The sequence below is a fragment of the Mauremys mutica genome, chromosome 5 (genome assembly GCF_020497125.1).
Source record: "Mauremys mutica isolate MM-2020 ecotype Southern chromosome 5, ASM2049712v1, whole genome shotgun sequence".
In the NCBI taxonomy this organism is placed as follows: Eukaryota; Metazoa; Chordata; order Testudines; family Geoemydidae; genus Mauremys; species Mauremys mutica.
In genome coordinates, this window is record NC_059076.1 from 76502001 (window position 1) to 76646179 (window position 144179).

General features: G+C 39.8%; 1 protein-coding gene across 1 annotated transcript; it reads right to left on the reverse strand.

Annotated features, from left to right (window-relative positions):
* Positions 1–29854: 29854 nt before the first annotated feature.
* On the reverse strand, positions 29855–66655 carry HPGD (15-hydroxyprostaglandin dehydrogenase). The gene is made up of 7 exons (XM_045018497.1): positions 66168–66655; positions 65685–65808; positions 61369–61475; positions 47859–47946; positions 35470–35546; positions 33192–33355; positions 29855–31867 (listed from the first exon to the last, which is right to left on the reverse strand). Exons 1-7 carry the CDS (start codon positions 66258–66260, stop codon positions 31729–31731), a joined length of 792 nt encoding a protein of 263 aa, XP_044874432.1. The 5' UTR covers positions 66261–66655; the 3' UTR covers positions 29855–31728.
* Between the last annotated feature and the right edge of the window lie 77524 nt (positions 66656–144179).

The following is a 144179-nucleotide window of genomic DNA, read 5'->3' on the forward strand; positions in this document are numbered from 1 at the left end:
GGGGCTTTCATTGAGGCCCCTTTTGAGCTGATATCAATATAGCAGAAATGTTCTCACGGGTGCAACTTATAGTTCAGGAAAATGGATATTGTATAAAAGTGACACACATTCTGTACTGTCTTGTGTTTTTGTATATTTCATTCTCTTTGTGGCCTAGGTTGCAGCTAGAGAGTAGGGTCATCTTCAGTATTTAATAAGTTATGTGACTGTTGTCTGTGTGTCACCTGAGCAGCTCCACTTGTCAAGAACTACTGGAAACCTTTTAAAAGAAAGCTGAAGGGCATTGGAATCCCATCTATCATAACAATAAAATTGTCAGACACATAGAAGAACATAAATTGTTGGGCAAAAGTCAACACGGTTTCTGTAAAGGGAAATCATGTCTTACTAATCTATTAGAGTTCTTTAAAGGGGTCAACAAACATGTGAACAAGGGGGATCTAGTGGACATAGTGTACTTAGATTTCCAGAAAGCCTTTGACAAGGTCCCTCACCAAAGGCTCTTACGTAAATTAAGCTGTTATGGGATAAAAGGGGAAGGTCCTTTCAGGGATTGAGAACTGGTTAAAAGACAGGAAACAAAGGGTAGGAATAAATGGTAAATTCTCAGAATGGAGAGGGGTAACAAGTGGTGTCCCCCAAGGGTCAGTCCTAGGACTAATCCTATTCAACTTACTCATAAATGATCTGGAGAAAGGGGTAAAAAGTGAGGTGGCAAAGTTTGCAGATGATACTAAACTGCTCAAGATAGTTAAGACCAAAGCAGACTATGAAGAATTTTAAAAAGATCTCACAAAACTAAGTGATTGGGCAACAAAATGGCAAATGAAATGTAATGTGGATAAATGTAAAGTAATGCACATTGGATGGATATTAGGTTGGATATTAGGAAAAACTTTTTCACTAGGAGGGTGGTGAAGCACTGGAATGGGTTACCTAGGGAGGTGATGGAATCTCCTTCCTTAGAGGTTTTTAAGGTCAGGCTTGACAAAGCCTTGGCTGGGATGATTTAGTTGGGAATTGCTTTGAGCAGGGTGTTGGACTAGATGACCTCTTGAGGTCCCTTCCAACCCTGATATTCTATGATTCTAAGGAGATTTGAGGAAGTAGAGGAGGCAGCATTTCTTTTCTTTTCTTTTCTTTTTTTCTGTGGTGAATCCCTCTGGCCATTATGGAAATGACACTGAGAGTAGCTCCTGCCAGCATTATTTGTCTCACCTGGAAGTCAGTCTTTGCATACCTTACAGGTCTATCGAGTACTCTTTCTTGGTTTATAACAAGAGGGAAGTCTCCAGACGGGGAACAATAAAAAGTGACAATTTGAAAGAGGGAATCCAGTTGAACAAAAATGTACAGTGCACCTTAAAAATGAAAATGAGAAGCAGAGTAAAGTTGTATTATCTATATCTAGTATTTTGTTAGCCTTGGTAGGTTACAAAAAGACAAGACCTGTAAGATATGAGGCAAAGGGGGAGGAACTGAACATGAAGAGATTTTTTAAAAAATAAGTAAGTACTCTTTCAGAATGGCTTCATAAACATCAGTCTTCTTCTCTCCTTGCACCCTCAGGCCAAGAGATGTTAGTTATTCCAAAAATCAGTCCTCATAACATGATAGATAACAAACAGTAATAGAACTACCAATATTCATGCTCCGCTTCAGTGCTCAGCCACACTGTTTTGCTTTCCCAGCATCCATCCCTCTTTGTGTATGGTTATCTGTTTAGGCCTCAAACCTGCCAAACTTGCTTGGATGAATAATCCAAACATTGATGTGAAAGGGATCCCTTGTGTTAGCCTGGCAGGGTTGGTCTGTAAGCTCTTCAGTGAGGATACCTTGTCTTTAGGGTTGCCAACTCTGACTGAAGCTATTCTGGGAGATTTATTTTTCCTCAACGTGACATAATGTCATTTTCTTAAAATATCCTATTAAAATCTCCTAGATTGCTTTCACTAGTCACTGGGAGATCAATGCCGATTCCAGGAGACTCCAGGCCAATCTTGGAGAATTGGCAACCCTACTTGTCTTCATAATCTGTAAATCAGATTATGGTGGTACCATCCAGATAATAAATAATAACAGCACCATCCATTCTTTATTAAAACAGTACATGACATTTTTAGGAGAGGAAGTGAGAAATGATTTCTCCAGGTGAAAGGACGATTTTAGGTAGCCAGAAGTTAATAATTTGAGTTAAAATTTAGTCTAGAAATGGGGGTATATATTATCCCTTACTCCTGGGCAAAGTGGTAGGCAGTTTCTCATGATCACAGATGTTCTGGAGTTCTGTTATGTCCTATTGAGTAGGAAATGGGGCAATTTGCTTATGAATTTGATTTTTAGCAATATTTTTGTAACATTATTTTGAGATCCATGAAATAGGTGAACTGTGAATAAGGTTATATAAACATATGATGTCTGATTCCACAGCCACTTGAAAATGGACCTATGCTTGCCTGAAGTAATCAGAGCTCCTTTATGTGTGTGTACAGTTGTCTCCTTAGTTACCTGTGTCAGTAGGCTTGGTTTTCTAGGTGAAATTTACTTGCTTTTATGCCATAGAAACCTGACAGTATCCCTGAGCAGAGCCCCCTGCAGGGCTATACTTACACCCATTTAGCTGAGAGTTAGGGTTCATGCAGTTTTAACTGGTCTGGTGCAGGGAGAAGCATTGGCCAGGGAAGGGCCATATGATCTGTGCTTGTATGGAACTAGTATGCTTAAACCACCAGCCAGGGGTGCAGAGAGGAAACTGTTGCTATTGTAGGCCATTGGTTGGAATAATGGGTACAGAAAGACCTGACTTGGGCTGGGCCCTGCTTTACTGTGTGTACTAAGTCTTTTTGCTGGGGCTTTGTGCATGCTTGTGTGAATGTCACCCTCTGTTTATATATTGCATATAATCATTGTGTGAATTCTTGGAGCCTAATAATGCATTCCATTCTGTACATACTGAAAACCATCACTGATTTCAGTGAGTTGTGGGGTCACAAGCAATGCACGATCAGGTCCTTATGTTTCAGAAACCATGATTAATAATCATTCTATAAATGGACTTTATACTTCACTTGTGTTTTTTGTTTAGCTCTGCCCATACCAATGGCATCAATGTTTCTGTTGTAATTAAAGTACTTCAAGGGGTGGGGGACGGGGGAAGAGGTGAGACTAGAAAGGAATAAAGATGAAATAAAACTACACATGTCAAACAGCATATATGATGGTGTGAGGCGCTATAAATCTTTGGACAAGGTTTTGGAAAGCCCTAGATGACTCACTTTGGGCCCAACCATGTGTAATGTGGCAAACAGGTGGCAATAAAAACTTTATAGCACCTACAGCATCACATTATGTATAATAATAGTCTTAGAAGTTAAACTGTACAAAATTTTCTTACCTATTTAGCTGAAAAAGTTTTCTAGAAATTATTCAGCGTGATTAAGTAATAACAGTGGCCCTTTTTTCCAGTAACTACTCTGACAGGCTTTTGGTATGGTAACTAGTCTCTAATGGGAAGGCACTGGAAATAATTTAGATACAGAATACAAAATCACCTAAATGATTGTTACAGCTAGAGGAAATATCAGGCTGTGACTTTTTTTCTCTCAGCATCTATTTTTTTAAATCATTCTCAGAAGTATGCAAAGGCCTTTACCTTACCTGTCACATTTTAATTTTGTGCATTTCATCTGGAACCTTAGCAAATACCTAGTAATTCACAGTATTGTGCCACCTCCGCAGTGCTGAGATAAGTAAAATTTTCCAGCCGAACATGTGCATGCAGTTATTATTTGACTGATTAAGAAGTTCTTAATAGCTATTCTTCATTGTCATAAGGATATAGTAACTACACTTTATTCATTAATTCTCTCTCCTATGCCTTTATCAGTTTTTAAATCAGCCAGTCTGAAAAGGATGACATGAGAGACAGGTTTCTTAGTCACTGTTCTGGTGGAAGTGTACATTGTATTCTTCCCCCCCCCCCCCGGTCTCTGCCTGTAATGTACTCTCTGTACTTTTTGAGAGAATGATGTATATCTCTTAACAAATAGCAAGGGGAAATGTGAAAGTGTTCCAGGAGTAGTTCTGTAAAATATCCTGTGGCGTAGATCAAGGAACAATTAATTAGAAAAAAAAGTTTCTAAAATTCAATTTGCTGCAATTCTTTTTTTTTTTTTAAGTGGTTGTTGTGATTATAGTAAAAAGCTCTCGTGGCATCCAGTACTGCGTACACACAGTCCCACAGCCTTTTCATTCTAATGGGAAACAAAATTAGTTCATTTAATCTGTGTTCCTGCTGACTTTTACACCCAGAGTACTCGAGAGGTTTCAATTAAGATAAGTGGTTTTCCTGTTTGTAAAATATTACTTCATTTTCCTGACTTTGATAAAAAATGTTCCCCATTGAAATGTTCCTAAGCACCTAAACACACAGTTGGAAAAGAATAAAGGTCAACTCCTGGTCAGTGGTAGCAGAGGCCTTGCCTAAGTAGGACTCTGAGCACACTGTGGCTGTGCAATGTTTCTATTGTTCTTATTTGTCTTAGTTATTAGAATCAACTAGAAAATTATAAAATTGTACATGTTTGCGGTGGGTGAGGGAGGAGATGGAAGGATTGCTAGAAAATACACAGTGATAGACAAATTGGAGATAGACGATATGAATAAATATCAAAAATAAAATATATGCAGGAGAGGCCTTTTAAACACGCATTCTTAACTGTAGCTAACTAATTCATTTTATTAGGTATTCATGGTGCAATGGTCATGAAAAAACAGAATTTGGAGACATTGACCTCCTTCAGTTTCACGTGATTACCCCCACATTCCTATCATTGCCTGGCCAGTTTCTGTGTAAGTGAAAAGGCTGAGTAATTTCATAGTGTTACTGTGTTTGTTCAAATGTTAAGTAGCTTGTTTGCATTGAGACTGGGAAACATTGTAGTGTTGCACAAAAAATTACACTGTATCCTTGAAGTCCTGGTAAATTTAATCACATTCTTGCTACTGGCCTCTTACCTGCTTTGCACAGCTGAAGCTACCTGGACTTCAGGGGTGGACTGAGCCCTCTAAGGCATTTAGAAAGGCAAGATACCCATGAGTAGTACAACTGTTTTATGGAGAGAAGTATAGCCAGTTATAATAGAAAAGCCACCCAGCCAGGGTTTGAAATCCAGCCCAAACAAACGAAGAATTAGAAGCTCGTTCACCTGAACATCTACCAATGTGATATACGACATCATGTGCCAGCAATGCCCCTTTGCCATATACATTGGTCAAACCGGACAGTCTCTTTGCAAAAGAATAAATGGACACAAATCAGACGTCAAGAATTATAACATTCAAAAACCAGTCGGAGAACACTTCAACCTCCCTGGTCACTCAATTACAGACCTAAAAGTGGCAATTCTTCAACAAAAAACCTTCAAAAACAGACTCCAACATGAAACTGCAGACCTGGAATTAATTTGCAAACTGGACACCATTAAATTGGGCTTTAATAAAGATTGGGAGTGGATAGGTCATTACACAAAGTAAAAACTATTTCCCCATTCTAAATTTTCCCCTACTGTTACTCACACTTTCTTGTCAACTGTTGGAAATGGGCCATCTTGATTATCACTACAAAAGTTTTTTTTTCCCTCTTGCTGCTAATAGCCCACCTTCATTGATTAGTCTCATTAGAGTTGGTATGGAAATGCCCATTTTTTCATGTTCTCTGTGTATATATATCTTCCTACTGTATTTTCCACTGCATGCATTCAATGAAGTGGGTTTTAGCCCACAAAAGCTTATCCCCAAAATAAATGTGTTAGTCTCTAAGGTGTCACAAGGACTCCTCATTCTTTTTCCTGTCTATTCTGTAATCCCAGCAACCAGTGAAAATACTCAGCACATTGATTTACTGTTGGAGTAGTCATTTGAATCCTGGTCACACTATGCTGACTGTTGTAACTGCTTTATTATGCTGGCTGTGCCAGTGTATTGGTTTCTGAAGCTGTGGTTTAATCCAGGAATAGTATGGTGGACAGCTATTGCTGGCAGCCTAAGAAGTCATGAGCACCTGTACGTTCACCTCTCAATCTAGTTACTAATGTTTATATTTACTAGTATTATAGTAGTGACTGGAGACCCCAGACAGTTCCTGTCCTGTAGAATTTACCATCTAAACTACTCATGGATAACAACTCCCTGTGAATCTGTGGCTAGCTGAAAATAGCTACCTGGACCAAATGGAAAGCTGATCTAGTAGACCTCATAGGGGCACTGCTGGCCTTAGATTTCAGTACTGACAAGCCACTCAAAACCTGAAATGGTGTGAGCAGTGGCAGCAGATGGGACTGAAGGAGAAAGCTGTTAGCACCTGTTGGAAGGAAACAACATTCCTTCCTTTCTAAGCGAATATCCTTCTAAAGGCTTGACCTTGTAAGTTACTGAGCACTCGTCGTGAAGTTGCACTCTATATGATTTTATGAAAGTATGCTGATGAGTGTGAATAAAATGTAACTAAAATATGCTTCACGAAAAAGGTCTCTTCTAAGGTATCATTATAAAGCTTATAATCTACTGAGTGTGATCATCTTATTTGTATAAATGTGTCACTCTTATATCTGAAACTAGAAATATTAACTATAACTGAGGGCCTATTGTAATTGCAAAGTGTGGGCCATTAATGGTGGTTTGGAATCTTGATGGCTTCCATTAACCAGGACAATTGACTGTTGATGGCTCTGTTTTACTTATAAGTCTTTCTGTATATGTGTGTGCTGGCAAGTAGGTAATGATGTCTGTGCTGAAGCTGACTGGAGTGTCTAACTTAGCAAGACAGGAGTGGAGGGGTGCCTGTTCTGGCAGGAGGGAGTTCTCTGTGGTATCCCATTGAGTGACAGTCTGAAGGAAAGACAAATGGAAATTGATGTGCAATTTGCCCAGAAAAAGGCTGCCCTGGGAAAAGAAAAGGCTGCCTACTTTTTTTTTTTTTTTGCAAGCGTTGTCCAGGCGATGGCAGCTTCTGTGCAAGAATCTTACCAGGAGTGAACAAGAAAATCTCCTTGTCTTAAAAACCTGTCAGATATGACATGTTCCTGTCATGCTGAATCTTGTAGAACAATTGTAGTGAACTATGAGGACATTCAGGGGCGGCTGAGGCCCCAGCACGCCAAGCGCATGCCTGGGGCGGTATGCCGGGGGGGGCGCTCTGCCGGGAGGGTGGCAGGCGGCTCCAATGGACCTCCCACAGGCGTGTCTGTGGAGGGTCCGCTGGTCCCGCGGCTCTGGTGGAGGTCCTGCAGGAGGTCCACCGGAGCCGCCTGCCACCCTCCCGGCGACCGGCAGAGCGCCCCCCCGTGGCATGCTGCCATGCTTGGGGCGGCGAAATGTCTAGAACCACCCCTGAGGGCATTCAATATTGTTTGAAAGAAACAATGGACAATGCCATTGGGGGGAGGGATAGCTCAGTGGTTTGAGCATTGGCCTGCTAAACCCAGCATTGAGAGTTCAATCCTTGAGGGGGCCATTTAGGGATCTGGGGCAAAAATCTGTCTGGGAATTGGTCCTGCTTTGAGCAGGGGGTTGGACTAGATGACCTCCTGAGGTCCTTTCCAACCCTGATATTCTATGATTCTATACCAAGAAAAACTTCAAGTTTCACCATTATTGTATAAGAAAATGTGCTGACTGGAAACTGCATTTATGAGTATCTTATGCAATGTGACACTAGAAAGGTTTGACAAAACTAGCATAAAGCTTTGAAAGCCAAGTCTGGATCTTGTCTTTGACTTTTTTGTAAGAGTTTGTCACAAACTTAGTCTCAGTTTGAGGAACAAGCAACAAAATTGCTGCCATGTTGCATTCCTACCACAATATAATGCACTTCCTAGGTCACTCCTAGATCAGAGGTCTCATTGAAAGGAACCCACTGGGTTGGTAATTTGTTGTTTTTAGCTTTCTGTTGTAGCTTAAAGCCATCATGCTCAGGGATAATTGCATCTTTATTTCTGGCAGCCCCCTAATACTCTGGAGTGAAATGGAAATTTTTGAATGCCCTGAAATGGAAATTCTGAGAATATTTTTCATTCCAAATTATAAAATGGCAAGTTTACCTGCAAAATGGAAATTCTGCTCTGCTGGATCCAAACTAGCCCTAAAAACCCAACCAAGAAGATTTTGCAAAACAACTCTCGCCTCTATCCATCTCTGATTAATTTGCTTGCCATATATTAGCTTCAAGTATGATGGTATATATAAAGCTGGTATATTTTGCTTGGTTGTACAGATGTCTAGATATCTGACAGATTTAATTAGTTTTAAAGCACGTTTGACAGCTCTCAACAGCACTATCAATTTTTAATTTCAGTTTTCAATAGCAGTATTTCAGATTTTTCTCATTTTCTACTTCCAGTACCTCAATGAGATATAAATTCAAAAGCACAAATGAGACACTGGTATGAAGTATGAACTATTCATTGGCATAGAAATTGATTAGGATAAATCAAGTCTGGCAGTACTACAGCATTGGTTATATGTGTTGGTTATTTCACTATAGTCCCCTTAATAATAATAATAATAAATAATAATTAATAAATAGTGAAGCATGAGTCAGTGCAGGAGTGGCTAAGACTGACCCAGAGTCTTAGGAGCCAAAAGATGACTCACCTTCTCAAATAAAGAGAAACATCTAATAAACATTACATTGATGTACCTCTTTAGTTCTGTTTGCAGTGTAACAACACATGCTGTAGAATGAGGGAGAGGAGAGGCAAAGGTGTGGTTAGGAGATTAATGTCCAAGCAATGCCATAAGTGGATTTTTAGTAGGTATGTACTGAGATGCCACCTACTAGGGCTGTCATGACATCATCTTCCTGACTGCTAATATTATAGCTACAAACTCTACTTAAAAAAACACCTGTTGCCACTACAACAGCTGATTCTGCCCCTGTTTCTATTGAATCTATCTTAACATCTGAGCGTGCATTTTACTCTGCCAGAGCAGAAAGCACTTTAGAGGTAGAAAGACTTTCGCTCATCCCATTGTTTTCGGGGGGGTTTCTGTTCCTATTTTTCTGCTTTCCATGTTGTTTTTCATGAACACAGCACCATTTGGCTAACTTTCTCTCATTTTATTTCCAATTCTGCCACAGAAATGCAAGAAAGCAGCTGACACATTACACAGAGAGGAGCCAGAGCCTCCGCTCGTGTAAACTGGCTTCTTACATGTATACCAACTGAAGATCTGGCCCATGGGCTGGTTAATTTTAAAGTATTTTATTCTGTCAGCTTTCTTCTGAGCTCTGTCCTGTTCCAAGCTGCTTTTACATGTCTAAATATTAACACTACTGATTGTCAGATCCCACCTAGGCTTTAGTCCAGGCTGCATGTTTTATTAAGCTAAAAAAGCACTAAGCAAAAAGCCTTGTTGTATGTACAAAATATTTAAAAGTCCTACAGTTTCTAGATTATTTTAATCTTTAATGCTTAAAGGAAAATCTACATCTTGGACAGTAATGATTAATACAAAAATTCCATTTGGCTTAAAGCTAACAAAATGCAGTAGGTTTCTATTACAAAGCAACAGCCAGCATGTTCAGATTCAGAATCTGGCTGGACCTGTTCTTCCTAAGTATTCAGCTTTTATGCTGTCCATGTCGTTCAGCCCCTACTTATCAGTGCAAGAGTGCTGTGCTGTAGTCTTAAGATCCTTTGTGATCTTACCTTTTTACCCACCCAGGGATGGATAAGCAGCCAGGCTTTAATTGAACTACACTTCTCAACCAGGGAGCACATTTGAAATAACTTTTTGTTATTCGAAAGGACAAACATTCATATATATAGTACAAGAGAAATAAATAAACTTAAAAGGAGTGCACGTAACCGTGGCGTCTGTCTCAAGAAAATTCACTCTTACCATTGGTTCACTAGCTGCTGAAGACCGTTCTCTCTGTTAGTTAGTATAATCCTGCTGGAAAATCTCTGTCTCAGAGCTGTCTTATGAGTCATCTATCCCACTTTCCTGCACCAATAAATTGGAGTTTGATTGATCTTTCTGCTATACCTGCTTACAATGAATGTTTTCGATATGGTGGTTGTAGTCTTGTCCTCACTGAAGCCAGGGAGAGTTTTTCTATTTACTTACAGTGCAGTCAGGATTTCTCATTGTGAGCTGAAATCAACTGCTTTTCAGATACAAGTATTTTGTTTGTTCCTTGCACAATATGCCTGTGCAGTTCTTTGAGGATATTGACTTGTTTTTCCTTTCAGGTTTGAGGCTCTGTTGTTCATGTATAAAGTATTGGTTTTTCATAGCTAGAAGAGGTGATAATATTGTGGGAGACACAGCCAGTCCATTTAACATTGATACATTTTTCACAAAAAAAGCTAATTTAGCACGAAAGCAATAGGTGTCCCCAAGATGAGACATTTCTCCGTAACCTTTGAAAGAGGGCATATGTCAGCTGTTTAGTTAGTATTGATGTGATTGTACCAGATGGTCAGAGAGACCTGTGTTGCCGTACCATATTTCTCTTGCGTTGCTGGATAATTTTGTAGTATTGCATTATATTAAAGCTTACCCCATTCATGCACTGTATCTGTTGTGATCAGGTGCCTGTTTCATAGAATGGCAAAAGCCTCCTTCTGTGGGAGGTTGACAACTTGTAGAATTAATGGAGTAGATCTTGCCCATTTGGGGCTTCCTGGATAAACATTCCTCAGCTAAAACAACAAGGAGTCCTTGCGGCACCTTAGAGACTAACAAATTTATTTGGGCGTAAGCTTTCATGGGCTAGAACCCACTTCATCAGATGCATGGAGTGGAAAATACAGTAGCAGGTGTGTATATATACATAGTACATGAAAAGATGGGAGTTGCCTTACCAAGTGGAGGGGTCAGTCTAATGAGACAATTCAATTAACAGTAGAATAGCAAGGGAGGAAAAATCACTGTTGTAGTGGTAATGAGTGGCCCATTTCAAACAGTTGACGAGAAGGTGTGAGTAACAGTATGGGGGAAATTAGTTTTTGTAATGACCCATCCATTTGCAGAGGGCATGTATCTCATGCTGGGGGACAAGGAAGGGATTTGGATAATGCAGAGGTTTGGATAATAGAGCAAAGACCACTAGCCAGGCCCCTTAGTCACAGAAATCTGATGTGTCTTCAGGGAATCACAAAGGGCCAGATAGGAAGAAATAATAGTAATCTTAGGTGCCTGTACATGAATGCAAAAAGCCTGGGAAACAAGCAGGAAGAATTGGAAGTCCTGGCACAGTCAAACTATGATGTGATTGGAATAATAGAGACTTGGTGAGGTAAGTCACGTGACTGGAGCACTGTCATGAATGGGTCTAAACTGTTTAGGAAGGAGAGGCGGGGGGAGAAAAGGTGGAGGAGTTGCACAGTATGTAAGGGAATGGTATGATTGCTCAGAGCTCTAGTATGAAACTGGAGAAAAACCTATTAAGAGTCTTTGGGTTAAGTTTAGAGGCGAGAGCAACAAGTGTGATGTCATGGTGGGCATCTGCTATAGACCACCAGACTAGAAGGATGACGTAGACGAGGCTTTCTTCATACAACTAACAGAAGTTTTCAGATCACAGGCCCTGGTTCTCATGGGGGACTTCAATCACCCTGACGTCTGCTGGGAGAGCAATACAGCCGTGCACAGACAATCCAGGAAGTTTTTGGAGAGTGTCGGGGACAACTTTCTGGTACAAGTGCTGGCGAAACCAACTAGAGGCTGTGCTCCTCTTGACCTGGTGCTCACAAAGAGGGAAGAATTGTTAGGGGAAGCAGTGATCACGAGATGGTGTAATTCAGGATCCTGAGAAAAGGAAGAAAGGAGAGCAGCAGAATGTGGACCCTGGACTTCAGAAAAGCAGGCTTTGACTCTCTCAATGAACTGATAGGCAGGATTCCCTGGGAGGCTAATATGAGGGGGAAAGGAGTCCAGGAGAGCTGGCTGTATTTTAAAGAAGCCTTATTGAGGGCTCAGGAACAAACCATCCCGATGTGCAGAAAGAATAGCAAATAGGGCAGGCGACCAGCTTGGCTTAATGGAGAAATCTTTGGTGAGCTTAAACACAAAAAGGAAGCTTACAAGAAGTGGAAACTTGGACAGATGACTAGGGAGAAATATACAAATATTGTTTGAGCATGCACGGGAATAATCAGGAATGCCAAAGCAAAATTGGAGTTGCAGCTAGCAAAGGGTGTGAAAGGTAACAAGAAGGGTTTCTACGGGTACGTTAGCAACAAGAAGGTGGTCATGGAAAGTGTGGGCCCTTACTGAATGAGGGAGACAACCCAGTGACAGATGATGTGGCAAAAGCTGAAGTACTCATTTAAAAAAAAATTTTTTTTGCCTTGGTTTTCAAAGACAAGGTCAGCTCCCAGACTGTTGCACTGGGCAACACAGTATTGGGAGGAAGTGAGCAGCCCTCAGTGGTGAAGGAACAGGTTAAGGATCTAATCCATCCGAGGGTGCTGAGGAGTTGACTGATGTGATGGTCATTATCTTTGAAAACTTGTGGTGATTGGGGGATCATCAAACTCGAATGATTTATGTTCCAGAATGTTTCAATGGGGGAACAGGGTGAAAGAGTCTAGTATCCAGTATTTTCTCATCTTGGTTGCAGGTATTGTATATACTACATGTAGGAGATACTTAAATGGAGCAGAATGACATTTACCAAGCCATATTAATAGGAATTGAGATTATCCACAGCTTTAGGATCAACAAATTGCAATGAGATGATGAAAGGCTTTTGATTGAATTCATAAAAATGAATAATTTTTCATTGTTAATCACTTTTTTTCAACACAAACCTATAGAATAAAATGTCATTTCCATGACATTATCAGCTCTGAGACAGCATGCTTTCTGCCATAGGAAATCCATCTTGTTTTCTGAATAATAATAATAGTACATTTTTCATACTCATCACTCCAGGAGTTGAAGGTTAATATCTTTCTGTACACTCAACACTCTGTTTAGTCACTTGAATTATTCATTTTTAATTCCTTTCTATTCCCTTTATATTTCAGCAGCAACAAAAAGCCCACATGAAAGCTTTAGGCACCCTAACAATTTATTGGTTGTCTGTCCAGACTCATTACAAAAATCATACATATGAAACAATTTAACTCGGCCAAACCTCTAAACTAAGCCAACACAAAAGCCCATTTTAATCACCAGAAATTTACTTTCAACATTCCCACAAAACCCTCTGGTATAATTTCTCTGCCTTTCTCTGCAAATTCCATCATCCATGAATACTAGGAAAAATTTCACTTTTATTTGTGGTTTACCCAATGATGCTGTCTCAGGCAACTTTCCTCATACATGCTTTTGAATTGTGGTTCCAGTAGTGGCACATTATTTTATATGTGGCCATTAGCCTGTTTATATCTACATTGTCTGCATTTAAAAGTGATTTCTTGGTGCTATGCAGTGCCCAGCTTCCTGCTGTATTTTACCATTGACATAAACTCATTAATTTTTCATGTGCAAACCTGCATTTTACAGCTTGTTGTTGCTGACTTGAGCAGGTATCATATGATCTTATTTTTTTAGCTGAGCTTATTGCATAACCGCCAGTTTTCATTTTCATTTTTTGTGCAGTTCCTGATGCCTTACACATTTCTCCTAACCACTATGAAGAATTAAGTTGTACATTATTTTTTGTTTCATCACTTACTGTTCATCAATCGACCGCTAGATATTTCCAGTTGATTCCAAACACAAAGGACAAAATGTACTTTTGTTCTAAAATCACTATCATTTTAGATGAACAGGAACAACTGCAAGAAAGAACAAATGTAAAGTCAGATTGGGTGAGCATGCAGTGTTTGTCTTTGTTACATGTTGCCAAAATGCTCTCTAGAAAGTAAACTGATAGCTAGAGTTTTTAGAAATATAAAACTTCAGTACTCAATAGGAAAAAAAAGCATTTATTTAATAACTCTGTGTTCCCATCTCTCACCATGATATCTACAGGATGCTGATATTCAAGTTTTGGAGAGCTTTCACAGGAGTACTGCTTGTTGCATTGTGATGCCATCTGATCAAGGGGCTGCTGCTGCAGCTATTGCATACACAGAATAACCAGGGACATTTGTGGGGAAAAGAAGGAATGTCAAGTGGAGAGGGAACTAGCCTGGGACCTGGTTCAATTCCCTGTTCAGTCACAGATTTCCTGTATGATCTTGGGCAAGTCACTTAAGATGAAATCTTGATCCCATTGAAATTAATGGCAAAACTCCTATTGACTTCAGTGGAGCCACAATTTCCTTGTTAGTGTCTCTGTGCTGACATTCCTAGCTTGTAAAATGAGGGATGATAGTGCTTCCTAACTTCAAAGGGTTCTTGTGAGGAGAAACACATTAAAGATTGTGAGGTGCTCAGATATGGTAATGGGGTTCATATAAGTACCTTAGATAGACAGAGGGCTGGATGAAGAGTGGCTTTAAGACTGGGCTCTTAGGAATTGTTTTAGAGTATGTCTTGTCATCTCTCAGTCTGGGACACCAAGGATGATGAGGGAAAAGCAGAAAAACTTATAGAATTCTCACAGTTCCATGAAGGATGTAGTAGACACTCTGGGAAAGAAAATACCAACACTACAGTGTAATATGTGATCTTCATGTCCCATGAAGGATATTAGTAGTTAAAATTTGGTGGCAGTGGAAATAGACAACATACTTTAAATACAGTGACTATCTTTCTAGTGGTGTGACTAGCTTGTGGAAGAGTTAGCAGAGGACTACGAAGTAGTCACTGCAGGGTCTATCACTGTTGTCATGAAAGGATATCTTTTTTCCTGCAGGGTGTTTTTACAGCAGAGTAGTGACCACCAGTGAAACTTAGTAAAACTTGTGAGAAATTCTGAGATACGAGTTCTCAGTAAATAGGCTGAAAAAATTCTCTGCTTTTTTTCCAGAACAACTATTATTTATGTAAATGTTTAGCTGGTGCATCACGTGTTTCAGTCCCCATGTTTTTCTGTACTGGGGGAGACCACTGGATGCTGTTTACATTCACAGGGTTCTGATCCTGCAGTGCAATCTGCTGGAGGAGAAGGAGGGTGAGGGCTTATCATCTGGTGGGATAGGAAGACTGAGATAAGATGACTAGGCACAGGAGGTCCTGGTGGGAGAGTTTGGGGGTGTAGGGGAAGGAGAATGGGATCTGGCAAGGAATGGAAAGAGAAGGAACAGGGTGAATGATTGCTGAACAACCTATTCTTTTTCAGGAGAGAAAGAAGAAGCAGAGCTGAGTCAGGTGGCCTGTGTGTTTTCAGGAGGCTGTGGAGCAGCAGTGGTAGGAGAAGCAGTGGAAGAGCTTTGGAATGATAAGAAAGTGAGCTGGACTCTGGTTTGCACATCATCACTAGATTGCAGAATCCTTATGCAGGGCAGGTAAGTGGACCCCAGTGTCTAGTGCACTAAACTGGGATTAGTGCACCAGGGTTCTATTCCCAGCCCTGCCACTGGCCTGCGGGTGACACTTGACCTCTCTGTGCCTAAGTTTCCTCATCTGTAAAATGACGATAATGATGCTGACCATCTTTGCCAACGGTTTGAGATCTATTCATGAAAGGTGCTATATAAGAGCTAGATAGTCTTTGTTACCGGCGAGGTTAAACTCAGGATGAAGCTTGGCTTTCAGATGCTACCTGCATTTGTAGTACTAGCAGTTAGAACTTATTTTACAGAGTTTAAGACCAAAAGGGACCATTAGATCATCTAGTCTGACCTTCCATATAACACAGGCTATTACTATTTTTACTATCAGTTTTCAAAGTGGAATTGCACTTCAAAATAACGTTAATGTTCTAGCACATTTAACTGCTATTAAACCCCACAAGTATGGAAATGTTAGGTACAGACTGAAGCTCCCAAATACTCAGTAACATAATTTGTGAATATACTTTGTAGATTAAGGTGTACAGTTTTCAAAAATGGCTTCTAATTTTGCATCTGTGAATTTGCAAAGCTGTCCCAAACAGAGGAGGACACAAACAATAGAGTTTAGATGTGTGTGCATATATTAGATTTCTAAATTATAGCTATGTACAGCATGGGGGCAGAAAACTGTATGCCAAATTAAGAGCCTTGTGGAAAAATAGGCCCTTGTAGTTTTCCATAAGTTAATATTTAATATTTTTGCGTGTCTTTATTTAGCTATTGTTTGTCTTCACTTTAGTCATGTGAAAGCAGATGTAACTAATCATCATTTGAGTGTTCAAACAAAGAACACCGCAGAGGTTTTAAAAGAGAGGCTTAAACACAACAGTATTTAACAGTGGTGGAAAAAACTGAGAGCCTTATTTATTGAATACTTGAAATGCTTCTCTCTCAAGACAAATGAAAGGTAGAAAAAGGTCAGTATATCTATGTATTTCTGGATTTTTGAATAGCAAAAATAAGTGAACCTAGTTCTTTCCCAATGATTTCCTTTGTTCCTAAATATGTTCCATATTGAAACATGATTGCTAATGATGTATTAACATAAATGTCTGAATTAGTGGGAGAAGTAATTTAAAAAAAATAGCTCCCTCCAAGGTTCAGTGACAGCAAAATACAAGCTCTTCATGATGGCAGAATATGCCATTCGCATCATCTTGAAACGGCACCAAAGTCAGTTGCAGTGCTTAATAGTTCATGGGTTGTGGAGACTAGTCCAGATCAGAGGTAATGCTGAAAATACTTTCTGCAAGGGACATGAATCTACTACTTGCAAGACGGAAAGTGCATGTACAACAGAACATTTTATTTGGCACCTCGTATCCTACCTGCTAAGAAAAAGCACAAAGTGCATCAAATGTTCTTAGCCTCAAATAGACTGGGTCTACAAAAATCGGGTCTACATTAATAAAGTGACATGTTTTGCTAAATCTTCAGTTTGAATTTTTTTCATTATTTCTTTGTTTTTTTTTCCTTTCTGAAATGGAAATACTATGTCTTTTACGTTTGTTTTGTTAGGTCTTTGGAAAAAGCATTTTGCCAATGATAGTAACACAGGAAACAGGACCCCTGTCTTAAGAGAAATATGGATTAAAGGAAATTGGAGGTTCCACTAGACTTTGCTAATTAAGAACCTGATCCTATAATTGTAATATAGATAGATGTTTTTTAATTTGCAAATCTTGATTTTGGATTTAGACTATATTAGGATACCTCAACTCTACCATATTTTGATAACACATAACTAATTGGTGTGGAGAGAGTGTTCAGTGGATTTTTGGGGGTGGGTGGGATGGGGGCTTTTTAAGCAATAGTTGGAAGCAATGGTGAATGATACCTAGAGAAGTTATTTCTTTCTCTTCTGTCCTAGGATCTGTTCTATTCACTTCATAACTAAAGGCTCGACCATGAAATTATGGGCTAAGGCACTGAATGGGCTTTGGGGATCCTCAAGTGATGGAAAGACCACCAGTTGAGGTAAGCAGCCACAGCTTTCTTCCTTGTGGGAATGAGGCTTGTAGTGAGCCATCCTCCAAAATAAGTGGTGGTGGCAAGGGAGAGGGCCGGGCATGTTTCAGAGCCTGAGCTCCAGCATGAGCTGCAACTTCAAAGCACTGTCTGCACAGCTGTTTATAGAGCGCTAATGTGAGCCCCACTAGCTTGAGTCTGTCAACCCAGGCAGGGAGGCTTGCTCCAAAACGTTGTGTAGACATATCTGAAATGCCCCTTGCAGCCTGAGAGGCACTGATTCACCTCATTCCCTACTAGCAGGGAACGTGTGGAGTCCTGGTGGATTTTAAAGCTGCTCCATCTAGGCAGAAACTCTGAGGTGTTTGGTCACTGTCTGCTACCCCTATGGTGAATCTTCTTTCTGCCGCTGAGAATTAGGGGGCAGGAAGGTGTAAATTACACTTACATGCATCAGATTGAGTGAATCTGGCTCCATGGTTTTAAAACTACTTTTGTACATGTTTATCATTTTGTTTCAGTTTTGGACATGAGACTAGATTTATACATCCAACAACAGGTTTACAAAACCTTCATACCCTGCCAATAAATACAAGTTATACAAGCGGGCATGTCACAGTCTGACTTAATGATTCAGAAGTCTTGGCAGCTGTCATATAAACAAAGCTACTGAATCTGATTGCAGCAGGCAAATCAGAACTTTTTATGTAGCTCATTTCTAACAATGGCTTTAGAGAATTACGAGAGTGAAAAATGTATCAAGATTTATAAATTAGTTATGAGTTATCAAATTTGAGTAGGCTTTAGAAATGTAATTGTAATGATTGTGCATTATAAACCAGTCACTGATCTATCCTAAATCCAAAATCAAGATTTGTAAATCAAAAACTATTTATCTATATAATTTCTGCTTTAAGGTTGATGTATCCATTTCCTGCATTATAAATCACTGTCAGAGTTATTGATCAAATATATCAATGGATTGCACACTTGTTATATGTAGACCAATTTTAATGATCAGTATCCAATATTGTAGGAACAACATGGTATGTTACATATTTGATGCTGAGAATATCTTTTCAAGCATCTTGACTGATTTGAAATTAAAACAAGAAAAGAGAAAAAAACGAAAATAAATAAAAAGAGCCTAACAATTAGTAACCATTAAGTAACAACCCAGTATTCAAATCACCACTCTTTTTGCTTTGATGGAAGCTGTAATACTGTACAGGTGAGTCTCATCTTACGCTGCGGTTATGTTCCACTGTCAGCGCGTAAAGTGAAAATCGCGTATAGTCAAAATTACATTGAGTGTAATGGCGGGCGGAATCGCCCATACTACAGGTACAGTGTTTAAATTGTTAGTTTTCTCTTTTTTTGTTGTTTTTTGTGTTTGCCAACCGTGCAAAGCTGAATTTGTGTATGTTAAATGCGCGTAAGATTAGACTCGCCTGTAAGGTAATTCAACCTTGAGAGAAGGATTCATTATGGCATTATTGAATGCTTTTATAAATTCAAAGGAGAATTTTTCCTGGCTAGCTAGAAAGGGAATTCTAAAGCTACCTTTGCTTTAATATACATTGATGACCTTAAGCAGCTGCCTATTTAATTGATAACAAACCTCCTCAACTAATGACCTATACGTTATTTAAAGTTCAGATGATTTTTGTCATAATGCTAGGTAGGGAGTTTACTTGCAGTTCTGTTGTAGGCTTTTTCGTTGATCTGCAGCGGTGACCATTTTGTAGCTACAGGCTCTTGCAATGTGACAGCTTTTCTCTTTCACTGACCACCTTCTGCAGTGACCTTGGCTCCTTGTTTGGGAGTAACAGGTTCTCTCTTCTTGGCAGTGAGGTGTCTACAAATGGAGGTCTTTATGGCTGGCTAACTCTGCCACTGGAATTTCTTTTGGAAGTTTTTACTTGATTGAGGATCTGGTTTATCGGAGATCTTGAACCTATTATGAAGATTCCTGAGCAGTGAGCAGTTTTAGATGGAGTTGAAGTCCACAAAGCTCAACAGTTTCTCCTAACTGCATCATCTTATGCAGTGTATAGTCATACTGTGAAACTGTGGTAACTATACCATAGTTTCATAGCATGACTGAACTATGCATTCAGGAGAAAATGTGCAACATAACATGTAAATCCTACAGGCACTGGATTTAATTTATTGAGGTTGAGAGATGGATTTTACTTGCCCAGGACACAATAAGAACTAATATATATATATTAACATTGCTATGATTAATCAGAAATAAGAGGAGTTTGAGCTGAAAAGTGGAATTGAAGAGTAACTAACACCCAGTGCCTCCAGGAGTGCAGGTTGAAGTGTAGTGTGTCTCTCCTTGCTTCAGAGGAGAGAAAGTCTTAACTCATTCTCTTCGAGATGTCCAAACTTGTATAGTCCTTGTCCTCCCTGAATGTGAGGGTGCTTGGCTTCTGCACAGGGGTTGAGGAATGGGGAAAGTTCCTGGCCCTTTTCTCTATTTGCACACTGCTGTGAGGATGGGCATAATCAAGACCCCAGAGTTGTGTACATTGTCTCACTACTTTGATATGTGGGTTAATGCTAAATTAGGCCCTGACTCAGGCAACCACTAAACACAGGATTAAGTCCCATTAAAATCAGCGGGATTTACAAACATGTCTAAAATTAAGCATGCATTGAAGTGCTGTCCTGAATGCGATTGCTTCCCTTCATGGGGATGTTAGGTCTTAATGGCCAAGCGGGAGTTAATTTGTGAATATAAGTGTTTTACTGTGAATTCATTAAATAAAGTTTTAAATGTAAATAAAGTAAAATATGATTCATTTATCTGGATATTAATAATGGTGCCCACTGACTTGCAGCAATTAAAACAGCCATCAAAGTTAAATTCTTCAAAATAAGTAAATTCCTGTTACAATGAATTAAAAATCAAAGACCTCACTGAATGGATAGATCTTGTATTTCACCCTGAAGCATTTTAGCGTACCCATAAAACATACAGTAATAAATTCAGCCCTCCGAGATTCATCCTTGGAAATTAAGTTAGAATCTCTGTTTGTTTTGCCAGAGAAGACTGAGCAGTTTCTGAACTATCTGTCTCTAAGATATGTGGGAGTTCTTTCTTCAACGGCTTATTATATGACATCAAGCTAAAGAAAAATTAGCAGCAGAAAAACAACTTCATTAGTTATCCCTGTACGTATGCAGGCAGTGTTATTTTGTTGTTAAAGACATGCATTATGCTTCCAACCACAAAATTGTGCCATGGACTAGATGTATAATGGAAGAGAGATGTTTTTTTCTTCTCCCCAAATCTCCTGCCTAAATAATGCTTATTTTACTGTTTACCAAAGTATTTGCCAAAACTGTTATCATATGTTTGTTCTTATCTGCTCTTTTTAAACTCGTGACATTTCAGAAGAAATCAAGAGGCCAAATAATAGTGACTTGGTGTATTTGATTCCTTTTTAAGAACACACTCTGTCTCAGTGCTGGTGTCGAAGGTCCCAATTTTGACCTACTTTTTACTTTGCTTTGATCATATTGTGCCATCAGTTTTTAAGCAGGACTCCCACTGATGTCAATGGACAGTTCTGGGATTTTTTTTAAGCCATGATATGCCCTCTTCTGTTTGGAATCTCATTGTCATTGGCTAAACGTGTAGTTTTTAAAAGTACAAATGCTTCAAGGTTGTTTCACATAATTAAAAAAAATGTTATGTCAGAACTCAGAACTCCTCAGTAACTTACCTTACAGCAAAAAGCCATAACTGTGTGCTGGAAAAATTGGGAAGAATTCCAATTTTATTATTTAGTTTGTACGCTAACATGAATAGTCATATTGAAATCAGTCAGGCTACTTGCTTGAGTAACAGTTTCAGGATCAGGCTCATACAATGAGAAATTGATTAAGAAATGGTGAAAAATACCTTAGTAGTCTACAGTTAACTCTTTTCAGTGTGTGATTTTAAAAATGTATTTTTGTTCTTATTTGGAACAAAAACAAATTATATATATTTATTTTAAATCAGAACAACTGGCAATTTGGGAAAAATATTTTGAAGTTTTGAAATTTATTTTATAAGATGTTATTTTAATATTAGTTTTATATTGTTTCATTACATGACAGCAGTAGCAGTGCACAATATGACAACAGTCGTGATATTTTATTTTTTAATTTCATTTTATTTTTTAAAATCATATAAAAGGCAGGTGCTACTAAATACTGATTGAAAGAGCTTATCTTTTCTAGATCAAAGCAGTTTCTGTTTGTGCTGTAATTAAACATCTTGAAAGTGAACTATGACAGGAGGAGAGAGACTGTCTTTTTGGCAGAGGTTCCAATGATGTCACACAGATTCACAATGCCTGTGGGGATCAGCACCTGGATGAAAAGCAGCACCTGGGTGAACCCAGGCAAAAATGAAGTGATGATGCTGGTAGGAAGGAGAAAACACTTGGAAGAGATAGTCAAGAGACTCACCTCTCCTTCCTCCACAGTATCTTCTCTCCATTTGTTCCTCAGGGTAGTATTAAGCCTTGCACCCATTGGATTTATCACTATCACTGGATGCCCAAGTAGCAACAATGGCAAGAAATACATGTTTTTTTTATCTCCAGCTTGCCAAGAAACTGCACCCCTTTCTCTCGCTCTCATATATGAAGATTAGGCCACAGCGATCCATGCACTTGTCATCTCTGATTTTGGATCATTGTAACTTTCTGTATCTATGGATAAAGATGGACTGAATGTAGAGACTCCAAATTGTGAAGAATGAGCCACCCCAACTACTTAGCAGGAAACACCACCAGAAATGCATCAGACTAGTGGCCTGCATCCTCTATTGGATTCTAGCAAAATGATTGAGACCGCTTCTCTATTCAGGATGCCTTTGAATAAGCTGCATTTCTCTTGGACAATGCAGCTAAGGAACATATGATGAAGCTTGAAAGACCAAATGTAAGGTTCTCTCAATCAAGCTCTTAGGGAACTATTGACTAAAGAGAGAATTTTGTCCCAGCCTAATGGTTGCCAGAGCATATTGCAGGACTCACTTTTTTTTTCACAAAAGCCTTCCCACAGTGATCAATGATAAGCAATTAAAAACTAAAGAAAGTGAGAGACTGGCAGATTGGTGCAGCGTAGGCAGTGATGCGGGTGCTGTACCGATCGGTGATGGTGGAGCAGGAGCTGAGTTCTCGGATGAAGCTCTCGGTTTACACTCTCCGTCCCTATCCTCACTTTTGGTCATGCACTTTGGGTAATGACAGGACGAGATCACAGGTACAAGCAGTGGAAATGGAGTTTCTCTGTAGGGTTGCTGGGCTTACTCTTTGAGATAGGGTGAGGGGCTCGGCTCTTTGGGAAAGCCTCGTAGTAGAGCTGCTATTCTTCCAGATTGAGAGGAGCCAGCTGAGGTGGTTTGGGCTCCTGATAAGGATTCCCTTGGGGGCTTCCTGGAAGTCTACCAAGCACTTCCCACTAGAAGGAGGCTTTGAGTCCAACCCAGGACATGTTGGAGAGATTATATCTCTTGGCTGGCCTGGGAATGCTGGGGGATCCCAGGAAGTGCTGGAACCTGTTGCGGAGGAAAGAGGTCTGATCCTCCCTACTCTCCATGCTGCCAGTGCAACCCTCACCAGGAAAAGTGGCATAAAAGAAAATAAAACAAGAAGATAGTGAGAGTGAGGAGGAAAACAATAAACAAAGCTGCAAAATCTAATGGAGATGAAGAGCAGAATACATTATGGACAGTTATAGGCAAATCTTAATTATTGTATTAAGTACTCAGCTGCAGGTTGTCCTAGAAATATCTGATTAATCTGTCTTTCCCCTTATGCCTGGCTCAGTCCTACTAACCATTTAGCCAACTTGGATCTTAAACACTGGGTTAAATCTTGTCTGTGTATAAAGGCAACTGCCAAACTCCCATTAACTTCCGTGAGATCCAGAATTGGACCTATATTATTTATATGATTATTCAATATAGCAAATGTCAACAGATTGCTGAGACCATTGTTCCTCCTTTCAGCTTCCTTGTGATTACAGAAAGCACTGACACAGAGGCTTGTCCTTCCTTCTTCTGTATCAAATGCAGCGAAGCCAGAACAAGCTAGAAAAACTCAGCAACTATGTTTTTTGTTATATTCTGCAGGCCTGAATACAGGCCTTACGCTGAAGAGAATGGTCATAGATATGTGAGGAAGCATTAAAGGCCCTACTGCCAGGATAGGGCTCTGTTCTGAGGACAATTACTTCCTTCCTCCACGGCTGAACATAACTCACAGGGACACCTCTGAATTGCTGCAAACTTTTCATGGGGCGACACTCCTACTTTAACTTCCCCTCTTAACTAAGTGTATTTGTTTTTCATCATGAAATCTTGACAGTGTTGGGCTCTGATCCAGCAGGCCAGATGGTTCAAAGAAGTGAAGGATAATATCATATGATTTCGCTTTTTTTGTTACTTCTCTGGTACAAAAAAGGAACAGCTTAATGTCAGATCAGCTTTGTAACTGATCAGCTGAAGGGGACAATAAATAAATAAAAAGGTATGATTAGAAAGTACAAAACAGGCAGGTAAAAAAAAAAGCATAAAGTACAAATAAGCTAATACCAAACAGATTTATTAAAACAAGCATTTCACTCCATTGTTTAAAGGAACATGTGAGGTGTTGTCTTAACACTTACTTAACACTTACTAAGCAAAGTTCTTTTATTGAGGACAAACCCTGTGATAAACTCAGCTCTGCAGTCCACATGGCTTCTGTTGTTAAGGTTATTACTAGGGTTCTATATATTCTGTGGCAACAGATTTCACTTCTTGCCACAGAATTGTGCTCCTTCAGCTTTTGAAACGGATTTGTTTCTAGATGTCATGATTGCTAAGAAAAACTTGAAAATGTGATCTGAGTGTAGGTGATGTAAAAAGGTATCTAAGCCAATACTTCTTAGAAGTGTCAACTGCATTGTTGAATCTGAAATCTCAAGATGACATTCTGTGGCATATTGAAAATGTGGAACAGCATAAAATATATTTAATATAAAAATAAATAACATAGGGGCTGCTATACTGATTGTGGTGTTCATTTTAATATTTAATATATTAATCTAAACCTCCTTATTACAGTTTACCTGAATTGAATGTAGGAAATTTGCTCCAGAATTTGGGGTCCATGGAGTACACCAGACCTTGGTTGTTGCTCTCCCCTTATTGGCTGTATCCAAGCTAAGACTGCTTCCATGATTTGCTATGTAGGTTACATTGCTCCATGTTCCAAGGGGTTGATTACTTCCAAAATAGGTCCATATGAAGTTGGTTTTTGGCCATATGCATCTACCTAACCTTCCCTCTCCTGGAATTTGAGTTCAGGGCTTTGCCCAGCCCATTTATTATATACGATAAAGTAGCTTTTAATAATAACATCAGAAAATACTATCAAAGAACTCTTCCCTGGCACAAGCCTTGATGACTGTCAACAATCTAATTCCCACACTTGCCAACAGCATGTGTATATTTCCTAAGTGACAAATGCCCTGATTCACTCTTCTTTTCTGAATGACGACTTATTATGAGGCAGTGGCTTTATTTCCTTTTTCTATATGATTTGGAGCTAGCTGACAGTACCTTGCTATGGAGTGCTTGCTAGCAACCGCAAAACAATCTTAGCCTTCATGATTCCTAAAGGCCAATATGCTCTATGGGGAAGATACAGATGGATAGACCGAGGTTCTAAGCAGCACTTGGAAGATTCCATTATTGGGAGCAGGACACGGGGTGGGGGACTCACTGCAAGAGATCAGGCTGAGCCCTCATGTTGACTATATTCAGATCAAGGTATAGAACAGGCTTTCATCATCTTGTGTTCTGATTACTGAAATATCTGTTTCTCTAGCCTTGACAAATACAGACTTCCCCACTCACATGCATTCAGACTGCTGCTGCAAAGATCATTTTCCTAACCTGTTGCTTTGACCATGTCACCTCTCTGACTCCTTCCACTGGTTCCCCCTTTTCTGCTGCATCAAATCTAAGCTACTTGTCTTCACTTTTTTAAGGCCCTTCCTGGCCTCTCCCCATCCACCTCTCATTCACGATCAAGATGTCACCTGCCCTCTCCAATCAGGACATTGAACTCTTCCCAAGTGTGAAAGGCAGCATGGAAGAAAACACAAAAATGCTTGTTTATAAATGTAACCTCCATTGTTGCCTACCTGTTACATTTATAAACAAGCACTTTTTTGTGCGTGCTTCCAGACTGCCTTTCACACCTGGGAAGAGTTCCCTGTAAACATCCACAAAGCTACCTCATCTCCTTCAGATTCCTTCTTAAAACTCTCCTTTTCTGTGATGCCTACAAAAAACTTGACAACAGTCAGGCTGCTGGTGTGCTGAGACCACGGCATATTATGGTGACCAACATTGTCTCATTGTTTCCTGTACTCCCCTGTCTGTTTCTCTCTTCATCGGTTTTGTATTATACTTATTGTAAGCTCTTTGGAAGAGCGACTGCCTTTCTGTTCTGCCTGTAAAGTGCCTAGAATGATAGAACTCTGATCTGTGACAGCGGCTCCTAAGTGGCATGGTAATATTACAAAAATAAATAATAACTAAGGCTACAATTTAGTCATGGGTATTTTTAATAAAAATCATGAACAGGTCACAGGCAATAAACAAAACTTCATGGCCCATGACCTGTCCATGACTTACACTAAAAATACCTGTGATTAAATCTTGGGGGAGGGGAGACATCTGGGGCCAGCAGCACCAGCTGCCTGTGGCCGCCAGAGCAGCAGCTGCTCTGACTGTCCTGAGGGCTGCTCCAGCAATGGCTGGTGTGGCTGTCCCGGGGTCACCTGAGCAGCTGGCTCTGGAGCCAGCTGCTTGGTTTTGCCCTGGGGTCAGCCACACTGGCCCCTGTAGAAGTCACAGAGGTCACAGAAAGCCCGTGACTTCCATGACCTCCGTAACAGACATAGAGCCCTAATAATAACATATGTTTTCCAAAAAGATTTAATCTGAATCAGTGTTCTGAGAAAAATTATGCCCATACAGTAACATTACTTTTTAATACCGAAAGAGAAAAACACCTTTTGTTTTGGACATTTAATGTTTCTATACCATAGTAATAGGCACCATATGAAAGCCTAAGATAGACCGAATGGCACCATGAGGAAAGAATGGAGGGTATCAGTTACCTTTGTTTTATTCACTAAAAATGCTCCCATCCAAAAGCTCTGAGAACTCACCAAGAAAGAAATATATATTAGGTCTGATTATTGGACCGTAACACTGAAAGTCATTGCAAATAATATTCAACATATGATTCAAGTTCTCTCTTAACCCTTCATTTTTGGTTCTTGGCGATTAGTATCTTTTGTTTCTAAGGTTTCTTTTTTCTTTTGGCTGAATTTTCCTACTAATATGGACCAGTTTTCTTAAAAACGATGAGCTCTTTTGCAAAATACATTAAGATTTGGACTGATGTCAAGACTTTTAATTGGAGATGATGTTTAAGATCTTTTAAAATTTGTTAAGGTCATTGCATAGAAACTAAGGTCACCATTTCTTTTCTTTTTTCCACTCATCTTTCTGCCTACTGTACCAGTGTAGATCAAACACAGTTTTCTTGCTCTTTGGGAGACTTCCAAATGTTGTGAGGAAGTTTTACAGGAAATCTTTCCTAAAGATATTTAGGACTTTATCTTCATGGGAGATAAAACCCTCAGATACATTTTACTATTTTCACAAGGAACTGAACTTCTATAGATGTAATATTTGTTTTTAGGCATGTCTTTTTAGTTATGACATAGAGGCTAGCTAGCTATTTTCCCCATGAACATTTGCTTTGAGTTTGCTCAAATTTGCTACCTCATTCTTATCTTCTGAGTGTCTTCAATAAGATCCAACTTGTGATAATGCTTTAATAGCTTTCTTATTGTAAATGTGATTTTTACCAAATGATTAGATATTGCCCTGTCAGCCTTCATATCTGATTGTCAGACATCAGTTGTATATGTATATACAGTTTAATTCCAATTACCCTAATTCCTGTATTCTGAAAACCCTAGTTATTTGAGTCCAAAGTCTGTCCCACATGTAGCCCTATGTTACTTAATAGCACTTCCATTTATTGGAACGCTCAGTTGTACCTTGTGTCTGTGGGTGTGTGCGCGTAATATAAAATTTACTCTATGTATCTTACATTCCAAAAGCTGTCTCTTTAAGTTAAAAAAAATAGTCCGGAAAAACTTGTTGAACTTTGCTGATTCCTCACTTAGAAAGACCTGTACATAAAAGTAAGATACAATTTTAGTCCTTCCCTACCTTAGAGAGAGATTTTTTAAGAGTGCCCTGAGTCCAATTGCATAAACAACTGTGAATACACATTTGTACACTCTTTTTTTTAAGAATCTAAATGGCTATTTTTTTATATACAAACATATTTGATGTGTTCACAATTGCAATAGTTGCACACTGTAACAAGGTCCACGACCTGCCCCTCTTCCTGGGGCCCGCCAATAGGGCTCGGAGAGGCCTCAGGGTTGTGCAACACCCGTGTCTTTGTTTACTTAATGTTGTTGCACCACCAGTGTCCATCTATATACAACTTTACAGGTTTGGTTACCTCCTTTACAGGGAGAGTCAGCCTTCAGCTGAGAGGCCTATAGCTCCTTCCCTGACTGACTTCTCCCTGGCTGGCTCCCTCCCAGCCTTTATAGCCTTTGGCTTGTCAGGCCTGCAGGGGTTGCCAATTCTCAGGCCTTTTCCAGCAGCCCCAATCTGCTTCCCTTGAGTGGAGCTGACTGCGCAGGGGCTACAGCATCCTGCTACACACACACATTTATGCATGCACCTGATAATGGACCTCAGTTCTCCATTTCTGAAAACTTGCCTCCTAAATCACTGTGTGCTTCAGGTTTGGTCCCTTGATCTCTAGCAGAAAGTGAAATACTGATATTTATTCAACCAATCTAACTTCTTTTTTCTTTAAGGAGCATGTTCTAATAGTGTTATCATATGTTGTAAATTAGGATTTTGACATCTGTTGAATGTATATTGTCTAATAACAGACATATCAAAAGTTTGGTGTATTATACTGATCAACTGAAACAAATGAGTTAGTCCAGTTGGAAAACAGCAACTGTTTAATAAACTAATTAGTTAAAGATAGGCATGTTAGAAATATCCTAGTCTAGTGGTCATCTAACTCAATATTTTGTCTTTGGTGGTGACCCATTCCAGCTGCTTCAGAGAAAAGTGCAATAAACCTCATTATAAACAATTCTAGAATAAACTGCTTATAGAAAGTTTCTTCCTTACCACAGGCCAATTAAGATTAGATTGTCTTAAATCCTGAAACATGAGGAGTTATACATTTTAGCTCTGTCTCACGTAATTGAGGCTATTATCCATATAAATGTCTAATATTTTGTTCAATCTTATTAAACTCATGGCCTCAATACTATCTTGTGGCAGTGAGTTCCGCAGGCTTATGCACTGTGTAAAACATCAGTTTTAATTAGCTTTAAATTTGTTGCCTTTCAGTTTCAACTTAGTCTTGTTTTATATGAAAGGTAAATAGGAGTGCCTGATGGACCTCATTCACAATGTACAGTCCTCAATATCCCCCTTTATTGGTCCTGTCTCCAGACTAAACCATCTCAATCTTTTTAAATATTTCTTTTTTGAGATGTAGTTACCAGAGGTGAGCATAGTAATCAAGGTGATTATGTAAACAATGTATATAATGAAACTATGTAGTGTTCTGAGTATTTTCTGAATTAAATATGTTCTCAATGGTAGCTGCTAATAGCTGCATTCTTTTGAAGATCTGGCCACTTCTCTAAATTCCTGTGGTTGCTACTAGTTACATAGTTTAAACATATTATGGTTATTAATATAACTTGCTTTGTTTATAAACTACTTAAAGTGAAATATTTCTAGACAAGGAAAGGAGCAAAGGATATTAGGGTTGCCTAGCTACCTAATGAAGCATGTTGATTATTTTAAGTTTTACATCAGCTTTTGCCTTACACAGGCAAGTGCTAGTAAAAACCAAGTCTCCTAATATCTTGTAGGCAAGGTTTAAAATACTTTCTGGTACAACTGAAATTTATCCAGGAATTTAAATCACTGCATTGGGATATTAGTTCTTGGATTTTTATGCTACATATATAGAGGTGAGAGGCTATTTTAGGGCTCTTGTAAAGGTGTCTGGAAGATGCTGATGTTACTGTGGGGGCCCAAGGATTTGAAATAGGCTTCAAAAAAGCTGAACTGCCAGTTTTGACATAGCCAGAAGGGAAAAGAAAGAAAAGAGAGGAGAGGAAGTGGGGATACATGATTGATCTTTTTCTCCTCCCTTTTCTCAGCTCTTCATTTCTTCATTCTTAGCTCTTCTTTCAAAACTCCATTTATAAAGAAGAAATACTCCAATAGAACTTTGTTTTTATTTATTGAGAAGTACATATTTTTTAAAAAATTCCAAACACGCAAAACAAATACAGGACAATGCTATATCAAAAAGACAAGTTCATTTAACAGATTCCTGTAGTTGCTCCTAGTCTTTAAAATCCATTTTTCTAATTTGTATATAAAAGTAATTGGAATTTGTATTGTTCAAACTTCGTTTTTAGTCTTTGAGTGCAATTAAGAAGCAGCTGTGCTCAGAAAACCTTCCAAAAACAAAGATGTTTTCCTCCCTAATTACGGAGTGATTTCCTCCTCTCCACCCCCAATTATCCATAGAAAGTACAATAATACAGACTTCGGTGATTATTTGCAATAGGTCATTTTTTCATTTTAAAATAGTTTTTTCACACTGATACTCGTACTTTAACTTTGCACTATCCTATAACTATGGATTTTATGTTTGGCATGGCTTGTGTTACTGTATAATCAAAAGAAGATGGGAAGTTGCTAGTACTATGGTAATATTTCTACAGGCAGCACAGAAAAAAGATGCAACACATATTACACATGGAAAATAGACAGGCTATTCTGTCTACTTGGTCATATAAAAGAACCTAAAACTATTGTAAATAGACCTACAAGACATCTCTGGCTACCAACTAATACTAAAGTACAATCAAATTTGAGGATTGTGTGAGCCCAATTTGTAAACAGGCACAACTCATTAAAGAGAATCGAGTGGTGCTAGTTTACACTATTAGTAAATTTGCCCTGTATGCCTAAAAACATCTGTTCTATAGTCAGACAGTATCTTAGTGAATTGCTCCTATCATAGTTAATGGTACTATCTTCATCCACAATTTATTACACAAATCAGATAAATATATAAGAAAGGTCTGATCATACTCTCAATTGGTCCAACCTTGCAGTGAAGTTAATGGCCATTTTGCCCAAGTAAAGGTACAATATCAAAAGCTGTGAAGGTGCAAAATGTCTGGAAGATGTGCAAGTACTGTTCTTCTGGCATGTTGGAGTAACCACGTGAGCCAGCTGGGCACCCTTACTCTCATCAGATGTCCTGTAGTCACCCCTTGCTGCTAAATATTTAGCCATTTACTGTTCATTCATCAATTCTTTTAAGTTTTAAAAGAATTGGAAGTCAAAGTGAGAATATATTTTTGGTAAATGTTTTTACATCAATATGTAATGGCCTGTCTAGGCAGTTAATTGAATAACCAGCACCTGGACCCTATAAAGGTAATCAGGGCTCAATTGCACAATGGTGCTCACAAAGAGAAGGTGGGGGGGGGGAGGGGGAAGCTCCCAGAGAAACATAGGCCCCAAGGAGGAGGGCTATGCATCTCTGAACCCAGTGGGAGAGACTACAGGCCAGAGAGGCCAGGACTGAGAGGGAACAAGCCCCAAGGAGGAGGGCTGTGTGACTTCTGAAGCCCAGGGGAGATTTTCTATTTCAAGTTTATTTGTATTTAATAAAGTAGAATCCCAGTAGGGGAATTTTGTCTTGTCCCCTTTTGAGCTGTGTGACAGTCCCAAGAATCCTGATAGAAGGGCAACTGAAGCCAGGGGTGCCTGCAGTGCCACACTAGGTCAGGAGGGCAACAGCCTGCCACAAGCATATAATTACCAATGGGCAGAATCTGACCCTTATTACTGCATCACTGAATATCTTTTGAGCAATATGCTTATTCTACCAAATAAAGAATATCAACAGTAGCTCTTAAAATCAAAGTAAGAAATCATATTACTACACAACTGTACATTATTGCATTAAAGAGTTCAAATCATGTCATTCTTTGGACACAAACATTTGTTTTAAAAATTGTTTAAAACACATTTTTACATTAATTTAGAGCCAAGATAACAGAATTATATTTATAGCCTTCCTGATTGAAAAGGAAGTGGACTATATTCTTGAAAATGAATCCCCTTGGATACTGTAATCTTCATAACCTCTCCATTTAAAGCATCATCTTCAATGATCATTAACAGTCCTTTGGCAATTAGCGATGGGCTACAGAAAAATAAACAATTTTTCCATTTTGAAAATCAGACATGGCACAGAATACCTTCTTGGTTATCTTAGTTTGACAGCATAATGCACTGGAGATTGTGGAAAAAGTATGTACTAAACTAAGTATAAATAAAGGTTTGCATAAACGCTTGCAAAATGAACCATCTACAATTTGTATAGATCTACTTCCAAGTCTTTTGGAACTATAGCAGAAGTAGCAAGAGTATTTCTGGAAGGATATGGGGTCATCATAATTTGGATATGCAAAAAATATACAACTGCAACTTTGCAAATGAGCCCTTATAGGTCTAGTCATTGGTAAATACTTCAGATGTTTAGTTGCCACTTAGATTACTATCAAAGTTTCCTGAGTGTGATAAATGCTATAGGAAAATGCTTCACTCTACTACACTGCAAATCTCCTCTGTTATGTATTCTGTATTTGTTTCTCCAAACATGCTTCCATTGACATTAACTGGAGAGCAGTGCAAATTAGAGAGGAGAACTTTGCCCTCTGTAATTTGCAATAGTGAATGTAAAAGTTTAATGCTACTCAGTGAAAGCAAGTGACATCTGAAAAAGCATGGGCAAACCACTATGGTGTTATGCTTTGAGGTACTGGTGACTGCATGAATCACTATCATCTTTGAGACTGGGTGTGAACATACCATTCTGTTAACAAACTGTCAGGATGAGTTAACCGTAACCTTTGCTCCACCTAAGGCAAAAGAGGATAGTGAATCCTCCCAGGAGTTTGGACTGAGTGGGCTGGAGGGGTTTGGCTATGATTAGGTGGGAAGGAAGAACACATAGCAATTGAGAAGGCAGAAAACTGGCAGACTCAGAGTGACAGACAGCCTGAAGGAGCAGCTGAAAGCATGGCGTTTGACAGTGGAAGAGACCTGGGGAAAGATTTGAGTTAGTGGTGCAGGCTGAGAAGAGTGCTCTTGCTGCTGTGAGAAAAAGAAGCTGCTTCCTGCTATTTGATTCCTTTTGTGTTCAGAGACACAGAACTTTGTACATTCTTTGTAAATAAATAAGATTTCATCAAAGAAAATACCAGACTCAATCAATTTCTACTTCCAACTGGAACAACCCCAGGGCTCTGAAATTTGATTAGCTGCTTGGGTTGAAAAGGGACAACAACAATAACATGGTTGAGTCCCTTTCTTTCAGTTGGCTTCTCTTGTGTCTCACGTGTGGTTTGTGCAGAAATACAGACATTGGTTATGCTGCCTGCTGTGGATCAGCTGCCTGTGGCACTACTACTTACTTTCCCTTCAACTACAGAAGACGAAAGAATATTATGTGTAGCTTCACTTACTCCATAATACCATAGACCTTCATCATGTCTTTGATCTCATCCTTGTATTCATAATATTGTCCCATATTCTCTTCTTTATCAATAGACTGAAGAATTGGTGTGTTAACGAAACCTGGACAAATTGTATTTAGTCGCACGCCATAATTTCCCATTTGAGCCGCCATCTACAAAAGTGTCAGACACGTGTTCATTTTCAGCATTTTGTGAACCTTTACAAAGGCTAGTAAACATGTTGCTTGACACAATCAGCAAAACTAACAGTAGCATATTAGCCCTTTATTTATCAATGGTTGATGTTGGCAAAAAGCATATAAGGGCTTTGAGGGTGGCAAACTGGGTATTGATCCTGGTCTTATTTATGGCCTTTTATGATAGGTGTGTGTGTGTGTGTGTCTGTCTGATTATTTTATATATATATATATATAAAATTGTTTTACACAAAATTGGTGCTCAAAGCAGAAATTAATTTGGTTCTTGGTTGGGCGAGGTCGACATGAAGAGGATGAAGGCCATAAAAAGGAGTGTCACTCGCATCAATGCATATGAGTCTTGATTACGTTCTAGATTGTATTCCTTAATCTATCAAGTCAGGTGAACAATTATACTAATAGCTCCTGGACAAGACTACCTCAGGTTACTAGCAAAAATTTAGCTTGTGTACCTCAAGATTTCTTGGCATCATTACCAGCTAAAGAAATGGTGGTGGTATTGATGCTTGAATGTTTCAGGAAAAGTTTGAACAATATATTCTTTACCAAGTCAAGACCTTGCATACACCCCATATTTTGCTGAGGATTATTCTGACAGAAATCTGAACATTTTCTTTTCTTAAAACAGATTTTTTTTGGATCTTTTCTCATCAGCAATGTCAGCTACAACTATCAGCATTATGGCTGGTATAATGATATAACCTTATACAGAAGAAGCAGTTGACATCCTAAAAGTAACCCCAGCAAACCTTGTTTTTTTTCCTAATATATAAAAAACTTTTTCATAAGAAAACAAAATAACATGACTATCTCAAAGCACACCAAATTCCAGCCCTAAACTTTTGAATATTTTCCACTCGCCTCCTTCACCACAAAAAATTGGGATTCCGTCCCTTGCCCTGGAATGACTTTCTTTTTGACTGCCTGTTCACCACTAAATTGTTTAATCTGAGGTTTACCATTTTTATTGGAGCCTTATCCAGAATCTTCTTTAAGAGCTGGCCTCCTAAGTCTGGCACAATCAACTAGAGTCCTAAAAGTTCTAAATTTCACCTGCCTGTGTCAGGCTGCACCTTCTTCTCCGTTATCTGGTAAGTATTTTAAGTCCTATTGTGTTTCTCCAGTGTTTTATTTTCTTGTGTTCATTAGGAAGTAGCATACGCTCTCATTTTACCACAGTTTTTGTTGTTTGAATGATGATATATTTTTTAAATCATGCAAAAAATTAAATTATATACTGTCATGTTCAGACTGTGGCCAAAGTGTGATATATGACTCCTATTCCCAAACTGATCTGCATTAGTTAACCCTAGAAGATTCAGAGGTTTGGGAAAACGTTTTAAAAAGTCTACATGCTTATCCAAATATATCTCAGCTTCTTTGGGCTGGAAATTTGACTAGAAATCTCATGTGAAGAGGCTATCCTCAAATTGTGCACACAACTGCTCTATGCAAATACATGATCTTGTTATCCTCATACTTCCTTCAAGCCCTTTCCTTCTACTAGTATCTTGCCATAAATTAGACAGAAGTTTCTTTTGACAGTATTTGGGGTATTCAGAGAAAGTTCTTTGTACAACAGCCAGGATAGGCTCCATCCTGAATCAGAGCCTTTCATTGTTACTTAACATTGGTGTGATAGTAATCAGAATAGCTGAGTCAGCCTTAATAATGGGGAGCACTTTTCATATTCAAATCATTTGCCCCACATTTGCCAATTTACAGATGGAGAAACTAAAATGATTTGTCCAAGGTTGTCTATTTGATTGATTGTCTTTATCCTTTCTCTATATCACCCTCATTGCCCTTACCTAAGAAGAGTATTGCCCAAAGCTTGTATTGATCACAAACCCCATATACACCTCCGTTATTACCTCCTTGGTGTTACCCCTGTGAAATGAAGGAGTCTCCAGCTACCACCTTAAAAGCTTTTATTAAAAACAAAACCAAACCCCACACAGCACTTCTGTAGGCACTGTTTTCACTTGCCTTGCTATAGAGAGGGAACCTGAGAAAGTAAGCTTGTTCTCAAGAAACTGCTGATAGTGTTTTTGGCTACATATACTCACAGCTATAGACCGGGTGAATCCAATTATGCCATGCTTTGTAGCACAGTACACTGGTTGGTGTGCAGCAGGCATGAGTCCTTGAAAAATGAAAAGAGAGTTGAATATACACATTAATAATCAATACCTGTTAAGATCATAACATGCACAATCAAATGTAGCAGTCATTACTAGTTAAAATTTCTTAATTCTAGCTGTAATTTTGAGGTCAAACTGGGAAAAAGGAAAGGGTAAAAGACCAGCCAAAAACAAACAAACAAAAACTCCAGAAAAGAACAAAAAGGCAAGAGAGAGTAAGGAGACAGGAAGAGACGCATAAGAAGAGAACAGTATTGTTCACAGTCTAGCTGGAAGGGCATGTCAAGTGGGGTACTGCAGGGATTGGGGCTGGGTCTTGTTCTATTCAATAGCTTCATAAATTATTTGAATAATGATGTAGAGAGGGCATAAAAGGGTTATAAAGTTTGTGGATGATATCAAGCTTGGATGGGTTGCAAATGCTTTAGAGGACAGGATTAGAATTTAAAATGATCTTGACAAACTGGAAAAATTGTCTGAAATAAATAGGATGAAATTCAATGAGAACAAATGCAAAGTACTACACTTAGGCAGGATTGATCACTTGCACAAATACAAAATTGGAAATAACTGCCTAGGAAGGAGTACTGCAGCACAGGATATGGGGGTTATAGTGGATCACAAACTAAATATGAGTCAACAATGTAATACTGTTGCAAAAAAAGTGGTCATCATTTTGGGATGTATTAGCCGCAGTATTTCAAGCAAGACATGAGAAGTAATTCTTCCACTCTATTCAACACTGATAAGGCTCAACTGGAGTACTGTGTCCTATTCTAGGCACCACACCTCTGAGTTAATGATAGAAGGAGTGGCACTGGGAAACACATGAGATATCTAAGTGAAGAAGGCATGAAAATGAGAGTGAGAAAAGACAGGGAACAGTGTAGTAAAGGGCTCAAGATGGGAAGCAGGAAGAAATGAGAGCAGAGAAACAGGCTGGGCAGAGTTCTGAAGCATCTTAGAAAGAAGACAAGATTAAATAAGATGTAGAAGGCATCCCTTTTTATTATGCTTAGTACAAATGGGCCCCATTCTCAGTTGGCCTCTGGTAAAATAATACATCAGTGGACAGATTCAGAAAGGGAATGACGTTCTGGGCAGCAGACAAGATAGATGATTTTCATCATGACATGTATGTGGGAATGGAGCAAGAGGTGTTTGAGGGAAGCCAAAGAGAGATGGGATGTAATAGCCAAAGCATGGACAAATGGGTTAGTTGTAAGGAGAGGAAGAGTTGGATTTTTCAGAGATTGTGGGGAAAAGAACCAACATATGCTATATTTGGAAAAGAAGAGAAGCAATATGAAAATGATGCCTAGGTTGTGTCTCTGTGTGATGACAGTGGGAATGGGGTGGGTGTGGTATTATCAGTAGTAATAGAGGAGGAAGGAGGTGGAAGAGGGTTTGGGAGGAAAGATTAGGAGTTCAGTTTTTGCCCAATTGAGTTGACATTAGCAGTAGGATAATCAAGAGATGACAGAGAGACCATGAATCTATTTACACTAGCAATTATATAGAAATCCCACTATATTACAGGGATTTCAGTCACAAGGGGGCTAGCAGGCATACTGACTAAATTATAATACAAAGGGACTGCGAACTACAGCTGGAAGTTATATAACCGTAAGCAGAAAAGCACAGCCTGTCCTAAATTAGAAAGATAAAACTCAAATACATTCCTGAAAGGAGATGTCATAAAACTTGGATGCTAAAGTTACTGCACTAATGTTTGTTGTTTAGCTCTGACTAATGGAAATCACCCCAATTTAAAAAAATCTGTTTTTTCCCTTTTGTTTTTGGTAAGTAATATCAGCAACAATGGGTGTGATTCATCACAGTGGAGCGGACTCATGCAAGGATCTATGTACTACTCAAATCCTTAATGTGGGATTTCAGTAGATATTAAGTGGTGCATAGGGTATGGTCTGGGCTCTCTGCTCTGGAGTCAATTTCACCCAAAGGAAATAATTTTCTGATAAGGCACAGCATTAAAATTACAACACTGACATGAAAAACAATATTTCAGTGTTTAAAACATCTTTATTTCTTCTTTATTTAAATGCTACATTGATCCAGTGAAAACAGCACTTTTATTAGCACTGTTCACCTTGGCGGGATGAATAATGTATTACAATGAATGGTGGTGCCTTTTAAGTTTGTGCAACTCCCCAACTCAGATTGAAAGATCCAGCCTTTGGATGCTTTTGAAAGCTGTTACAATGGATCACTGTACCTTGGCACCTCTATAGAAAGAGTGCTTGCTCTGTTTCTGAACCTCCATCTGTGACATCCCTTTAGGCAGGAACCATAGGCCTTTCTAAACCATGCTTTTTTATGACTCTGGAGCGTTGTCAATGAGTTTACTCCCATTTGGGTTTGTCCTCCAAGAGTAGAGCATTTCTTACTTCCTGTGATGTAGAGTTAGCACCAGTTATCAGTATTATCCATCACACCTAACTTATTTAATACCACAACGTACTGTGAATAACATAAAGATAAAGACAATCCTAATGAATTTACAGTTGAAAAGGCAGATACAAGACAGGATGTGTTAGGAATCCAGAAGAAGGACTTACAGATTATTTAAGCAAGTTACTGTTTATTTGAGAGAGAGAGAGAAACAGATACAAATCAGAAAATAAATTTAAAAAGCATACCTAGCTGAGAATGAAGTGGAAGATGGCACAACACCTCACTTAGGCCTGGTTTACACTAGGACTTTAATTCGAATTTAGCAGTGTTAATTCGAACTAACCGCTCAACCGTCCACACCAGGAAGCCATTTAATTCGAACTAGAGGGCTCTTTAGTTCGAATTCGGTACTCCACCCCGACAGGTGGAGTAACGCTAAATTCGACATGGCTAGCTCGAATTAGGCTAGGTGTGGATGCAAATCGAACTTAGTAGCTCCGGGAGCTATCCCACAGTGCACCACTCTGTTGACGCTCTGGACAGCAGTCGGAGCTTGGATTCTCTGACCAGCCACACAGGAAATGACCCGGGAAAATTTGAATTCATTTTCCTGTCTGGGCACTTTGAATCTGACGTCCTGGCTGGACATCGGGGCGAGCTCCGCAGCACCTGCAACGATGCAGAGCTCTCCAGCAGAGGAGTTCATGTTATCTGTGAATAGAAAGAGGGACCCAGCATAGACTGACTGGGAACTCTTTGATCTGATCGGTGTGTGGGGCGAGGAGTCTGTGCTTTCGGAGCTGCGCTCCAAAACACGGAATGCAAAGACCTACGAGAAGGTCTCCAAAGCCATGATACAGACAGAGGATACAGCCGGGATGCAACGCAGTGCCGCGTGAAAATAAAGGACTCCAGACAAGGCTACCAAAAAATCAAACCGACAAACGGACGCTACGGAGCCTGCCACCACTGCCCCACCAGTGAGCATGGACTCTGATGATGGGACAGTGTCGACGGACAGTTCCTCGGCGATGTTCGCGGACGGGGAAGATGAGGAAGGGTTTGTGGAGGACGAGGCAGGCGAGAGCGCTTACAACGCTGGTTTCCCCGACAGCCAGGATCTCTTCATCACCGTCACGGAGATCCCCTACCAACCCTCCCCGGCCATGAACCCGGATCCTGAATCAGGGGAAGGAGCAGTCGGTAAGTGCTTTAACCATGTTAACTTTTATTCTTAATATAACAGGAATCTTAAGTGTGTGAAAAGGAGGGCTCTCTATATATGGGGATAGAACAGAAATCATCCTTGGAGATCTCCACGAAGCTCTCCTTGCGTTAATCGAAAAGCATCAGCAGGAGGTTCCTGGGGAGAGCTGCCTTATTGGGTGCTCCGTGGTAGCACACTTTTCCGCGCAAGGCTTTCATGAGGTACTCAGGGAGCACTGCCTCCCCGAGCACGGCTGCATCGGGCCCTGGTTCGTGCTAGCTTTTACGCAGCATGCGCTCTCTATCTCCTTCAGTGACTGTCCTCAGGGTGATCTCGCTCGGAGACTCCTGCATCTAATTAGGGTAATTACTGTAATTTTATGCCTGGTCCAAAGTATTTTTAAAAAATCTACGGACAGACGGCATAGCACAGACTCAGCATGCAGCTGCGTGACGAGCGTAACGGAAAGCCAAAGAATATAATGGACGCTCATGGAGGGAGGGGGGAATGAGGACGCAAGGTATCCCACAGTTCCTGCTGTCTCCGAAAAGTATTTGCATTCTTGGATGAGCTCCAAATGCTTCTAGGGTCAAACACAGTGTCTGCGGTGGGTCAGGGCATAGTTCGGCAATTTGCGCACACACCCCACCCACCACCAGAAGTGAAAACAATCCTCTGTTGACTCTTTTACATGTCACCCTATCTTTACTGAATACTGCAGATAGACGCGATGGTGCAGCACTCAACACCAACATCCTTGCTCCCCCCACGCTATGGATGGCTGATGGTACAAAACGACTGGTATCCGTCCTCATCATCAGCCTATTGGCACATGGGGCAGTGCAAAAGGACTGGTAACCATGCGTACTAGCATCTGTGAGGTCGATCAAGGGCGCCTGGCCCTAATTTTTCATGGTAGATGGTGCAGTATGGCTGGTAACCGTCCTCATCATTGCAACAGGGGGCTGAGCTCCATCAGCCCCCACCCTTCCTGTGTAAAGAAAAGATTGAATTGCCCCTGGACTAGCAGAGGGATGATGGGCTCCTTCATCCACAGTACTTAATGTCCTGCCTGGACTATCATTGCAGCTGGCTTCCTTCCAGTCATTTCTCACAAACAAGTCACTGTGTCTTATTCCTGCATTCTTTATTACTTCATCACACAAGTGGTGGGACAATGGTATGGTAGCCCAGGAAGGCTGTGGGGAGGCCGGAATGAACAGGTGTTGTTGTTGCAGGAGCACCCCCTGTGAATAGCATACAGCTCCAAATTTATGCAGGATCGGACACAGAGCAGCTGTGCTCTCTGGTTCTATGATACAGTGGTTATCTAGTACACTTGCCCATAATCTAGGCAGGACTGATTCTATTTTTAGATACCAAAAAGGAGGGATTGACTCAGGGAGTCATTCCCAATTTTTGCTTTTGTGCCCCTGGCTGCTCGGCCAGGGGCACTTATGACAGCACCAAATGGTGCAGTGCAAAAGGACAGGTAACCATGCCCATCTTATTACCATCTTATTACCAATTTATGGTATGGTAGATGGTACAATATGGCTGGTAACCATCTCTGCTGTCATGCAAAAGCAAAAGCATGCTGCTGTGTAGCGCTGCTGGCCCGCCTCTGTCAGCGGCATCTAGTACACATACGGTGACATACACAAAAGGCAAAACAGTGTCCATGGTTGCCACGCTATGGCGTATGCCAGGGCAATTCTGGGAAAACGGGCTTGAAATGATTGTCTGCCGTTGCTTTCCCGGAAGGAATGACTGGCAACATTTACCCAGAATGCACCGCGAAAATTATTTGTGCCCCAGCAGGCACAGGGGTCTCAACCCAGAATTCACAGAGACAGCCTAGACTCAGTTAATTGTTCGCAAAAATGTATCTTTGCAAGGAATTCACTCCCTGTTTCCCATCTCACAGCTTCCACTGTCTCCAGACCTGCCACAGCATCCCCCTCGCAGAGGCTGGCAAAGATTAGGCAGCGAAAGAAAAAGACAAGGGACAAGATGTTCGAGGAACGTATGGGCTGCTACCTAGCAGAGGCGGACCAGCAGAGCCAGTGGAGGGAGACCGTCTCTCTGTGCCAGCGCTCACACAGCGAACGGGAGGAGAGGTGGTGTGAGGAAGACAAGCAGGCGACTGAAACGCTGCTTGGACTAATGAGGGAGCAAACAGACACGCTCAGGCGCCTTGTGGATGTTCTGCAGGACCGCAGGAGGACAGAGACACCCTGCAGTGTATCTGCAACCGCACTTCCCGTGCCACAAAGTCCCATACCCCCCTCACCGAAAATAATCAGGAGGAGGGGCGGCCGGGGATGTGAATACTGTCACTGCACCACAGCACAGTGCTCAAGTACCCAAAAGCTCTCATACCCTACATTTGCTGAAGTCCTTCACTTCCAGACTCACAGTAGTCCCAATTCCAGTCCCATCCCCTAACTGTCTACTTAATTAATAAAAATGCTTTGCTGTTAATTACTGTTTCCGTTATGTTTTTTCAAAGAAGACTGTGTTTGAATGGGGGGTGGTGGTTAATTGCATAGGACAGTCACCTTTCCCAGGGTACAGACACGGGGGCAGGATCAGCAGCGGGTCACACACACGGTGCAGTCAGTAGGCACCCTGGTCGTTATGGGAGGTGGTTTCCAGGATCTGTGTGGGCGGGGGAGATGTGACTTTGCAGCGGGGGAGGGCGGTTACAGATCTTATACAGCGGTCCTTGTCCTGGACCGCTGAGTCACGCAGCTGAGGAATCTGTATCCGTCCTCCTCCACCACAAGGTCACATATCCGCCCACACACAGAATTCCATAAAGAGGGATGGCAGGCTCCGTTGAAAGAAGCCTTCCGGCACTGCGGACCGCTCTAGGAGCAGGAGCCTGTCATTCCTTGAGTTTAGAGGCGGTCTTTACATCACCGCACACCCTACCCAGCACAGTCTGCGTCCCAGTTTCAACCCTTTCACGAAAAGTCATGAATAAAGAAACCTTTGTTAAGTAATAATGGGACATGTATTTTATTTTTACACGTGTGCTGGAAGTGGGGGTAACGGGGTGAACGGGGTATGTAACCGAAGAGGAGAGTCAACAGTAACTGGGTAAAGAAACAGGGACAGGTTCAGCTTCTCTGTAAAGAAACTGAACAGTCACAGGTCACGCTGCTCGCTGCTCGCTGGTATTTGAAGAGTTCCTTGTCGCTGTCCCAGGCGCCTGTATAGGGCTTCATGAGCAAGTGCATTAGCGGGCAGGCTGGGTCCCCGAGGATGACTATAGGCATCTGCACATCCACAACAGTTATTTCGTGGTCCGGGAAGAAACTACCTTCCTGCAGGCGTCTGAGCAGCCCACAGTTCCTGAAAACACACGCATCATGAACCTTGCCCGGCCACCCGACGTTGATGTTTGCAAAACGTCCCCTATGGTCCCCCAGTGCTTGCAGCACCATTGAAAAGTAGCCCAATTTCTCAGCAGCTGACTGTGGAAGAGGTGGACGATAAAGTGCGAGGAGGAGAAAACGGCGATGATCGCAGCGGGCTCCATGCTTGCAGTGCTGTGGCGTCCGCGCTGTCACTGACCAGAAAAGTGCACGAACAGATTGCCCGCAGGCGCTTTCAAGGAGGGAGGGAGGGAGGTTGTGATTGACGATTCAATGACGACACTTACCCAAAACCACCCTCGACACATTTCTCCCCCCAGCAGGCATTGGGGGCTCTACCCAGCATTCCAATGGGCAGCGGGGACTGCGGGAACTGTGGGATAGCTTCCCACAGTGCACCACTTCCAAAGTCGACGCTGGCCCCGTGAATGTGGACTCAGAAATTCGAATTAGTGTATTTAGTATGGATACACAAATTTGACTTCATAAGGTCGAATCCACAAATTCGAACTAAGTTGATTCGAAATAGTCTTGTAGTGTAGACAAGGCCTAAGATGTCAAAAGACAGTTTCACTAACCCTACAAGTCAGAGCAAATTTTCCTTTCATTTACTCTCTTCCTGATTTCTTGGCAAGCTGACAAAGAGGCAGCTCCTCTCCTTGGTTTATACTTTAGTCCCTTTGTTTTTAGGGTGTCCAGATCACTCGTTACCATTTTAGATGTGAAGTGAGACTTCTAACTAAATCTGTTTGTTCATTTGTGATGGTCAATAGTTTTAATTAAATTTCATGATCCACAAATTAGGAAATTAGCATTGAAGATAAAGGCTGAATGTCAGAGTTGCATTTGTTGATATTACCATTTTCTTTCAGTCTATTGAACAGGTTTGGTGAATACACAATATTAATTAATTAAGCATTTCCTCCTAGGTATATTTCCCCCATGGACAGGGATTTCCCACTGGGATTTGAACAAGCATCCCTTTTTAAATACCATTTATTAGCATGTAGTTGGCCTTTCATCCCCCCTTTGTCCGTGGCTGCATTGCTAGCCATCCTGCGATAAAATGTGATTCTCTTTATTCATAATCTTAAAGTTGTTATGGCTTAGAATGTTGCAAAGAGTAAGAGCCAAATTATGCAGTCTCACATGGCTACTCTTGATTTCAGTGGAAGCTGAGAGCTCATCAGAAGATAGTGGTTGATGCCAAGAATATACTGTGTTAGAGATCATTATCAGAATACCACAGTAAGTATATATATTCAATGTGTTATATATTAAGTTTGAATGGGTCCTTGTATGTCACCCACTTACTTTTGTCTTGCTAAATTTGCACTGATTATAAAATAGTTTTTGTGAAAATGATCAAGGACAAGTTTTGAGAAAATGATGAAATTTATTTAGAAGCAAACTGTTAAGTATTATTGTAACATGTTGACCAATTTTTCCATTATAACAGACTTTTTGCCATGTTTGTTTGTGTGTATTTTATAAAAGATGCTTATCAAAGCCTATAGGAACATGTATAACAATTATTTTTAAAAAGTGAATGATTGTTGTAATGCCAACTTAAAAAGTAGAATTTCCCAGCCTCAAGACAAAACTCAATGGCCCTCCTTCCCCTGAGACAAAAAGCTGAAAAACAGAATGAACTTGCAGTATGATCTGAAGGTCAAAATCTCTTTTGGACCAACAGAGGTCCAACAAAGGAAACAAATTAAAGAGTTGATGGATTTGTAGCTGTGCTATGGCTGAATGATATGAGACAGAGAGAGGGTTCACCAGAGGCTCTGGTTTGAACACAGTTCACTCTCCCTGTGTAGACTTTATTGTAGGGGTTCCTGGTTACCCCAAATAGACACCAGCTTTGCAGAAGTCCCTTGCTGCATTCCTTCCAGGACATTTTACAAGCAGCAAAATCAAAGTCCCTAACCCATTCATGTTAGCTCGTCTTTCCCAGAGCTCCTACCCTGACTTCTAGTCAGCACAACCTTTTTTTTTCCTTTCTTGTCTGAGAGCATCACAGTTCTTTTTAAGGTATTGACCCTAAAATCCCAATCCTGTAACCACACACATACTTGTTTAACTTTACTTCCATGAGTCTTCCATTGAAATCACTTTATGATAGCAAAGTTCAGCATGTGTAAATGTTTGCAGGATCAGGGCCTAAATTGGTGTGCTTTCTGAAATACCCAATGCATTGTCTTCTGGAGAAACATCCTGTGGAAAAAGCACCACGCTGGCAACTTGTGGACCCTGCACCCTGGAGTGTAGGTCACTTGCAGGGATCATCTGCATATACCTCACTAAATCATTTCCCTGCTATTGCAAGAGCCTCAGGCATGGGTGCACCTTGATCTCTCTTGTTCATTGCCTGTGGCACATAATAGTCTAGTCTCTTGTATGTTGTAATACATTGGTCTCATTTTGGTTGTTGGGTTTAGTATGTGGGTGCTGCTGAGTGGTGTTGGTGGCTTGTGATATACAGGAAGTCAGACTGGATGATCTGGTGGTCCCTTCTAATGTAATATTCTAGGACTCTAACAAGTCAGTATGTTCTTACACTAACTATTGTACCTACTTTTAAGTCCTCTATAAATATATTTTGCTTTTTCCTTTCAGAATCCAGATGGCTCAAAGGGCCTAGTGTATACCATAGCTTCATGACAGCATAAAATCTGCCAACATTACCAAACAACAAAACCCCAGCCAACAACAGAAACCCACCCAGCCCAACCATCCTTTTCAGTTTTTGTTGTCAACCTTAGTAGTTACACATAACATTGTATCAATTTTCTCTAGGTAGGTATAAAACCAATTTATACAAAAATCACAACCCTCAAAATTATACTCTAACAAGAGGGGTTAACCTGTGTTACTCTCCTTAAATGTCAAGTGATATTTATGATAATGCATTCATTTAGAAACGTGTGGCAAGCTCTCTTCTATGGGGCCAGTTCCGCAACTACACACACAAAACTCCCATTGTCTCAGAGGCTTAGTGGTATAACTTCCTCTTTTTATATGACTGCATAACTCCTTTGAAAGTTATCAGAAGCTTTATAGCCTTGAAAGGCAGCACGCTCAGGGATAAGCAGAGGGTTAGTAGTCAGGTACTTTTCAGTTCTAATCCCTCTTGTGCCAAAAACTTGCTGTGTGGCCTTAGGCAAATCAGTCTTTTGCTGTCTCTATTTCCTAACTCAACCTACCTCACAGAGGGGTGGTAAGGAACAAGGTCTTGATCCTGTAAAGATCTGGCCCCAATCCAGCAAAGCACTTACTGTAAAGAATGTGAGTAGTATCATTGACTTCACTTTGCAGGACTGAGCTCTAGGATTTGAACCTTCTCTAATTAAAATCAGTGGCAAAACTCCAACAGAACTGAAGCCTAATTAGTGTGTGTACAGGATTTTGAACATACAGTGTTAAATAAGCATTAAATGACTATTCTTATTGCACACAATGCGAGACCAAGATGTTTGCTAGGTGTGGAGCCTGTCGGATGAACACATACTTACAGAGAATTGAAAAGAAAAACAAAAGTAATAGAGAAATGGGTTTGTTAATGGTCAACAGAAGCTAAGTCTGCTGAAAAAACTGGGGAAAAAAATGAAACTCACTCTAGTGAGTGTTAAACAACTACTCAATGGGGAGTTTTATGTGTGCAGTCACTGCAGGATTAGAGTCTTAAAAAAGAAAGTATAATCACAATATACAAATAGGAATAAAATGCCTGTGTCAACTTTTATAATCTGCTTTTTCTGATGACTTTGGAAACAATTGCTAAACTCATGCTATGTAAAAGTGAAGAAAGCAAAGTACACTTTGTTTTTTAAAGAGATAGTCATAACCATTAGAGCACAATGATCACATTTTAAAAAATGTAAAAGTAAATAAATAAAACTTTAATTGATACTCAGGCCACAGTGCAGTACTCTACCTTTGCCCTCTTTTTATATGTTTATATACTGTGTGAAACTGTTTAATCTTTCACTAGGGCTGATGGTTCCTTGTGTTACATAAGCAGTTGATATTTTGGGCCTGATCCAACATTTGTTGCAGTTGATGGAAAACATCTCATTGACTTCAATAGGCATTGGATCAGGCTGTATTATCAATGCTGAGTTAGGGCTACATGAAGACATGTAATGGAAAAACTCATGTGAGGCTGTGGTGTGTGTGTGTGTGTGTGTGTGTGTGTGTGTGTGTGTATGTCAAACTATGAGTTTAAACTCACAAAGCTCCAATGCATAATTTAATTGGGGTGACTTGGTTTTCTTACCTAGCAGGTGTCCTGATATGCAGGGGGAACTCAGGGTATCCAATCACACTACTCCCTATACTCACTCAGTGCCTCCTCCTCCTCTACTCTATACTCAGTGCCTCCTCATTTAATTATTTGTGTTGCAGTAGCTCCTAGGACCCCTAGTTATGGACCAGGATCCCATTGTACTAGATGCGGTACAATCGCAACAAAAAGACAGTCCCTGTCCAAAATAGTTTACAATCTATATATAAAAGACAAGATTATTTTCTTACCCTCAAATTCTCACCACATGATTTGAAAGTATGAAGTGGGACCAGGCTGGAATCAATGCTGACAGGTTCGCTATTAATTCCTGCAAGTATTCTCATCCAGCCACTCTTTTTAGTATCAACAGAGCTAGTACAACCTAATGGGGCTTCCAAAGGGGTAGAGGAAAGAGAGAGACAGCTTCTTTTGCTCAGCTTCCCTTTCTCTCATGGATTTTTGGCCCATTATAGAGGATTTTCTGGTACTTCCCTGCCCTCTAAATTTAATTCCCGTTGATCTATATATACTACAAAAATTAAACAGTTTGCAAAATAAACTCAGAATGTAAATGTTTCCTCTTTGGGTCTATAAATATTGAAGACTATCCTTTCAAACACACAGTATGCTTCAAATACAGTTTTTGGCTTTGCAAGATAAAATATTAGTGAAATATAATGAATTAAGCTTAGCTGATGGTCACTTAATCTACAATTATTTGGTAACCTTGAAGGGAAGATTAAAAAATTGGATATTTATACCATACTCATCATTGTGGGATCTGAGACTAATAGTGCAGGGAATTACTGAGTGTACAATTACATAGCCCAACTGGGCTGGGAAAAACAGTAGCCCTTCTCTATTCATTTTGGAGGTCACTGCAAGATAAGTAGATGTTGTACAAGTATGAAGAAACAACAAAAAGATCATGAAAAAAGAAAGAAAAGAATAAGGAATAAATATGGATTAATTTATTTTAAAAAGTACCAGCAAGGATTTAGATATAAGATTTTCTTACCTGCCAGAGATGATATATTAATAATTACCCCTCCATTTCCTTTTCTCATGTATTCCAGACCAATGTATGTTCCTCTGATCACAGAAGTCTGATATATGAAATATAAAGGGGAAATAAATTCTAACTTTGTCCTTTTTTCTTTCTTCTTCTTGAGCAGTGAGGCTTTTATTTATAATTTTAAGTTATAACATAGATAACCCATAGTGGGTAGCATTAAAGAAGAACTGCTGCAGTTGACATAACAATAACAGCACTGAAACAAATACTGTATGCTTAATTATTGATATGCTATACAAGTGTTTTGCTTGCAAATGAAAGTGATCAATAAATTAAACTTTTCTTTGGACTTGGGATTCATTAGTATTATTTATTATGCACAGATGGTGTGTTTGGCATTGAAGAATATACAAGTAACTGACTGAATCCTCGAGAGGTCCTGAACCCTGTAATTCTCAGGGTTCCAATTGGAGTTTCATATGTTTAGCACATTCCAGCATTTGGCTTAGTGACATAGTCCCTGTCCCGAAGAATTTAGAATTTAAAGTCCTCATTCTCTTCCGTTAAAGTTAATGGAAGTTTTACCATTGGCTTCTATAGGATAAGATCAGTCCCAAAAGACTATACATTCAAGGATCAAAGAACAAGGCATAGTGGGAGACCCAAAGAAGATCTATAAGGTAAAACATAAAAATATATAAACAAAAGGATGGTGATGGTATAATGTTTTATATAAGCTAGTTACAGGCTACATGGGAGAGTGTTTGCTTTTTCCAGAGGAATTGGAGGGAAGGAAAACTGATACACTCAGGCCTTGCGTAATTCTGTCTCACTGAGATCCATTACTGCACTCCTCTTGCAGTCAGAACTCACTTATAGAAGAGTTCCAGGATAAGGTCCCAATTGAAGAACTCCCCATGCCAGTGCAGAACTTCACCATTACTGCTTTAGTGATAAGTTTTTAAAAACTATTTCCTTTTAATTAAATATAATAAAAATGTGGACTTTTGTCTAGATCTCCCTTTGACCTCCAGTTTTTCCTAAAATTGAATCCTAACTTAGGTGATTTTTCATATTCCCAATTCCATTTAGTTAGTCAAACAAAAGGGATGCCTTATAGTCAGGAAGATTATTTCACTTTTTAAATGAGATGTTTTATAAATATTATTCACGTTTAGCACTCTTTACAGGACCCCACTTTAAATTAAGGAGTTCAAATGACAAAGCAGCCAGTCCTGCAACCCCTCTACACATGTAACTCCTAGTGAATTAATTGAGAGTTCTGAGCAGGTAAAGTTTTCACAATTAGCTGTAAATGGGGAGGATGGAAAGCCCCCAAAATAATAGAAATGTAAAGTCAAAACCAGTCAGCCTCCAACTAAACTTGTTGTAAGGAGTGGCCAGTTAAATTGGGGAAAACAACAACAACAAAAACCTCTTAAAATATGAGAACATTAATTACTTTGCACTAGTTCAGTAATGTTATCTAAATTGCAAATACCAAACTGGAATGATTTTAAAGGTGAGGTATTTGTATATGTTTTTATTCTTCAGCTATAAACTATTTTAACAGTAAATGCAGTAGATATATTTAGCTGCGCACTATAAAATGTCATGTAGAAATCATGGTCTAGATCTTGCTATACTTATACAGGAAAAACTCTGGTTCACTTTAATAGGAGTTTTGCCATGTGAGAAGACTGCAGGATCAAGTTTTGTATTCTATCATACGTACTTTTTACAGTGCCCACGAGCATGTGAGGCACTCAAGTGTAAAATAATTTATTTTTTCCCCAACTCGTAACAAGAAATTCCAGGATGTGTATTACTGGTAAGTAAGTAGGGACAATGTACAACTATGGGAAAGTTTGCTTTATTTTTTTTTAAATACAACACAGATATTTAATTTTTGTTCACTATTGATGGGATTGTATGTTTACATTGTATGTGACCTATATTAAATTATTATTATCCCTTTCAAAATGAGTAGTTAGCTAAATTTGGGGTTGAGGGTTGTTCCAGTTAGGAGAAGAAATTAATGATAGTCAGGTGTTTTCTTTGATGCAATCTTGTTTATTTACAAAAAATGTGCCAAGCCTGTTTACCCTGAACACAGGAGGAACCAAACAGGAAATATTTTCTTTGCTTATAGCCCCAAGCCTCTTTAGTCAGCACCAGACACAGAAGCTCTAGGCTTTTTCTCAGGCTTTTTCCACACTCCATATTTGTCCAAGCTCTGTCTGTTTGTCATCTTTACATTCATCCCAAATGAAAGGTGACAGTTACTACAGCAAGGTTTAACCCAATGCATAATGGTAATATGCATCCTTGTGTTTCTGATTTCTCTTACTGAAGGAAAAATTGAAATCTGTAGGAAATACTGGCATATTGTTGATTTTAATCTCAAAATACACAAAAAGTCTGCAGATGAATATTGCCACAAGTTTCAAGGAAAGAGCTATAATTAAATCTACTGCATGTTGCAGGTGTCACCTTCATTGATTGGTCCATCAGCCCTGACAGAGAGAGAACAGATCACAACATATTTTTTGTGTTGTTCTAGCCAGTCCTTCAGCCACTTGCTGGCCAGACTGTCAGTGGCACTGGACACCCGATCAGCAAAGCGAACCACAGCCCAGAACCCCTGAGCTCAAACAATCCACCAGCTTCAGTGTCCCAAGTAGCTGGGAGTACAGGCACACGCCACCACACCTAGTCTTACAGTGTACTTAAAAATTATCTAAATCAGGTTTAGATGAGAGTTCCATAGCTCATCTATATCTTAAAAATGGGCTGAATATAGACACCAAATGTAAATGCTCCCAAATGTAGGGAAAGTTTGGATTTGGATTTTCAACATCAAAGTTCTGATCCAAGGTTTTGCTTTAAGCTTATTTCTATTTTAAATGAATATGTATGTGGAAACTAACAGATCTAGGGCTTTTCTTCTATACGAGGGTAAGTCGACCTAAGTTATACTACTCCAGCTATGTGAATAACGTAGCTGCAGTCGACTGTAGCTTAGATTGACTTACCCCGGTGTCTTTATGGTGCTGAGTTAACGGGAGACGCTCTCTGATCAACTTCCCTTGCTACTCTTGGAGAGCTGGAATACCGGGGTTTACCGGAGAGAGCTCTGCCATCGATTTAGTGGGTCTTCACTAGACCTGCTAAATTGATCCCTACTGCATCAATTGCAGCAGCGCTGATCTCCCTGTAGTGGAGACCAGCCCCTACTATCGTCAGTGTGTCCTAAAGACAATATACAATACCCTGTTACACAATCAGTCAAAACCTGTAACAGCAGATAGAAATATGAGAACCTAATTTCCCTGCCCAATATGTAAGAGACTGGGCATTGCCAAAGTGTCAGCTGAGATGTTGGAAGTAAATTGAAAGTCTGTTCAGCACACACTATCCATTGATGTCAGTAGCCTTTGATTTTGACCCTAGGTGAGTTGTAAACTGGACACTTATCAGTCTTTAGGTTTGCAACTGCTAACACATTTATAAATATCTCCCCTAATATTTGTGAAAATTGCTGACTTCCTCATTCTGCCTTCTGTTCATAGGATCATTATGCTCATACACTTTTCTGTTTGGGCCCAATCTTATGATGTGCTTAGCAACTTCAATGCCTACCGCTGTCAATGGGAATTGAGGATGCCTTATAGGAGCAAGGCTTATGTACTCTCTTATACTCCTTAATGGAACAGTAGGGCTGTTTAATGTTAATTGTACTATATAACCATCAAAGGAATTATTAAAACTATGTGCATTTATGCCTGATGGTGCTGCCCTAAGGTATAATTATTCTGGTGATAAACAGTAGCCACAATATATAAGGTGAAAGCAGCTAAACTGTTAATAGATCTGTTAGTTGGGACTTTAGATGAAGAATGTTCTATACATGTGATAGGTTGCACAGAGCCCACACTAAGCCCCATAGGTAGGTCTCTACCAAATTCATGGTCCATTTTGGTCAATTTCACGGTCATAGGATTTTGAAATTCATAAATTTCATGATTTCAGTTATTTAAATCTGAAATTTCATGGTGTTGTAACTGTAAACGTTTTTAGACCTTAAACCTTAGTTGGTCCCATGCTTTGCTGCACATTGGGCTTTCCCACATTTGCCATCCTTGCCAGAAAAACCCACCATCTCCATAGTGGTGATGATAGTTTTCTTACTTAAATATACACATTGATTTACAATGAATAAGGACACTCATCATTACACTATTACAGGTCTGAGTATTCTGCCAATAAAAGCAATTGCACTACACCAGCTGCCAATAGATAGCGTATTTACCATGCTACTGTTCAGCAAAGTTATAATCATGAGGGTAGAAACTTGTCTTAATGTAATATTAGTTTACTTCTGCAATCCTAATGACAGAATTGGATGAGAATACTTCATGCATGCCAAAGCAAGGACCAAGCTATTTAAGTTCTTTGTAGGATCAAACCCTGAGTGACTGTGACACTAACCAGGCTTCAATTTAGAAATGGAGAAAACTTCACCAATCTCAGTTCTCAGACAATTTTTACCTTTGTATAAATAGTTTATATAAATGAGATGAAAAAAAATGTAAAATGACAGTTCTAATGATGTCTGCTAGCCTCTCGCAAGTTCTGCCCAGTAATAATGAAACTCTTGCATGCCTGAACAAATTCTATGTTTGTATTTGAATTTTGCCTCTTTCTAATAACTGTTGTTAGGCAACTGCAATATCTGAGCTTTCTAATGCTGCCAGTGAAATATATGTAAAACATGCAGTGAAATATGGGAACAAGAATTCCTAAATATATTTTATTCAACAAATCCAACTAAATTAGTTTTAAAATCTTTAGTGGAGTAAGGCATCAGGTTTCTTCCTTCCCGTCTTAGACTCCCTTCTCCTCACAAACATACACACACTTTTTCTTAGTTAATCAAGTTCAGAAATGTTCAGAAAAGGATAACTATATATTCAAAAACATTAAAAATTAAAAGTGGTGATAAATTAAGTTTTTCTTTTTAATAGCAAATATTTCAGCTGAACATTTTATTACAGCCCTAGCCTCTTTATCTTATTTGTTTATGCTCTTGTCTAATTATTATAAAGTAGCATTATATAATACTGCTCATAATTCTTGTTCTCACAAGTCAGAAAAGCAAATTAATGTTTAATATGCATGGTAAGTAAAAATATTAAGAGTCTACTATCCATAATTTAAAGTAGTGAACAAACATTTTCCTACCAGAATGATTCATAAATTTGAGGTTAACACATGTAATCACTTTTTATGATATTTTATGGGATATTTTATGGGTCTTTTCTAGCCCAAGACAATGTACAGCTTTACATGCATAATGTATTTGTGGCTATGACTGCATGTCTTCAAAGGGAAGCTGACATTGTGTCTAGAGGTTGAATAAAGATCCAAAAATTGTACAGTGGCAAGCTTAATTTGGCATTCCCTACTCACATATCATGTATGTTGAGAGAGTTGAATCATTATTAGACTCTCTAACTCAGTACTCCAAAACAAAGCATTTTTTCTGTCAAGATGACTGAAGCTCAATACAACTGTAATTGAAATCAATGTAGCTATTTTTGTTGACTTCAGAGGAAAATGATTTAACCCTTAGTGTTGGGAGTTTTTTTCAGTTAAAGTAAAAAAGTATTTGTAGCACTATTAAAAGGGAAACAGTTGCATTGAGTAGAGTTAATCTATGGAATTCACTGCCGTGGGAATCTTTTCATTGGCTGCCACTCTTTCTACATCTAGATCAAGCTTCTTGCCTTTACTCTCAAAGATGAAGATAAGCTGAGGCAAAGGGAGTTTACATCCTGGTGCTCAGAAACTATGGTAATGGGTGCTCTAGAAACACCTTACACAAAGAACTTAGATAAGTGACATGCCCAAAGTCACACAGCAAGTGAATATCAAAATTGAAAAGATAAGCCAGGATTCCCAGCTCCAAATTCTTGATCAAACCATTAGTCAACACTCTTACTCATCCCTGTTCATCTTATATACAACATTCCACAATTGCCTGAGTGTATTATAGAATTTTATTCCACTTCCTGTTAAGCTGGCTACCATTCGAGTACTTGATATGACAGCCAATGGTTTGATCCAGTGTGGCAGTTCCAGTGGTTCTATTTGTTCAGCATTGTTTTGTGCTTTTATTAAAAAATATGATTTTTGTTAAATAAAATGTTGGCTGCTTAAACTGTTAATGACGTCAAAGAAAGAAAATAAAGTACATGATTCCAGTTTTAACAAATAATCATAGTTAATGTATCCTGCTTATAATTTTAAATAGTTCTTTTCCATTTTAAAATATGGTTTTGTGGATGAGTTTAATGCTTTTGAGAATGATACATTGGTTAGATCTAGGCATAATCTATGAGCAATCAAACTGTAAACTATTCATTTCACTTTCAGCATATTATAATTGATGCTAGAAATCTGGCAGAGAGAAGAGAACTTACATCCAGATCATTGCCTGGTAGCAAACCTATCTTATGTGAAAGTGCATGGCAAAGTATCTGGTTGTCTGTTTTAAAAACTAGATTTGAAACATCATATTCATACACTGCACATGACATATCACATACGTTTTGCACTTAAACCTCTTTGCTTTTTGTCTCCACAGGGACTGTGCCTACCTCTAAACTAGTGAATTTTGTGATTTAACTGTAAAGAGCCTTCCATGGAGATCATGTTATGTTCTAGCATATTGTGCCCAGTAATGTAACTTGTTAGGGCATGGAAGTGATGTCTCAGATCCACGTGGAAGTTTCTTGAAGAAGGCTTTAATTAGTGTGTCTTGAAGAAACAACCGACCTGGAAGTGCTAATGTTTTGTCTTTATTCATTGTACTGAGAGGTGATAGAACTTTGTGATGACTTCTCTTATTCATCAGAAAAAAAATTACAAATATAGCTTCCTTATTAAGTATGGTAAGTATCTCTTCAGATGATATCATGACAAGGTCTCAGTCTACTTTAATTTTGAGTAATCCTAGGAAGTTTAACCAATTTTGGAATTAGGGTACATGCTGTCCCTCCTTCTATGACATATCAATTAGTTGTGTGGTTCTGATGCATCTGCCTATTGCATATCTTAATAGATTCATCTTAGTAAAACACATATAAAAGATATCTGCTTTAGTGTAAGCGATAACAAAGATATAATTTGATCAATTAGATCACCAAATGTCTTTACATAAGCAGGTTTGCCCACACCAACACCTGTTGCCTCTTCCTCTATCATAAAGCAAAATTAAATATCTTGAAGACTTATGGCTGACAGATAATCAATGTCTGCATTTACTGAGCAAAATTTCTAAATGGACCCCAATCAAGCCTCTAAACTTATTGCCAAATTGTTATGCCCATGATTAAATGCATCCTTATTTTTATGTGCACAATTAATTGTGGACACAAATGATAGTTAACTGTCTTGACTACCTGATTTTGTGTCTCCAAATTAGGTAGTTAGATGGCCAACTACAATCATTTATACTCTGAGTTAACTGCTAGCATAAAAATAAAGGCACAGTCAATTGTGTCATGGCATAATTACAGGCTATTTTTTAAACTCAGACCATTTGTGTATGTCTACACTGACTCTGCACAAATCTGTTGGTGTCATCATTTCTTCTTGTGAGATACTGTCATCAGTTCACAATGCAAAATATCCTGGATGTTAATCTCCTAGCATGATTCATAAGAGCTTGAAAGAGGAGTGGATGGAGTAATATATATAGTTCAGTATGTTAAAAATGGTATTTGATTACAGTGCCATGGAAAAGAAAGTAAGTTTATTAAATAAGATTTAAGCTGGGAACCCTATCCTGGGATCTCAGCTGAGCCTGTACTGAGACAGACAGTCTGGTGCAAAGACTAGTGTGGATAGACTTGTAGGAATCAAGGAAAACAAGAATGTAATTTAAACTGTAGATATGTCAGTCTGTTTTTCATGATGATCTGTTTTTTTCCTGTCTTTTTTTAAAATCATAATTGATTTTGCACCTATAGTATGAGCTTTCTATAACTCGCTATAGTACAGTCTGTGTCATTTAAAAGTCTACTTTCCCTGATGTTTTTGTCAGGAACACATTGGAATTCAGTGGCATCCATCCTGAAGGGCTTGAAAGCTTCTGCAGGGCACAGACTTAATTGGTACTGATTATACTCTACCACATAAAGTAAAAAGGTCATTAAGGCCCCCAGATTTAGGTACCACTGAAATACATAAAAATCCTTCTTGGTAGGCACCTAATTTCCACTGGAGAAGTCCCTTTAGAGGCCTAAATTTCTGCCTCTGGGCATGTGCACTGCTGACTCAGCTAGGTGGCCAGACACTTATCTTATGCTTAAGCCCCAATGTGATCTTCAAACCAGGTGAAGAGAGGTGTTGCCTAACCTATATTGTGTGTGGGGCCTGATCCAGTAGTTAGGCTTAGAACATGCCTAACTCCACAGAAAATGGGAGGGAGTGGGGAAAGGAGGCAGCCTCCTTTAGACCTGAAATTAGGGAACTTGCATGGATTAGGGCACTCACAGGTTCAATTCTCCTCCTTGCCAGATTAGAAAATGGCACAGATGAGTGCCACTGGGTTATGGGGATATACTGATGTGATGTGAGTCTCCCTATCTCTCCTGTTTAAGCTGTTCCACTTTGCATATTTAATTATTTATACATTGAGCCAGAGAGAGTGAGAATGACTCTTTAGTCTGATAGATAGGGCACTCACCTGTTCAAATCCCTTCTCCTCTGTCAAAGAGGGAATTGAACCAGGGTCTCCAGCATCCTGGGTGAAAGGTTATAAGGAACAGGCATCTGCTCCTTCCTCCCTCCCTCCCTGCACAACTGCTTTGTGTGGAGTTCAGCCTATATCATTGCCACTTTTGCAAAAAATGTCTTTGGTGCCTGACTCCAGGAGAGGGTTCCCATCTGTAGAATAGACACCTTTCTCCAGCCCAGGCATGTGCACTTCAATCCCTGAGCGGGACAGGGTTTAGGACACATCCCTCTCATTGGCATCTGCCATTGGCTAGCTTAAACAGCTCCTCATTTATCATGCTAGCTTTTGTGGATCCCATTCTTAGGCATTTTTCTCTCCTCATGTATTGTATAGTGAGCCTAGGAGCTTAACTCAGGCTTTGTAGATTCCACTGTGGATGCGGTGGAGTGGGGAAAGGGACTAGGTACCCAAAAAGGCAGGTGTTGTAACATCTAAGTCCCTTTGTGAATCTGGGCCTAGAAGACTAACTGTAGAAATACTTCATTTAGGACACTTTGTTTTCTCTTTTGGAAACACAATGATTTAAAAGGTAGCTTCAGCAAATTATGCAAAATAACTTCTGCTGCCACTTCTACCAAAATGTCTGTGGATGAATCCATTTTTGATATTAACATATCAGTAAAGAGGGCTCAAGGAGTCTCCCTCATCACCATCTATTTCCCCTATATAGGAGTTAGATACTATCCTTTGAAGAGTCCCAGTGCCAACACTAACAATATGAAATGAGCCAAGAAAGGATGTGGTGAGGTTGGGCAATGACCTTGCTCTCCACCTGTACTAGCCACTAGAGCTGCCCAGCAACATGCACTCCCTCAGGCTCCCAGAAGATATTTCCAGCTAGCAATCCTTCTGCGACTTCTGCTTGAGCATGGCCACTCTTCACCCTTTCCAGTGCACCTCTGGCTGTAAAATCCATAACCTAGCCCTGTACTTTTAGATCTTGTATCTTGCTCTATTAGCCAGTTGCCAAATTCCAACAGAGTGTCCATGTGATTTTGTTTCATGCTGTATGTGTTTTGATCTAATTTAAAACATCCTCATGTATAAAAAGTCATTATCCTAAGAAATGATGATTGAAATTATTTTTTGCATATGTATCCTTCATTGGAAGACTGACATAAAAATGACAGGTTTCAGAGTAGCAGCCGTGTTTGTCTGTATCCGCAAAAAGAACAGGAGTACTTGTAGCACCTTAGAGACTAAAATTTATTTGAGCATAAGCTTTTGTGGGCTACAGCCCACTTCATCAGATGCATGCAGTGGAAAATACAGTAGGAAGAGTGTGTGTGTGTGCGCACACACACACACACACAGAGAACATGAAACAATGGGTGTTACCATACACACACTAATGAGAATGATCAGTTAAGGTGAGCTATTACCAGAAGGAGAGAAAAAAACCTTTGTAGTGGTAATCAAAGTGGTCCATTAGGCTTAAATAAAGACTGGGAGTGGATGGGTCATTACACAAAGTAAAATGATTTCCCCATGTTTATTTCCCCCCCACACTGTTCCTCACAACTTCTTGTCAACTGCTGCAAATGGACCATTTTGATTACCACTATGAAAAGTTTTCTGCTCTCCTGCTGGTAATAGCTCACCTTAACTGATCACTCTCAGAGTCTGTATGGTAACAGCCATTGTTTCGTGTTCTCTGTGTGTGTGTGTGTATATGTGTGTGTGTGTATATATATATCTATATATATGTGTGTGTGTGTATGTGTGTATACATATATCTATATATATGTTTGTGTGTGTGTGTGTGTGTGTGTGTACACACACACACACACAGTGAAACCCCGCTATAACGCGATGTTTGGGGTCCAAAAACTTTGATTGCGCTAAATGCGGGGTCGCGGTATAGTGGGGTTTGTCAGTGGTCCCCAACGTGGTGCATTGATGGGTGGTGCCTAGTGCCCAGCAGGGGAGAGGAGCCGCGGCGCCCTGCCTGCCGGGGACAGAGAACTCCGGGGCTGTGGGCGCCGGTGCTCTCTGTCCTCAGCAGGTGTTGGGCCACGGCTGCTCTCCGGCTTCAAGAGGAGCCACGGCTCCCCGCCTGCCGGGGATAGAGAGCACCAGCGCCCGCAGCCCCAGAGAAGCCGGAGAGAAGCTGCAGCCCCGTGCCTGCTGGGAAGAGAGAGCACTGGCGCCCACAGCCTCGGAGTTCTCTGTCCCTGGCAGGTGCGGGGCTGCAGCTTCTCTCCCCTGCCACGGTGTTGGGGACCATTGGTACAGTACGGTACTGTATTATGCCTTAAAGGGGAGCCAACTTGTGATCGCGTTATGCAATTTTGCGTTATGGTGGGGTGCATTATTGCGAGGTTTGACTATCTTCCTACTGTATTTTCCACTGCATGCATCCGATAAAGTGGGCTATAGCCCACAAAAGCTTATGCTCAAATAAATTTGTTAGTCTCTAAAGTGCCACACGTACTCCTGACATAAAAATATCTTTCATGGCTGTAATCCCATGCAAACTCTATATTAACCCCTCTTCCAAGCTTCCTGTTGCTGCCCTGTTTGCAGGTGAAAATCACTATATTTGGCATTAGGGTTCATGGGAGTGATGTACAGAGGCACACTGAATCCTAACATGGAAGCAGGTCTTTCCTAAATAATGGAATGATTGTCAGAATTTGAAAGGTCAGGCCATAAAGTACGTCCTTCCTGACTGACAGCTCTTTTGGCATTCAGATCTCCAAGCTATGTGGCTTGAAAACGGAACCACCCAGAAATGGTGACTGAGAAGTGAGCCTCCAAGAAGTGAACCCCCACTTACAACATTATTTGGCAATGGGCAGTTGGGATGGCATTGTAATGGTAGTCATGTATTAACGAACAAGTTGTGACATCATGTTATGTGAGAAACCAGAAATGCATGTTTGAAAGACCTCTTTTGCAAAGTCACTGAATTTACAGGGTTTCAGCTGGACAGCTGCTCTTGAGCTGAAAGAATGTGCTCCAACTCATGGGGAATGGTGAAAGTATTTCATATGTGAAGAACTTGGAGCCTATATGCCTTTAGAAAATGAAATATGTAGCCTTAGATTAAACAAATTGTTTAATAGCAGGCAACTTATTTCTCATGGGTATGCCAGCTGAGCCTCAATAACAGTTGCTGTGTCTTAATCATTTGCATAGAAATGGACTCCAGTGAAGACTGAGACTAAAGTAGGTCTATTGTGTATATTCTAGTTTTAAATATGGGCCAATAAGAAGTTATTTTATGTTGATATTGTTTATAAGTGATTCATGCTCCATCTTTTATGCACGATATTCCTATTTTCATACGTTTGTTTACTTGGACTTTTCAGAGGCTTACTACTATTTAAAACTACCTTTTTATTCCAGGTTACCTTCTAACTGATTAGCATTAGGAGGGTTTAAACAGATCCACTCTCCAGAACACACATTTTTCTCACACATCTAATATAGAGAGGCAAAGAATAAACAATTAATAACATTAGTGGTTTGTTGGTAATGTAGACCAATATAACTTTTGTTGTGATTGCTTTCAGCCTGAAATAATGGCTTTTCAGGGATCAAAGATCCTCATCAGTCAGGAATGTTTTTATTCTATATATCTCGATATCTATATTTGTAGCCAGGTTTACAAGCTGCAAAGATTCAGCTGGAGTGAAGAATGTGAGAAATGAGTTGTGAAGTAAGAGAGGCGGAGAGCTCATGAACTTTCCATTCCTTGGGAAACTTACTTCTGCAGAGCTTATTTGTTTATATTTATTTCTCTCTGCTACAAGACAACTGCTACCTTGGATAGGCTTGTCTACCAGAGACAGCAGCCATGACTTTTCACTCTTTTCATAGTTCAGTATGCTGCAGGTACCATACAGTCTGTGGGATTAGGCCTTGCATGCCATTATAATAGTCACTAGAATCTAGTAGCGTAATGTAATATATACTCAGATAAAAATAATTTAACAATACTATTACTATAAAACATGGTTATTACCAATAATATTTTAATTTATTCTTTTTTTCAGAGTTGTATGACTGACTACCAGTTCCAGCAGTCTGCTTTCCATCTATATATGGAACAATCAGTGGGAAATGTGTATGAACAAATAGCAAAAGACTATATTTAAGGTCTGGTGTGTGGGTCTTAAGGGAAGACTATTTCTCTACATGTACAACGTAGGAAAAGTAAAGAAAAGAAAAGGAACTAAAGTCCATAACTCCATATAACCAGTAAATATTTAGCCATCATTAACATTAATAATGTACAGATACAGGGCAATTAATGAATTGTCATAGCATAATTGATTCATTTTATTCTTAACTGTTAAGATACATCAGTATTTGAGATTAGTGTTACAATTATAGTACTTGCTTATGTGCTAGTATAATTATCTATAGTGACTCATGTATGTATACGTAGGGCCGTGCCATACATTGACCATGAATGCACTCATGTCACTGGAAGGCAGGGTGTATGTGTATGTGCGTGCATGTGTTGTGGGCAATATAGGACTTTTAATGTGAAGAAGCATGATGATCCATGAAAGAGACGTAACTGTAGAGCACTGGTGCATCTAAACATGATTTAAACACTGTTTTTGAAACACACTTTTCAAATGGTAAATTTGTTTCTTTAGATGTTCTCCAGGAGGACATACATGCTCAGTGTAAATTTGAAAATTTCAGCTTTAGGTAATACAGTATGAACATTTTAAAACAGATAATGCTTACCAAATTAATTTGTATAGTGCTTTCCCAGTCCTTTTCATTATTCACTCCAGCATTATTAACCACAACATCCAGCCTTCCAAAATGTTCAATTGTTTTTTTAAAAGCACCTACAGTAAAATCCAAGGGAGAAAATTCCTTAGCTGTCTTGTTTTCCATATATTTTAAATGTTACAAATGGAACGCAAGGCACAATATTTGTTACCCTACCAAAGTATGTTAATTCATCATTTTTTTAAATAGTTAATGTTAAACACATACTTTGTTAATGTTTAACAAATACAACACTTGTCTAACTATTCAACAAGTATTAACAGTTACTCTGTTTAAGATTGTTAATGGAACTAGAATAGTACAACCTTTTCACTCAGTACCTTCTGAAATAAAGTCTTTATTGCTTGATCTTGCATTAGTTTGGGTATTCAAGGAATTCAGGATCTGATTCCCTCTGTGTATCTTTTATTTTAAAGAAAAACTTTACAGTCTGAAAAACTCATGATTGAGTTTGAATTCAAATTATTTTAAGAATGAGTATATCCTTACTCAATGTAATTAATAAATATTGTAAATCTTTAAACAATCAATAATTCACCGTATTCCTTGATGAATTGTACCTATTTAGGAGTAATTGATGTGCACCCTATTTCTAAAGTTACTGACTCATAGCCTCTCAGATTCAATCTCATTCCTTCTATTGTTGGCAAATTGCCTCCACAGAGTTTCTCTACATCAGTCAGAATTAAAATTATTGGGCCAGATCCTCAGGACCTCTATGCTCAGCACAACCTATGTCGGTAGGAAATTCCAAAAGTGGCTTATAGACACCTTTTGTGGGTCCCTAAAGGGGGCAATTATTTAAGAATAAAAAGCTTACAACGCTTTTGTGGTGCCTGTTTTTTTTTCAGGGTTGCAAAATACTCAAGGTCAAAAATACATTTAAAAAAGAAAGTGCACAGATGTTTGTACTGTCAGAATCTGACTCAACAGCAATATGTGCATATTTCCCAGCAATTTAGTGTTCTTAAGGGCTTTACCATAAAACACTGAATAAGCGTCATTTATATTTTCTTTGAACAAAAGAACAGTTTTGAGTAGTGTCTCTGTGCATTTTACTTTTTCTTTCCTCCAAGCATTGTTCATCACACTGAACACTTGTTCCATTGAATTGTTTGTCAGTGGCAAACATCAAACAAATACTACATAGCAAAAATATATTGAATTAAAATATTGTTGTAATAAAAATAATTTGATGAAATGAAAACCCAGGCCACATCAGATTCCCGGAAAGATATTCTTGAGACAGCAGGCCATTGTGGCTGACAGAAATACTCAAAATTACAACAGAACTTTTGCAATACCTCCTTTTCTCTGGCCACACCCTTACACTTGAATAGGTATAGCGCCAACAGCATCAGGTTTGTGTCACTCAGGATTTCCCTAGTTAGGGGAATCACCAGGTATTCGGCTAAGGCTGCCAGAGCACTGCCCAGCAATTTTAGAAGGGGTCAGAATATGGTACAATAGTTGTTTTTAAATACAAGAGCATTGTATCATGTTAAAAACAGCTTAAAGCAAAGATTGCATTCATCTAACCTCCCTTACCTTTCAGAGTTAGTGACGATATTATCCTCCACTATAATGCTTTGATATTTTAAGGGCTCTATTTTCTGTTTTGTGTTAAGATTATTGCCTATTTTGTTCTTCAGTCTCTGAACCTAACATTCTCTAACCATGTTTCCCTTACTTCCTTTGGGGCCCAATCCTGCACTATCAAAATTAATTGAAATTCTTTGACTTCAGTGGGAGCAGAACTGGTCACTCAGGGAATCAATGCAGTTTTGGATCAGGCCCTTAATTTGATCTCAATTTCAGAATTTGGCTTTATGCTTCACTTGTTTTTCATCCTGCTCTCTACAGAAGCTGTTCAATAACACTGTCCTTGACACATAGCATTGGAAGTCTTCTGTCTTAAAATAACAAAAACAAAAATCTTTTGGCTTATTCTTAATGATTTGTGTATCATACCTATAACTATACAAATCATCTTGACCACACTAGGAAAAGAAACAAATACTTTTCAACTGTTCATATTGATGTGTTGAAAAAAATGTTGATTAGTTCATGTAGTCTATTGCTGGCAACAGGTTTGTCAGGCCACAGTGATCACATCTGTTCAGGCTCCAGTCACAGGGTGGCACTAGCCCTTTAAGAGGGAGCAGGGTCAGTGCACCTTGTGCCTGGTCAGATGATCCAGATTAGGCTTTAAAAGAGGGTACCTGCACCTGGGAAAGGAAGAGACCTGGTGAATTAGGGCTGGTAGAGTCCGCTAACAGGAGACAGGGAGAACCTGAAAGGAACTGTTTAGAAAAAGGGCCTCTAGGGAGAAAAGCCCTGGGTGGCTGTGCTCAGGGAACAGGACACATGAGCAGGAACAGCAAAACTGACAGACACAGCTGGGAGAGGAGACAGTGAGAGCCTGAGAGATAAAGGGGAAAAGTATCCTGTGAGTAAAAGCCAGGGTGAGCTGAAGAACTGTTTTTGTTTCTTTGGACAATAAAACTGCTGAAGAGAGACTATGTCTTTGAGAGATGGGGAGAAGGCCTGCCTTGTTACATGTCCATATGAAACAAAATAATTTTGTTAGCATTATGATAATTAGTAATTTAATTATTGTATTTATTTTGCATATACATCCATCTGGCCTGTGTTCTTGGCAGAATATAAAATACTACCCTCTGAAAACATAAGCACATTAAAATAAATGAGAGGATCCAACTTAAAAAAGGGGATAAGAAAAGGCGTTGAAGGTGGGTATAAATATGGATCAAGGCAGATCTTTCCAAAACTGCTTTGTGGAGAAAAATGGTTTTAAGGTGATTTTTTTTTCAAAAGTAGGTTGAGACAAAATAAAACAGATGTCTGTGGAGAGAGCGCTCCATACTGTTGGGTCATGCACAGCAAAAAGCATGACCGTGACCTGACTGCAGATGTGATAGTGGGACCCTGAACAGTGTGCACAGTGTGGCTGCAGACTGTGTTCCTCATCCTGCAACCTGTTTCATAGGGGCAGTCACATGTCCATACAGAGCTCCAGTGAAGCGACATAGGGATTTGCCCACACTGAACAAATTGTAGTATGAGGACCACTGTCAGTAAAAAAGCTTACAGAGTAGGTAGCCGCTAAGGAATTTAAAACTAATAGAGCCAATTTAAATTAATTGATCTCCTTTATAGACAGACAACCCATATTAAAAAGTTGGGGATAGGCACAGTGTAGTTATGCTCACTTATACAAGTGAACAATCAGATTGCTGCATTCTGGACAAGCTGCAATGGCTGAAGTTTTATGAAGAAAGTAGTAAAATAATCACACATTGCTTCTGTGAAGATTATCATGTGATAAAGGTGCAGTCAGTAGAATTTATGAGGCAGAAGACAGAAACTATGTGTTTATATCAAGTCTGACATCTTTTTCCATGGAAAGAACATTCGCATAAGTGACCCAAGTTTTTTTTTTTTAAAACCTAACTCTCTACCTCTGAATGAATCTGTGCAAACAGTCATGGGATGTTGTTATGAAACGTTTGTGAGATGTCTGTTGTGAAATGCTGCATAAAAAGTAAATATTATCCAGAGCTTGGTAGAGAGGTTTATTCCTGAATAAGGACATGCACAAAATCACAAATCCCAGGAGTTGATGCCTTTTTATCTATAATGGTTTAAGTTAACTTATAATACAGCTTTTTAAATTTTATTTCTTATCTTAAAGAGCAACATTTCAGCCTCAGCATTTAAGGCCAGATTCTGATCTGAACAATAGCAATCTAAATTCAGACTAGTTCCATTGTACTTCAAAGTATCTATTGCAGATCACTCAGAGCAGAAACTTATCACTTTCATGTTGAGAAGAAAGATGCATTTTTGAGTCTGCCATGAAGCTTTATTAAACACTTTAAATATTTTATTAAGTAAATACTCTACTTTATTAAACACTGTACTTTAAAGTTTAATACATTACTCATTAAATAACCCATATTTTATGCAGAGGCTTTCATACAAAAGTATCACAAAACACTCAGTGACTTCTTTATCCTGTCTTTACTATGTGCCAAGTCCTAAAGCCAAAGGCACACACTGGTAGTAGTATTTCACATTTGCAGAGTGAGAAACAGATCCTACTTGAGTCACGCTACTAAGGGATCAGAAATAGGCTGCCCTCCAGAAACCTTAATTGCACAGTTATAGGTTCAGTAGCCCAGGTTTGTTCAGGTTGCTGCATGTTATGATAGTGCAGAATGCTGACAGATTCCCCTCCTTACCTTGCAGTTGCTCCTGATCTGAAACATCGCACTGAATGAAGAGAGTCCTCTGAGCTTCAAACTGCTCATCCAGGGCAGCTTTGCTCTCCTCACCGGCTTCGAGGTTCCGATCCACGAGAGCCACCTGTGCCAGGTGATGCACGTGAGAGGAATGAACACCGCATTTGTAAGGCAAGGAAAATTCAGCGGGACATACTACACAGCCCTCTCCCTGCCGGGGAAGAGACGTGTCTAAGGCCCCTCTTGCTCCAACCTGCACCCCCCAGCTGCACGCTCCGCGGGAAGGAAAACTTGCCCGAGAGCAGCAGGTAACTACAGCGTGCAAGGAGACTGAGGGAGGGGCTCTTGGCTTCCTAGAAGGCAGCAGCAGCCTCTGTGGAAGCGACCCCCTCAGAAGGTGAGAGTGGCTCAGGGATGGCGGGGTGTCCCCCCGGCGCCCCGCATGCAGCCCCCGGGGGCTGCGCCATGGACACACGCGCTTACCTTCGCGCCCTCCTCCAGCAGCGCCTGGACAAAGGCTCTGCCTATGCCCTGCGCCGCGCCAGTCACCAGAGCCACCTTGCCATTCACGTGCATGGTCGCTGCTTGCTACAGGCTGAACGCTGCGCCGGTGTCTGTCTGTCCGTCCCTCGCCGGGGCTCGCAGGGCTCTGGGGCGCGCGCTCTCACGCTGGGTATTTATAGAGCCCCTGTCTCCTTTATCTTCCCTCACAGCCGTGCCTCCGTGGGCAGCAGGCGAGAAGGAAGCTGCCAAGCACAGTGGGGATGGGGAACCTAACTCGGTGTCACCTGCCCTGTAATTCACTTCCTCCCTCCCCCTCTTCCTCCTCCTGCCGCCGCTGCTGCGGCTCCTTCTCCACTTTCCCTTGTCCTGGGACAGCGCTGACACCCGCCCAGGGCGTGTCTGTGGGGTGGCGCAGGTCATTCCTGGGAAGAGCGGCCTCATGAACCCCAGGTTGACAGGGCCAGCAGGGGCGCTTTGCACGCTCAGCTTCCCCCTCTCGCTGTTTTTTTCCTAAACAAACAAAGCGCGAGCTGCAGACTCTGGGGACAGGTCCTGCCTCTTTTCTTCCCCTTTGCGTCTGGACAAATGGCGTGAGAAGAAGTTAGGGGACTTTTGATAAGGTCTCTTGGCAACTGCTCAGGTTTTGTGCGTTTTGCTTGGCCCATTTCGTATCAGCAGCAGGCTAAAGAATTGGAACAAGTTTCAGATCCCGAAACAATAACAAGCGTGGAGTCTCTCCTTAGACTCCAGCTGAGGGAATCTCCTGTGTGTTCATACCTCCCCCCTGGTTATCATGTCTCTGCCACTGCTTTCTAGAAATGTTCGAGGTAAATAAGATACTTTTAAAAAGTGTAATTAAATCTGCCATAATCGATTCATCACAAAATATAAGCCAGGTTTTATTAAAGGGACTTTATTTATAAAGTACTGTCTGCATCTCCACAGAAAACACAGTCTGAAGAGTTAAAAATGTAAATTAACAACAAGCAAACCTGAAATAACATACTTCTAAATGAATAAAGTGCTACAAAGCCAACCAAAGTAGTTTCAGTAAGAAGAGGGAAACATTGAGGCAAATCCATGCTTGGTGTAACTCCATGTAAATCAAAGTATTTACACCAGGAGTGAATTTCTTGCATTCCTGTAGTCCCATTGACTCCAATGGGAGGTTTGAGTGTACAGGCATTAAGGATTAAATCCAATACATTTTATGCTTTTTTAATATATAGATAGATGGATACAAAATCAGAGTAATTTTGTAGCTGGCATATACATTTCTTATGTATATAGAGAGTCTAGTACTTTGTTTATATAGGCTGAGCTGTACACCTAGCTGAGCCCCTTGGCCCCGTCCCCGGCTCCTGCCCATGGCCAGAACTCTATGATTTTTGTGAAAGTCAAAAAAGCAGGCTCCAGTTTTCCCATTTTCACCAACATCAATCTGGATGTGGGGTGGGGTAAGGATTCTAGTTAGGGTGTCGGCTGGATTGGGGACAAGGGACCCAGATGGGGGAGCATGCTGTTAGTGTGGGGGTGAGAGGTCTGCATGGTAGTAGTTGGCCAGAGTGGTAAAGAGAGGGCCCAGATGGGTAGCAGATTTCCATTAAAATCTGGCCCACAGAGTGCCCACTTGGTGCTACAGGCAGAGGAAGATCTCTGGTGCCCTACTCTCTAGTATAAGCCTGACACTAAACCCAACTCTGAGCTCTCTGTCTCACCACCATATCCAGAGTCACCAAGTGGTGGTTTTGGTGATAAACAAAAGTTATAGCACTACAGATAGGGAAATGCCATTGAGTTGAAGGTAGGGCCTCCTTTTGGTTGGCCAAATATTTGAGGAGTTATATTCTATTAGAATGTAATTGTAATTTTTTTAAAAGCCAAACTATTAAATTATCTTAGTACTAGTACCGTAAATGAGAATGATGGGTGTCTTTACCTAAATTAATTGTTAAAAGTCACTATTTCGGTTCTATGCAGTATAAACAATAGTATATTTAAAAAAACGCATTGCATATTTAAAAAAAATCATTGTATGTGAGCACTACTGCACATTGATTCTGACAAGGGCTAATCCCGCAAGGTGCTGAATGCCCTCAATCTTGGGGTCAGGCCCTGAATGAGTAAAGAAAGATTTTGGATAACAGTTGAGTATTGGTGTTGAATCATCCCTGCCCTCTCTTTGCCTGATATGATTACAGGAGAACCTTTAAACCCCCAATAGCTGGCACAATCTTTAAACAGTACAGTAGTATGGCAGCTGGGAATAAAAGCAAAACAAAAGTATGTGAACCCCTCCCATGCCTCACCTCTTCCAATTTTGGCAACACACACTATAAGGAGCTCTGTGTTCTATTGACTTGACTATCAGATCCTACAGCAATGAATTTAGACTTTGTTTTTAATGTATGTATGTTGTGTTCTAAGGCACAGAGTATATCAGAACTGTGAGAAGGCTATTTAACAAGCTAGGATGTTTGATTAAAATTAGGAGATCAGCCTACCAGAATAATTAATTTCTGTTAGGGTTATAAGGATTTTAGTGTAATTGTAACTGATAATATTCTGTCAGTCTCATTAAAGGAAAACTCACAAATAGTTCAGGCCCACACTTTTTGTTATTTATATGAATGCCAGATCTGGGTTATCTATATTTGTTACATACCACTGATATGATAGAGGGGGCTCTCAGAAGCCCCTTATTAAAGTCCTGTGATCCATTGAAAGGGAAGGTTGGGGCAATTTCTGTGTTTTAAATGATGTTTCACTTATTGTTTGGCTCTGAAGAGGAGGAACTTTCAAAAATAATGATCAAAAAGGTTACAAGGCTACATACTTGGCCCCCTCCTCTTCTCCCTCTACGCTCTGTCTTTATAGTTGACCTCATTCACAAACATGAGTTGAAATATTTTCTTTAAGATGACTGCTCACAGATCTAACTCTCTACTGTATGTCTGTCTCCTGTCAAGCTAAAATCTTTGCCTTTCTTTCTGACTTGTAGGTGTCCAGCTGTCAGCTTAACCTCGACATGCCAAAACAGAGTTCTTAACTTGCCCCTAATTTCCCTTCCTGCCTCCAAGACCTCCTTTCTCAGTTATGGTGGACATTACCACTATCTTCCCCCTGCCTCAGGCATATAATGTAGGGATCTCTCTTTAGCCCCACAGTTCCAGGTTATAGCTTGTCATTTCTTGCTGTGCTCCAAGATCCAGCCTTTCTTCTTCAAAAACATAGCTAAAACTCATCCAGATCTTCATCTTATGCCTCAGTTCCTGCAGTTCCTCATCTCTGACCTTGACAAATGCCATATTGCCCCACTTTGCATTCAGAACGCGGCTGAAAAGATCATTTTCCTGGCTCATCATTTTGACCATGTCATCTCTCTCTTTGCATCCTTCCACTGGCTCTGCTTTTTCCATCATGTAGAACAGAAATGACTGTCTTTATTTTAAGGCATTGTTTATCCTCAGCCTTTCATCTGTTATACACTATCAACATGTTGACTTCCATCTCTGCTCTGCCAATAATTTTGATTGCTCATTTATCAAATTTTTCAAGATCCTGTGCATGTTCTTCCATGCTGCCTCTTATGCATGAAAGGAGCTTATTGTAAACAGACTCAGCACGACTTCATTATGTTACAGGAGTGGGTGGGTGGGTGAGATTCTGTGACCTGCGTTGTGTAGGAGGTCAAACTAGATGATCATAATGGTCCCTTCTGACCTTAAAGTCTATGAGTATGAGTCTATGTTCCTTCATATCCCTCCTTAAACTCTCCTCTGCCATGATGCTTACAAAATCTTGACAACAAAAGGAATCTGATGTGCTGTGATGATTTCTAATCATTTGGAACTTTTACATTGTTACCTTGTGCTCCCCTGTCTCCGTGTTGTAACCACTTCTTGTCTCTCATTTTATACTTAGATTGGAAACTCTGAAGAATGGACCATATTACACACACTCACACATAGTCAAATGTTTACTTAGTAAGGAGCAGTTTGGAGAGGTACTTCTAAAATTACATGCCTGAAGGAAGGAAATGCAGCTTCTGTGCAGTACCACAAATACCAAGATAGTCTGATGGTTTCGTAATAAGAATTTGGATTTGTATCTATTTTAGGTACTGTACTTAAATGACCCCCATCACTGTAATATCTAAGCACCTTACAATTTTAATGTATTTATCTCCTCAACAAGCCTGTGAGGTAGGAAAGTACAATTATTTCAATTTTATTGCTGGGGAACTGAGGCACAGAGACTGTGACTTGACCAACATCACACAAGAAGTCTGGCAGAGCAAGGAATAGAACTCAGGTCTGTCCAAAGTCTAGACTAAGGCCCTAAGCACTGGACCATCTCGCCTCTTTAAACTGAGTCTAGCACATTAGACCACGTGGCCACACTGCTAGTCATAGCTAAATGATTCTAATATTCCTGGCATCCCCTTGAGTTCTCAGTTCTCTGTTCCCAGTGACATTGTTCAAATGCTGGTAGAATTGTTTACCTCTGATTCTCATGGCTGAGGCAATGGGTGTGGTAACGTGCCTTTTGGCAGATCCCTGTCCTGGCTTTAATTTCAGTTGCTGGTCTAATGAATTAGTCTTTAGTGGTTCTGACATCTCTGACAGCCCCACAACAAATAAGATTCTTTCTGAGATTATTGCTTGGGTTGCAAACATCAGTTAATTATGATATCTGAAATAAAACTAAGCTGAAATATTTAAATACTGTGGTGAGATAATTGTTGACTTTCTAAGTCACTGTGTAATGGAGATACAGAGTCCATGTTATCACTGAACTTTGGAATATCAAGACTCAGCCCATTCTTTATTGCATTTGTAAATCAATAAACACCCCTATTAAAGAAGATACAGTAATACTATAACTGGCACATGATCTGAAACATACTGCTTGAACTTTGGACTTTTGCTCCCTAGAGGTACACATTCTGTTTTCTTTTACTTGATTTTGGAGTTTTCAGGTAACATGCAAGCTCAGTAACAAAGACAAAACAAAGAAAAGTGCACACAGAATTGAACAAAGGAACACTTCAACATTGCTGTTGCATGCCACTGCATATACCTGATGGAACAACAAATATGTTCTGGATCTCCATAATGTAAATAAAATCAGTCTCTGTGACCAAAAAGACAGAACTAATTTGTGATGGTCATTACACACTTACTACAATCCCCTATCACATTGAGAACCAGGTGGTCCACCACTCTGAAGCAGGACATAAGAGGCATGTGTCAAGCCCAGTCCAATATGCTGTTACTAAAATAATCTTCCTTGTCAGTCATCTGGGGCCATAACCACCATCTCCCCCTTTCTGAATCCCTCCTTGGGCTCCCTATTGCCCTGTGTATTATGCTTAATCTTTTTGCTCTTGCTTTCAAGGCACTAGCCCAGTTTCCATCTCTAACAGCTCGTGTCACTGTTTTTCCTTGGTCCTCTACTACTCCAGTGACACCAGCCTCCATGCCTTCTCAGTTTCCTCCTTGTATTCACAGCTGTGTCCCTTCTGCTGTGCGTGTAGTGCCCTCTTTAAACCTAATTCTTTCATGTTACCTGGGGGGAAAAAAGTTTTTGATTACCATAACCACCCCCCCCCCAAAAAAAACCCTGAAAGAAAATCCAGGCAGCTACATTGCTTCAATAGCCAAATTGTCATGTTATTGTAATCCTTGTTCTTGAAAATTTGAAGAATAATAATTAAACTTTTAGGTTGGAAAGTATTTTCATTAATTTTTCCGAAGGTCATGATTCACAGTACCCCATGAAACCAAGCTGGCCTTTGGGTTCTGTAAGAACCCTGGCTGAAGTCCCACCATTTCTGGGACAGTTGAAGTGGTTTAAGATTCCACACTTCTTACATAACAGTGTCCCAAAGAATCATCTGACTGCACAAGGCTGTGGACATGATGCGTGGAGGTTGTTGAAAAGTAATTTAGTAAACTAACCCAAAGACGCTAAACTGGGGTATGGATGATGATGCCGAGTCCAGTGAGCTATACTTTTCCCATCTGTGTGGGTGCGTAGGGAGGGAAGAGATAAGGTAAGGAAGTTCCCCCCTGCCCCCCTCCACACTCTTGCACAGGGTATGGGCACAATACATTTGAGTCTGGAGAGACTGCTTCTGGTCAGAACAACAGGAAGTGTTAGTCTCCAAAAGGTGCATGTAGTGGTAAAATTGTGACTCATTGCAAGGCTGGCAGAGCTGACTGAGTACCAAGGAGTGTACTTGCTGCACTCATGCAAAAGGTGATGGAATTGCTGCTGCAGCACTTGCTAGCTAGAATTATTCCTGGGGCCCTTGTTACAGTTTGGTCTTCCTTTACCACAATATGGCCACTGGTACAAAAGACAAAATATTGCCCTAAAGTTGCATTTTACTTTGGAAACACTATTTATAAACAATTTATCATTAAAGGTTACTCAGGCTAACAGCTGCTTGGTTTTTTGCAGCATTTAGTGTTTTTACTGGAGCTCTAGCACATAAACACAAAACTTCCTTTTCCCCAGGACTCTTAATGGCAACATTTATGAATTTAGCATTCAGTTTTAATAATAGGAGTTGTCATATCTAATCAGGTAGTGGTCCATCTGTATCCTGACAATAGACCGTAAAGGTGGAAAAAACTCCATTGGGGACAATTATGAATTGTAATGCACTCTTTTTCCTAAACCCCACCAGTTATGCCCTAAAGCATGAGGGTTTATATTCCTAATTTTATTTATTTGTTGTGAGAAAGGAGCTCAAACATTTAATTTTAAAAAAGGAATGAGTTAGTGTAAGCTAGTCACATTCCATAGTTTAATGATAAGATTGGCATGAACAAAGCATGTATACAGACACACACACATACCTTCATCTCTATTGGAATGTACACCAGCATCTGCAAATTCATGACATATTATGTGTCAGTTAAACATTCAACTACCACAAAGAACTATTATAAAAAATCACGAGTATGGGAAGGTCTTAAGATAGTCCTATACTGTTTTGATAATTAAACATTTTGACAGGATGTTTTGAGAGGCACGTACTTCTTTATAGTTAATCTGCACCTTTCATTCAAACATATTTATAATTAGCAATATTAAAAGAATGTTTTTAGATATTCTTATCAGATTAAGCCTTTTAGCCTCCTTCTGCAAAGCAGGACATAGAAACCATCCACAATGAGGAACATAATTTTTCTTTATTGCCTTCACACGATCCCCATTGTAAATTTTCATTATCACTATACATCTCCTTTCCTTCCTGCCTTTCTTTGCCTCAATACCTCCTTTTCCACTCCTTCCAATCATCTTTTCCCCTCTTCATTTTCCTGTGGCTTTGAATTCCACACTGCAGCTTTAGTAGGATGCAAGGAACCAGACATCAGATTGTCACGTTTTAATTCTTGTCCAAAGTGTGGGGAGAAGTGGCAGGGGAAAGAGGAGAATGATTATAAAATAAACTCTCTCTGAAACATTCGTCTCTCCCCACTCAATGGTACATTGTCCTGAACATGCAGAAAGAAAGACAAGATACAAGGGTTGTGCTATAATCAAGCTGTGACTTTATTAACTCACCTGGGAAATACCCAGCAATAAGTCATACAGATCATCATCCTTTCCTTAGTCATTCCCATGTATTTGGGATGGCTGCTATCAGCCCTCCCCATTCCCAACCTGATCCCTGCCCATTGCTGGCACCCCACCACTCTCTCCATGTATGAGGGCTAAGGAGAGTGGGAAAAGGAGGGTTAATTCCTCTCTGTACCAGACTCCAGGAACCTCAGTCCTCTTTCCTCAGCTTCCTTTCAGGATGCTTTCCCCTAAATTCACTTCCAACTACAGTTTATCAGGGACCTTGTCCCACCCTGGAATGAGTACCTGCTGTTGGTCTGTGATGAAAGAAGATTCTGTCTGTAGGGAACAAGGTATAAATAACGTCCCTTCCTCTGTGTGTGGTGGGTCACTGTCTCACCTGACCCAGCCTCTTCCAGTCCACCCTTGGCTTAGGTAAATACCCCCTTTCCCCACTCCTCATAATCCAAAAGCAGTGGGGAATCTCAAAAGAGCCACAATCTCTTTTCTTCCAGCCAAAGCCCTCCACCCTGCATTCAGGTTGTGGTGAGTGCATTCTCAATAAAACAGCCCAAGTCACCTTTCTGCTGTCACCTCTTCAGAATATGGCACGTCTGTTTAATCAACATACAAGTGGATTGATGGTCCAGAAATGTCTAAGGAAAGGCTGCAACACAGTTGCTGCAGCATGTGCTTGGCAATGGAGACTAGGCCAAATTCCAAACTGTTTTTCACCATAAACAATCTTAGTAAAATCAGCGGGGTTGCATGGCACTTAAATCACTGAAGTATATGGTGCATGTCAATAGCCACCACAATGTGGGCAGTAAGAAAAGATGGTAGATAACACTAGAAAGATGCTGTCACCTCCTCTTGGTGCAGCCTTTCTAGGGATCTCAGCTTCTCCTGACTAGCCCTCCTTGTTTGAGAAGGTCAGTTCCTGGACTCTCGCCTCCAATTAAGTCTATCTGCACTGCAATTTTAAGCCTTGCAGTCTCTTGGCTGTTTTCTTGGAGGGAGCCTGATGCAGAGCTGTCACCCCTTTGCTATCTCAGGCCTTTTTGCCTCCCTTTCCTTCTCTGTGCTCTCCCCTTTCTAGCAGGTCTTGTTTCCTCTGTTGGTTGTAGCAGTGGGTGCCTACCTCCAGGACTGGCAGTTCTGGCAGCTTTGTGGGGTTATGATCAAGCTGCTTTCTTGTAAACAGGAGAGATTCCACTTCTGCCTTTATGTCCAGTAGGGTTTTTTTAAGACCCAATCACTGATGCCCAAAAGGCAGGTATCTCTCTCAGTTTGGGCACTCAGAATAACTAGTTAATAGAGGTCTTACAAAATAGTAGATAGCTGTATGGGAGCTGGAAGATCAGAATTGAGGTTCCTTACATATGCAGCAGAGGAAGAATTAAGTCATGAAAGAAAGTAATCCTCTATCCGACATATAATTAAAAGCCCCAACATAAGCAGAGTTTTACAATGTTTGATAATTACAATATTTATGAGCTAAAGGTGCAGAAGAATGTTACATGGTTATTCATGTCTCAGAACATTCACTCAGAATAATTAAATATTACAAATGATAGAAATATGATTTCCAAGATCTGATAGTTTTCATCGTAGTTGCATGTTTTACTGATTTAACAAATTTACAAATTAAACAGCATCCATGCCAAACAAAAATATTCTGAAATATATATGCATTCCATTGTTCATGGTAATGTTAGGATTTCACCATAGACCATGATTTTAACTTACAAATTTGGGTCTAAGAATCTGTATCTATCCTGTTTTTTCCATTGAAATTGAAAAATTAATTTAGTTGTGGTTGTCAACCTAATCTTTGTGGTGTAGTGTCTATGAGATGTAAACATGTCTTTTATAATATTATCATTGTAAATATGTCTTGGGTAAAACCGAGAACTCTGACACTTCTCGTGCTTAAAAATCCTGGCCTATACACAACTTGAAATGCCAAAGGCTATTTGCATGCTAATGACTCTTACAATTCCTGTTTTGCCAGTCAGAAGAATGGGAGTTAACTAATAACTTGGAACAATTCAAGAAGTGCAGGAATGGGATGGGAGTCAAAGGGGCAGCAAAAGGGTTCAAATGGGGCCAGCAAGTAGAGAACTCTGGACAGTGCCCACTGCTCAGAGAAGATATCAAGAGAGTCAGTGGATGCCATACAATGGATCTCCACACAAAATGTGAGCAAATTTGATTCTGAGGAAAGTGATCCCAAAGTCAGAAAAAGCCCAGCAATAGTCAAGCTTCCGCTTCCTGGACTTAGAGATGGCTTAGTGGAGCCATGTCCAAAAATAAAAAGATGAAGGGAAAAGTGAATCCAAAATAGAGGAGCAGGTTCTGGAAGATGCAGAAAAGGGGCTGCAGATTGGTACACTGGAGGTAGGTATGTGTCAGAGTCTTCCTTTCATCACATGGAGGGCAAGTGTTAGAGAAAGTTGTGAGACATAACAACAATGTGCCCATGATTGTGGCTCCACTGAGTAGCTACTAACAATATCCTGGAAGGCCATAGAATGGAGGCTGAATACAGGATTTCCCATCAGGAACTTTACCCTCAGATGGAGGCAGCAGGTCCTGCCACCTGGTGTCTGGATACAATACAAGGGCAAGGAAGTAAACTGTATGTAGCACATGCATGCAGAGATGTTCCCTTTGTGTAGTTGGTTGTGGACCTGCTGTTGAACTTTATAAGTTCTCTGTATATGAAATGATGACTATATGTGACTCCTGTAATAACCAGGAGGGATTTGGCTAAATGTGGCTATCCAATCTTTGAGACAATTTGGCTAGAATGGAATTTATTTATATGACCATACCTTTATTTTATTCTGTACACCTCTTCCAAGGGATGTTTAGAAGCATGGGGGATGAAGCAAATTACATCAACATATTGACTATAAGCCTGGTCAAACCAAAAAGTTTGTGGCTGGCCAGAAATTTCTTTCCTACAGTTATTTACGTACTTTAATATAGATTAGTTGTATAATTATAATATATAAGCTTGGTAAAGAAAACATAGAAGGGTACTGGGAACTAGAATTTTCACTAGGTGTTCATTATGCAGAAAACTTCCAAAATATTAGTGTCTACATAAATAAGCTAAAAACAATATCTAATACCAGTTTAAAGATTAAAGACCTAAAGTGAATGTTACTTAATGTATTGCTATCAATGCAGACCCTAAAGATTAAGAGGAAATTAGTAAATAACTTGGAAACCTGAAGTGTCATCATAACAACTCATAGGCTACACCTTTCTGATTCAAGTTCTATTTTTTAATCAGTTAATTCCTTAGTTATTTGTACAGAATTATGAAATAGGTACATTTTAGTAAGTAAGTAAACACAGATTTATGTAACAGTGTAGATCAATTAAGTTCTACATACCTTAAAGAAGTATAACTCCTTGTATTACCAAAGGATAAAATGAAGACTCTCTGGCATCTCTGTTAGAAATGCCCCAATAAAATGTAGCCAAAAATGTCTGGGATTCAGGAGAACAGTTGTTACAAAAAGGATTATTATAGAATGCTGTGAATTCAGAAACCAAAAATAATTGATTGCCAAATATTTATAAACAATTTTTACACAAGTTGCTTGTGAATTCGTTACATCAACAATTAACAATTTGTACTAGGTCACTTGTGGTATTGTTTCTGCTCTCTGATTGGATGATTGGATCTTTTAAAACTAGAGAATAAAGAATGACTAATAGCAAATCATTATTACTGAATTATGAACTTCTATTATAAGTTCTCAAATCAACTTTTTTTTTTTGTTGAAACACAAGATAAACTTCCATCCTCTACTCACTGGTTGTCCCAGACTTTAAGCTCCATGAAGAAATACTTCATGTTTCACCCTATAGACCTTATTTATATGCACAAGTTGTACAGCTTAACTAAGGTAACTCTCTTATGGGAAGAGGAATAGGCTATACAGGTATAAACACCTTTATAATGGTATAACTGTATCCACATTAGGGATTGTACTGGTACAACTATTTCAATACAATTATATCCCTAATTCAAATAATTACAATGGAACAAAAATCTGTACAGATCAGGCCTTACTTACAAATGGTAAGCTCTTGTGACTATGAAAAAGGTACTAATTAATTGCCAGATGTGGCAGTGGAGACATTTGTTATGTGAACATTAGGAATGGACTGAGATTTCTAGCTGATTTAATTAGTTGTACTGAACTGAACTATAAGATACCAATGAATTATAAGAATAGCAACATTCTTCTCTGGACAACAGACTATGACTTAATAGATCTTTTCCAACCCAAACTTCTATTATTCTAAAACGTACCAGGTGGTGTCACTTTTTCATAGAATTAAAGACTTCTGAAAGGGTCTTTCTCTGGTGGAGAAGTGATATCTTTGACCCCTATATTATAAAAATTAAAATCTCACTGACATAGCTATGCTGGCATAGTGACTTTGTAATGCAATACAAAAAACTTCTATACAATTCCATTAAAACTAGCTTCCCAAGGTCCTTCAGAACTCCCCCCCCCAAAAAAATGTGGATCTAGGGCCACAATAAACTCTGTAAAATTAGTAAGAAAATGACCCACAAAGTCTGAGAGGCTCCTCTAGCCAAGAGAAATACTAGAGCTAGAAGCCATAGATCTGCATAATTTGAGTTTAAAGCCCAGAACAACCAATGAGTAGAGGATGAAATTAATATGCAGCAGGTTTAAAACAAACAAAAGGAAGTACTTCATACAATGCACTATCAACTTGTGGAACTTGTTGCCAGAGGATGTTGTGACTGTCAAAAGTATAACTGGGCTAAAAAAAATTAGATAAGTTAATGGAGGATAGATCCATCGATGAGTATTAGCCACGCTTTGGATGTCCCTAAACCTCTGACTGCCAGAAATTGGGACTGGGGAACAGGATGGATCACTTGATAGATTGCCCTGCCTATTCTGTTCATTCCCTCTGAAGCATTTTGTAATTAATTACCAGGGGAGGTGGTTGATGCACTGTTATTGTAGTTATGCAACAGATACAAAAATTGATTTAAAAGATGTAGTGATTACTATTCCATTTTGTAGGCTGATTGGACTGAGTGGTCTTTTAGTTATAAATGGCTTACAGGTAAATTTTATCTCAATGGCTTTTGCTATAGTGATATTTTAACTTTTCATTGTTAGTTTAGAGTTAAATATGAGCATGGGTTCAAATGCTTCTATAATGAACAGAAGCCTAAGTAATGAATATGTTCATACGTGAAAGGAATAACTTCCCTCTAGAGAAAACTGATTGACTGAGATATTATGTTATAATGTTACTTACCTTTGCAGGGCATCCTTAGACCACATTGCAGAAACAAACAAAAAAGGCAGAGCAGTTTTCTGGTTCCTTTGGGAAATTATTTTTATGGATGTAAGTACAGGTTAGCAATGAAAATTTTGAATTTTGTATCCAGGCAATCCAGAGTTATAAAATGTCCAGAGAGGCAACCCATATAAAAACTAGAAATGTAATAAAACTTCTATTGGAAAAAAATGTATTAGTAAGAAAACCAGCAAGATTTGCTGGATTATATGAGTTTTCCATGTAACCATTAAAATGTTGCCTTGTCTCACTATAAAGATATTAGGTCAGATATTCATTTGTTTGTCAGTATAACTCCATGGAAGTCAGCGGAGCTTTGCCACTTTATACCCTAAGGACCTAACCTATAATTTTTTAAATATTTATACATTTTCCCATCAATAGCATTGTCTTGAATTCAAAGAAAAAATATGAACACAGGTTTATTATTGTATGAGTCCATTCTGAGGCAAGTCAAGGAGCAGCTGATGCAGTCAAAGTGTTTAAATCTTACATAGAGGGTGTAATGTACATACAGAGAAAAAGGAGGTAGAAGTAGGCTAAGGTTGTAGAAAACCACTACTAGGAAGTAATACCAATGAATGGATTGGCTTGAATAGCTTGAATTTTATGTATACAAACTGTTTTCTTTATGTTTAGAATGGTTTTTGTGTTACAAGTATAAATCCTTATTAAAGCAGACAAAAAGCATATATGTTTAGAAGTGTTTATGTGGAGCTGGTAGTGATGCCTAGGATTAAGGTTGCTTGACACTTCCCATTATAAGTTATCCTGTTTTCAATTTCTTATAACTTTAACAAGCTTTATCCCTTTGGGGTATAGTTTTCCACGAAGGGTGAGTGTGAGGCTGAATTGTTTTTTGAAAGTTGCAGGTAATGGTTTGGTGAGCACAAGGAATGAGATTAGGGAAACATAGGCATTTTGGTTATGGCAGTTCAGTGCCAACCCGAAGAACTGGTTTCCATTTCCCATGTGTAAAATGAGGATAGTAATACCACTTTACCTCACAGGGGTGTTGCGAAGATATATTGATCATGTTTTTGAAGCATTCAGCTGCTGCAGTAATGAATGCCATACACTATCCATCAAGAAAATGTAATACATTCTATAGTCACTGCAGGGTTTGTTGGAAAAAGTAGCATGTGACCACATAATTAAAGACTATCATCATATGCACAAGGGGACTAAATTAAAATTGCACGGGCTTATTTTGCAACCTTAACATTATTTTAATTTAGGTTTGTGTATATAATAGGATAAAAGCTAATAGATAAATAATATTCTGGGAGGGAGGGCCTTGAAATAGCTGCCTGTCTCAAAAGCTTCACTTACAATTCTGCTTACCCGAGTAAAGATGTGAGAAGAGCCCTAAGGCAACATTTTATAATGCCTCAGACTATTGTTTTATAATACCATGGTACTCTTCATGACAGTTAATCCTAAAACTTTGCAATTTCTATTTAGTCTTGTCATAAAATCATTTTATTCTCTAGTGTGGGGTATTGTATATTCTCTTTCCATTTTTATTTTTTACTTTTTATTTTTATTTCATTATAACATGGAGAAATCTGAATAGGTTATAACTGATTCTACTTTAATCAGAACTCTGAAATCTGGATTCAGTCCCCAGGATCAATAAGAACCTGTACGAATGTTTCTATTTTATTTCACCAACATTGCTAAATTCATAATTTCAACTTGCATTTTGCAGACTGGCTTTCTCATTTAAAAATACCACCTCCATCAGCAAACACTGCTTTTGTAACAAAATTGTGTGATGTAAGCAGAATTTAAAAAGTGATATTTTGTGTTCCATAACATCAAATTAGTGTGTTGAGCAATTACATTTAGAAAAATACGGATGTAGACTTGCTTTGGAATATTGGTCAAGAAAATATATAAATACCAAAGATTAACACATAGACAGAGAGATGAGGAAACTAAAGGCTTGGCTACACTGGAGAGTTGCAGCGCTGGTGGAGGCTTTACAGCGCTGCAACTTAGTCACTGTCCACACTTGCAAGGCACATACAGCGCTGCATCTCCCTGGCTGCAGCGCTGGCTGTACTCCCGCTCTGCCTCGGGTATAACTATTGCAGTGCTGGTGATGCAGCACTGGAGTGCAAGTGTAAACAGTGATTAATCTTACTACGCTGTAACTGACCTCCGGAATTTTCCCATAATGCTTTTAACTAAATTACTCTCTTTGTTTTGTTGTGAACTTGGGGCTCCGGGAGCTGCTTATCTAAAAAACAAACACAGCTCCTGTTTGCTGTGAATGAGGCAGGCAGAGGGATGAATGTCTACAGCTAGTGTTTGCTTGAGGAGAGAAACAGCACGTCGGGGGGCGGGAGGGGGAGAAAGGGAGTCCGTTGGAGCAGCTGCTTATCTGGTCTGCAGGCTATTTGCATTTAAGACTGAATGAGGGGTCAAGGAAATGGTCAGATTTTGCAAGGCAGGGAGCTGACACAGAATTTGCAAGGCAGGCTTTGCAATGCAGGGAGCTGACTGTCAGCTCCAAAAATCCACTCTCTCTCTCTCTCTCCCCCACTCCCTGTCACACTCCACCCCACCCCCCTCTTTTGAAAAGCACGTTGCAGCCACTTGAACGCTGGGATAGCTGCCCATAATGCACCACTCCCAACAGCGCTGCAAATGTGGCCACACTGCAGTGCTGGTAGCTGTCAGTGTGGCCACACACCAGCGCTTTCCCTACACAGCTGTACGAACACAGCTGTAACTCCCAGCGCTCCACATCTGCAAGTGTAGCCATGGCTTAAGTTTTCATAAACTCAGTGAGGTGGAAGGAATTGTAGAAGTACCGTTTAAGATAGTGAGACTCAGTGTATGGCTCAACAGCATCTGGCTCACTGGTGAGTTGGAGTAAGGAATCAGTCAACATCCTGACTGAGGCAGTGGTTGCACAGAGGAAGATAAACACACTCAAACAGGCACACACATTGCTACGCCCAGTTATGTGTGTTAAAGTTATCCTTGTTCTGGGAGCCAGCTCTGGTAAATTAAGACAATTTCTTTGATGTTTTAGGTTTTTCAAGTATTTCTCTAGATAAAGGTAATTTTAAAAATTATTACTTTTATTATAAACTTATTCCATGGATTTTTAAAAATCATCTATTCCCTATTGTCTATCCTATTCCTAGCTTAACCACAGACTTCCTGTGTGACCTTAGGCAAATCACTTGATCTCTGAGTATCTCTACACTGCAGTGTAAGCTTGGCCTCAGATTCAAATCCTAACTTCCCTCCTTCTGTCTATACACTTATCTCTCAAACTCAGACTCAGTGTCCTAGGACCCCTTGGAGATTGAGGGTCTAAGTTTAAGTCTAGCTGGGACCCAGTGTTCAAGCCCTAGCATTTTGCAGTGTGGATGCAGTCATGCTGGACTCAGCCCAGACACGTGTTTGCAATGGCCACTCACCTGAAGAAGTCCTTTCCTAAGTGCACTGCTTTCTGGTTGCAGGAACACAGCCAATTTTTGGTGACTCTCTGGTGAGAGGCAAGTAAAACATTGGATTTTAGTAAGAGTACTGGGAATGACTACACCTGACAGCAAATAGCAAAGAAGCTGGTAGCACTGGAAATGTACTGGGCTGGTTACCAGTGCAGTGAGTGGATTAAGTGGCAAAGACAGGAACTAGAACTTCATCTCTGGAAATTGCCATCAACATGCCTATTTTACGAGGACTTTGACTGGTGCTGGGTACTGCAACTAGCACGGAGCCAACAGTTGTGCACAATGATCTGGTCTATTTCTATCCTGGAAATAGATGGGAGCCAGTGATTCTGGTGGTGAAACCAGTCCCCGAGAAGATTTTGCTGCAAAAGCAGTTGTAGCACATCCTGGGGTCATACTTAGAGGAGTTTTATGGTTACCCTCCCCAACCCATGGAAGAGTGGCCTTCTGCAGAATTGGCAGCAGAAACTGAAGAAGCAGAAGTCACCTTGGAGTTGGGTAAGTTTCCAGATCCATTTTTGTGTTTATTAATATAGCTATGGAGGAATTTCAGTTTTACGAACCAATGCAAAAGTTATTACAAGCCCTGGGTAGCAGCGTGTATCTGCTAACGGTGGATTGCACATTAGCACCTTGGCATTCCTCATCTATGTGAATGACTGTAAATTGGCATGACATTACTGAAACATTTTGATTTTTCAGTTCAATCAAAACTACTCTCTGAACTTGACACAAATTTACAAATAAATTTAGATCAACCAAAAGTGCATTTGTCAGCAACTAAATTATTAGTTCATATTTTTTCCCCTTCTAGAATGTGTGTATAGAAAGGAAAACAAATAAAATGAGGAAATATCCTGAGTCTCTGCAATGTCTCTTAGGGAGCTTGTGCCTAACTCCAGTTTGGAGGGATGGATCTTCCTCCAGTCAGGATTCAGAGCCATGAGCCATCACTAATTTGCTGTCTTTTGTGTGGGCTAGGCATGTTGTAAATATGCCTACAGGATTGAGTCCCATTGGGGAGATAGGTGGGAGAATATCTAGTTTGTGAATCCTGCCTGGGGCCTGACCTGAAGGACTTACAGTCTAGTTTAAGTAATGATGCAATATACTTTTATCTTCACTTCCAATTGTATCAGTGACATGAACACATGGTTTTATACACTAACTACATATACAATTAACTGGTTATAAGTCATTTAAAATATAATAATAATCAATATATATTAGGCTCCTCAATATTCCTGCCTGGTCTAGTTGCATCAGTCCAAAAAAACAAAAACAAACAAACAAACAAAAAAAAACCACCCCACCCCAAGTGAATTATTTGAAAATGGGGAGAAGAACACTGCATTATTCTGCTTGTTCAAATGGAATAATCCAGTCCTGATCATGTTTATTCATTCCATACTGGAGTTCTGGTCTAGCCATGTGGACTTCAGTTACTTCTCTGTGTTTCAGATTAAATGAAATTTAAATCCAGTTTCTACATAGCGGAAGTCCATTCTCATTAAGCAAATTGTGGAGATTTCCAAGGGCTAATGATTGGGACTAAATTCATTTCAGTTGAATCACAGCCTTTAGCAAAGACAGCTAATGAGTACAAAAGGTGCAGCTAAGATGGAGCTTCCAGTTTCCTTTTTGACAGTTAATTCTAAGGTCATTTTCTTTGGAGCTTTTGTCCCACAGATGGAGTGCTTGTTATTTTCAGGATCCCCATTACACACTTTGAGTTCTACCCCCATTCTAAAACACTGAGAGTTCCTTTTCTAGATCTCTTCTGGCTGTCTTATGTCTCCTGGGGTCTGACTCAGTGATACTAACAATACCTGGAGCACAGAAAGTTCAAGGCAGAATCTCTCAACAGCCAACTAAGATTTCCAAAAATTCAGAGAGAAAAAAAATGTACAAATTCAAAATAATATCCTAGGAATTAAGACAAATCAACTATTTCATGGTGAAACATAGTTACATGAAATTCAGGTGGATATGAATTAATTTATACTGATTCAGTTAGTTGAGCATATGTCTAATGAAGCAAAACTAAAGCTTTAACAAATTATAGAGAAGCAGTTAGGTGAAGAACTCAGCAAAATGGGAGGAAAGTAATGATTGGGAAATAATTAGTAATTTAATCTCGTAATATATACGTTTGTTACATTGTTCTTATTTACAGTTATGTAACAAACCTGATAATCAAATCTCTATCTAGCCTTTTCCCCCTATATTTTGCCTACTAGTACACACAAGAAGAGCATTCATGTAGATCAACAGCTGGCATTTTAACCACTGTGTCTCAGAGCAGATCTAAGCAATTTGGTGGGCTAAGCATCAGCAGCCATCTTTCTTCTCTTTCACCATTGACTTCAGTGGAAACAGGATTAGAAGATTGATGCAAAGTCCACTGATTTCAAGTCTACACTACTTTTTTCAAACATGCCAGTTAGCATGTTAGCTAACAGGCTAACATCACACCTTTAAATCCTAGTTTAGGTGTTGCTTCCCCACTGTATGGCACATTAAGTGATCAGCATAGAAATTCCTGGAATTTTCAAATGGGTCTAGCTAGGAACAGGGGTGGCTCTAGTAATTTCGTCGCCCCAAGCACAGCGGCACGCCGCGGGGGGCGCTCTGGTGGTCGCCGGTCCCGCGGCTCCGGTGGACCTCCTGCAGACGTGCCTGCAGAGGGTCCGCTGGTCCCGCCGGCTCTGGTGGAGCATCCGCAGGCACGCCTGCGGGAGGTCCACCAGAGCCGCCTGCCGCCCTCCCGGCGACAGGCAGAGCACCCCCCGCGGCATGCCGCCCCAAGCGCGCGCTTGGCGCGCTGGGGTCTGGAGCCGGTCCTGGCTAGGAAACACAATTAGTGATAACTGAGGGTTAAGTATTTTCAGGAAGAGGTTGGTAATCATACATTCTAAACCACATAAAAGGAAGTAATGGGAAAAATTGCAAAAGTTGTCTTTTGAAGTAGATAGTGGGTAGACAAAAGAGCTCGGTGACTGTGAAAATAGCAGAAAACTGTTTTGGCTTGTTGTTCACTTCACCTAGGAACTTCAACAACAAGACAGGGAAGCTATTATATGGTCATGACTTGTTTATGAACCCCCCCTTTAAAAATCTTGAATTAAATAAATCAAGCTTACCAGCAGCCTACTTTGAGACAACTTCTGTCTGTATTCCATATATCTGGCATGGACTAACTTGCAATTCTATAATTACAAAAGATGGACAGCCAGGAACAACATAGAATAAAAGAGCCAATGCATGTTCTAGAGTTACAAAGAGACAGGCATTAAAAATCATAAAATCATAGACTATTAGGGTTGGAAGAGACTCAGGTGGTCATCTAGTCCAATCCCCTGCTCAAAGCAGGACCAACACAAACTAAATCATCCCAGCCAAGGCTTTGTCAAGCCGGACCTTAAAAACCTCTAAGGATGGAGATTCCACCACTTCCCTAGGTAACCCATTCCAGTGCTTCACCATCCTCCTAGTGAAATAGGGTTTCCTAATATGCAACCTAGACCTCCCCCACTGCAACTTGAGACCATTGCTCCTTGTTCTGTCATCTGCCACCACTGAGAACAGCCTACCTCCATCCTCTGGAAGCCCCCTTCAGGTAATTGAAGGCTGCTCTCAAATCCCCCCCTCACTCTTCTCTTCTCCAGACTAAATAACCTCAGTTCTCTCAGCCTCTCCTTGTAAGTCATGTGCCCCAGCCTCCTAATAATTTTCGTTGCCCTTCGCTGGACTCTCTCCAATTTGTCCATATCCCTTTTGAAGTGGGGGGACCAAAACTGGATGCAGTACTCCAGGTGTGGCCTCACCAGCGCCAAATAGAGGGGAATAATCACTTCCCTCAATCTGCTGGCAATGCTCCTACTAATGCAGCCCAATATGCCATTGGCTTTCTTGGCAACAAGGGCACACTGCTGACTCATATCCAGCTTCTCGTCCACTGTGATCCCCAGGTTCTTTTCTGCAGAACTGCTGCTTAGACAGTCGGTTCCAAGCCTGAAGCAGTGCATGGAATTCTTTCTCCCTAAGTGCAGAGCTCTGCCCTTGTCCTTGTTGAACCTCATCAGATTTCTTTTGGCCCAATCCTCCAATTTGTTGAGGTCACTCTGGAACCTAACCCTACCCTCCAGCATATCTACCTCTCCCCCTCCGCCCCAGCTTAGTGTCATCCGCGAACTTGCTGAGGGTGCAATTAATCCCATCGTCCAGACGTTGAACAAAACCGGTCCGAGGACCAACCCCTGGGGCACTCTGCTTGATACTGGCTGCTAACTAGACATCAAGCCATTGATCACTACCCATTGAGCCTGACAAGCTAGCCAGCTTTCTATCCACTTTATAGTCCATTCATCCAATCCATACTTTTTTAACTTGCTGGCAGGAATACTGTGGGAGACCGTATCAAAAGCTTTGCTAAAGTCAAGATATATCATGTCCACCACTTTCCCCAAATCCACAGAGCCAGTTATCTCATCATAGAAGGCAATCAGGTTGGTCAGGCATGACTTGCCCTTGGTGAATCCATGTTGACTGTTCCTGATCACCTTCCTCTCCTCCAAGTGCTTCAAACTGGATTCCTTGAGGACTTGCTCCATGATTATGCTGGGGACTGAAGTGAAGCTGACTGGTCTGTAGTTCCCTGGGTTCTCTTTCTTCCCTTTTTAAAATATGGGCACTATATTTGCCTTTTTCGAATCATTCGGGACCTCCCCTGATTGCCACAAATTTTCAAAGATAATGACCAATGGCTCTGCAGTCGCATCAGCCAACTCCCTCAGCACCCTTGGATGCATTAGATCTGGACCATGGACTTCTGCATGTCCAGATTTTCTAAATAGTCCTTAACCTGTTCTTTTACCACCGAGGGCTGCTCACCTCCACCCCATATTGTGTTGCCCAGTCTGGGAGCTGACCTTGTCTGTGAAGTCCGAGGCAAAAAAAGCATTTAGTACTTTAGCTTTTTCCACATCATCTGTCACTATCTTGTCTCCCCCATTCAGTAAAGGTCAAAATGGGCAGAGGAAACACATAGTATGTGATAACTATAGTCTAGAAAATTATAAAGGCAAAATCCAGAAGGACCACTTTATAATCGGAAAGGTACAGCTGGCTCATTGTTTTTTTTCCCACGTTTCCAAAGGAAAATAGAACATCTTGCCTCCTATTTCCAGGTGTTTGGGAAACAATATAGCTGAAAACGGGACTATCCAAGTTAACTTAGAAAAGGAAACAACCTCACAGGATGAGTTAATTTGCCTTTATTCATGTAGCATCCTGTATGTCATCACCAGCCAATGAGCACTAGTCAATAAAAGCGTTCACTCCAAGTTCTGTTTTGTTTTTTCTTTAGTTGTCAGACAATAGAAAATATGACACTGTCATTTTGTTAATGTCACCTGTGTCTGCTGACCCACTAGAATGGCTGAATACTTTGAATTCTGAACACTGATTTTGTTTTAAAATGGGGAAAGCTTCTAGGGGAGCTGCTATGCCTTGAAAATTCCCCTCTAAAACAATTACTGTTCAGAGTACAAGCTACTGGACCAATCGTTGGCCCTCACTCCATCCCCTTTGCATTCCAGTCCAATGACAAAATGAGACAGACAGGTGCTCTAGTGGAGCAACTGGGAATTCCCCATGAGCAAGTGAATACCTGCATGGCATAAAGATGATGTCCATAAAGCCATCTTGACTGGCTCTCTTGTAGCAAGACACAACACGACAGGCATGCGTGCCTCAGTTTCCCCTCTCAGGTAACACAGGGATTCCACTTCAGGCTATCTTGATGGAATAATACCCTTCCTTGGGCCAGTTTATTATCAAAACCATAGCATAGATAGTTCCCCCAAACAACCCCAAAACAGTCCATTTATTACATTGCTGCAAATATCCTTAAACACGTTACATATCCTCTCAGCCATTGATGCAACACTAGGGTGACCAGACATCCTGATATTATCGAGACAGTCCTGATTTTAGGGGACTTGTCCCACGTCCCGACCTTACATCGGTCGGGACGCCCTTTGTCCCGATATCGGGGACCGTCCGGACTGCAGTCGCGGCACTGAAGTGCCACCACTCACTGCTTCCTGGGGCTGCTCCCGGCGCCTGCGCACCCGCAGGAGTGCCTCGTCCTTCAGTGGCGGGGCTTGTAGGCACCAGGAGCAGGCACTCCCCCAATCCGACCCGCCACCCTAGGAACCAGAGGGACCAGCCTGCCAGATACTTCTAGGGTGACCAGATGTCCTGATTTTAGAGGGACAGCACAATTTTTGGGTCTTTTTCTCACATAGACACCTATTACACCCACCTCCTGTCCTGATTTTTGACACTTGCTATCTTGTCAGCCCAGATGCTTCCCGGGACGGGAGTCGCCTCAGGTAAGCACCTCCGGGACGCCGCACCTCACCCCCTGGCAGGTCTCTCTGGCTCTTAGGGTGTGGGGGGAGGCTCTGCATCAGGGGCGGCTCTAGGATTTCCGCTGCCCCAAGCAGGGCGGCACGCCGCGGGGGGCGCTCTAGCGGTCGCCGGTCCCGCGGCTCCGGTGGACCTCCCACAGATGTGTCTGTGGTGGGTCCGCTGGCCCCGCGGCTCCGGTGGACCTCCCGCAGGCATGCCTGCGGATGCTCCACTGGAGCCGCGGGACCAGCGGCCCCTCCGCAGGCACGTCTGCGGGAGGTCTACCGGAGCCGTGGTCCCAGCGGACCTTCTGCAGGCATGCCTGCGGGAGGTCCGCCGGAGCCGCCTGCCACCCTCCCGCTGGGACGCCGCCCCAAGCGCGCGCTTGGCGCGCTGGGGTCTGGAGCCGGCCCTGCTCTGCAAGTTGCTGGTGCCTGCAAGCCCCACTCCATGGCTTCGGCAGCTCCCATTGGCGCTTTTCCCGGCCAATGGGAGCCACGGAGCTCGTGCTTGTGGAGGGAGCAGTACATGGAGAGTCTGGAGACTCCCCTCACCACTCTCACCCTAGGAGCCAGAGACCTCCCAGCAGGGCTGGTGAGTGTGGCCAGGGAAGGGGGGCCGGGTGCGATGGAGTGAGTGTCTGGGAGGTGTGTGTGGGGTGCTGGGCTGTGAGGGTGTGGAGGGCGCTGGGCAATGGGAGAGGTTTGGGGTGCTAGACAGTGGGGGCCTGTTGGTGGGTGCTGGGCAGTGGGGGAGATCTGTGTGTTTCAGGGCAATGGGCAGTTTGGGTCTGTGTGGGGCATTGTGTAGTTGTGGTAGTGGGGCTGTGGGGAAGGACACTGGGAGGAAGGAAGGGAGGGAGGGAGGGGAAATATGTATGTATTGGGAAACTAGCAAGTGGGGGGTTCTGTGTGGGGTGCTGGGCAGTTGTGGTGGAGCTGTGGGCAGGGGGGTGCTGGGCGGTGTGTGTGTGCACAGCACTGTGCATTTGTGGTGGAAGGGTTGTAGGGGGGCTCTGAGCATAGTGGATCCAGGGGGCGCTGGGCAGGGGAGCTGTGTGGTGCAGCATGGGTCCACCCCCAATAGGAAGGGGCGCACTGGTAGCACAGGGCCAGGCAGACCAGTGTACCTTTGGCTCCGGTCAGGGCTGTGCACCTGTGTCTGTCCCTCCCGCTCACCCAATGTGTCCTGATATTTCACTCTTGCGATCTGGTCATCCTATGCAACACCTACTGCATTCCAGTGTCTCAGACACTTTCTCAGTCCTCCTCTGTCCCTCTGTCAGGACAGTCACTCCAGCCCTTTCAGCTAGGTATAACCCCACTCTTCCCTGAGGGACCCTCCACAGCCTCTGCTAGAGACTAAACTCACAAAGGGAAAATCCCTTGCTCCCTTTGGCCCTCTCACAGTTCCCCTGGTTTTCCCCTGAGATGTCAGTGGCAAAGCTCCTTTACTGCTCCCTTGTCTTCAGCCCTCTCCGGTCCTTGGTTCCAACTCTCTGCTTATAGCCACCAGATACTTCACTCTGTTGCTGCCCTGGCCCTTCAGCCCTCTAAAGACCTGACTCTTGGGCACAGGGATGCTAGCCAGCAAACCCCTCTTGCTGATCTCCTGCCTTCCACCTTCTCCCACATCCCAAACATGCATTCTCTTAACACATTACTTCCCCTTCCCAGCCAAGGCCCGTAGAGAGCTTTCTACTTTCCACAGCTTTCCCCAGACAGCTCTTTCTGACTGATTCACCAGGTCTCTATCATTCTATTAGCTCACTCTCCAACCTTTTATTGCCCCCAGCAGCTGCTCTGCTCTCTTAATTTGCCAAATGAGCCCACCTGTCCTGGCACAGGGGCATTGGATCTACTTGATTTACAGGGCCCAGCCACCCTGTGACAGATGGTTGTATCTACTCCATCTGTGTCTGGTTTCTGGGCATTATGAGCATGCCAGTGTTGAGAGCGGGGGCATGGATCAGATTGTATAATACTGTGGCTATTCTGGATTAGTTGAACATGCCTAAGGTGATGGTTCAGCTGATGCAAGTTGTAGCAGCCTTGAAGCTATTCTAATTTGCCCTCTAACACCAAGGGTGGGAGGAAAACCACTTATTCTCCCCTCCTTCAGGCACCCTTGATAATCAGGCACATCATTTGGATTAGGACAACTGAGCAAACCAGCTTTATATATATAAATAACATACATACATAAATTCTACCTAACATAGGTTGATAGTTGGGAATCATTTAGGGCATGATGATATAAAATGCATGAAATCATGTTAAAGTCATGGTGAATCTGTTGCAAAATATTTTGAAATTAAACCTAATAGTCATCTTGACGTAATACAAAGGTGATTAATCTAGAATAATATAATTTAAATATGTGCCTAATACACCAGGTTGTTTACAGCTACACAGTCCGAGATAAATGATTAGCTCAGGATGAATTCAACAAGATATTTCATTTGGAATTGGAAGATGGAAGGTTTACAAAAAAAAAGTCTTTGTTGCATCTGGCATATTTTAGTTTATCATTCATCTCAGTTTATTGAATTGGTTCATTACTAGCAGCTTGCTTAGCTGTGCTCACTCTGTATACCAACAGTTGCTATACAGATCCTTTTATTGCACTACGTTTAAAATCACCTGATTACTCACTCAGTTTTGTTTATCAAATATGACTCCTAAATTTTATATTCCTGTGAGGGAAGTGCATCATTCCCAAATAGAAAGCTACTTTTTCAGTCCACATCCAGCTTTTATCAATGTGTTCTCAGTAACTGATCAGTCCTGCACAGAATATTCTAAAAGCCCAATCCAGCAAGTTGTTGAGTTTCCATGTGTATTAAATACATTCAGCATCTTGAAAGAAATGGTCAGTTATTCTCAGAATTAGTCGTTATTTCTGCTAGTGGCCCCAGGCTGCAAAAGGATAGATGTTGGATGTAAGGAAAACAATGCTATAATAAATCTGCCCTTTTTCTAGACTAATGAGGGTGAGAATTGGGAGAATAATTATCAAAGATCTCTCGGTTTATATATATATATCATGTGCTTCTTATTTTAGTACTGACATATTTGTATTGGCTCCTTGGCATCACATAAAATTCCATCCTGCCAAGACAGAACTCACATCCTCACATCACCTCAACTTGGGAGAGCAAGAAGAAGAAGATACCGTTAAAAAAAATCTATTTTAAAAGAAAAAAATCCCAATAAACCAAAACGTCCTTCAAAAACAACTAAAAAATGATGGCTATGATTAAAATAGCTCTGCACTAACTCATCACACAAAACAGATACAAAAAGGATTGGGGCTGGAAAAGGTCAATCATGTGGAGCAAATTAGATTTGAGTATTCAAACTTGCCTGTAAAGCACGGTCAATCACAACTGTTACTGGTTGGCATTAATCTGTCCAGAATTCATGCTTCATATAGAGTAGATTTAATGCTGAGAATGAAAAAGAATTATATACACTCTGTATCCTTAAAAAACAGACGGAACTGACTTCAGGCTGACAGCACATTCATTAAGATAGCACAAAGAGCAGATGACCTTTTGAATTTGTAAAGCTGTTGAAAAAAAACAGGAACAAAGCTGTCGAAAATGAGGAACACAGTTCTGAATTGGTTGAAGACTCATGCAAGAGACACGTCATAAGATGGCCATGTCAGCTCTGAGGGAGTTATCTGTAGGATGCCTAATGTTAGAATATCCAGGGTCACACTTTTAAAACCGAATGGAGCACAGATTATAACTGGTGGATATGGGAAAAGGGGGGCTACATTATCTACCCAATAAAGCAAAGATAATGACTGACAAGCTGCTTGCCAAAAAAGTCAGGGAGAAAAAAACATGTGCAGCACAGAGGAGGCATTCTTTATAAATGTAAATTGGAGCTGGATTTTTTCGATTTGGTGGCTGAACCAAAAAAATGTTTTGGGTTGAATGAAATGTGTTTGGCTGAAAACAAAATGTTTCATTCAACCCAAAATAAAAGAAAATGTTTTTTTATCCTTTGTTTTATTTTTGGTTAATAAATTTCAAAACAAAATATAGTTTCAAAATGGAAAGTCATAACATTTCGTTTTGAAAGTGTAATGACATGAGTTGTGCCTATCTAGTATAGCTTTTGCTGAGCAGAAGATTAGAGCTGTTAGGCAAACCATGGCGCAGATCCTCAGCTGGTTTAAATTGTCAAATGTTGTCATTCTGATTAGGTAAAATTTTATACCCACATTATATTCACTTTGCACCGGTGTAAATGACATAAGGCAACAGAGAAGCTAGTCTATTATTTCTAATTACACTTTTTTGGGAATTTCATGCAGACCAACTGGGAGAGGTTAAGAATGGTCTACATTTGTGGTGGTGCGCAGGGAACATGTAGCTACACGCCACAGTGAAAGTCAGGCTGCATCCACAATCAGCTGAGAGTGGGTAGCTACCTGAGACAGTGAAAGGTTCTGGCAGGAGGGATGCAGGGGGGAAAGGCTCCAGCAGGGGGATGGCAGTGGGACACTTTGCTGTTAAAAATAACAGTGTAGATGTGAGATGCACTGCTTGGGTTTGTAGGGAGCCGTTATAGCGTGCATACCCTTGGGTTCAGCTATGTAGGGCACTCTAGCTCTACTCTACTTGCCTAAGCAGTGTCTCACCATCTACACCGCTATTTATATCACAGTTGCCAACTTTCACACAGTAAATAAACACCCTGACTTTCACAATAAGCCAAAAATCAAGCTAATCCCATTTCAAAACAAGCCAATCTCTAAGAACCCCAACACTCTATGTGACTAGATCCCCCCCGGCCTGCAGTCTGGGACTGTGGTGGGCCTTCTGTGCACCCCTGACTCTCTCCCCGCTTACCCCTGCTTGCCGGGAGCCAATCACCCCCCCCCCAAAAGCCCATCAAGCTACAAGCAAAAAAAATTAGCCAACAAGCAACTCACAAGCCAATTAAGTCAAAAACAAGCCCAAATTTCTGCATTTTTTTTCATGGGTTTGGCATGTCTGATTTATATCTATGATAGCTGGACATGCAGAGTCTGTGCTCAGCACACTGCTGTAAGTGTGGACATACTGAAAGAAGAGATAACAAAAGAGGAATACTTAAAAGATCCCAGGCAGTTCAGGATTCTTGGTAGCAAGAAGTTGTCGCCAATATAGTATCACTTGCAGGACAATGGTCAGGATTCAGGGTAAATGCCAAATGACTACACTTGGAAATTGCATGTAAGGAACAAAAGGTGCTGATAAGTTTAATAGAAATCCTTTTTAGGAACTATTTGTCTTATGAGAATGGCTGACTGCTTGGCAGTTTCAGTTTTGTAATGATAGTCTATATTTGGTTTTTCTGGTCTTTATAACCTATCTACAATGAACTGGATTAAATTTACCAACTAATTTCAGTCCTCCCACTCTGCCCCACATGTTTTTAATGGAGGAAAATATGCTTCATTCATTTTATAATCACCTCCAATTTACATCGTTTTGATTAACTGGATTGTGTGTATATGACTAACTGCTTTGTTTCATTTTTAATTCCGGTTAATAATAGCTAGTCAATAACAGCCATTCCAGTTGTTCTGGGTGCTTTAACAATAATGAAAACTTACAGCACATTTACAAATAAAACAAAATACAATAAACTGTACATATCTCCTAAATAGTCACACACACAGAAATATTAATACACTATAAATGCCTCACTCATGCCTGACCAGCCTCAACCTATAGTCATCCCATATATATGTCAGGTGCATTTTCTTTGCCAGTGTGTCTAGAAAACTAACAAATCCAGGCTTTGATGAGCCGGGGGAAGGTGAATACTAAGCTCAGAGGCCTTCACAGAGAATGCTTCCCAGAAGCTACTTCTTGCTTATATCAAGGAAGCTGCATTTCAGTCACCTCAGCTGCTCCAGTATTGCTTGAGGAAAGAGACACTCTCTGGCTCAGCATGGTCCCAGTCCTTTTAGGGCTTCATATGTTGAAACTGAAACACCTTAAACTCTACTGGGTAGCTCCTGCTATACACCGAGCTAACCATTGCCTTCAGCTCTTGTTAAAGGCACCCATAACCACACAGGAATAGGATCCTGCTTATGTATGTGTTTAAAGTGAAGAACATGATTAGTCACGCTGATGTTAAACATAGAGGTCAGCCGGAGGACAACAATTCCATTTCACAGCAACATTTGAGGTTTCAAAATTTGTTTTCATTCCACATTGGAACAAAACTAAAATATTTAGAATATTTTTGTGAGACAGAACTGTGTGAAAGCATCTGTTTTTGGAGCAAAAAGGGGAGGTTTTGGATTTAGGTCTCGCTCTTACACAGTGGAAATGACTTGAAAACTTTCATTGAAAATGTCATAAAACCCGATAAGTCTCTGTGAAACATTTCAGCTTTGACAAAACAGCATATTTAGACAAAAATACGTTTAGTCAAATATTCCAACCAGCTCTAGTTAAAAACACTAGTCACGTGCTTAGAGTTTAGCACATAACTAAGGTTTGGCACTATGGAAAACAAGGGTTTGTCCACACTGGAGTCAGGAAGTGTGGTTGCAGCACATGTAGACATACCTGAGCTAGCTAGGATCTAGCTATATTAAAAATAGCCCAAGTAAGGATAGCAGTGAAGCCACTGATGGGGCAGCACAGTCAGTGGCACTGACAAGTTGTGTGACCCTAGTAACATGCTGAAGTGCCAAGTTATACCTTGAGCTAACACTGCAGTGAAAAGAAATTCTTAGGCTTTGCCTTCACTGTAGACTTACCTCAGGCTCAACTGCATTTTTTTCCTTAACAGGCTCTGCATTAACACATGCACTTGCCTGTATCTGTATGACACAGCAAGGTAGCCACCACTCCCTGAGCCATCGGCAGCCCATGGTGGCTGTTAATGTGTATTGCTACCCCAAAGTAACTGTGGTAAAAATGTGCAGCCATGGGCAATCACAATGATTGCGATGTGATTGTTCTCCAATCCCTTTCCATAAGTCCTCTAGGCACCCATTCCTGTATACTATCTGGCCATCTATTTGTGCTTTCACTGGACGTGGATTATCTATCTACCTCTGTTCAGTGTCCAGCTTGCAGTTTGCCTGCTTGTGTTTCTCTAGCTTCATCCATTTCTGCTATTTGATTCAGTGAAACTCTTGGAACAGTGAAACTCTTACTTCTTTAAAACCTTCCAATCCAAAATGTTTCTCCCCCTTTCTGACACTACATTAGTGCCTGCCGATGAATTTTTAGTGGGAGCTAGTGACCCCTTGTTAGCATGTTCTCAAGGTTGGCTCATTCAAAAATTTAAAGCTTGTAAATATAGGAAAGTGTAAGGTTTTAAAAGAACTTTCTTCTCCTCATAATGGAGATCATAATCATACAGATCATTAAGAAAATACTTTATAATTCATTTTTGTTTTCCTTTGACTCACATCCTTCTATTTTGTGTTATTTTAGTTCACTTCAATTCTTCTTTTGATTGGTATTTGCTATATACCCACACAAGGAATCTACTCAAGTGTTCTCTCCATTAAACAGCCTCCCAGAATCCTCAGAGTAGGCAGACAAGTTGCTCCATTACACCCTGCAAATGTGAGTATGGGGTGACACAGTGAGGTGTGGCACTATTCATCTTGGGATACACTCTCAGATAGCAGTATTGTTTGTCACACCCTGATATGGTGCCAGTGCAGAGGTAGAGAGTGACGGCACAGTACATGTGGTTGTGCTCTTATGGGTTATGCTACCATGGGTTAGTAATCCCTCAGTTGTTTGCCTTGCGGCTAGCATGAAGTGAAGACATATGCTTAGTCTGTTTTCTTATCAAGGCAACCTTCTTTGAGCTGGCTGCTTTTAACAATAAACAATAATAATCTAAAACTGCAATCTTTTCATATGTATATGACAGTGTTTGGGAACCTGATTAATTTATGTCTGCTTCTCCTTTGCCTGTTTCCAGTGTATGGAAGTAGCCCCTCACACTCTTTCATATTTCAGCATTTACATTATAATAATAAATAAATAAAGCAATTAAAAACCGGCACACAATCTTTCTAAATGGCACTAAAAAAAGAATGGGTACTTTAACTACTATAGGTGGATTTATATTTGTTGTGTTCTTGGATGCTGCCAAGTCTTTGTTTCCTTCCAAGTGTTTATTATTGTATGAACAAGCATTGCTGATAATGCTACTGTGTTAAGGCCAGAGGATTCAGCAATCTTGCTCTCTCACCTTTATCATCCCTGTACATGAACACCCAATCTTGCTGTGGTATCTGTCTGGGCAGTTGTCTGCCCACCACTGGGACTCATGGGTGCACAAGTCCACCTGCATAGATCAGACTGCAGGATCAGGGCCTTTGTCTGAGAGAAGTACAGTTAATCTTCCCTCAAAATGGTAAGAGCCAATTACCTTGTTTGTAGTGAAATCTTTTTTCATAGCTTAAATTCTGATTATTTTTTTAATATGTTTAAGTGTTAGCTTAGCTGATAGAAAACAACCATTGAATATGGTTATGATGTTTACAAAGGGACAGTATGTGGGAGCTCTTTAAGGCTAGATCCTTTACAATAGATTATGCAGGTTTACTTTTGGCTGCTCACTGATGACAGATTTATGTCTCTTGCTAAATGATATATGTGAAGATTGTTATTGTTATGAAGTTGAGTACCAGATTTCTCTGTAATATGATAATGTGAGTTTAAATATGGCAGAGTGACATGTGCTGACCTTATCTTGCCCTTATATGTAAAGCCTTTGTCCTGCAGACAATGAGAATTATCTGCTGAATGAAAAAATAAAGTAACAAAAGTGCCAAGATACAAGCTGTATTGAGAGGAGTGCAGTGAAATAAAGGAACATGAAAACGCTTTCTGTTAACAAACAGGAAGGTAAAATCCTTGTGATTCCCCACTTTGCCTGGACTAACATGCCAGTGATGATTCTTGGGATCTTATTTATTACTTTTGTAAAACCACAGATGTGCATGGCACCTTACAAAAGTAAAATGGGGTCCCTAACCCTGTTTACAATCTAGTGTTTGATCTTGCAACATACTTACTATTGGGCATAACTCTAATGTAAGGGTAGGTCCATACTTACCCGCCGGGTCGACGCGGAGAGTTCGACTTCTCGGAGTTCGAACTATCGCGTCTAATCTAGACGCGATAGTTCGAACTCCGAACACGCTCCCGTCGACTCCGGAACTCCACCACCGCAAACGGTGGTGGCGGAGTTGACGGGGGAGCCGCGGAGTTCGATCCTGCGGCGTCTGGACAGGTAGGAAATTCGAACTAAGGTAGTTCGACTTCAGCTACGCTATTCGCATAGCTGAAGTCGCGTACCTTAGTTCGACCCCGCCCCCCCGTAGTGTAGACCAGGCCTTAAGAGAAGCACAATAGAACTAGACTCTGATTAGAACTGATAGAAATTTTCAGAACAAAAGGTTTTTCAAAACCAAACTTGTTCACAAAAATATTTTTCATATTCTGCAAAAAGTGTGCTTTTTATTTTAAATTTTTTAAAATATTTACCTCAAAATACCAGTTTTTGTTAAATGAAGAATGTTGATAACCTTTTTGAGAATATATTAGATATCTTTTCTGAAAAAGCAGAAAAATGTTTTGAACATTTTGTAATGAAAACAGACAATTTATTTGCAACAATTTTTCATTGTTCGATAAGCTCTAATGTCACATGGAGACATTTGAGGGTGAGGAAAAGAAAGGGATGACAAAGGCAGACAGTCAGTGATATTGCCCCTTTTACATAGAATCATAGAATCTCAGGGTTGTAAGGGACCTCAGGAGGTCATCTAGTCCAATCCCCTGCTCAAAGCAGGACCAAAACCAACTAAATCATCCCAGCCAGGGCTTTGTCAAGCCTGACCTTAAAAACCTTTAAGGAAGGAGATGCCACCATCTCCCTAGGTAACCCATCCCAGTGCTTCACCACCCTCCTAGTGAAAGAGTTTTTCCTAATATCCAACCTAAACCTCCCCCACTGCAGCTTGAGACCATTGCTTCCGGTACCACTGAGAACAGCCTAGCTCCAGCCTCTTTGGAACCCCCTTTCAGGTAGTTGAAAGCAGCTATCAAATCCTCCCTCATTCTTTTCTATCAAATCCCTCTTCATTCTTTTGCCATTGGCTTTAATTGGGCCAGGATTTACCCAAGGAGTGAACAGTCTTTGCAAGAGTAATGCACATCTTTTGGGGTTTTAGCACTTGAACTATTATTGCACTTAAGCAGCAGCTGTTTTAAACACACAAAGTACTCTCACCTGATTTTCAGAGGTGCTCACCCATAGCTCCTATTGATTTCCATCTTGTTGCCCAACACCTGGGAGAATCAGACCAATAATGTTTTCAATACCAAAAAAACAACCTGTAAAAAGGTTAAAGCAGTTTTCTAAATAACTTTAATAGAGATCCCTACATAGGATATTTGCAATTTTAATTGAAAATGACCACCCTGGCCTTCGGGGGGGGGGGGTTGAGGGGTGGATGTTAAATCAGATCAGCAGGGGAAAGACAACCCAGAGGATCCTGACAGAAGTGGGCTAGGGGAGGAGGAAAGAATTCTCTGCCTCTCTGCTCCATTGGCTGGGTTATGGTGAGGGAGGGGAGAGTTGATTGTTGCTCATGCCCTACCCCGCTCCCCTTCCTGTATGTGAAGCCCACAAGGATATGCAGCAGAAGTTTATGCTCCATTGCCCCTCCTATAGAACGGAGATATAATTTGAACTGTGTTTCCAGGATGCTGAAGGTCTGACTGATTGCCAGGTTTTTGGACCAGGAAGGAATTTTTCCCTCCAGGCAAGACTGACAAGGTGTTTGGTGGGTTTTTTCACCTTCCTTACAGCATCATAGAAGCCCAGCTTTGGATTAACAAGGAATTAGGACAGGATCTAAAAGTTTTAAAAGTAGAATTTGAAATCGTGCCATAATGCCCAGTGTGGGTGAAGCTCAAAGGGCCAACGCCTAAAGGTTACATGAGACTTGTAGATTCCTGTGGGACCCTACTGGCATGGAGGAAGAAGGGAAGACTTTTTAAGTCTTTGCAGACTGAGGTTCCTCTTCATGTGTACGTACTCTCACTCCCTCTTACAGGGGAGGTGAGAGGATTCAGAGATGGGCTAAATTTTAGGGGTTAAGCTGGAGGGGGCCAATCCTGAATATTGCTTATTTATAGTTTGGAAGGATTAAGTTTTTTTTATTGGGAAATGTCAGTAAAAGCCAATTGCAACCACACACACACTCCATCAATAAGAACAGAAATTTCCAGATGGCAAAGTAAGAAAAATGCTGCTTGAGAACTTACTAGAGTTTGATTTAAGGATATTCATGTTGCATATTTTGATATGTAGTGTTGACAAGTTGTGTTTTAATGGTTATAAAGATTTTACATTTTGAATCTAAATGTCTACTGCCATCAAATAATTATCTGACCTTTCCCCTGTTAGCTGAATGTTACCATGAATTCCTGTAACTGTGAACATTTGAACTGATAAAAATTGAAAAAAAAATGCTTCAAACCCAGAATTCTGCACAACTGTGAAAATTTTAAATTGATAAAAATAGAAAAAGATGCTTAAAATAAACTGATATTATCCATTCAAATTATGAAAATATAAAAACTGAATTTTGCCAAGCCTACATATTTAGCATGGAGGCCATTTAACACCACACTATACCAAAATAAATGCCTGGTATTTGGAATTGGGAGAGTGTTAGCCCTCTAATTTAATAAAGTTGCACTTTAAAATCAGCCCCTATGTCTGTATTATTTTCCTGCATGTCTTGATCAATAATGCAATTCATCTTGTTATTGGAAGTGTGTGCTAAAGTGTATTGGTTGTTAGAGAGTAACAGAGTATAGTACAGGTTTCAGAGTAGCAGCCGTGTTAGTCTATATCCGCAAAAAGAACAGGAGTACTTGTTAGTCTTTAAGGTGCCACAAGTACTCCTGTTCTTTTTAGAGTATAGTACAGTTACACTGTTGTGCTAATAAGGGAGAAAGAGGAACATCAAGAACTTCTTGTTCTTCTATGATACCTGGAGGAACACGTTGTACCTCTTGCACCTGTCTTGTTTTCTGTGTATCATTGGTGCAAGCTAAACATCTGTTGAGTAAGCCTTGGTATGTTAATCAGGAGTTTGGAGGAAACTGTATATCATTTCTCAATTATTGCATATTATAGGGCTGCTTGTGATATATATCACTTACTAAGATAAAAATGAGTGAAGAATATACTGTTCAGACACGTGTCAAGCTTTGTCAAGCACTTCTCAATATTTGAGGAAGGACCGTCTTGGTCAGACCGTGAGATTAGATGCAAAATACCGTACTATTATAATAATGTAATGCCCCAGAATGTTGCAAACTGTGAAATTGAACTAGTTCTTCAATTTAAAATGGATTAGACAGTTCAGGAGCTATAGTAAAACTAAAACCAACAAAAATTTTCTGTCTAAGGTGTCTAACTCAAGCTCCATTCTTCAAACATTTACTACTGGATGCAGTGCTTATTGCCATGACTTCAGTTGGACTAGTCACAGTAGCTAGCACGACACTCAGCAGGTAGTAAGCTCCTAATACTGCAAAGATTGTGCACATTTAGCTTTATGCACTGCGAGTAGCTCCACTGACATCAGTCAGACTATTCCCAGTGCATAAAGTGAAGAATGTGAATAAATCTTTGCAGGATTGGAGCCCAAGTGGTTGCACATGACTTTTATGGTACTATTCACTACAAACTATTACAGTGTTTGTAACTGCCTTTAAGAGAATGAACAGTAATAAACACTATATTTGGTATTGAGTGTTGGCAGAATTATCTTGTAATTTGCACAAACCGGCATATAAACCAGAAAAAAGTGGGTAATATTATTATGGTTCCCTAACACTGAAATACCAAGAGGTGGGAAATTAAACTCAGATCTCCTTTAATAAAATATTTTAAAAATGTTTTTCTACATGGCTGGGGGCACATTTCATACCTCTTGGGCTGGGTGGCCATTGCCCTCTTTCTCTTAACACAGTCCTTATAAAACTAGGTTTCGTAAAATACATGTATACAATAAAATAATTTCAAAGTTGTGGGGGTATCTTTTCCCCGGCTAGGGTTTCCTGTACTTTTCTGACAGAATGCTTATTTAAATTGCCTGCCTGCCTTTGCCACTATTACTGTAGTACTGAACATTCATTCCAGTAGCTAGTTCTACTGCTTGCCCAGCTATTTCCCCATGTCATGCACCATTCACTGACGCAAAATCTCATATTTGTCATCCAAAAAAGAATTAAGAAAAGTCATAGCAATTATGGGATTAAAGATAATCTATTTCCTGTTACAGCCATGCCCAACATGCTGCTCAGGAATAAGGATGACTCAGACTGACGTTCTTCCTGTGTGGCCAGTGCTGTCAGTCAAATACTGTGAGGACTAAAAATAAATGATCCTTTCCCCACTCCACTTCTCAAACTGACAACGTAATGAAACAACCTTAAATATTGTCTTCTAAAGGGGAAAGAAATGAAAATTATCTGCAGAATCATCAGCTGCTTTATATTTAGGTTTCATCCCTACATGCATGTGAGTAGATGAAGACATGGAGCCAAATTCTGCTATTTGCATTAGTTTAAACATGCGATAAATCTAGTGACTTCTATAGAGTTATTCCAGATTTACACTACTTTAAGTCAAATTCTACTTAATCTGTTACAGTTACAAAACTATTCCAGCACAAGGTTATTACTGTGAAGAGCTGCAGTACAGGTAGAATAAATTTGGAAGTTAAAGCTTTATGCTTACATTTTACTATTTTGTAAAGTAAGTGAGGGACATCATGGCATCTTTTATCTTTAGATCTCAAATTACTTCATCACTGTTCATTAACTAAAGCTTGCAACACTGCTAACAGATTTTCATTTTACAGATTGGGAAACTGCCACTGACTTGCATTGTGACCTTGAAAAACCTCTTTCTGCCTTATTCAAGAAAAGAATGAATGAATCCTCTTAACTCTCAATGAAGACAAGAAAGTAAATAAAAACCCTCATAAGGTTGGAGTTCTGCAAATGCTTAACTTGAAGAATGTGAGTCATTTTTATTGATTAAATTGAGACTAGTCATATGGTTACAGGTGCTCATGTAAACTGAAATCTTTTGACACCATCTTACTTCTCTTCCCATCCCAATATGCTTATTTTTGTGATCACAGCATTTAAAACATGACCAGTACATTCTAATTTGGATCTGTAACTGATCTTGCCTTATAAAACGTCATCAAAAGTTTGAGTACGGTTTAATTCTCTAGACAGATATATAGATAAACGAGCACTCATGCAGAGAGTAAAGGGGCTTTATACAGGGAGACAAGGCCAGCAGTCAGTATTCCGGTATTTGGCTGGGAAGCAGCAGTAACAGAAGCAGTTGTAGCAGTATCAGAAGTGAAGATGGAAGTGGGGTGAGAAAGAAAAGACAGGTACAAAAAGGACTAGACTTATCTTTAGTGCTCTGGGTTAATATACAGTAACTATATTCTTCCTTTATACTTCCAGACACTGGTGGCAAGATATGGTTATATATATTGTGTCATTGTGTTATACTACACAGAGAACAGGCAGGGCTAGATTTAATTGTCTTGAATTGGCTAAAGAAATTACAGCACTGGGTTTTAATTGATTGTACAGTTGCCTCAGGTTAACCATGGCCCTTCTAAGAAAGGTCACACACAGTCACCACTGACAGTGAAGTAACAGAAACCTTAGTTTCCATTTTCCATTTTGTAAATTAAGGCTTATGGAAATTACTGCAAACCAAATTAGAGAACTATTGTACTGTCTCTATTGGCTCCCCAAACTGTGGAGAATCTGACATATCCAACCATGAATATGTAGCACTGGAACTTTATTCTTTTGTATTTTTGAAGAGATGTACTCATTCTGACACATGGAATAATTACCTTAACAGTGCCCTTATTGTGGAGAAATGTATAGCCAAAATGATTGAACAGTGTTCTCACCTTTGTATAGTAGAAGCAAAACTCACCTGTTACATCCCTCCTCAGTGATGTGAGCTTTGCACCTCAAACAAAACCTTAGGCCCTGCTCTTTTTCGAGTGTAACCAAACTACAGACAAATAAAGCATGAGTGACTATTTCCTCCTTACTAGAGTCTGGTGTCTCCCCTACCAGGCTGCCACCTTTTATATCTAGCATCCTAACCTAATTGGTTATCAAACATAGTTACCGCATCTTCTCACTCCTTAACATTTCCTTTTCTGCTTCCACAACCATGGATAGGTGATAAGGGAACTACAGGTTGGATTGGGGCCTCATGAGACCCGTAAGGGTAGTGTAACAATCAAGACACCAAATATATACACCTGTACAGAATACCTCCCCACCTAGCCACCACATAGACAATTCCTGCAAAATGTGCTTGTAATCCTATCCATAGATAATGCCACCTTGAATGTCTATGTAGAAACAAGCACACATTTTTCTACTGGGCTATAACAATTGTGCACTAATCATCTACATCAAAGTATGTATAGGAAGACAGCATGATTCAGAAAGAAGAGGATAGGCTTGGAGTTGGGAAATCTGTGTTCTGTTCAAATCTCTGACACTGACTTGCTGTGCGACTTTGGGCAAATCACTTAGCCTCTCTGAACTTCAGTTTCCCCATCAATGAAATAGAACAATGAGGCTTACCCACCTTGTAATGCACTTAGAAATTTAAGGAAGAAAACTACTGTATAAGTGGCAAGTACTGCATTATTAGATAATAGACTCATAGACTTTAAGGTCAGAATGGACCATTATGATCATCTAGTCTGACCTCCTGCATAATGCAGGCCACAAAATCTCACCCACTCACTCCTGTAAGAAACCCGTAACCTATGTCTGAGTTTCTGAAGTCCTCAAATCATGGTTTAAAGACCTCAAGGTGCAGAGAATCCTCCAGCAAGTGACCCGTGCCCCATTCTGCAGAGCAAGGCGAAAAACCTCCATTGCCTCTGCCAATCTGCCCTGGAGGAAAATTCCTTCCCGACCCCAAATATGGCGATCAGTTAAACCCTGAGCATGTGGGCAAGACTCACCAGCCAGCACCCAGGAAAGGATTCTCTGTGCCTCAGGAAAGTATATGATTTAGAATACCTTCTGCTTTGTGTATTTGTATGCTGACTTGTGTACCCAATTAACATTTCCCCCTTTAAACCTCTTGCATGTACATATCAGAACTAAGACACTCACTTCATTTGCACTTTATAGCCTTGGACCGAATTTGCTCATCATCACAGCACATCAGTATAAGTCCAATATAGCTCCATTGACTCCATGTGTCTAGAGTAACTTCCCTTGGATAGCTTGTCATGTCAACAAAGTATTATTGAATTGAATTGGCTGTGCAGAAGCTATTCATGCTCTTTCAGCATCCAATATGTCTGAGAAGGGACTGAAAGCTGCAAGTAGAGCAAACGAACAAAATCATAACAAGACTGAAATACGTATGAAGCAATAGATCACCTGTAGGCAATCCCATTAAATACTAGTCATTGCAATTAAGTATTATTAATCTTACATCTGTCCCTTGGGAGACATCTCAAATAAATAGTTTTTTGATTAACAGTATTACAATAATATTGTGACAAATAGGGCAATCTTCTGTAATATCCTGGCTGAACTTTATTGAATTAAATTTAATGTGTTTGGAGTCCATTATATTAAATGAATGGTGTATATGTCCTTGTGTGCCAGTGATTGTATATATTTCCATGGGAAAGGTAAATATAGTTCTCCCAAGAACTCAGAGCAGTGGGGGGTGATTAGTCAAAGTCATTCAAGTTGTAACACCTCTCGAGAACACCCCACCCCCCCGAGAGGTTCACATATATTGCTTTAAGCTGGATTCTCCGGGGACCAACAGACAATTAAAAGATTTTTGGTTAAATAGCCTGGTTGTAAACTGATTCAGGGTCTTCTTTCTGATCCAGCAAATGGAGGACCCCAATCATTAGGGAAACCCCCTGGCTGGGGTTTGAAAAACTGTTCACCTGCCAGAGTCCATTAAAAAGTGTTGGAGTGATTTCTAGTAGGCATACTGGCATGCGTGTAGCTTCACTTATGGTTTTTAGTATGTTTTCTCTGTATTGCTTTTACCTTAAGAATAAAATGGACTTGTTTAGAAAGATCTGTTTGGTAACTTAACTGTGTAATTACACTCTTAACAGTCTTTGAAGAGAAGGCAAAAAAATCCTGCTTAGGCATCACCGTCTAGCCACGGGAATGAGCAGCCTGGAAATACCCAAGTCAGAAAGAAGAGAGCTGCATATTTCCTCCCAAGAGAAGCAGCAGCTGGGGAACTGGAAGCCTTGAGTGGGTGCCTTTGCTGGACCACAGAGGGGGAATACAGGTACAGTTGCCCTGAACTATGACAAATACTTCTTGATTAACAGTATTATAATAGTTAAACTTATATGCTTTCTATAGATCTACAAAGCACTCTACAAATGTGACTAAATATCATTATACTTATCAGAGAAACTGAGGCATAGAGAGATGCTGTACCTTGACCAAAGTCAGGTAGCAAATCAACAGCTATGCAAAGAATGGGACCCAGTTCTTATGGCATGTACAAAGCCTTGTTTATACAGGTGTTCTTGTTACATTATTATTAAATATTTATGTTGTGGTAATGCCCAGAGATCCTGATCAGAATAGGGACCCTTTTGCTAGGTGCTGTATATACAAATAGGTAAACCTGGAGTCTCTCTGAAGAGCTTGAAATCTTAAAAAAATGAGCAACAGATGAAGGGTGGGGTAGAAAGTGAGAGAACATTGAGGCACATATACAGATTTTCTTCACACACATGCATATACAAGTTTTGCAATTATATAAAGATTTATCTTTTATCTCCATCTGCCTCATCATCACTGGTCGATTGATTTCTCTTGTGTATCAAAGAGCGGAGAAGTTTTGGGAAGTGGAGTACACTGTATTTCAGAGGTGAAATGTTCCAACTGTGGTGAGCCTTATAACTTCCCATCTTTTGATAGTGGTTTCAGGAACATTGCTACTAGTATGATTACACATTAAATAAATGTAACTCTTCCAAAGCACTTGCAGAAAACACGCTGTGTAAATCTAAAGTGTTTATGTGTAAAATGGCCAAATTACAAAACAAACAACACCTCCCCCCAGCCAAATAAACAAGTGAACATTCACACCAAAAAAAAAACCCCAACCAAATCTACAATATAAAGGTGTTAGAGTTGCCAACTCTCCAGGCTTGTTCTGGAATCTCTGGGAATTAAAGATTAATCATTAATTAAAGATTATGTCATGTGATGAAATCCAGGAATTTGTCCAACCAAAGTTGGCAACCCTAGGTACTAAACAAGGTGTCATATTAAACAAGGGTTACCTGCTAAAAACAGTTCTGTTAATCAACTGTGCTCTAATGTTGTTCCATGTGGGCAGACCTCTGAACTCATTTGGAGCCTGTTGAAGCCACCAGGGTTCTGCATTAAATAAATTATAGGACGGGGGCCTTAGTTCTCACCAGCAGTTAACATGTCACTCAGGTCATGCAGGGGGAGGAGTGGCACTATATGTGAAAGAAAGTGTAGATTCAAATGAAGTAAAAATCTTAAGCGAATCCACATGTTCCATAGAGTCTCTATGGATAGAAATTTCATGCTCTAGTAAAAATATAACATTAGGGATCTATTATCGACCACCTGACCAGGACAGTAATAGTGATGATGAAATGCTAAGGGAAATTAGAGAGGCTATCAAAATTAAAAACCCAATAATAGTGGGGGATTTCAATTATCCCCATATTGACTGGGAACATTTCACTTCAGGACGAAATGCAGAGATAAAATTTCTCGATACTTTAAATGACTGCTTCATGGAGCAGCTGGTACGGGAACCCACAAGGGGAGAGGCAACTCTAGATTTAATCCTGAGTGGAGCGCATGAGCTGATCCACGAGGTAACTATAGCAGGACCGCTTGGAAATAGTGACCATAATACAATAGCATTCAACATCCCTGTGGTGGGAAGAACACCTCAACTGCCCAACACTGTGGCATTTAATTTCAAAAGGGGGAACTATACAAAAATGAGGGGGTTAGTTAGACAAAAGTTAAAAGGTACAGTGACTAAAGTGAAATCCCTGCAAGTTGCATGGGCCCTTTTTAAAGACACCATAATAGAGGCCCAACTTCAATGTATACCCCAAATTAAGAAAAACAGTAAGAGAACTAAAAAAGAGCCACCGTGGCTTAACAACCATGTAAAAGAAGCAGTGAGAGATAAAAAGACTTCCTTTAAAAAGTGGAAGTCAAATCCTAGTGAGGCAAATAGAAAGGAGCACAAACACTGCCAACTTAAGTGCAAGAGTGTAATTAGAAAAGCCAAAGAGGAGTTTGAAGAACGGCTAGCCAAAAACTCCAAAGGTAATAACAAAATGTTTTTTAAGTACATCAGAAGCAGGAAGCCTGCTAAACAACCAGTGGGGCCCCTTGATGATCAAAATACAAAAGGAGCGCTTAAAGACGATAAAGTCATTGTGGAGAAACTAAATGGATTCTTTGCTTCAGTCTTCACGGCTGAGGATGTTAGGGAGATTCCCAAACCTGAGCTGGCTTTTGTAGGTGACAAATCTGAGGAACTGTCACAGATTGAAGTGTCACTAGAGGAGGTTTTGGAATTAATTGATAAACTCAACATTAACAAGTCACCGGGACCAGATGGCATTCACCCAAGAGTTCTGAAAGAACTCAAATGTGAAGTTGCGGAACTATTAACTAAGGTTTGTAACCTGTCCTTTAAATCGGCTTCAGTACCCAATGACTGGAAGTTAGCTAATGTAACGCCAATATTTAAAAAGGGCTCTAGGGGTGATCCCGGCAATTACAGACCAGTAAGTCTAACGTTGGTACCGGGCAAATTAGTTGAAACAATAGTAAAGAATAAAATTGTCAGACACATAGAAAAACATAAACTCTTGAGCAATAGTCAACATGGTTTCTGTAAAGGGAAATCGTGTCTTACTAATCTATTAGAGTTCTTTGAAGGGGTCAACAAACATGTGGACAAGGGGGATCCGGTGGACATAGTGTACTTAGATTTCCAGAAAGCCTTTGACAAGGTCCCTCACCAAAGGCTCTTACGTAAATTAAGCTGTCATGGGATAAAAGGGAAGGTCCTTTCATGGATTGAGAACTGGTTAAAGGACAGGGAACAAAGGGTAGGAATTAATGGTAAATTCTCAGAATGGAGAGGGGTAACTAGTGGTGTTCCCCAAGGGTCAGTCCTCGGACCAATCCTATTCAATTTATTCATAAATGATCTGGAGAAAGGGGTAAACAGTGAGGTGGCAAAGTTTGCAGATGATACTAAACTGCTCAAGATAGTGAAGACCAAAGCAGATTGTGAAGAACTTCAAAAAGATCTCACAAAACTAAGTGATTGGGCAACAAAATGGCAAATGAAATTTAATGTGGATAAATGTAAAGTAATGCACATTGGAAAAAATAACCCCAACTATACATACAACATGATGGGGGCTAATTTAGCTACAACGAGTCAGGAAAAAGATCTTGGCGTCATCGTGGATAGTTCTCTGAAGATGTCCATGCAGTGTGCAGAGGTGGTCAAAAAAGCAAACAGGATGTTAGGAATCATTAAAAAGAGGATAGAGAATAAGACTGAGAATATATTATTGCCCTTATATAAATCCATGGTACGCCCACACCTCGAATACTGTGTACAGATGTGGTCTCCTCACCTCAAAAAAGATATTCTAGCACTAGAAAAGGTTCAGAAAAGGGCAACTAAAATGATTAGGGGTTTGGAGAGGGTCCCATACGAGGAAAGATTAGAGAGGCTTGGACTCTTCAGCTTGGAAAAGAGAAGACTAAGGGGGGACATGATAGAGGTATATAAAATCATGAGTGATGTTGAGAAAGTAGATAAGGAAAAGTTATTTACTTATTCCCATAATACAAGAACTAGGGGTCACCAAATGAAATTAATAGGCAGCAGGTTTAAAACAAATAAAAGGAAGTTCTTCTTCACGCAGCGCACAGTCAACTTGTGGAACTCCTTACCTGAGGAGGTTGTGAAGGCTAGGACTATAACAATGTTTAAAATGGGACTGGATAAATTCATGGTGGCTAAGTCCATAAATGGCTATTAGCCAGGATGGGTAAGAATGGTGTCCCTAGCCTCTGTTCGTCAGAGGATGGAGATGGATGGCAGGGGAGAGAACACTTGATCATTGCCTGTTAGGTTCACTCCCTCTGGGGCACCTGGCATTGGCCACTGTCGGTAGACAGATACTGGGCTAGATGGACCTTTGGTCTGACCCGGTACGGCCTTTCTTATGTTCGTATGTTCTTATGTTATGTTCTGTCTGTTCTACTTTATTAAATTATGAAGAATAAATCTGAGTGAATAAATAAAACATCCCTATTCCTTATGAATAAGTAATGAAAACTGTAACTAAACAAACTGTAAGATTCACATTTCAGAACAATTAGGAGGGGATCTATTGTTTGAAATGGCTATGCTCTTTCTAACACGTATGTTTTGATAAATGTCATATGTCCATGTAGTTGAATTATTCTTTCAACTTGTTTTTTTCTTCTTTAATGGTATGTGTGAAAGGGTTTGGATCAGATCTTTTATTATTTGCCTCTGTTATCAGCCTCCTGACTTCACAGTAAATATCTAAAAGCCCTCTTAATCCCCTTAAATAACTATCTCCCATAAATTACTTTGACATGGGGCAGGGAAGTTGTCATGGGTCTAATGATATGGTGGCAGTATTAAAAAATGATAGCACAGCACAAATATTAACTCTCATGAGATCATTTGTCTTATGAGCTCATTTCAGGAAAGTTGTCTGAATTATTTTAATAAAAGAAAAAGAAGAAAATCATAGGTGTGTTCAGCCCTATGATATGATAGTTCTTTATGAAATACATTGCATTTCAAAATCCAGCTAGTTGTATATGTTTCTCCATAACTGCAAAATAAAGCTACTTTCTAAGATTTGAATGCTGAAATGCCAAAAGCTTTTTTAATTTTAGAAAATAAAGCATTATGTTGGCATGGAAAGCTTCCAAATCTCAATAAGGCCAAGGAAGCAGCTTGCTTCCTGAGTGGATGTAAAATAGAAGTTATCTCTAGAAAAAGGAAGTGAAATAAAACTTGTCAGCTGGGGGGCAGTTAATAGTATTTGCAGGATCGATTAATATCCAACTTGAGTGAAATTAATATTTTATGAAATTAATGAAATATATAACCAGAAAAGAAATAAAACCAATGCAAAGTACAAATAATATTGGAAGTGTCAAGCATATCAAAAGAGAAAACCATGCAGATTTGAGCTCATTTATACCAGTGAAACTCTGGTTAGGTAGACTAGAGATGGGAGGTGCCAGGAGCCAGTTGCAGTTCCACCAGTTCGGAACCATCCAGCCTTGTCAGAAGTTAGAGCTGCACAGAAACAACTCTACATTACACCACTGTTGTAAGCTCCAATCCTCCACCAGGACATAGCTCCCCTCGGCTCTCCCCTTCCACTCCTTGTTGCTCTGCCCCTGGAATTCCCCCAGCATGCCTATTTCCTCCGCTTACATAGCACAGGGTGGCCTTAGAAGACCAGAGAATCTGGCCACTACAGTTCAACTAAATTATGACTGATTTATATTGGTCTAGATGAGAGCAGAATCTGTCCCTGTGTATAGGTGAGAGCTTAGACCCCAGTCTTACAAACATTTATGCATGTGTCACTTCACCCAGATAAATAGCTTCATAACTTTCAATGGGGTTACTCATGTAAGTAAAGTTACACACATGTTTCTTTGCAGGATCAGCATCTTAGTGTATATAAACAAATTCAGTTGCACTTTTGTAAATCTGGACCAATTCTATTGAAATTAACACCAATGTAATTGAGAACCAAATTTGGCCCACTGTACACAAGCAGGCAATAAAACTGTCTAATCAATTGAATGCAAAGAAGAAAAATGTCAAAGCAAAAATATTTGTCTAGATATGAACATGAATTTAGGAGACACATTATTTGGAAACAGAGTGGACACACCAAGCCACAGAACCATGCTGCTTAGGCTTATAAAAAAACAACAAAACAAAACAAACAACTTCCCAGCCCATTTAATAAATATTGACTAGTTAGCATGTGACATTTTCTGTACAGTTATTTATTTTGTGTTTGTGCAAACATTGCTTCCTCCCTCCAGGAGCCACAGAACATGTGTGGTACAGTCAGGACAAGGCACAGTGCTGCTTTCATCTTGCCTAATCAGAGTGAACTTAAAGTCATGACCTGGAAAGAACTTACTGTCTGTAGGCAACAGATAATTTAGCTTGGTTCAATCTCTGGCTTATATTGTTAGGGAAAAGAGAACTTGTTTGCTAGCATCTGCTAAATAATATGATTTCTAATGCTGACTGCAGACGGCTTATGTGAACCTGAACAGAGGACAGACTTGTTACAGCTATGACCATGACTCAGAACTATTTACCCACAAAATGAAATCACTTAAACTTTGGTCTTGTCTTCATTGCTCAGAAAAGTGTATTTTTTTCCCTTCAGGGTAACCAGCATGCATGAGCTATCCAAGGTGAAGACACAGTACTAACCTCACCTAGTTTACGTAATACCTTGTCTCCACTGTTTTTTCCCCGAGGAGAAAATTCACTTCTTCTGTGGAGAAGGTAAGGCCTTTACCCTTGCACAGAAAAGGCAGGATTCCAGGAACATCGAAAACATATACTGAAAGGGCAGGTCCTTTTCTTCTGGAGACTTGGGTAAATTAGTTGAAATCTGATTTTGATTTTTAAATGAAAGTAAGAAGAGAGAGCTTTTTCATCAAAACGTTTTTCATCAAAAAATGTTGATTTGTCAAAACCTAAGCTGTTTGTGAAATAAGTTCAGGTTCAACAAATTTCCCATCTCAAAAAAAAAAAAGAGTAGAGGAAGAAAGCTTTGAAATTGTGAACTGACACTTCTGAAATGAAATGAAAAGTTCTGATTTTCCACTTAAAAATGCCATTTCATTTGAAAATATAAGCTAATTGGACTGAAAAAAAAGGCTACATACATACAACAAAGGTCAACACGGAAATAAAATACTTAAAAATTATTAAAAATTAAGTATTTCAACTGATTCCAAATGAAAACCTTTTGGTTTTTTGGTTCATGAATCTTTTTCAAGGTTTTGACTTTTTGTGCTGACTCGAGATGGGAAAAAAATCTCAAGCTCTCAAAAATATTCACATAATGGGAAAACCTTTCCCACCAACTCTAGTCTTAACAATATGAGAAATTGTCCTTTTCTGTGTAAGGCTGAGATTACATAGATCAACTGATATACAGCATAACAGTCACTAGATTTGAATGTTTTCAGTGGCGAATCCTAGTATAGGCCACAATCCAGAAAAGAATTAAAGCATGTACTTAATTCATGATAGCTAATGTAGTAACTAACACAAGGTAAAATCCTTGTGAATACAAGGCAATTTGTAGGTTTAACATGAATTAGCAGGTTGAGGTAAATCCTAGACTCCTCCATCCTCTTTACCTTGAGCTGCTAACGTGAAAAACTAGAAACTGCCTTGTCTTCACTAAGATTTTACCACATGCTACCTAATGTGAGTTGAGAACACACTTTATTTCCCAATGAAGATGTGTCCTATAAAGAGTTTGATTCTGTGGCTATGTCTACAATAGGAACACTTTACCAGTATAGGAATGCTGGTATAGTACACCGGCAAAGTGCTCCTGGTATAGACGCAGCTACTCTGACAAAACTGTGCTCGGTACCAATATAGTAAAACAACCCCCCGTGAGTGAAACAAGCTATACCGGTAAAAGCTCAGTTTTGCTGATATTGCTGCATCTACAGTAGGGAATTCTGCCCATAAGAGATCACACATATTCCTGACAGAAGTCTACAGTGTAGACATAGCCTAGGTCTGGCAAAACTCAAATTCATTTCAATAGTGCAGAATCAAGCACAGAGTCATTTGGACTCACTCACTTGAAGTTAAGTACATGCTAAATGCTTTGCAGGATCAGGGCCTAAACTGTGGAATTTGTGTCCTCCATTGGTCTGATAAAACCCAAATCTGATGACACAATGTAAAATACACTCATTTTCTCAGGTTTTTGCCCGAAGGGATGGAAAATATATATTTTTATTTAATTTTAGATTTTTTTTGTGTTGTCTCTTTACCTTTAACGCTAGTTAGTTTTCTGGTGTTCTTGTTAAAATATGCACGTGTCTGGAGACAGTTCTGATGGGGACATTTTTAGAAACTAATGAACAAAGTCATAATGTTGTCACAGGTCAGACAAAGGGGCACTGCTAGCACAGTATAGGAATGTGGTATGAGCCGGTCCTTCAGCTCTAATCAGTGTTATCAGTCCCTTATTTTCAAGATGCAACAAAGCTCAGAAAAAGGCTAATATTACAGGATGTCTTGCACTTAAGAGCTGGCGAGCCTAGGGCTAGGTACTCCTGATTACGAAGAAACCACACCTGGATTAGATCAAGTGGTTTCACTATAAGAATATCAGGAAGCTGCAGGAGTGAGGTTGGGTTGGGTTGGGTTGTAAAAATTGTTGAGGTTGCCAGGGGTCTGGCAGTAAGCTGGGGAAGGGATGTCCCTAATAATTGCTCAAGACCAGCAGGGTAATTGTTATGTTTTTGTTTGTTTGTTGTATTGGGAAAATGAAAAAAGGAAATAAAAGCCTGGCCAGAAGGGCCTGTGAAACTGTTTGCTTGGTGGGAATGTAGAGGAAAGGCCATGAAAAGGAAAGAAATGGTTAGCAAGGCACTGTAGAAGCATCCCTGGCCATCAGGGAGACACATGGGAGATGGCTGACCCCTGCTACAGGCACGATTCCAACTGCTGTTTTTAGAACATGTGCCAGGAGCAATTAATAACGTTTTTGCAGTAGGTGACAGTTCAAGCCTAATTTTACAATAGCTGTCTAATGAGGTGACTGAGTTCTCTTTTTTTTTCTTTGTTATGAAAGAAGAAAAACAAGCAATAGGGAGAGACCTTATCTCACTGTGCTCGTTTACAAGTATGGGATACACCAATAGAATATAGATGGGGAAGGATACTTATTTTGTACTATAGCCAGGAAGCTAAGGGAGGTAGCCTTGGTAGGCATTATCAATCAGGTTGCACCTTTTCTGTTTTTATCATGTAGTGATAATCTGTAATTAACAATAAAATATCAGCCTCATATAGGCCTATAAGAGATGGAAAATACTTCCAAGGGACAAAATAATAATTATAATAATCATAAAAACTTTTCAAGGAGCAAAGTCATGTAATTTTTCTTCATCTATTTAAAAGAATCAAAATATTCCAATGTACATTAATGCAATAAATTGAAAAAGAGATTTATTGTTTACAAATGGATAGCACAAGAATAGACAGGTTAAATTCAAAACTATAGAAATGCTACATGTAATCCTATTAGCTAACTATGCCATCTCATTTCTAGCAAAAACATGTTTTTGAAGTCTGCCTTTCACATTAGTGGCCTACTCAATTATCAGAGGTTTAATTACCTTAAACATGCATTTTGATAATATATGAATTATTATGACAGACAGTGCTTACTAAATGAAGAAATAATACACAGTATTGGAGTAGATACTCTGAAAGTTCTGTTACTTAACTAATTCAGTATCCATCATGGATAAGGTTCACATTATTTGCTTACGGACAGATACTATGTCTGTTAAAGTCGTCACAGTTTTGCCGTTTACTTCAGTGGGGGCAGGATCAAATTCTTTGTGAGTGATGTTTAGTGCCTGCAGTTTCTGAAGGCTCAGGAGTTTGTCTGTGCCTTCATCAATGGCTTTAAACAGTAGTCCAAGAAAAGAAGAAATGTAGAACACATAGCCCAATTCAAAAGAAGCAATCTTTTTTCCTCTGCCCATATGGAATACATGGTTCAGTGGTTTAATACCACACAGCGTATTTGATACTTATAAGGAATCTATAGAAACTCAACTGTTATTATCCCTGACACCAAGTTCTAAATCTCATTTTTCCTGATAAAGTAATATAGACATCTACACCAAGACATGACTATGTAGCCAGGAACTTTTGAGTTCTGGTGATAGTGAAACAAACACACTGCTTTGGGCAATCTGGGGCAAATTTTGCTCTGATGTTGGGTGTGTACTTAACTGAGGGGTTGCACCTATTGCAAATGAGTTCTGAATTTAGCTTCCTGAATCTCATTTTATCTGTAAAATGAGGATAATACTTACCAGCCTCTTGTCTTACAGGGATTAATTAATGTTTGTACAAGAGATTGGACACATAAGGACTGATTCTTCTCTTACACTGGTTTTACACTGGTGTAACTGCATTGACTAGAGTGGAGTTACTCTTGATTTACTTTGATGCAAGTGAAAGCAGAACCAGGCCCATAAAGCACATATGGCATAGTCTAAATTTGATTTGAAATGTTATGTAATGTTCCCATTGCAACACATGCTGCGTCATGTAATGTCATTGTGGAACTGGAGTCATGCTCTGGCTGTGTCGTCATAATTATATAAATGATCTTTTTTACCAGGCTTGGGGGGAAAAAACAAGCCAGGAATTTAGGGCTAGATTTTAAAAACTATTTAAGTGCCTAATTCTCATTGATGTAAATGGAAGTTAGGTTCCCAAATACTTTTTTTTTAAAATATGGCCCTTAGTGACATTTCTTCTTGTTACAGAAAGCTGCAAAAAATGATTTAATATATCAATGGTCACACTATAATGGTAGATCTATGTAATTGAGTTAAGTGACTTTTTCTTAAAAAAACAAAACACTGACAGTTGCTGTAGCCAACACTACAATTCTAGAAGACTGTCTACTGATTTGATCCAGTCTAAGCATTTTTCAAATGCTTGCTAGAGTCCTCGCATTAAGCAATATTGCCTGATTGCTGCATGCAAGTTTCATATATCTGAATGCAATGTCAGATATGGCTGACATTTTTATTGAAGTCAAGAAGTGCAAGGCCAGTTTTGTGAATTTGTAGCTTATACAAAAGCAGTTTCTATCTGTGTACTCAAAAGAAACGATGCAGAAAAAGCTAAGCAGTGCTAAAGGCATGAAGGAGATGACAGTTTCACACTGTGCATCTTCTTCCATTTAATGCTGGAAATACTTCATTCTAATTTCAGTTTAAACCGTCTGATATTATAATACCTAAAAGGTATAGATCAGTCTTTCACAAAGCAAAGATTCCAGCATTCACTTTTATTTGGGGGGGTTATGTATACAAAACAAAGGTTTAAATAATTTTATTCTGACCCATGCTCAAATTCCCTACAAAAAGTATGCATACAAATAGTCTTTAGAGCAAAGATGAAATAGTGTGAGTCTTTCCTAAGATTTTTGCTAAAATTTTATTAAAGGCCTGATCCTGAGAAGTGCTGAGCACTCACAACTCCCAATGGCCAACACCTCTGGCTCAAGCCACTTTTGTTTTAGATGACTATGTTTAGCTTTCTTTAGTCACCCATGGTTGAAAAATACAGACTACGTGGCTTGCTCAAGGTCACGCATCAAGTCAGTGACACAGCCAGGATTAAAACTCAAACTTTTTAGAACTTAATGATTTCCTAAAACAAGGTAAGATAATACTAGTAATTTTGTTTAGTTTGTGTGTTGGCTAAGTGCTATCATTAAAATCAATTGCCATAGGATCACAGGAAAGAGATGGAACCAAATATAAAAAGAGTTGGGTAAAGTTCCAGCACAGAGTGGATCCTTGTGCTGGCACTCTGCCTAGCACTCTTGAGACACTGAGGATTAGTATGAGGTTTCAGACCCTTGTGGCTCTATGGGTTTGCTTGGTCATTGGACAGCTTGCATTTGCTTCAATTTGTTTTTAATAAAAGACTTTGAAAAAATTCCTCCCCGTAATGATATCTTTGGAATTGAAAGGATTCATGAGACCCTTTTGGATGGTTGATAATTATATAAATGACAAAAAACAAAAAAACTCCCCAAACCCAAATGCATGTGATGCTAGCATATTCTGGTTATGCTGCAAAACCAGTATCTCTGACCTTACTTGGCTTTTACATCTTTGTATGATACAGATAATATTTACTGAATCAAGCCCAGAGATGAAGTTACACATATTTTGTACTACATACATACACTTAAGTCAGAGTTTGGCATATACTTTGTAAAGTTCAGATGAAGATGACCCAAGTATCCTTGTGAAAAGACATAATTTCACCAGTTGCTGCCTCACTACACCTGTCATGTTTCTCAATATACAGAGAGCAACTATATGGCTTTCCTGAGAGACTCATTTTGGATTAAGGGAAACAACACAGTAAAAAAGAATAAAGTGTCAATGAGAAAAGTGTTTCTCCCATACACCATTCTGTGTCATCTCTGCCCCCAAAATGGCAACTGCCCTGGCAGTCAGAATTTTTAGAAATGTAAAAGAGACAGTACAGAGAAACCAAATTAAATGTTGCATATCAGAACACACCAGAACTACTCTCATGTGTTTCTGCAGAATTTAGTTTTTAGTATTATTTGTTTTATTACTCTACAAATGTGAAAGCAAACAAATAACATGGAGTCATTTCTTGCCTGAGACATCCCATGCCATATATATAGTCACAATCCCTGAATCATCCTTCCCAGCCTTTCTAAAATCCTACATCCAGTACTGCTCTATTAATTAGCCTCCCCATCTCAACTTTTAATTCTATTCCATAAGTTTTACTGACACATTGAATGGAAAAATATCATGCTGCTTTACACCCTGATCTCATGACTTGTTCTTTGTGTGTTCGTGTCAATGGGACTTGGCCCAGGTGCCAAGAGCAAGTTGGAGAATTGGGCCCCTACTTTATAAAATGATACAATTTTACAAGAAAAGGGAACCCACTCCATGTATGTAAAATGGACAACTCCTCAGGTAGAGATGAAATTGTTATAAGCATCACAGTAGTTGTAAACTATATTAGTAATGCTTAAAATGCAACTTGAGCATTTTTTTCCAAAATTGGGACAGCAGCTACTTTGAAAGGAGTGAAATGGCATTGAACAGGTATTCAGAGTGAGTTACTTATGCAGTGGAAGGTTGGATGGGAAAAACCAACAAACAGAAAGGTATGAGGTGAAGCACAGGACATGGAAAAGTTACATTCATTTTGCATACCCACTAAATACCAAAATGATGCATTCATGGTACACTACTTTACTGCTCCACTCAGCATCTGAATGATGTATAACTTATATGATCATTTATACCAAACAATCCCCAGGTAACTTTATTGACTTTGGAGTTACACTATAAGTTTAGTCTAGGCCCTGTAAGTGGATGGAAGATAAACATATCTTGTGCAATCAAAATGGACTTAGTGCTGACTGCCAACAAGACAAAACGTAGCCCTCTCTCAGGGCCTAATATACACATTTCTAATTAATGTATATGTTTTTGTTTTGTAATGTGTATGATGTGCATGTGTATATAAACACACTGATAAATATCAGTATTTTGGAAGTAGACATTATTGTGATTGTATACTTCAACTGGGAGTGTTGCTGTGATTGTAGAATAAAGAGTGCCCAGCGTAATGGCTCCTAATCCTGATAGGAATTTCAAGATGACTCTGTAATATGTATACATCATAATATTAAGATTGCATATATTCATTTCACATCTGTCTTTGCTTTGCTTTCCATATGAGCCTAACTGAAAATGAGTTTGTCTTCACCCAGAAATCCTATATTTTGTAAGGATCCTATTAATATAAAGATATTTGTTTACTGTAATGGATTTCTAACAATGATTAACTCAGAAACAAAACAGTTTACATTAAATAAAAGATGTTGGAAAGGAAGCTCAAGCAGTATAACCTTTAGTTCTGGAACATAGCTGACAAAATCTGTTGTACATATTAGTGATTTCATATGTGCTTCTAGCAGTGATAACAAAGTGTGATTTGAAACATATGGTCAGTACCATATGAGAGGCCAAGATAAATTTCCATTTTTATTTGTTTCAGAGGAAACAAAATTATCAGCAACAGTCTTAATATCCTGTTTTTTATGGCTGCAATTTAGCATATTTCTAAGTCCATTGGAAACACTTTTTTGGCAACACTGAATACAAATTTATATTAAAATCATAACAAATGAACTTAAACTGCTCTTTTCTTTCATACTAGAGACATTGATTTATATAGCATTGAGTCAAATGGGACTAACTCTAACTTTAAATGATAGATGTGGAAATGATAGACATGCTTACATTTTTTAGCTGAAAAGAAGTCGATATGAATAACGTCTATTTTTTAAAATTTATACGCTGATATCCTTCATCACGCACTGATGCATTCTGATGGCTTTTTCAGGATGTAGGTGGAATTCTTCTCCCCCTTCTCCTTCTCCACGTATGTGAGGCATGGCCATAGTGAAGTGGTGGGCAACCTGCGGCTCATCAGGGTAATCCGCTGGCGGGCTGCAAGACAGTGCTTACATTGACCATCCGCAGGCACGGCTGCCCGCACCTCCCAGTGACTGAGAATGGTGAACCATGGCCACTGGGAGCTGCAGGTGGCCATGCCTGTGGACAGTCAATGCAAACACTTTCTCGGGGCCTGCCAGCGGGGCTGCAGGTTGCCCAGCACTGCCATAGTGATTGTCACAGCGGGGATAGCCTTTATGGTAGAGATGGACTTATCCCCCACTTGTGACTAATATGCTGTCTAGTAGGTGATAGCCTGCTGGTCATTTAGTCCTTAGATAAGAGGCCAATAAGCAACCCAATTGGAGGAGTGACACCTCTAGGGAGGTCCTGGCTCAGGGGAAAAGGACCTGGAAATTGTCCAAGCAGCAAAAGCTGGTTTATCTGTTTGATTTATGTTGGACTGTTTTAGTTTTGAGAAATAAATCCATCCTTGAAGAAAAAGATTATAATCCTGTAAGCTGTGGAACTATTTTTAATTCACTGTGTTGGCCTGTTGGATTACAGTCCTCCTCTACCCAGAATACTCTTCAGAGAGATGACCTTTTATGACTCCTCCAATGCAATCAGGGTGTTCCGGGTGTATGAAGGCAGCAGTAGGCCTGAATGGGGTTGAACATGGCAAGAGTGGAAGGCGAGTAAAGGCCACTGGCTTCTCTTTTATTATAGGGAAGTTGATGTACTATATTTAGAATTTGGATCTTATGTTTATATATATATATATATATATATATATATATATATATATATATATATAAAAATAAATAAATAAAAGTCACATGTAGCCAGAAGGCTCTTGGTAACTACATGTGAAAGAGGAACCAAAAGAACATGCTATTCTGACTAAGAGCATGTTGTAATAATTTGGGTCTACAATTTACCCTAACTGTGAGTTTAGCTGTGAGAAGTGAAAGTTCATTAAATGTCACAATGACATATATTGATAAATTTTGATGGGAGCGGGGAGATGGAAAAGGGAGACCAACTGAATTAGTACAAACAAAAAGGCTTACTGATATAATTCAAGGACTGTGTTAAGATCATGCTTGGTAAACAAGAAAAGTGTGGGACCAGAAATCAATGAACCAAAATCGGTATGTTGGAAATTAGGTGGTGAACAAAATAAAGAGGGATGGGCTATTCCACCCATCACTCCCATTTTGTGTCTTCAAAACCAAAAAGGAGCAAGTGCAACAGTATAAGAGAGGGAAGCAGCAAGCTTTACCATCATGACTGCAACCCCTCCCCCCATCTCCTGGAATCTGCCGTAACACTATTGAGCCTTCTTTGTTTTGATTCTAAGAGATGTCCAGACCAGACGGGGCCAGAGGGCAGGACCTAGATGATATCGCCAAGTCCAGTGGTTTTGCTAAATCCCAACCATCATCTGGGATGTGAGATTTAGTCATTTACCTCCCCTACCCACACATCTAGTGTCCTTTCCTCAAGTTACTTTTTCTCTCTTTCCTTTTGCCTTCTGTCTAATAAGAATCTGGCTTAGCTGGCCAAGACCGTATTTTACAAAATTGTCCAGAAAGTTTGTGACCAGAAAGATGCAAGTAAAAACAATTATCTATATAGCCTGATGGTGGTACAAGTTTTCCAGGTGTTGGAATGGCTCACAAGATCACATACCATGCTTGTGTTTCTCAAGCAGTGGGGTTACAAGTGAACATCAACACCAGTGACAGAAAAGGCATTTTCTATTTTTGCTGTTCTTTTTCTTTCCCCTTTCTTTTTGTGTGTCTTGTTTTGTCTTCTAGGAAACAGGATCAGACTTTAACAGCAGCAGCATCTCCAGCACATCTCAGCTAACTTCTCTTTTTTCCAAAAGGACGGGTTTTATCATTTCTAATCCAAGAGACTGTCAGATGAGGGGGGTTCTTTCTTAAACTCTCTCCAGCTGAAGGGAGCAAGAGATATTGTTATTATGAAAGCCTTATTTAATACTTTACATTTAAAATGTTTTAGCTTTTTTTCCTTTTTCTGTAACTATAATAAAACGCCAGAAACAGACAGGAGTGGTCGAGTTTCGTCACTGTCCTAAACACCAGAAGCAAAATGATAACAAGATGATAATGATGATAATAATAAAATGTTTAAAGGGATTTTTAATAGTGTGTTTGCCATGGTATTAAGCAGGATGGGGTCTCTGTATTCTAAACCTTGCTTAAAACTATTTAATATTGGGCAATTTTAGGATTATGTTAACACCTTTGACTTCCTGGGCCCATTTACTCCATCAAAATAAGTACAACAGGCTACTTTAGATAATGCTAAGAAATTTTACTCCAGATTTCATGTATGTATTTCTAGTATTTGTAATCCTAGATCTGAGGTTACAGGTCAGGCCCAAACATAGAAGGGGAGTGAAAGGAATATTTTCCAATTGTAATTAAGAGGCTGTTAAACCATTGGGGAAATTTCAACCAACCTTATAAAATCTATAAAAAACAGATGCACTAATGATATTTCACTATTTGGAGCTAAAATCTCTTAAGAACAAATTGTGAAATTTTGACTCCATCAAATCTGAACCATAGCCTAAACATAACTCATGTAGGATGCAAACTCTGCTTCCTCTAATCACCTGTAGAATTAATGTTTGTGGCTAATTCTATCCACTTTGACAGGCCTCTCAGCGAAAAGGAATATGAAATTTGGATCTGGAGAACTTAGTGGAGAATGGAAGTGCAGCAGGAGATACTCAAAGAGAGTTCTGACTGCAATCCACCATTTAAACACACAAATACAGCAAAATTCTGGAGACCCACAGGATCTAATAGTTGCAGGTATGGTGACCAGATGTCCTGATTTTATAGGGACAGTCCCGATATTTGGGTCTTTGTCTTATGTAGGTTCCTATTACCCTCCACCCACTTTCTTGATTTTTCAAACTTGCTGTCTGGTCACCCTAGTTGCAAGGAGAGATGAAGTGTTCTCAGAAGCAATTTTTCAGAATGATACATATGATGTGCCTATAGCTGGACTTTGCAGAGTCAATTAATACAGAATAGTATCCAGCTGGTATAGAGGTACAGACTTTATCTCCATCTTTAAAACAAAAATTGACTCATGGAGCATAAGAACTGCAGAAGCTTACTGGTTTAAAATATAATAATTACTAAAAGAAGGCACTCTATTAAATCAAAGTCAGAGCTATTCAAATGCATGCTAACAGATTGCTGTGGCCCTAAAATATGCTCTTGAAAAGTTGAATGGTTACTGCCATTGGCTTTAACTCTTTTATTTGTTTGCTCCGCAGGGAATGGCACTGAGCACACACTGCTCCTCCTTGCCAGGTGCAGAATGCACACATCTTTTACTAATGGTGATGAGGAAAAAGGGCTTGAAACCCCCAGAGGTTTGGTTACTAGCATTCCTAAAATTGACGTGATTGTGTTTACACATATGATTTAAACACCACTCTACAATTCCACACGAACCGGTGTTTTGTAGGGCTTCAGGCTTTCTGGGGTGTCATAGGGAAGCAGCTACCATTTATGAATTCTAGGCATCAATTCATACAACACAGTATTCAACAATATGACATTTGCATCCTAACAGGATGAGTGTTCAACGTCATGACAAAATAGGAAGTCTGCAGATCTGAATCAGTCATGTTCAGGTTCTGTTCAGCAAATTCCCACCTGCCATATTGGAGTGGGCTCCGATTTCCTGTGATCTGCTTGTCCAGGATAAAACACCTTTTGTCTAGAGTTTCAGTAAAGTCTAAATGTAATTGGAATCCTTAGTCATTAATATGAAAATTCACCAGCCTTGTGTACCATACATAATATATTTTCCACACCTATACAAATAAATGGAAACTACTGTAACAGCAGAGGTAGTTTCTTCCACTCGATCTCATCTCATTGTGTTTTTTTCTATAAACAATTAAGTTTGATCATGCTGGACTTCCAAACAGCAAAGTCTACTTGAAGGGAAAAATCAAATGATTTTGTAAATATATAGTTACACACAGAAAAGTTCTGGATAGTAGATAAATACAAAACCTGAAAAATAGCATTTGTAATATGATTAAGTAAGGATTAATGTAATCCTTTATTTCTAGATGTGTATTAGATCCTGAAGAATCAGCATAACAGACAGATATAGGCACTGTAAAGTATGATCATGACATGGCTTTCAGTTGTGAATGGCAAAAATATTCTGAACTTTTTGCACATTTTATTTGTGATTTTGTATCCAGAATAGATATAACTACTCATGGAAACAAAGATGACATGGATATAGCTGCTATTACACAAGGTTTTGATAGTTCATACAGATAGTTCCCATCTATTACTACTTTTTTCAGAATATTTTAATTTTATGATCAACTTCTACAAACATCTTCAAAGCTGAAGTAGGTCAGTGATGGATTTTTATCTTTTCTGCTCCACACTGCAATGCTCATAGGTCCAATCCAAAGATTTTCCTCAACTTTCTTTCACTTTACAGAAAATAATGTTATAGCAAGACACCTGGCATCTAAAGGCAAGTTTAACTTCCTGAATCTGACTCCTGGAGCATATGGTGTACACACCCTAAGAAAGTAAAGGTGTGATTAATATGTCAAGAGAAGGCATAGTCTATTGACAAAATATGCAGTTTTAAACACATGAAAGTAACTTCCATTTCTCTTGTGTTTGAGCAAGTTGTATAGTGATGTTGCTGTGTTATCAAGTTTTATTTTGAATTGATACATTTGAAACTTTTTGACTTGGCTACTAAGTGGCTGCCCTGAATATTTCTATGTGGATCCTCTGTACAACACTGGGTGTCTGCCACTTTTATAACATATTATGACACCTGTCAGATAGCATTAATAGCATCATAACAATTCACTTAGACCTAAGCCCTGGGTATAATTTAGAATCTACATTTTTTTCTGTATAAGTGAAGAACTTCTGAGTGTGAATATAAACAAATCATGATTTTAAACATTGTGGTTGCCAATGGGACAGCTTACATGAATAGGTGCTACTAGTTATGAGTAAAATGTTGTAGAATTGTGGCTTCTGTTTGTTAATTTCCTTGAAGGTTATTTCTGAGATGATAAAATAATTTACTCTTGCTGTGCTTCAGTTCCCCATCTGTGAACTGTAGGTAATAATAATACCTCCCTGTCTCATAAGAGGATAAATTCAGTTTGTGACGCTTTCAGATTCTATGGTAATTAGAGTAACAGAAAAGTCTATTCATCAGTAAATAAATTAGAACTAAAATAAATTATAGAATCTAATAAATGCCATTAAACACTGGACATTTACCCTTTACAGTAATTAAATTTATGGTGATATGTCCCATTAAAAGTCTACAAATTACAACAAATACTGGGGTGTAGTAAATATCATTGCCTCTTTGGCCTGTACTTGTATTAGCCAGTATTCCGGGCTTAGCTGGGTTGCTTTCACTGGAAGGAGAAATGGATTATACAAATCAAGTATATTCTTTGGTGCAGTCCTGCTTATTTACAAAGAATGTATGCAAAGTCCGGTTTCCCTGAACACAACAGGCAGTTTCCTTGCTCACAATCTCCAAGGCTGCCTTTCCAGCCAGGCCTGTGACCAAAGGAGCTCTGTCTCTCTGCTCCCTCTCAGGACTACACTCATTAATACTTCTCTCCCTGTCTGATGGCTTTCTCTCCTCTTACATCCACAGTTTGCCAAACAATTCCCTAGCCCCTGCTTTTGTAACTAGTACTCAGGAAACCCTTCAGACCACATAGCTTAACACTGCTTAGGCTTTGCCATGCGACCAATTGCTTAGGGTGGTTGTTTCAATTGTTTTTAGCTATTTCCATAAAGGGACGTAATTGCTCCTTGTCATAGGTCTCACCCCGACTTGGAGCTGTTGGGTTCCAAAATGGGGACCTGCCTTGGTTTCCCTCTAAACTAAACTCCTAGTTTAGATCTGGTAAAAGCTGCCACCACCCAATAAGGTACGTGTATTGGGACACAGTCCTTCCCCAAAATCCTTGGGGATCCCAAGAGCCCCAAATCCATGGAGTTCTTACACTTAGGAGAAATAAACCCTTTCCCCCTGCTTCCTCCTCCCTCCCTTTTCCTAGGAGAGATACCGGGATCCACTACAGAGGGATGCTTCCCTCCTCCCCTTTCCCTGAGAATCCACCCAAGGAAAGATCAACCAAGTCCTTTATAGAAAAGATTTATTAAAGACTAAAAAGAAAGTAATTGTCTCTGTAACCAAGATGGAACAATACACAGAGTCTAACCTGTAAACCTGGAGAGCATCCCCCCTCCCCCTTTTCTTTCTCAGTAAAAGCAAAGTAACAGCAAACAGGAATAAAGAATTTCCTTCAGCAAACACACAATTGCAAATGTAGAAATCAAATTATAAGACTAATCCGCCTTTCTAATTAATACTCACTATTGAATAGTAGGAACTACTCCAGGAGAACTTGGAGACATGACTGGCCTCTCCAAATTATAAGACTAATCCGCCTTTCCAATTAATACTCACTATTGAATAGTAGGAACTACTCCAGGAGAACTTGGAGACATGACTGGCCTCTCCAAAAAGAGAACTCTAACAAAGAACACAGACAAAGGCTTCCCTCCACAGAGATTTGAAATTATCTTGTCTCTGATTGGTCCTCTGGTCAGGTGGTCATCAGGTACTGCATGTTAACCCTTTACAGGTAAAAGAGACCTTAACCCTTAACTATCTGTTTATGACACTCCTTCTATTTAGACTAAAAGAAAGGTGGTTTGCACAGCCACCAGCTTTAACCAGGTCTGTGATTGATGTCAGCAATTAACACCTGCCAGCATTAGAATATCTGTTTTAATGACCCCTGCTCTATATAAGAACAGATCCCCATACTGCTACATTTTATATAAGCAGCAAAGAATCCCGTGGCACCTTATAGACTAACAGATGTTTTGCAGCATGAGCTTTCGTGGGTGAATGCCCACTTCGTCGGATGCAAGCATTCACCCACGAAAGCTCATGCTGCAAAACGTCTGTTAGTCTATAAGGTGCCACAGGATTCTTTGCTGCTTTTACAGAACCAGACTAACACGGCTACCTCTCTGATACATTTTATATGTTATGCAGGGCTGTACCATTGCATATAAATATATAATTAAAATAATAGGGCACAATCTAACTCATTAAAATCAATGCAGTCTTTGTAGTCACTCGAAGCTATTCAGTACATTTCAAAAATCAGGTTGTTTCTAGTTAGGTGCCTATATAGCAATTTAGGAGCCTCACTTCAGACACCAAAAAAAAAAATGTTAGCCATACGTCATTTTTGCACTGCATACAGAAATAAACAGGTATTTTAGCCATTTGTATTATCTATTTAATACTGTTCAGCTGGCTGTAAACTGATAGTTAATAACCTATTTAGTTTCAGCTGTGACATAGATGCCCCCCCTTGGCAAAGAGCCCGCCGTTCTTTGCAAATAACTCTTACTTCAGACCTGATGAACTCACTAAACCAAACCCATTTCTTGCAGTATATTTATCCATAAACAGTAAAGTAAGATAACTACAGAAAGCTCATAACTTGTGAAGATCCATAATCACTGAGAGATGCATGTACAGTTAATGTTTCAGGAATAATGTATTTTATATTGAAAGTATGCTTTATGGATCTGGAGTAGAAATTAGTCACCAGGGAGGTAATGTGTCTTGGTGATGACAGATTCAAGCCAGGGTGAGTCCTCACCCTTCCCTAGCCAGCTTAAAAGGTAATGCAATGTTCTATTGTCTACCCTTACCACATCCCAGAACCGTCAATGGAAAACTGTCAAAGACCATTGCAAACAATCAAAACCCACTTGGAGATGAAAAGGAACATTATAGCAGGCAGAAGATCACCCTGGCTATTAATAAAGATACAAGAATGTTTCAGGATAACATAGTGTAAGGAAAGGCATGCTGGAAACCTCTTAAGGTGAGGAGTGCTTTCATGAATTTGGATCCTGGTTCCTATGAAGCCAGCCAATTCTGCAACAGACTAAACTTTGGGGGAAAATTTACTTTATGAGATAGAAAAGATAACTGTTGATAAGTATAGACCCAGGTTTGTGTTTTATGATTTTGTTTTGTGTTGAAACCAGTTGTTTCTCTCACTTTTAGTTAAATATTTATTCTTTCATAAATAAACATACCTTTCTTTTATTATAAATGCTCACAAGTGCTGTGTTTAGTTTATAGGAGTGGTGGTTTGATGTAGAACTGGTAAACTAGGATACACTGCACCTTTGGGTGCAGAAGATCTGGAATTTCTGTCAGTAGCCAGTGGCCGGGGCTGGATATCACAAGGGAATGCTTCAAAGGGACTTGGGGGTTGTGGTGCACCTATTGTTAACCTGCAAGGCGAGGACAGAGCTGGAATAGCCCAGAGGACAGTGCTTGAATGGCTGAAAGGTTGGTGGGATCAGGGACCTGATACTGACCAACCACAAGAAAGGCTCCCTCTCACTGAAGGCAGGATTTAAAAGGATGACTCTCATTCCTAGGTGCCCTTAAAACTGTCACAACTTGATTGGGGATTGTGAGAATAACTTCTGTAGAAAAATGACAAGTAATTTATCTGATGTATTGATGTCTGTACATAGGGCTGTATGATAAGTTGGGTGAGTCTTGCTTTACTACTGTAAGACAGAAGGAAATAGTGCAATAGGTAATAATTCTCTTAGCTAGCTCCCCATGAGCATTAGAACAGCTACAGAGCTGAATTTATTAAGCCTTGCCCAATATATCATCTTCCATAGTCAGTCCTTTAAATCAGCACAGGAAGTATCCAATTCAGATAAAAAAAACCATGAGTTTTCTTATTTCTTCTATGGCTGCCAGGACAGGAAGTCACAAGAGAAATAGTTACTGGTATTTTTGGTAATACATTTTAATTGCAGGTCAAAAGAAGAGGTAACGAGAACATCCTTTAAAGTTGAGATCTAAACAAGATACTAGGCACACAGTTTAAAAGTTAATTTCTTACAGGTAATATGATAGTGGTACAAATATAAATAGACTGCTTACTATCCAGTTACATGCCTGATATACATCATAAAGTAGTTCATAGAATGTTCTCAGAAGTCTATGGCACTTTTTCTATATAGTCCTTAGCGAAGGGCAGCAAATTACTTGGTTTGGTTTTGTCTTAAATGGTAAACAGTGAGTATCTGTGTACAAGTGTCCCTTCCTTCCCCACTTAGTTCCTTTCCTTACATAGAATCATAGAACTGGAAGGGAGCTTGAGAGGTCATCTAGTCCAGTCCCCTGCACTGGTGACAGGACTAAGTATTATCTAGACCATTCCTGACAGGTGTTTGTCTAACCTGCTCTTAAATATCTCCAATGACGGAGATTCCACAACCTCCATAGGCAATTTAATCCAGTGCTTTACTACCCTGACAATTAGGATGTTTTTCCTAATGTCCAACCTAAACCTCCCTTGCTGAAATTTATGCCCACTGCTGATTGACCTATCCTCAGAGGTTAAGAAAAACATATTTTCTTCCTCCTCCTTGTAACAACAGTTTTCAAGTATATAAAAGGTTATCATGTCCCCTCTCAGTCTTCTCTTTTCCAGACTAAACAAACTCAGTTTTTTCAATCTTCCCTCACAGGTCACGTTTCCTAGACCTTTAATCATTTTTGTTTTTCTTCTCTGGACTCTCACCAATTTGGCCACATCATTCCTGAAATGTGGTGCCCAGAACTGAACACAATACTCCAGTTGAGGCCTAATCAGTGCGGAGTAGAAAGGAATAATTACTTCTTGTGTCTTGCTTATAACACTCCTGCTAATACATCTCAGAATGATGTTTGCTTTTTTTGCAACAGCATTACACTGTTGACTCATATTTAGCTTGTGTTCCACTATGACCCCCAGATCCCTTTCTGCAGTTCTCCTTCATAGGCAGTCATTTCCCATTTTGTATGTGTGCAACTGATTGTTCCTTCCTAAATGGAGTACTTTGCATTTGTCCTTATTGAATTTCATTCTATTTACTTCAGACCATTTCTCAAGTTTGTCCAGATCATTTTGAATTTTAATCCTATCCTCCAAAGCACTTGCAACCCCTCCTAGCTTGGTATCATCTGCAAACGCTATAAGTGTACTCTCTCTGCCATTATGTATCATTGATGAAGATATTGAACACAAACAGACTCAGAACTGATCCCGGCGGGACCCCATTCGTTATGCCCTTCCTGCATGCCTGTGAACCACTGAGAATTACTCTCTGAGAATGGTTTTCCAACTAGTTTTGCACTCACCTTATAGTAGCTCCATCTAGGTTTGTTTATGAGAAGGTCATGTGAGACAGTATCAAAAGCTTTACTAAAATCAAGATACCACTTCCTCATATTGATAAGGCTTGTTACCCTGTCAAAGAAAGCTATCAGGTTTTTTTTTTACAAATCCATGCTGACTGTTACCTAACACTTTATTATCTTCTAGATGTTTGCAAATCGATTGCTTAATTATTTTTTCCATTATCTTTCTGGGTACAGAAGTTAAGCTGACTGGTCTGTAATTTCCTGGGTTGTCCTTATTTCCCTTTTTATAGATGGGGACTATATTTGCCCTTTTCCAGTCTTCTGGAATGTCTCATGTCTTCCATGACTTCTCAATTGCTAATGGCTCAGATATTTCCTCAGTCAGCTCCTTGAGTATTCTAGGATGCATTTCATCAGGCCCTGATGACTTGAAGACATCTAATTTGTCCAAGTAATTTTTAACTTGTTCTTTCCCTATTTTAGACTCTTCTGTTCCTACCTCATTTTCACTGGCATTCACTACGTTAGACATCCAATCACCACCAACCTTCTTGATGAAAACCGAAAAAAAGAAGTCATTAAGCACCTCTGCCATTTCCACATTTTCTGTTATTATTTTTCCCTCCTCACTGACTAACGGGCCTACCCTGTCCTTGGTCTTCCTCTTGCTTCTAATGTATTTGTAGAATATTTTCTTGTTACCCTTTATGTCTCTGGCTATTTTGATCTCGTTTTGTGCCTTGACCTTTATTATTTTGTCCATACATACTTGTGTTATTTGTTTATATTCCTTCTTTGTAATTTGACCTAGTTTCTACTTTTTGTAGGACTCTTTTTTTTTATTTTTAGATCATTGAAGATCTCCTGGATAAGCCAGGATTGTCTCTTGCCATACTTCCTATCTTTCCTATGCAGTGGGATAGTTTCTTCTTGTGCCCTTAATGTCTTTTTTGAAAAACTGCCAACTGTCTTCTATTGTTTTTCCCCTTAGATTTGCTTCCCATGGGATCTTACCTACCAACTCCCTGAGTTTGCTAAAGTCTGCCTTCTTGAAATCTATTGTCCTTATTTTGCTGTTCTCCCTCCTACCATTCCTTAGAATCATGAACTGTATTATTTCATGATCATTTTCACCCAATCTGCCTTCCACTTTCAAATTCTCAACCAGTTCCTCCCTATTTGTCAAAATCAAATCTAGAACAGCCTCTCCCCTGGTAGCTGTATCCACCTTCTGAAATAAAAAATTGTCTCTAATACATTCCAAGAATTTATTGGATAATCTTTGCCCATCTTACTCTCTGTGGGAATTGTTATATATATTTTTTTCTTTACTGTAGGGCAAAAGTCTGATAAGGAACCCATTGAAGTCAATAGAAAGACTCCTATTGACCTCATTGGACTTTGGTCACCCATTCTACACCCAAAATACCTCTTTTGCTTGTCAGTAACAGGAAGTAAAACACTAGTGAAATGTGAAAACATGAATTTCAAGTATTCTTGTAAACATTTCACACATCTACTTTGAGATTATTTGTTGCTTGTGTGTGTTACACATAGTCACTGTGCCAAATTCTGTCAGCAAGGTAAGATTTTGCAGACATCCTCATGTTTCCTCTCTTCCATTTTCATTGTAGCTGTTGTCACCATCGAAAATCCATCCCTTCTTTCAGAAAATATGGTTGTAGGGAATTTGTATAAATGAATGTACACTGGGGTGTAAACTATATGCTGTTTTATGCAGGAATAGTACTACACCTTTTATCCAGAGAGTTTCAAATTCCCTAGAAACTGACTTACACATTTCCAGATATTTTAATTCAGAAGCTGCAGATGCTTTGAGTGTTTTCCCATATATTTTTCACTGATGGAGCATCTGTACCCTGTGCATTTGACTTCTGAGTGCTGTGATTTACAGTGTCCACTGGGGACCAAGCCTACACCTTGAGTGCCCTTGTGCCTCCCAATTGATGGCAGAAAGGGCAAGGTGCCCCCCAACTATCACTCAGTTTCTCCTCACTACTTGAGGCTTCGATTTGGAACTCTGAAGTACAAACAGGCTCACACAGTAATTCTCCCCAAGAAACTGCTAGAAAGAGTTATAGAAATGACTGTGTACTGGATAATGCCAAGTTTACATCAGGCTGTGTGAGTTTAAAGTAGTCAAAGGAATCAACTGCACAATTACTGCACTATTACTATAAGATCTAATTTATCCGCTGCAGCTGTTTCTAAGGGTATGTCTACACTGCAATTAGATTCCCATGGTTGGCCTGTGCCAGCTGACTTGGGCTTGCAGGATTGTTTCTTACAGCTCAGATTAAGAGACTGTTTAATTGTCATGTAGATGTCTGGGCTTTGGATGCAGTCCGAGCTCTGGACTCTTCCATTTTGCAGGGTCCCAGAGGCTGGGCTCTGTCCTAAGCCCAAATGCATACTCTGCAATTAAACAGCCCCTTAACCCAAGCCATAAGAAACAATCTTTGTTACTAACAGCATATACCTATGTGTTCTTGGTAATCCCTTTGGCATGGGGTGCTCAGAGAATCGCCCAGTGAGTTTCCATGTTCAGAAAAATAGGTTTTTATTGGGTTTGCAGAGTTGTGAAAGGTTCAGCCAGAGTTTTTTTTTTCTCCTTGCACTTCATCCGCTTTTATTTATACAGTGGAGGAAAGCAGACCCTCGGAAAAATTACAGGAAGCAGACCCTCGGTAAAATTAAAGATAATTTACAAGCAGCTTTTTGCTCTCTAGTCCCTAGATAAGTTTCTTCCCCCTTCCAGTTGTTTGGCTAGTGGCACTCCCTAGGCTTGTTACCAGGACAGCCAGCCCTGCACTGGAGAGACTCCTTCTTTGCTGCCTGGCACCCTGTGTAGATATTTGCACCAGTACAAAAGGGGTGTAAAATGCTACCAAATCAGAATGGTAGCATTTTACAAGCACTTTGCAGAACTGTGACTGACTACAAAGGGATCAAGGCCTGGGGGAAATAAGGCCCAGAGAGCTCTGCTCAGCTCTTTGTATCGTGCTTTACAATATATGCCATCTAACCTTCTGTTATCAAAGGGCTAGCAAGTTTTTATTTCTCAGTTACAGACACAAAACACCAATCCTATAATGCTAAGCTGTAATTCCAATGGATCCAATAAACCATTTCAGGTATTAAGCGGAAATAATAATACAGTTCCTTGTACAATCCCTAAACCCTTTTAGTCCTTTTAAATCCAGATCTTGAGCCTCATAAGAAAGATAAATCCAGATGAAAAGAGCAAACATCCCCCCCCCACCTTAGAATTCCTAATAAACTGTTCCTCCCCCCAGTCATTCTACTTTCCAGAGGCACGCAGCCTGTTCCTGATTTTCCCACTCTCAAACTGCAGAATAGCTTAGGGCAGGTGTGTTCAGTTACAAGGGAACAGACAGGGACAGTTTTAAGCTCCTCTTCAATTAATTCTTGTGATTTCTTCTGCAGATGGTCACTAATGCCTTCCTTGAAGATTTTCCTTAATCTGTAATTGCCTGGAAGAGGGAAAGAGAAGGGAAAAAAAGGAGAGGCTCTGATCAGTTATCAGTTTGCTCCTCATGGTTCATGAACTTGAGACTAAGGTAGAAATTCTGCACTCAGACAGAGAAAGGCTTATGCATGCAGGGACCTTAAAGTTTGCACTACTTGACTTCATGTTGCTTGTGTCTAGTGAATCTGGAGATGTGACTCTGACCCCACTGTATAAGACTCTGTGTGACTGGGAGTAGGGGTTTGTGCTGGAGCGACTGTGCTAGGAAAACTGGAACTGGGAGAACACTCCATGACCTAGAGGAATTTAGGTGAAATGCTGTGTGAGGTATTCATGATATGGTGAAAGGTTAAGGGGAGTGTTTTGGTTAGGCTGGGGAAACTTTGGGATCCTGAAGTGTGTTATAAAGAATGCCCACCTGCTCTGACTCAGCTCTACTCACAGGGCCCAGGTACTCTATGACACGCCTCCCCTCTTTTCAGGCAGGAAAACAAAACAAAACTCCACAACCTTGTTTTTTCTCTGTTCTCTTTACAAAGACATTCTTTATAACACACTTCAGGACTATGTAATTGTTAATATTTTGTTGATCTCTGACTATGTAGCTAGACTATTCCATGTAAAATGTACTCATGGGTGCTAAATGATTGGCACTCAAGACAAGATGACAGGTAGCTTATGAATATCTATCATAACTTTCATAAAGTTCAGCAAAGACTCAAATAGACTTAATATATAGAACTAACATTTAAAAGAGACTATAGGCCTGTAATTTATAAGAAAGACTCAAATGGACAAAATTAGTGGTAGGCTTTCAAAAGGGCAGCATCCATTTCATAATTTGATGGGGTGACTCAGCAAGCTCACACCCTATAAGAGCAGGGGCATGGAATACCCTTCCACCACAGCCATTGGAATAAACACCACAGGGACTCTTTACCCCATTTTCACTTGTATGTCCATAAACAGAAATGAGAGGAATCTACCTCCTGGTAAGTGTCATAGGGCAGGACTTCTCCCCACCTTCCAGCACACATACTGCCATACCCATTCTCCTTAAAGTTGGCTTATTTTCTTAAAACAGACAAAGAACAATCCTTTACCTTACTCCTTTGTCTCAGACTTCAGGTCCACCTCTCCCAGGGATCTCTAGTACTCCTGGTTCTGGCAGCTACCCAGTTCTAGCCAGCTCTGCTTCCTTTCTGGAGCTGTACCCGCCAGGGCTGTTTCCCTGAGCACCTAGCCTCTTGCTTAAGATACCACCCCCTGGAATAAGCTCCACTGCATTGTGGCTTTGCTTCTCTTCCCCAGGCTCAGCCTATGTCAATCATCCTGCCATCACCTCTCATTTCCAGGCTTTTGTAGGCTCAGGTATAGACCAGCCTGCTTTAATTACATGGAATAGTCTAGCTACATAGTCAGAGATCAACAAAATATTAACAATTACATATTCTCAGAGGGAAATTTTGCTATATTGATTGCCAAGTGTACACAAAGCTGAGCGTAGATATATGATTGGTATCAGCCTCTAGCTGCAACCACCCTCAGCAATGAAGGCAGTGAACATTTACAGTGAAAAATTTTTTAGAACTAAATTTATATTAGTGAGGTTATCAGGATTCAAATTATTACAAAAAACATGAAGGGAGTGAATAATAATTAATCTGTTTTTAACATCTGACTGCTTAAAATTTTTCTACCAGCTTCATTGTAGCAGAACAGATTTTTTTTGCAGTACTTTTGAAAGCATGAGTAAGAAGCAGGCAGAAACATGGTATTATATGTGAGCTTTGATATTCCTCAATTTTTTTTCTGTAGTTGCAGCCTTAGTAACTTAAGGTGAAAGGATAAAAATTTGGCTACTGGACCAGGGAAAGGTCAAAACCAGTGTTAAAATGTGAATTCACTTAGAGCAATGCCTTGTTGCTCATAATTTATAAATTGTCAGTTACAACTTAAATTAAGCATTTTGAGTAAATCAGTATTCTTTTGCCTTCAGCTATCATTCTTGAGAAGTGATCTCCTTTCTGATACTAATTGTACAAGGAAGCAGAGCCACTAAACCAGAAAGTTCAACTTTTTCTTGATGTTTTTTTTTCCTTATTCCTCTTATTCAGTAGTAGTTTCACATATTTGTATTGTTAACATGTTTATAACTATTATGATTTAATGATGCGTTTATAAAATCAACCATAATGATTTATTAAATCATTTAAAACAAATTTTTAGTTCAAAGTGAGTTGAATATTGATGCATCAAACTTAATTTCTAATTGTTCAGATGATTAAAAGAATTTATTGTTTTAGAGGCTCTGATCTTGTCGTTTGGTTCAGGTGATCCCCAGTGTTCCTGCAGCACCCCTTTGAAAGCAGCATGGTTCTGTGTGGCCCCACTTGCATAGACTCAATTGTGGGATCAGGATGTGTGCGTGTATATGTTTTAAATAGTGTTGGAGCCATGCGTCTGCTGGAATGCTGTGAGGGAACCACACCCTCAAGGCCATGTCCTTGCCAGCCTTTATCACCAGGAGTTTCCATTGAAAACAACATGAAGGCCTCTTTCCAAGGTGCTGCACTGCCAATATTTTAACAAGGGACTCTAACATCAACAGTCCTCCGTACCTTGTGATAAACCTCATAGTGTGTGTGTGTATGTGAGAGAGAGAGAGAGAGATTAGTAGGAGGAAAAAAAAGCTCAACAATGTTTATAATTTCTTCCTGAAAAATACTGTTAATCTAGCTTTATTTCCTGCTGAGAAGTAATGTAAATCAGCTGTAGAAGGGATGGTTTAGTAGCATCCGAAGATGGGGAGATCTCCCTCTGTAATAGCAATGTCACCCTTGAATCTTCCCTTCAGTGCAGTGGTGGAAATTTAACAAGGGTCTCTTCTTCCTCAGTAGTAGATGCTGAGTGCATTGCTTTCATATCACTCCCTAGATGGAGATCAGTATTTAAACTTCAGACTACTGCACAGTAGTACACTACCACTGGGCAACTTAGCTGCCTCATTGGTCTGTGTGTTGGTCTGAGGTTGTACAAGAAGGAACTCTTTGCTGCCATCTATTAGTGAATCAAAGGAAGAGACAATGAGCAAACCTTATTTGCATGTTTCTTACCCACCAACCCAGTATGAACATTTTGGTTGTTTGGTTTAAAATTCTCTTTAAACTTAAGCTGTATGGGTAAAGAAATGTTGTTGTGTGATTAAAAGATCAACAGAATTGTACTTGGTGTGCCCTGAGTGCAGAATCCCAATAATTAAAATCTTAGTCTTGCACAGCTCAGTAGTGAGCTCAGATTTAAGCCAAACAGAAGGGGGTTAGAAAGTATAAATTCCTGTTGGCAAGGCATCTTCTCCACAATACTATGTCCTACTGAAGCCCTCTCCCCCTTTCACATTGTAACAATAGAGCTGAGTGAACTCTGGTAAACATTCCCCCTATCTGGTGGCATTATGGCTAAAATCATATAACTGTGTTATAGGTGGAAAAGGACAAACTCACCAAGCAAGCAGCAGTGCTCTCCCTACCCAGTACTGCTCAAGTTGTCACTGTAGCTGGATTAGGTGATTAAGCATCCAGGCCAGACCTGGCTAGAAACTATTTGTGGCATGGTGAAGTATGGCACAGAGACAACGTTTCAGTGGGAGATGGCAGAGAGGTGGTAGCAAGGTGTCTTCATGGAAGTCAGACAGCATGCTTGCTGGGGCTGGAAATGAACCTGAGTATATGCCTATACTTTTGGACTTCACTAACCAGTGACTGCAAACTGTGAGTGTGAGACAGCAGAGGGGAAAGTGATGTATTGTTTATGCTATCAGGTGGGGAATCTGAGGTAAAAGACTACTGCCAAAGAATCTGCGGGGATGACTCTTTTTTCAATTATATTAATTTGGGAAAACAATAGTGTTCCTTTCCCCCCCTTAATAAAGATTTCCTTGTCTTGTACACAGACTCAGTGCTTAAAAGATGGAAAGTATTGCCTGTTAAGGAGACCCAGTTTTGTTTGTGGAGACTTGAGCCAGAGGACTTTGTTAACTTTAAGAGGAAATCCTAGATATTTGAACATTACTTTTAGTTCCCAACAACACCTGGCAAAAGGGTTATATTACATTTGTTTTCTGGTATGAGGTGGGGATAGCAACTATGCCAGTATTACACATTAAAGGAAAGAGGCAAGAAGTCATAGGGCTTCACTCTGTTATATTGGTGTAAATCTGGAGCAAGTCTGCTGAACTCAGTAATGTTGATGTGACAACAGAATATTTTTTCCTCTGCTATGCTCGGTTTGTTTGAAATCAGTTGAGCTAAGAACTTAGCCCGTTGCTGTAAAGATCAAGGACCATTGTGTTATGCAAAACATGGTGAGAATTGATAACACATCTTCACTTTCATAAGAACTTCTGTGAATGGGTTTTTGATAATTCTGCAAACCACTAAATGCAAATCTCCATTATCTCACATTGTTTTGCTTCAAAAATCATATGGTAACTTCTGTCATTTAATATCTAATTAGAGTTAATTACATGTTCTTTGGGGGGGGAAAACAACACTTGTTTACTTTCATCTTCCTTCCTTCAAAACTATGTAAATGTGACCGTTGGGTCTAACTAGTTGGGCTAGCATTCAAATTAATTCCTCAAGACCAATTATGGCCTAGGTCCTTACACAGGTGAGTAAACCTCAAAGAGATCAGAAAGGCTTCAGCACTTCCCCTGCTATCTAATTGCAGTCTGTAGCAACTGAGCCCCTGAGAAAGACAGAGTATCGTTTAGCTTTGTTTCAACAGCCCATCTACAAAGTAGACTTGCCAAATGCATTAGCATGCCAGATTGTAGACTTAAATGCCTGATATTAAATGTGTTTTAATTTTGCTAGAAATCATGTACATAGCAAGTAAAAATAGACTCTAGATGAGCTTGTCAATCAAGTTATCTCAAACCTTTATGTGAGAGACAGGAAGAAATGGTGATTCCTCAGGAAAGTTAATACATCTAGGGTTTGTTTCATCCCTTTTGCAGAGTCCCTTCTCCCCTCCACAGAGGTACCTAGGGTACAGAATATTTTTGTAGGACTGCAAGTGAAGTGACAGTGAAGATGACAAAGAAGGGGTGGGAATGGAAGAAGGGAAAGGCTATGAATTTGTAGAAAAAATATTCTTACTGATCTTGCTTGACATACAACTTGCATAGGTTTCAAAATACCATATACTTCATGGGATCTCCAGTAGAATTATGCTAACAGAATGCAGATAGCAATATCTGTTAAAGTGTAGGTGTATAACCAGACACTACATGTTAAGGTGGGGTTACAGCCATGAAACAGAAGTCTTACATGAAGAGGTAGGAAAGGAGGGGAAAAAGGGGGATCTGGCATTCTTTGAACCATTTTAACACTTCTATCCAAATGTTTCTAGAAACATGGTAAAAATTCTTCAAATTCATTTAACTGTTCTGAGGTGATAAGCATCCTTTCTTTGATCAGAATGCCACTGCTCTATTCTGGGCATAAGCCTACTTTTACACCTTTTGTAAAATCATATGCTTGGTGATAATTGCAGCCCTCAAAAGCCTTTGTGGCAGAGTTAAATCTATCTTAGCAGGTAAAATAACCCATCATATTTGACAGGTTTGGTCACAGACACCCCTTTGGGACTGTCACCTGATATGCTAAAACTACCTCTGAGCCTGTTTTCTTTGTCAGCTTGGGACTCTAGAACCCTGTCTTGTTAAGCCAGACATGCTAGCCTGCTGCAACACAGACCCAGGGTCTGAACCATGCCCCCAAAGCTGCAAAGTTAACTGAAAACTGCTCAGCAAGTACTCCTGTCTCCAGTAGCCAGACACCCAGTTCCCAATGGGATCCAAACCCCAAATAAATCAGTTTTACTCTGTATAAAGCTTATACAGGGTAAACTCATAAATTGTCCGCCCTCTATAACACTGATAGAGATCACAGCTTTTTGCTCCCCAGGTATTAATCACTTACTCTGGGTTAATTAATAAACAAGTTATTTTTATTAAGTATAAAAAGTAGGATTTGAGTGGTTTCAAGTAATAACAGACAGAACAAAGTAAGTTACCAAGCAAAATAAAAGAAAACACTTACGTCTAAGCCTAATACATTAAGAAACTGAATACGGGTAAATCTCACCTTCAGAGATGTTCCAATAAGCTTATCTCACAGATGACTCCTTCCTAGTCTGGGGCCAATCCTTTCCCCTGGTGCAGTCCTTGTTAGCGCCAGCTCAGGTGGTAACTCAGGGATTTTTCATGACTGGCTGCTCCCTTTGTTCTGTTCCACCCCCTTTTTATAGCTTTGGAACAAGGCAGGAATCTTGTCTTTCTGCATTACCACCCCTCCTTCTAAATGGAAAAGCACCAGGTTTAAGATGGATTCCAGTTGAGTTGACATGATCACACGTCACTGTAAGACCTCTTCTTCATTACCTAGTTGCTGGAAGATATGTACATAGGAAGGCTTGCAGGTAAACAAACCCATTCACAGTTACTTGATTCTGCAGCACTCTTAATGGCTTCCACTTAACATATTTACATCAGTAATACAAGTCTATATCTTATTTTCCTAACTCCAGACATAGAAATAGTACATGCAAACAAATAGGATGAACACACTCAGTAGATCATAAGCTTTGTAATTATACCTTACAAGAAACCTTTGCATGAAGCATATTCCAGTTACATTATATTCACACTTATAAACATATTTCCATAAAACACATGGCGTGCAATGTCACAATTACTGTCCTGCAAGGTTTGACTGCTGAAGGGGTGTGTGTGTGTGTGTGTGTGTGTGTGTGTGTTTGTTCTATATTACTTGCTAGAATTACTATTGATGGTAGTTTGATTTGTGCTTGGTAAACACAATTGCATCTCGTGTCTAAGTCAGTGACATGTCCCAATTCCCATTGAGGTCGATGGAAACCTTTCCACTGACTTCAGTGAGGTTAGATTTGGCCAGAACTGCTTGCTTCTACGTTAATTAAAACTCAGATTTTCAAATTCAGATGCTGCTACTGAGTATAAATGTCCTCAAAACACCAAAGTTGTTGGAGCTGTAACTTGGATAATTGTGGATATAATTCAACATTTACATCAACTAACAGTCACAGGCCCAATGAAACACTAGTTACTTGAAATTATGCAAGCAAACTTGAGAGCTAATAGGCACATACATATGCAAACTGTCTTTCTCAATCATTGAATAAGGCTAGTACCGCATAGTGCATTTCATAAGTACTACCCATTTCTGCTACAACCTGTGTTAGCTCTACAAGATCTGAATAAACAGCTCAGGCCTCAAACTGAAGAAAAACTATTAGTAGTGAAGGTGGAGGAGAATTTCCTGGGTGATCTGCACTGCTGCATAATGGGAGTCTTGCCATTAACCTTAATGAAAGCTAGATCACACCTCCATATGATACATTCTTGCATTTGAACAGTGACAGAATATCTTTCTCTTACTCTCTCCAATAGGAACAGTGAAAGCCTCTAAATTTGCATAGACAAACATTTTGTTCACAAGATATAGGTAGCTATAGATCTGCTCTGTCAAACCTTGGGTTCATATGCAAAATCTACTATGCATGCAAAATTGCACCTCAGTGCTATTATGATTGGCTCACTGTGAAAACCTGGGACAGAAAACCTTGAGAGAGAAAATTATACTTGCAAACTTAGTAGCTCAATTGAAAAAATTGGCTCTGAGTCAGGAAAATATGATGGAAGAAATTATAATGAAAAACATTACCATTTTCATTGGTATTGGTGAATGCATTTTGTTTAGGAATTTTCTGCATATGCCAGAAGTAGCATGTGTCATGTTGCTGTGGTTGTCATGGTAAAATATTCCATTTTAAAGATAAAAATTGACTAACTTTATAAAAATCCACAGGGCAGTAACTATTGACTGCACCTTGGCTTTATTTGTGCAGTACAGACTCCTTAGCATCAGAGGAAAAGAGAATAGAATTAACCCTTTAATTAAAGATTTTTTTCAAATTCAGGAATCTGTCTTAAAGTTTGTAGAGCACACAGCAGCACAGTATCTATATGATGTTTGTGTGAATCAGTGGGAGCTTGGGGAAACCAGTGGGAGGACAGATTGGAATAGATAGCGTGGGAGCCTCTGTCTAGGGTGCTTTATGGCTGTCATCACTATAATATAGCTCGATGCCTCATAATCTTGAATGTATTTATCCTTACAACATCCCAGTTAAGTAAGGAAGTGCTATTGTCCCCATCTGTAAAGTGGGAATAATGGCAGAGCTGGGAATTGAGCATGAATCTGGATGTCCCAAGCCCAGCACCCTAACCACTGGGCCAGCCTTCCTTCCTCTTCTAGGCAGGGCCAGGCTGGAATCAGGAGGCAGAGCAGTATCAAGATAAATGAAGTATGTGGAGTAGGAGTGTAGGGATTTGATAGACCATGGTACAGAGGATGTACCTTTGCTGGCAGGATGCATGGAGGAGCTGCCACTGTGTGAGATATTCAGACTGATGCAGGAGGACAGATATTCAGAGGGTGAGCAGAGGTGCAGAACCATCTCTGAAAATTTGGCTCTGTTGCAAAAATGATTGCAGCACAGTGGGGAGTGCAGCTACCCAGGGGTCAGAAAAGTCAACTCTGAGACACCATACTCGTGGTGTATTGTAATTAATAAAAGGCTTAATGAAAATAGCTTCCAGCATTTTTTTTAAATTAACTCCAGCATTAATGGACTGTTAAGACAGTTCAGCTGTGACCAAGTTTGAGTATATTAAGGCATTTATTTAAAGGAACATTTCCACACTTCAGCAGACATTCAAAAACTATTTTATACAAGGCACATATAACTGTTGGTTTTTTGTATTTCCTTTACCCACAGTGCTGATTTCCATATTTGTGTGGAAGATAGACGTGCCTATTGTACTCATCCCCCTTTTCCTTGTCTTATTCAGTGAACCACACAAAGCACGTTGTTGATGACAACCCTCAGTTGTGAAACTGGTTCTGATGTCAAACGCTCATTTTGAGTCATCAATGAACAAATCAAGCATGTAAAGACTGATTTGGGGTGGGAGAGAGGGGAAGGAAAGGCTCTGAGAGTTATGAACAGCTCCCTAAATGGGGCAATAGTTATATAACTTCTGCCAAACAATGCATTGACTGCTACTAGATTCAGTGTAAATGGTCTCCGTGTCCTGTGTTGACTTTTATCCATATAGTAAAAAACACGACCAGAGTTGGCAACCTTAATAGCAATTTAATCACAGAAGTCAAAGATTGAGAAATTAGTTTATCCTCAGTGTCCAAAGTCCTCTCAGGTGAAAGTTGAGGTACTTGAGGAAAGCAACATGGGAAGTTGGTGCTGCTGCACATGTTGTACCTGTTCTGTACATAAATAGGACATTTTAGTCTCTCTCATGACTGAATCAGGCAAACATACCCAGCACTAAGAGCCAGATCCAGGACCCACTGAAATAAACTGAAAGATGTCTACTGACTTTACTGGGTTTTGGATCAAGCCCTAAATTCACTGAAATTTTTGAAGACTGTTTTGAGCAACTTCTTTAAATCTACTCTTGTGTTTCTGATTAAGAACAAATGTATCCAACAATCAATGCTGAACAATTAATTGCAATCCTCAAACTACTGCGTTTGGGTTTTACAAATACATTTATTTTATAAATTAAATATATCAAATGTAATACTTTACATTTACTTGTTACAATGCCCATAGGTCTGGTTTTAGCAGAATTAATATCTCAGTTCTGACAA

Bases quoted from the DNA above. Each gene is read 5' to 3' on its own strand.
- HPGD (XM_045018497.1), bottom strand. From the start codon at position 66,260: ATGCACGTGAATGGCAAGGTGGCTCTGGTGACTGGCGCGGCGCAGGGC. The intron at 35,547-47,858 runs GTAAGAAAATCT...TCATTTTTCAAG, and splicing joins TAATATATCATCTCTGGCAG to GACTCATGCCTGCTGCACAC. The intron at 31,868-33,191 runs GTAAGTGAAGCT...ATTTTTCTGTAG, and splicing joins AAGGTCTATGGTATTATGGA to CCCATCGCTAATTGCCAAAG.